Source organism: Stegodyphus dumicola, chromosome 9, assembly GCF_044657685.1.
Source record: "Stegodyphus dumicola isolate Sdum_Otavi_A_Nest chromosome 9, ASM4465768v1".
In the NCBI taxonomy this organism is placed as follows: domain Eukaryota; kingdom Metazoa; phylum Arthropoda; class Arachnida; order Araneae; family Eresidae; genus Stegodyphus; species Stegodyphus dumicola.
In genome coordinates, this window is record NC_140776.1 from 108,914,211 (window position 1) to 109,047,359 (window position 133,149).

At 34.3% G+C, this 133,149-nt stretch overlaps 2 protein-coding genes across 4 annotated transcripts; both read left to right on the forward strand.

The window, feature by feature from the left end:
• Positions 1-13,025: 13,025 nt before the first annotated feature.
• Positions 13,026-44,265, forward strand: LOC118202563 (uncharacterized). The gene is made up of 3 exons (XM_035374730.2): positions 13,026-13,085; positions 35,049-35,311; positions 39,560-44,265. Exons 1-3 carry the CDS (start codon positions 13,041-13,043, stop codon positions 39,888-39,890), a joined length of 639 nt encoding a protein of 212 aa, XP_035230621.1. The 5' UTR covers positions 13,026-13,040; the 3' UTR covers positions 39,891-44,265.
• A 19,365-nt stretch (positions 44,266-63,630) lies between these two features.
• Positions 63,631-121,550, forward strand: LOC118202564 (phosphatidylinositol-3,5-bisphosphate 3-phosphatase MTMR14-like). 3 transcript variants are annotated; one of them, XM_035374731.2, is made up of 15 exons: positions 63,631-63,810; positions 66,965-67,024; positions 67,115-67,218; positions 69,942-70,047; positions 74,453-74,523; positions 90,730-90,792; positions 96,313-96,426; positions 96,502-96,569; positions 100,425-100,492; positions 103,206-103,286; positions 113,420-113,483; positions 115,881-116,052; positions 116,173-116,209; positions 118,185-118,243; positions 121,188-121,550. In XM_035374731.2, the coding sequence occupies exons 1-15, from the start codon at positions 63,706-63,708 to the stop codon at positions 121,354-121,356; spliced, it is 1,341 nt and encodes a 446-aa protein (XP_035230622.1). In that variant the 5' UTR covers positions 63,631-63,705; the 3' UTR covers positions 121,357-121,550. The 3 variants fall into 3 exon arrangements, with proteins under 3 accessions (XP_035230622.1, XP_035230623.1, XP_035230624.1); XM_035374732.2 differs by lacking the exons at positions 69,942-70,047; positions 74,453-74,523; XM_035374733.2 differs by lacking the exons at positions 66,965-67,024; positions 67,115-67,218.
• Positions 121,551-133,149: the final 11,599 nt, after the last annotated feature.

The window sequence follows — 133,149 nt, forward strand, 5'->3', positions numbered from 1 at the left end:
ATTTAAAAGATTTTTAGTAACTTTGTAGTAAGAAGAGAGTAGCAGGCAGCAGTTCAGCTAAGCCGAAGTGAAGAAAGCAAATGCGTTGTATTCAGCATGAGATTTTAATTCAGACTGAGTTAGACTTGGTTCATTCATGCATTTGGATTGGATAATTAATACTTCTGTAAAATTGTTTTTTGCTATCTGAGGTTTAGCTACATTTACATCACCAGTTTTATCCAAGAGTCATTATGACATGGATAGTTTCAAAATGACGCAGTGCAGGAAAAGATCGCTATTTTAGAATACAGAGACGACACAGCAATTAAAATTAAGCATCAAGGGGTTATTGTTAATATAAGTTATAATTTATCGTTACAATTTACATAGTTTTGCATGTTTATATATATATATATATATATATATATATACGTATTATCATTTAAAAAATATTATGAACCCATTCCCGAAAAGTGTTCGTACTAAGAGTTTTGTAAACGGAAAATTTTTTAGTTAGAAATACCATCAATTTAATGATAAAATCCGGCATTTTAATTCTAATAAAATGAGGCTTTTTCGTTTAAAGTGGCTCATATTTGTTTTTGGACACACAGTTTTCAGTTTTATTTGCAAATATAAGTTACTTAAATAAGCTAAAAAACTTTCATTTTCTTTCATATATGCTATTGATTATCTTCTTTGAAAACATACTTGCTTTGAAAAAAGTTTATACAAAATGCGTTTCAATAAAAAGATTAATTTTTTTCAAAAAGAGTTCTGAAAATAAACTCACATAAGTACTTTGAATTAACAATTTAAATAAATAAGCATGAATAAAAACATGAAAATAATGGGACATTCACTATTTCATTGGATATCCTTTAAATAGAGTTAATTTTTCAAGCATTATGATACAGATTCAACTAAAAGAATTGGTTTTAGTAGAGCTCTCGAAGGAATATCTTGTTTCCTAACTTTGTTTTTCCAACTCACTCCATACATGTCAGAAAAGACTTAAGAAAAAGGAATATAGAGGAGTTTTGATAACTTAAGGACAATTTTGTAACAATGACAAGCTAACATTTCGGGCTGTATGTTTACGATCGTTATTTCGACAGAACTTGAATTTATGTTTTTCATTCGAAGCTTTCCTGCGGAGCATTCAGGATTTCATTAAGAATATGTCTATTTTTATACTGATTCACATTATATTCTAAGAAAAATCAATTTTTTTAGTTCAGAGACAGCAAAACAGTCACCTACCATTATGTTTCCTCTCCCGTCCTTAGCAATACATTATAAATTTTTCGGATTCAATTCTTCATTCGCCAGACAGTAATTTATCTACCGGACCCAAATACATTAAACTTTAAATACTGAAGACAGTATTGTTCCAATATTATAAATCTTTGCTTACCATGGATTTCGCGAAAGTTAGGAGCATTTCCCTTGTTTTCTTGTTATTAAAAAACTTCCTTCTTGAGGATTTCAGTACTAATTTTTTTTTTTTTTTTTTTTTTTTTTTTTTTTTTTGTACCTTATGTGAGTTTTTGTAGAATAAATCTTCGATTCCTTGGTATTGGCTTAAAAAGTGATCTAGACTTCAGTAATTTTCATCGTTTCATAAAATTAAAGACACTTGAATGCTTTGCATCAAGGATTTTTTTATATATTAACCCAAAGGAGCGTTAGCCCAGAAGGGCTATTAGTCTCGAAACGCAATTTTGAGTTGTTTCACCACAAACAACCTGCATTAATGTATAAATAACTTGTACAAATAACATGCATTAGTTTATGCATGTTTCTCGCACTGTGGAAAAATGACGGTACCTAGAACCTTTAAATTTCGAACACGGGAAACTAGAAGCCCGAATTTTGAATTTTGAGCTTCGGATTTGTTTTATTACCTATTTAATATTTTGTAAAACTTTAACGAATTTTTGATTAACAAACTCAACGATTTCAAAGAGAGAAATGGCAATGCAGAATGAAAAAAAAAAAGTTTTTATCTCCAGCGCGAGAGACTGTCTATCGGAAATTCTAAAGATATGCTATTTTGTGATGGTGTCCTTGAATTGAATTTTATGTCGTTTACGTGCGAAGAAAATGATATTTATTAAATAAAAGTAATACACAAAACATTGAAAATCGCTCCTTTGGGCGTAATATAAAATCTGAAAGCTTTAAGACTTTTTATTTGCTTTTTCCATTTTTAGCTCAAAGGGCCAATTTGGCCAGAAAGGCTATTAATTTCGTTTTGGCATTTTCGTACCTTTGGACGTAATCTTAAGTTTTTTTTTTTTTTTTTTTTTTTTTTTTTTTTTTTAACCAATGGCGGACGCTCAGTTGAATTCGACTTACTAAGGCGAGAAGTGGTGGCCCCTTTATTATGGAGGCACCTACTAGGTAGGCCACCTTTGCTCTCTTTGAAGGGACAGACTATTACAACCATGCCTTCTCTGGGACTCGAGCTCGGGCCTTTGGTATCACAGGCGGCTGCCCTAATCACTATACCATCTGGGCGGGCTATATAACATAAAGAATAAAGCATTGTTCCCAAGTTTTATTCCTCGTATTCTTTAATCATGTTTAGTAATTTACGTTTAATTTTATGATAAATTCATTTCGGATTCCTGCAATTTTTGCAGACAGCATTCTAAACTTTTGGAAGATCGAATTAATGTATCAGAAGCATTCCAACAATCAAATTTACGGCCTTACACCTTTCGAAATAACATGATACTGACTAAAATATTCTCGCTTCTTGAAGAAAAAATCTATCTGAGGTTCTGTATAAATTTACAGACAGCAAATGCATATTTTTCTTATATCAATATCAACACAAATTTTAACTAAGCCTAATTTTGAAACTGAATAATTCGTTCAACTTTTATAATGCAATAGAACGCAGTAAACGAAAAGTTAAATTATAGTTCAACAAGACACTAAAGTACACAAACTTGACTAGAAGATCCTCTGGAACTGATATTTACCAATAAGAAAAAAATTATTAATATATATGAAACACCTGAGAAGAAAATAAAACATCGAATCTAGCGATATACTATATTTCATAATATCCGAATCAATAAAAATATCCAATATAAAATAATAATAAACCAAGAACGCAAAAATACATTATACACCGAATGGATTTCTAGAAATTAGCATGATTACACGGGAAGCTGAAATATTTAGGAGAATGATGTAACCGTTTTGCGTATTCATGAATGTATAGCAGAAGTTTCATTCAATCATTCATCCGAAAAAGTACTTTTTTCCTCCTATTCTTTTCATTGTCCAAATGATGCATGCTTTAATTCACCATTTAACTTCACAATAAAACCGCGAATTTTATAAAAGCCATGAGGAATCATATTTCTTTCAACAAAAAGCTTTCAGGAAAAAACTTTAGGCAAATTAAATCATCTCTCATTCATATTGAAGTTTCAGGCTATATTAAAAGAAGACGCATTTATTCAGTCTTTCCTCGAATTACAAATACAATGTTTATTATTATAGCGCAGAAGAAAGAAAATGTTGCCATGTTGTTTATCTTCGAAACAATAAGTACCCACAGAATTCAGTGAACGATTTCATACACTAATCATCAATCTGTTCAACATTATGTTTTCCCCAAGTGGAGGGCACTAACCATTCTAGGCAGTGGCCACTACTATGGCTGGAAGCGGTAGTAATTTTATTATGGATGCACCTAATAAGTCGGCCACCGTTTCCTTCTATGAAGGTACAGACAATTTACATGGCTGGCATTTTCCGGAATTTGAACCGGGACTATTCCTCACGATACCTTAAACATTGCTATTTATGATTTAACATCCATGTGACCGAGAAGCCTATTAATCTTAAACTCTTTCCTATTCGTTTTTATCTTTTGTGTTGCGTTTATGTTTAAAAAATTGAAAATCTCTTAGAAAACTTTAAAAATAAAATACCAAAAATATCTGGTCTTTCCCTAGCTTAAGGATTAGCTCGCTAAGCTTCATTCACACGGTAGTTTTAAAGTCATAAGAGGTTTAACCTTAGCTTCGTTGCTCAACAACCAGACCTTGCTACGCCACAAACACTGGTTTAAGGATTTTGCTTAAAATTTCTAACTTCTCTGTACCAAGCTGGTATAAGAACCACTAATCCAGCGAACAAACATCGATCAAAGGTTTCGCTGAGTCAACTACACATTTACACATACGCAGCTTTTCTTTCACTATTTGGTTACGGCTTAAACCGTCGTCTGAAAGGTTCGAAGACTCCTGACCGAAAGGTCCCAACATCGAATTTCGCTAGTCACTTAATTTTTCCAAACTGTTAATATTCTTAAAATTTTACTTTTCTCTTTTCAAACTTTCTGAAGTCATATTCACTTCCTCTTAATTTTATTTTCTTTAACGTCTATCATGTATCTTTTCTCTATTCTGCTCACTTTTATTTTATTATTATGTAGTATTAAAGGATATTAAACCCTAGGCACTCTGAAATAATAGACTAGGTTTTCATTCAGTATCTTTCTATGTTCAAAAACGAAATCATTATATTGCACTGTTGGTAATTAAAAATCCCTACACCGTGAAAAAAAGTGCACAACAAACCTCAGTCCTTTTCAACAAATCCATTAAAATTGCTACACTATTAAGAAATCCACAACAAATCTGTAATTGGCATAAAATTTGGAGTATGTTGGAATATGCAAATGATTAGTTTTTACTGCATGCTCACATTATAGGCAAGAGTAACGATACCTATAAGAGGCAAATTAAAATGCGGATCCTTTACTCACACATTGCGTTTAAGTATTATTTTTTCTTTTAGGCGTCTCGCTATACCTTTTGGAAGAAGCAGGATAGGTTACTTGAATATAAAAAAAGAAGAGGAAACGTCCTAAGAGGAAGCATACCTTCATGGAGGTCTTTTTGAGCGAAAGTGACTCGTATTCACGTTACACATGGAAAAAATCACGAAAACCAGCATTGTAGGTAATCTGTTCGCCTACGATCGAACCCAAGCCAGGTCGAACTACCGGTATTCCATGGTCAGAAGAAGAAACTCATATCAGCACGTTTCGATGATAAAAGAATCTTAGTCTATCGGTACAGCGGAATACCGTGTCAAGAAACTGTTGCTCGCGTTAGTCGAGATAACTACTACGTAAGAATTAGGAAAAATCATCTTGATGGGTGCAGGAGGGATACACAGAGCGGATTTCAACGCCGAAGACGACAGCCATCTTGTCGGGATTGCCGTTATAAATAATAGTCGCATCGTGTAACAGGAAATAAGGTAAGTTGGCACCGTCACGTACGTCTTCAATGCGGCTATTGCTTCGAATTCCTTTGACGCCACAGCATAAGAATCAATGCCTACAACAGTGCAATTAACGATGCATATGGGTGCATCTCTGACGGGACGCGGTCTTTTCTGACAAATTCTGCTTTCGATTTCAGCATCATGATGGTTATATATCCATGTGCGGTGACAACTGGAATGAACATTGGAAACTTGCAATCTAGAGAGTTATACAGGCCAATTCCTGGGTTGAAGGCATGGGAATGCCATTGGATGCACATCTCATTCGTTTTTACTCCGTATATCCGGTATTTTGACAAGCTACCGTTACATTACTAAGGTTTTAGTGTCAGTAAGTGTCATATCTCTACGGCATCAAAAGTTTCTTCCACACCATGGTTTTTAAAATTATAAGAGCTGTAAGACGAGCTTCACTGGTAGACAAGCAGACATCGCTACGTCACAAAAATTGGTTTAAGGATTTTGCCTAAAAGTTCTAACTTTTCGACTTTATGTCAATTTGGAATAAGAGCCGACTCTTCACTGCGATGCAAACATCGGTCGACGGTTTCGCTAATTCAGCTACATATTTACACATGCGCAATTTCTTTTCAGTTATTGGCTAAGGCTTGAACCCTGATAAACAGGTGTGAGTGAACTTAATGACTTTTAGTATGTCTTGAATCACAAAACCTTCATCTGAATGTAGCCTAAGGCTACACATCCATTTGCCTCTGACGAACAACTGTTTCAAACAGTTTTTCTAAGTGCTTTACCACTAAAAAAAAGACGTCTGAATTTTTCCTTGCTCTCGCAGAAAAATTGTAGGTTGACAGTTTTCAAAACCAAACAGCTGTCAACATCGATTCCCCCAACATTTGTAATGAAAAGCTAGTTTACCGTTTACGGGGGAAACCTCAGAGTTATCCACGGTGATTAGCTGTTTTATATCATGTAGAAAAGGAAAAAATTCTACTAAGAGAGGAAACAAATTGTATTTGTTATTGTACTAAGCCCAAAGATTAAAAATTGTACAATTACAGTACAATTACTTGTAATTTTACTACTATTGTTGACAAAAATGCTTTGAATGTGTGATACGACCTTAAGGCTTCATTTAGACGAGGGTTTTTCGCTATAAGGCTTTGTGCCTTAAAGCGTCAAAGTCCTGTTACACCTGTGCAACAAGATTTAAGCCGCAGCCAGTTAAAGAAGGTAGAGCCTGCGCGTGTGTAAATATGCAGCTGACTCAGCGAAACCGTGAACTAAATGTTAGTTCGCGTTTGCTTCTGTGGTGGGTTGGCATAAAGTCGAAAAGTTAGAACATTTAAGCAAAATCCCCCAGCCAATATTCTGTATGCCTAGCAGAGAAGCTCGGCTTATGATCGATCTTGTTCGGCTTGTGTCTTGGCCTGTGTGTTTTCCAGATTTGCAATTGAAAACTTCTGAACAATGCTTACAGAGAACTTGATATTACAACACCCGTCAGCCATTACTACAGATTAACTTAAAATATGATGGTCGTAATACACATGCTTTTTTTTATGTCTTTGCTTTATTGTTTCATATGTGGTCTAGTAATGCCACACCAACCTCTTGGATCAATTTCACGCATATCCCTTGAACAGTTATAAAAGCCGCATAGACAGTAAACTAGCAGCTGCCACCCAAGATCTGTTCGACTACATGCCCAGCCGTACAACACCTACTATAGTAACTAGAAACTGATGCTCGGGATATTAATTTCCGGCAGTTTCGTAACTCAAAATTACTTGAAATTTTTATTTCATTATCCCATTATAACACATTTATAAAATAAATATAATTTTGCCAATTACATTACTTAAAAATGGTACAGCAATTTTAATGGCAGTAGCGTGTTTAATGTCATTTCAGAAAAGACGTTAGAAAAAAATTTCTGAAATCTTTTCCATATCAACTGAGATACTAAATAACCGATTCATAAGTCAAATCTCTGTCTCTCTCTTCATGCCAAACTTAGAGTCACTACTTCACATTATGAGTTTAACTTCCGCCTCCAAACTAGTCGCTTACATGGTAAAATAATTATTACATAAAAGAAAAAATATGCAATGATTTTATGAGTTCAGCTAGTATTATTTCACGGGCCAAATTATTAATTAATAAGAGTAGAGATGAAGAACCACTTTTATTGATTATGAATGACTAATAATTAATAATAAATGAGATGAAGAACCGCGTTATTGATTATAAATCGCTCAGTTCTTAAATCAAAAACGGACAGATTAAATCTGAAAGGAAAATTAAATACCCTACTCTTTGCGCAGTGGCAACATATTACTTTTATATCGTTGGATTTTCTAATAAAATATGAAACATAAGTACGTTAAGTTTTACCGAAATATAACACATTACTGTTAAATGACTGAATACGTTAAGCATTTTGTTAGGCTCATATGAAACATTTCTGTTATTAAATAAAGAAGAAATCTGCTTGTATTTATGCATGCATGTATGTATTAATTTCCTCGCACTATGGGAAAAAAAAAAAAAAAAAAAAAAAGCGCACCTAAAGCCACCCAGTTGGGAACACACGTAGCACTGCACCCGAACACAAACATCTCGAAGCCCGAATTTGAATTTCGAATTTGTTTTTATTTATATATTTATTTATTTGGACCAATTTAAGGAATTTTTAATTGAAAAGTCAGTGATATAAAAGCTTCATGTTGCGACTCGACAAAGTTAATATTTCAAATATTGTATTTATATTTTTCCAATATTTTATTTATATTTTTTATGTTTTTCAAATATTTTATTTATATTTCAAATTTAATCAGAAAACTGGTAGTTATAAAAAACGCAATATATTTGTCTTTAGAATTTAATCAACAAACTCACCGATTTAAAAGAAATGTGTTGCTATTGCCTAGATTAAAATACTTTTGTCTTCACGCTGCAGTGTGTTGTCATTCTGGAGATTTAAAAGCAATAAACACACATTCGTTTCGTTATTATTAATTACTCAGTTTGGCCAACGAAACTACATTATAGCTGAATTTCTTAAAATCAGTATATATATACAGTCAATCTTTCTTAACATTAAATCGCTGAACACTCGGTAAACATGAAAAAAATTTCGGTCCTGCCAGCAGTGTACTATATGATCTTATAGGAAGTTTTACTGGTTAATTCGGATTTCGTTTAGTACGAATTACCAACTACTTTTTGGTCCGTTACGCAATTCGATTTTATCATTTAACATGAACTTTCAAAGTTATTGTTGTTTCTCTACTGAGTTCAGAAATTTAGCGTCTCGTTTAATTAAAAACCTTACACTGTATCCTTTAAAACATAATAAGCATAAGTAAAATTGCTCGATCATTTCGTTAAAGATGGGTTTTGAGGAATTCGTCAGTACAGATGATGATGTTGCCTTGTGTGCTCCAGTGGAGTCCGACGTTGTGTGCGGATGTGTCAGGAGTGCAGGAAATGTCATCAGGGCAATATCATTCCACCCACCGGCCAAGAAAACTTACACTCTTTGAACACTGTAGAATGTTTTTCTGCAATATCCGAATGGACCACTAGTTTTGCGGAAGCTATGAATACCATTGCCGAAGTTGGTGATCTGTGAACGCATTGCTTCAAGTCACAGTACAGTAATTAATGTAGTACTATAGTGTTTTCTATGGCAACATACATAATGTATTGAAATAGTTGTGTAACTATGCTGTAAATGGTTAAATGGTGTAGAAAAAGTATTCCAAAAATATCATTCGAGTCCCCAGTTAACCCGAAATTTTTAACACGAACTCGATTTTTCTGTACTTCGAGGTTTACTGCATATGTATACATATTTCAAAATAACTGTTTTAATGTAATTAAACAAATTCTGAAAGGTTTCAGATTTTAACAGTCGTCCAAAAGGGCTTATTAAGGTTCTCTACGTTATTGCTGAGCTCGCAGTCTGCCCTTGCCTCCCTTTTTTTTCTTTCTATCTTTATTATTAAACACCATTTGCTTCGCGTTTAGGATACATACTATTCAATAGCAATATCATGAACTATTTAAAAACAGCATTCTTTAGAATTCCCGACAGAGTGTTAGATGTTGCCATACATATTTTTATACTCGCTTTATTATTTCTTTAAAAACTAGCCACTTGAGCGGCCGGCCGCCTAAAATAGTTATCATATAAAAGAAAAAAGTGTAATAATGATTTCAGTGAGTTCGGCTAAAGTCGCCCACCAGCGGCCGAGTGGTAAAAACACTGAACACTGGTAATTCGGTCCGAGATTCGAATCCCGCGAACGGGCTGGCTGTATGTGCGTTTTCGTGGTTTTCCCCATGTGTAATGTGTATACGAGACAGTTTCCCTTAGAAAGTCCTCCACGAAAGCATCCCTCCCTTTAGGCAGGTAGCCCTCGTGTGCTTTCTTATAATTAGATAATCCAATCCAATCCAATCGGCTAAAGTCATTAAAATACTAAATATTTGTAATTAGACATCTCACGATTTTAACACCTTTTTATTTAAATCAATTACATTAAAAACAAATATTCTTCAGAGCTGTGTTTATTGCTAACTCGTTTACTTTATTACTCAATAATTTCCGTATTAAATCTGAAAATATCTTAAGGCTTTACTGAATGGCAACACGCTGAACCACGAAGATAAAAATATTCTTTTTCTGGCTGCGGCATCACTGCTTTGATAGAGCCAAGTTTGTTGTTTAAAACTGAAGATAAATAACTTACGTTTTACAAATGGAAACAGTCTCGTGCGATGGAGATAAAAATGTTTCGTTCCAACAGTGTTGCCATTGCTCACTTTCAAATCATTGAGTTTTTAATAGAAACTTTATTAAAGTTTTACAAAATTTGAAATGAAAAACAAATTCGAAATTCAAAATTCGGCCTTTCAGATGTGCATATTTGGGTGGGGTACTATGTTATTCCAAATTGGATGACTCTAGCTACCTTCGTTTTTCCATAATGCGAGGAACGCACATACATACATACATGTAGATTATTCGTTATTTAATTTCTTTAAAAATAACACATATTTAGTGGACACAATTTGAAAAGTAGAACGTCGTTTATGGCGAACCAGTGCAAAATCTCATTTCGAGATAATACCCCCTTTGGGCTAATAATACACGAATACGATAATCAAAATTCGAGGTTTGCGGTGTACATATTCTGGTCGACTACTATTAGCGTCCAAAATTTAGTGGCTCTAGGTTTTGTCACTTTTCCTCAATGCACGGAACAAACAAACAAGCAAACAAAAAAACAGATGCATACGTACAGATTCTTCATTATTTAGGAGCAAGGAATACCGAAACTGAATTCATCAGTTTGTTCAGCTCTTTGTATTTTATGCTTTCATCAGTTATTTGCAATGTTCCTCAAAGATATAATTTAAATAGTTTTCAAAAAAATAGTGGCAGTGGATACTATCAAGAAAAGCCATTGCCTAAACAGCGCCGGTATCCGTCTCTGGTAATTCTCAGTTTCTGAGATAAATCTTTAATATTAGCTGAGTGCCACAGACATACATAAGAGAGTTCCGGCACTTCCTTTATGTAACTAGACCACAATTTCAGCAAGATATTCTTTTTATAGTGGAAAACTTTCGAAATAAACCAGGCACAAAGACTTTTAAGGGGGGGGGAAAGCCCTCATTCACATGTCAAGGGCTTAACTTATTTTCTAGAACAGCGTTATCGAAACCATTTTTGATTGCGTACCTGTAACGAAATAACACGAAACTAAGTACTCCTCTGTTCCATAATAACAGTAACAAGTGAATATTTAAACGGGAATTATTGGCGACGGCAACTGTAAGTTATGTTGTAGAGCAAAACTGCAACTCAGCCAAAATCAATGTTTCATGACATCCGTCATTCGTTCATACGCATCTTTCAATTTTTGGGTTAACTTAATAAGAATTATAACTATTTTTCTAATTTTATTCGCTGACTAAACTCAGTCGTTTTATTTCAGTTGAATATCTACCCACTGTGAGCCCACCAGCGGCCGAGCGGTAAAGTCGCTAAACACTGGTAGTTCTGTCTGAAGTTCGAATCCTGTGAACGGGCTGGCTGCATGGGTGTTTTCGTGGTTTTCCCCATGTGTAACGTGTATACGAGCCAGTTTCCCTCAGAAAATCCTCCACGAAGGCATCCCTTCCCCTTAGGCAGATAGCCCTAGTGTGCTTTGCCATAATTAAATACACCACACCACTACCCACTGCGAAATGAAATTGTAAGAAGGGGAAAAAAGAAGAGGAGAGAGAGTATTTAAGTAAAGATTGCGTTGCTATTGTCCAGTTCTTAACGCAGAAAATAACAAAGGAAAGTTTTAGAAAGGTGCAATTATGTTAGCTGCAAAACAGTTTAAGTGCAACAGAATTATTAAAATCGAGAACTGGATACGTGTTTCCGAAAATAATAGTTAAGGTGAATTTTATACTTATGTTGCTTCTTTGAGAACACAAAACTGTGGACATTAAATGCAAAGATTATAGAGGAAAACTTAAACACATTCCTGTTAGCAGAAGAGTCGCCACAGAAGCAGTAAGCATGGGCTTTGATAATGTTTCTCCCAAAATACTGGATAATGCGATTTGTCACTTCAAAAATTTATGCAGGAAGCAATGAAGAACAACGGCTCCAATAATTGTAAGCTCACGTATGTAGAGAAAGCAAGGCAATAATATTTGGTAGCAACAATTTGAAAATTGTTTTCAACTCAAAATGCCAAAACGAAATTAATAGTTCTTCTGAGCTAACGCTCCTTTGGGCTAAAAAGATTATTCTACAATATACATATTTATAGCTTTTATTTAAAATGGATATAGCCATCAGGGACCTAAAAAACAGAAAAATAATTTATGACACAGTTTGGGAATAATAATTAAATTATTTTAATGACAGAATCCATCTACAATTTTATATAGCGAATAATAAACGTGTGGAGCGCCCATGATAAATTTAAAAAAATAACAATGGCTTTCGAATATTAAATTAAATTACTAGAACATTTAAAAAGATAATGGTTTATAACATTTGACAATGAAATTAAATGAATAGATTTCGTTGGATATTTTTGTTACATTGATATATTAGTTTAGTCGCGACATAAAATTGTAGATGAATTCTGTCAGTAGAAATATTTAATCTATTATTCCCATTAAACGAGATAAATTATAATTATTTTTCTCCTTTTAGTGCATTCACAATTATAGCCATTCTAAATAAAAGCTCATTGTATACATATATATTTTTTCATTTGTATTTTATTTTAGAAATTAAGTCGCGGCTAAGCCACTAGCTAATTTAGCGCTCGATTTAAAAAATATACACTCAATTCTTAGAGAAATCAAGCAGAGATGGCCTTAATAAAAGTCATGTTTACTAGCTTTCTGTATATAACCTTGCTGTCATTCTGAAACGCATACCAACCCAAGTTCCATTTTCAAACACATCTCAAACCTTGATTAAACTGAACAGTTCTTTGTTTACAGGAGGTGTTTTTCTGTAGACAAAGGACAAGGTACAGAGATATACAAAGTTACCCTGTTTATAATAAAATATATTATTTCTGATGATTTTCGACCTTTTATAACAGTTGTACGAAGGGGGGGAATCAGAAAAAAAAAAAAAAGGAGAAAGAAGCTGCGACCATGCGCATTTCGGGTCACGCTCTAACGATAAAAAGTTGGACGACCCCTATATAAACATATCTCGCGTGTCAGTGTCAGGGCAGATGCGAATATCTAGCGGGAGTATGGTGGATAAAATTCTTCTTTTGGTAAGCACTTTAATTTGTTTTTCATTTCTGCTCTTCGGATGAAATTTAATTAACGGGACTTAATTTTAAGTGTATTCTTTTTGAAAATGAGGAGAAAGCAATTATGAAAGCAGTTCTAGTTGGCCTTTTTTAGTATTATTTTATTATTTTACTATTTATCTTTATTACTTTATTATTTTACTATTTATCTCACTAGCCACTTGTGAGCGCAGCTGGCAAAAATAATTATTACAAAACACTAAAAAGTATGTAATGATTTTAATGAATCTAGCTGATATAATTGTACGGATCAGGGCTAATTAATTAAAAAAGAGTGTGAAAGGATTCAGATTTTAAAGTGATCTCCCAAAAGGGCTCTTTTTAAGTTTAATATGGTTTTTCAGTAAGGATTATCGATAGAGATGGCCCAGGTAAAAGAGCGAAATGTTTTATAGCATATTAGCTGAACAGATATTTAAATTAATATGGAAACGTTATATATCTTCTGCGTATTTAAAAAGTGACAAAATATGTAATATAATTCTATAAAAATATTTAATGTTTTTAATTAAATAAATCATTAAGTAAATGCATTTTAATTAAAATCAAGCCGGTTGAAAATTTTTTTAAAAAATTGAAAAAAAAAAAAAAAAAAACTGAATGTTTTCAGATTTTATATTTAAGCCCAATGGGGCTTTTTTTAACGTTTTATGCGTTACCTATAGCTATTAAATAGCATATTCTTCGCATTTAAACCATTAAATTCAATTCAACAGCAATATCACAAAATAATTTTAAAAGAGCATGTTTTTAGAATTACCGATACACAATCTCGCACTGGAGATGAAATTTTTTTTCAGTGCAGTGTTGCCATGGCTAGCTTTGAAATCGTTGAGTTTCTTAATCAAAAACTCATAAATGCTTTACAAAATATGAAATAGGTAATAAAACAAATTCCAAATTCCGACTTCCAGATGCCCATATTCGGGTGGAGATTCACGTTATTCAAAATTTGATGGCTCTACGTATCGTTGTTTTATCACAATGCGAGAAACATGCATACAATATTTAGATTCTTCATTATTTAATTCCTTTAACTATAATATAGGGCTCTAATATTTGGTGGCAACAATTTAAAAAGTGATTCGCCGTTTATAGTGAATCAACGCAAAATGCCAAAACGAAATTAATAGAATGTAAGCATTCGGAAATTAGAACGTTCGGACGTTAAGGGCTAACATTCTTTGGGCTAATAATCTTGAAAAGTGCATCCATTGATCCATCGAACATTTTAAATAGTTTAGTTTGTTAATTAATAACACATAGGTTAAATATGAAAGAATGTTTTACGTTTTTACGAATGGAAGCAGACTTGAATGAAAAGTGAAGCAACACATTAACGTGAAAAAATACATTTGAAAAAAGAAAAAAAATATGTAATGGTATAAAAATATTTAATGTATTTAATTATATATTCCATGGATTAAATGCACTTTTATTTAACTGAAACAGATTAAAAAGTAAAAAAAAAAGTATATAATATTGGCTTTTAAATCGCTTGGTTTATTACTCAGTAAGAGATAAATTCGCTTCAAAAATTAAATATGTTACGGTTTACTGAATGTTTTTACTTGATGGCATTACTTTGGCGTTTGGAAGAGGAATGCATTTTGTTTCAGGCAAAGGCAACACGCTGCTAGACAGCGGCGTTAGAAGATTAATACTGAAAGACAAATAACTATATGATATCTAAAGGTATATATATCATTTTTATCATTGGATTTAGTCCAACTTAGTTACAAAATTTAAAGATTTTAGACATTTTTCTAAATTGTTTGATGTTTCGAATGCTTTTAGGATGTTTTCAATTCTTTCATCCAATTTTGCATATGCTTTTTTTCTTTTTATTCCAGGGTCGCCTAATTTTCTGGCTTTCAAATTAAAAGACACTTTTGTGTTTCTTCTTTTAGTATTTTAACTCATAAGTGCACATTAGGCTGGTTTCTGCCAGTGATTGCATTTAATTTGGAATTCTACCCTGCAACTGTATTATTTGTCCTATCACGCTCTCCATATACATTCCATATCTTAATGGGCATATTTGGATTGTCCATCGACTGCTCGACAAAATAATCGATGAATGTGGTAAGGTTGTCAATGTTAAAAGCTTTTTCCCATACAATGCTCCAAGCATCATCTTTGTGTTCTGTTGGCAAGTAAACTAAAGCAGAAATCATTCTACAGACATTTCTTATATCTTCGTTCTCTTTATATTCCTTTACTAGACACATTTCTTGTATCTTACGCCACACACATTGATTAAAATGAAAGTTACAACTGGAAATAGTCGAAACGGAAAATTCTAACATACAGCTCTTGATGGCTGCGGCTTCAAAATCCAATTTTATAATGTCCGGCTTCCACTTAGGGCACCAACGTTTCACTTCCTGAAACATTGCAATGTAAGTTGCTTGTCTCTTATCAGGCAGAAATGCAAAAAGCGCTGGCTAAACGTTCGTCTCAGTTGCTGTACTCCTTAAGTCGACGTGTATTGTATATATTTTGAGCAAATTGTTTCGGACAACTTTTAAATGTTCCATATAAGAAAAAGGTCTTTCCATTTTCAAAAAGGTTCCGAGATTCTTCTCCTCTAAATACTAAAATCCTGTTATCTTGGTCATTTTGAAAGTCTTAACGAAGAAAGTTTTCTCCATTAAAAAGCATAAGTGTATCGTTTGCAAACTGAATGTCGTTGGCATTTGGAGTAGTTCCCAAAGCCTTTCTCCTCTCCTTACATAAAACAGTCTTGGCACTGGAGTATGTCAGTATTTTAATAACGAAATCATAACCTTTCTGATATAATTCTGAAAGTTCTTGAAATATCTGGGGAATGGAACCGATGTTTCTTCTCGGACTCTTTTCCTGCAAGTCTCTAACATCCTTTTAACTTCGATCTCAGCAATGTTGGGCACGCAGGAATGTTCAGTTTTCTTTAGTACTTCGTATTGAAAATTTGTCTTTACATTTCTTTTACAACGATGTGTCTTTTCTTTTACACATACCCAACTCATTCCTAATTTATTTTTTCGGTGTAAACGGCATGGGTAATGATCTACAACTAAACATTCTTTTTCTTTATTTTTTTGTAAAGAGTAATTTTATTCAAATGGCTATGGCTTCCATCACAGATTTTTTCGACGCTATAAAACGACATACATATTTCATAAGGTATTAAACATTTTTGTATTTGTTTCCTGCGACGCTAACACATCGTTTGCGAGACTATCTGCGCCAACGACTTCATATAACAGGACATATATACCAGTATATATCTCGTTGATCTGCGCAGTCGCAAAGTTTTACCATGGTTATCAGTTTTTTTCTTTACCGTTGTAATTGTTAAAATAAGAAAAAATTTTTTAAATGGTTGTCTTAAAAGATTGAAGTTGTGTTTAGTTGCTTATTCGGAATACCTTTTTTTATATATAAGAATCAAACATCTACTAAGAAAATGAGTAAAACCTTTTCTCCTAAAAGTATCGGCTTATCTCTACAGCAGGTGCAAAGCTCGAAACTACACAATAGATGACATGTGACTGATTAGGGACACAACACAATAGGTGCAAGAACGTCCGCTCTGCCCACGCAGCTACCCTCACGTGTCCGCTGTAGCCACTGTCCGCTCTGACCACGTAACCGATACAAATGTTTTATTTCGAATAGTGTTGCCACTGTTCGCTTTCAAATCTTTCAGTTTGTTAATTAAAAATTTTACATCTTATGAAATAAATAATAAAATAAATTCGAAATCGGTAGAGGACTACATTATTCAAAATTTGACTGCTCTGGCTTCCGTCGTTTTTCACATTGCGAGGATCATACATACATACATACATCCAGATTCTTCATTATTTAATTTTTCTAAAAAAGTATAATGAAATAATATTTGGTGGCAACAATTTGAAAAGTAGTACGCCGTTTATAGTCCTATTTTATAAATCCTATTTCGAGACTAGTAGCTCTTTGGGCTAAACATTCGGGATTCGAGGTGCCCATGTTCGGGCGGAGGAGACGTGCGTTCCAAATTGGGTGGCTCTAGGTGCTCTATTTTTCTATAATGCGAAGAACATAGATATTTATTATTTTATTATTCATCTTTCTTTATTCTCTTATTTCTATGTTTTAGTTTAATTAATAAATAGCTGTTTTCATAACGCTTTACCTGCCACTCTTCCCCACTGAAATTATTTATATAAAATCTGATATAGATACCACGCGACTTCCTTGATTCGTATTAAATATACAAGACCAACAAAGAACACAAATATTTATATTTATGATTATTTTAAGTTTAATACTTAAAAGTAATCTCAGAAAAACAATCAAAGTAATTAAGACACAATAATACGCCGAACAAATACTAATTTAGAAGTCAAGCAACAAAAATCAGCGTTATATTTTCAAAATTTTGACAGGACTAGTTTCGATGGTTTTACCGAACCACCATCCTCAGCTGCAAAACCGCGTTGTTGCTTGATTTCTGAATTAGAATCAAAGTAATCTTTATCAGTCTAGTGTACTACACATTACTGCCTGTAGGGATTGAACGGATAAAGACACAGATAATTTTGATTGATTTTCTGATATTATTTTAAGTATTAAACGTTAATTTGCGTTTTTCTTGGTTCAGAAACACACTGAATGTTTTACTTCTTTCGTTGCACCAACCCTCTAACCATGATGCAGCGAAAAATGAAAATTCATTTTTCATTGGATTTTGGCATTTTTGCCCTTTAATGCAGTTTGCCAATGTGCTTCTATTTTTTCTCAAAGCCCAAGGCATTTTGTGATGTTTCACTGTAAACGGCGAATCACTTTTGAAATTTTTCCCTCAAATATTATCGCCCTGTCTTATATTTAAAGAAATTAAATAATGAAGAATCTGCATGAATGTATGAATGTTTCTCGCACTGTAAGAAAACGACGGTACTTAGAGCCATCAAATTTTGAATAACGTAATACTCCACCCGAACATGGGTACCTGGACACCTGAATTTTGAATTTGTTTTATACCAATTCATATTTTGTAAAACTTTAACGAAGTTTTGACTAACAAAACGATTTCAAAGCTGTAATGACAATACTGTACGAGGAAAAAAAACATATTTATCTCCAGCGCACGAGACTGTCTATCGGAAATTCTAAAGATATGTTGTTTCTAAATATTTTGTTGCGGTTGAATTGAATTTTATGCGGTTTAAGTGAGAAGAACATGATATTTAATAAATAAAGGTAAGACTGGTAATTTATCCTGCGAACCTTAACGGTATATGCAGGGCTTATTGAAACTCCTAATTGAATTTAAATTCAACCACCATACTGTACTCTTTACTGCCCGAAAGATCCATTAACCTCGCCAACAAAATAAAACAATTTATTACAACAAAAAATAAAATAATACATAATTTTAATTAGTTAAAATAACATAGTCCTAACTTAGGAATAAAGAACACTTTTCTTCATATTGAATAATACTTATTATTAACTATTGACATCTTTGTCGTAAATAAGATTATTTGTACAACAGTATACAATCTCAAATAAATTTTATAATACACAGAGACCATATAACAAAAGTGAATGACTTTTTCAATTTGTTTTTAACATATTTTTACATATAAATATATAAACAATAGTCAATAAGAGTTCACAGTCCAAGATTATCCACCACTAAATTATTTCTTTATTTTTCTTCTTTTATAGGTGCACTACCCATAATCAGTTCTTCTTATTATAAGATCCATTTGTTTTCTAAAACAAGAACAATTTTGATCTAAGCTTGAATGCTTAGTTTCTAAAGCTAATTTATATTTGTTATTCGCTTGTACACAATTAATGCATTCAGGTTCATTTTTGCATTCCCAATGATTATGTCCTTTCTTCGAACATTTTCCGCATATCAAGTCCTTGACACATTTATTTTGAAAACGACCAAACTCTTGACATTTAAAACATCAATAACATTTAGGTATTCTTTTACTGTGATTCTATGCCATTTCAAATTAATTTTAGTTTGTTTTATAATTGGACCAAACTTATCAGGTTGAATATTTGCTACCCAATGTACTTTTTGGTTTGTAGCTTTATTTTGAATAAAAGTTCAATTCCTCCATTTTCAAATATTTGATTTTGTCTCTTAATTGCTTCTAGAATTTCATCTTTATCCAAGTCTTCATCCAAATTTTACAGTATAATTTTAGGCTGTTTCTTTTTAGGAGCTTTTACTTGAATTTCTTCTTTCAAGAGAGAATTCATTTTTATTTCTCGTTCAAGTGAAACAATATCTCCTTTCTTCGAACATTATACAACCAATCCTTCATTATTCATTTTTCTGACATTTTTAATACCAATCTTCAACTCAACTGGGTCAATCACTTTAACCACTTTGATTTGACTTCTTCAGAAGAAATTCCCTTTTTACTTGGATATAATAGAACCACATATTCTTCTACACTGACTACCAATAAGTATTTGGACAACTGTGATAGAAAAGACAAACTATATTAAAAATCAATAGTTGGTAGAGCCTCCACGAGAGATAATTACAGCTGGACCCTCCGGGGCATACTTTCCACAAGTCTTTGTATGACAGCTAGTGGTATTTTCTTCCACTCGGCTTGAAGAAGACATAGACGTTCCTTCGCCGATTTTGCACTGGTAGTGCACCCCTGAATTCGGCGATGCAACTCGTCCCAGAGGTTCTCGATAGGTGGGCAGGCCAGTCCATTCGATGAACTCCATTGGCACCATACCAAGCCTTGGTTAACGTGGAAACATGACAACTGGCATTGTCGTCCTGAAAGTAACAGGGGTACAACTCGTAAAACTGCCACAACGTATGAAGCACATTGTCATCCAAAATAGTGCAGTAGGCATCGGAGTTGAGCTTACCATGAATGGGGACCAAGGGTCCCAGCCCATACCAGGAGAAACATCCCCAGACTATAATTCCACCTCCGCCGAACTTCGCACAATGCATTCTGGCAGGAGACGTTCTCCAGGTAGACGCCAGACCCAGACCCTGCCATCCGAACGGTAAAGGGTGAACCTTGATTCGTCACTCCAAAGAACCCGTTTCCACTGATCTACGGTCCAATTTCGATGTGCTTTGCACCACATTAACCGAGCAGCGCGGTTGGAATTTGTGATCAAAGGCTTATGGGCAGCAGCATGACCATGAAAACCAAGCAGATGTGCTTTCTTACGGATAGTATTCTTTGAAACAATACTCCCGGATGCCTGTTGAAACTCCTCGCGGATGAGTGCCATCGGTTGGGTGCGGTTCTTCCGAATTTCTCTGGACAGCACTCGTTGGTCTCTATCTCCCAGTTTCGTTGGTCTGCCGACTCGAAGCACATTCCAATAATCACCGCTCACCTTCCACTTCTTAATCACATAGGCCACTGTGGATTTTGGGTACTTCAGATCGCTAGATATGTCCCTTAAGGATCGGCCACATCTGTGATACCCGATAATTATACCTTCCTCGAAATCACAGAGCTCTGAACTGAGAGGCATCTTGCATGCGACTAAAGCCGATGCTGTTTCCTATACGATATATACCGGCGGAGTCCGTGACGTACCTTAGGACAGCAGATATCGTCATTTGCATAGGTGTCCAAATACTTATTGGTAGTCAGTGTATTTTCTTAGTTCTTTCTTTTTTTAAATACATTTACTTATTACTTGTTTTCTGCTCTTTTAAAACTTCGGCAAAAGTTCTTTCATGTTGTGGTTTCTTATCCAAAATTTCTAATTTTCCTTTTAAATTTTCGATCTCCAATGCTTAAGATACCAAGTAACTAAACAACACTTCTTGTGTATTTTAAACTTTCTTTCTTATTGCTATTGTAACTCTGCTTGAATCTTCCAAACATGCCTCTAGCTCACTTATTATAGTTCGAGCTTCTTCAATCAAATCATTTTGCACAACAGTCTCTGTCTGAATATTCTGGTTCATTGTCAATCTCTTTGGAGTTTGAGTTTAGACCACCTTTCTTAGGAGGTGGAGCCTCAGACCACGAAAAGGTACCAAACTCCGGGAAGTTTTTCAATTGACTATATCAAAAATTTAAGTATATAAAATACTTTCCAATAATTAAGTATAACGTTAAAAGAAGCCCCTTTGAGCGTAATATAAAATTTGAAGGCCTTCAGATTTTTTTTTCATATGATTTACTTCGCATTGAATATGAGATGTATTTTGAACGTATTATTTATTTTAATTTATTTTGCATGCTTTTGTTAAATATAAAGTACTTGTCCGAAGTATTATTTCCATTGCCTTTATTTTAGGTTTTGAATATTTAATATTGAATACTTGTTCCTTCAAAATGTCGAATGAGCATTCCATATCATCATTATTATTTTTTTAATTCTGACAATTTCTTTATTTTATAAAAACATGCAAGCTTTTTACATAACTTCATAACGACGATAAAACTTTCTCAAATTCCTACTTTTTCATAACGAGGATAAAACTTACCCTAATATAAGTATAGGAACCGGGAGATCGCATTTAAGTTAGATCTTGTTATTTGCGAAAAGTGAATTTCTTTTAATAATTTTACATTGCCAAAACATGAATATTTCGTCCTTTAAATTTCATTTGGTCTCTCTGCTCACAGGTCTCTCTGCTCGAGCAACGATTGCGAAAATAAAGGCCGAGTAAAGATGTATGTGTGCGTATATATATATAATTGCTAATTGCTAATTTCTAAATCACAGAGCTGTCCAAAAAGAAATACCACTTTATTGGTATTTCTTTTTTGGACATTCTTCACTCTTTACTTTTGGTTTTGACTTTTACCCTTGCCTGCATGAATGACGAAACACGAATTGAACGATTGGAGAGTTAGGTTTGGAGGCAACTTCCCCTTGATAAGTCTGTCTCCTGCCTGCTCAACAGTCATTCACTTATCATTTTTAAAAAAAAAATTATATTAATTTTATTTTGCTAAATTGGTGAATTTATTTTCATGGTTTGGTTGCACTTGGTTTACTTAAGCTATCTGAATTTAAATGATATTGTGGATTAGTTCGAAAATTAAATCTTTTATATGTTTGCACATTTTTTTAATTATGTTAACTTTAAATTTGCTTTTTTACGTATATACATGTTTGTTAAAATTTAAATTTGTTTAAATTTAAATATATATAAAGATATATATATACTATTTTGGTACTACCGATTGAAATAAAAAAGGGAAGAGCACAAGTAGATGTTATAACAGTCCCCCACACAAAATTTCAACATTCTACAACTAATCGTTTTTGATGAGTTATGCGAGTACTATACGTACTATGTCCTCCCAAAAAAATCCATTTTACAATCCAGTTTGGAATAAAATGTTCTTTATTCTGTCAGTAGGTACACGCATCACGCAAATAGATATAGAAAATGGGTCCGGGAATGGTCCAAATGAAATTTCCTTTGAAACCTGAAATTTTTCGAGATTACAATACTTCCTTTATTTCGTACAAGGAAGTAATAATGTGAACAAATAATATTCATGTTTGTATAAATTATCTTTCGATACTAAGTCGTAATTCTGGATATTGGATTACTTTGAAGACGAGTTTCCTATAATGAAGCTTTTTTCCAGGTCATTGTGCTTCGAAGAGTGACTGCCCGTCATTTTCACAAACTCGAAAAATGCATGCACATTTCTTTAAATTTAGATCATTTTTTAACGACACAGCAGGAAGTAGGTTGATTCAAGCCAATTGCATTCCCATCTTGAAACTATGAATTTCTCCCCTGGCTGAAAACCCCTGGTAAAGTGAGATGGAATTAATCTTAGCTGTTAGAATTAACAGATACTATAATCGACGAGTTATATATGATAGAACAGTCGAAGATTTTGTTACATACAACTCTGGGATTCTGTAAGAAAAAAGAAATTAATTATTCCATTAACAGAGAAAAATAATTTGGCGAATAACTTGATACAAATACAGATTATACTGAAGGTATTTTGCACTTTATAAAATCAATCTTGATAATTAAATGTTATGCATAAAAGGCGTATTTCTTGCTGCGATTTGCTTCTATTTGATATCCTTGATTCTTGGTTATTCTGTCTTTGATAAAGTTCTAACTCCTATGATTATACCTCTAACTCGAATTTTTCATGAAAGTAAAATTTTCATGAGCACCATCGTGTCAATTTTATCACGCTTCTCTTGGGTCGTTTTCCAAAATCCGTTCAGTTTTCTTGGATGCTGGTTTTCCAAGGCTCATTTGAACAAACCGGGAGCGCAAAAGTCCATGGAAGAAAGGTCATGTACTTTCACAGGTATTTCATTAAATGGGATGCATTTTATTCCTGTTTTTGATTCTTTCTTTGATAAATAAGCGTCAGTTGACTTAAAACGTGTGTGTGAGACTAGAGACTTTGTCCACAGGAAGCTAACGTTAGGGATATCTTTCTCATAAGATCCCACAACACTTAAGAGTTTCTACTTCAAAAATCGATTCAAAATATTCTACTAACACTACAGTGAATTAATTTTAGCCTTACTTCAGACATTTTTTTTAAGTTTTAATCCACTGTTGTAAAAAGAATCCTGCAACTATCATGAATCCCGTTGGGAAAGCTGTGCATTGAAGAAAACTTTTCATACGGTCATTTTCGTGAATTAAGCAATAGAAATTTGACCTTTTTTCTTCTTTGTTCGAAGTAAGGGAAATATTGTAATCGCGAAAAATTTCCGATGTCATTTATTAACGGAAATATTCATTCTGACCGTTCCCGAATCCATTTCGACGATTTTTTTGCTTGACGTTTGTACATAAAGATAGACTAAAGGACTCTTTTTTCCGAAACGGATTGTGAATTGGATTTAAAATAGTTTCTAAAGAGATTTTTTTTGTGACGTCTTTACGTAGTATGTGCGTATGTATGTATCTCGCATAAGTCAAGAATGATTTAGAACGTTGAAATTTTGTATATGGGATTGCTATAACATCTAGCTGTGCACCTCCTTGTTTTATAAATCGGCAGTACCAAAAGTGTATATATATATATATATATACTGTTTACATATATATCTACTTCCTTATACGATTTTATGTTCACAATCATTGGCATTAGACACATACTTCCCATTACAGAAGTGTTTTAAATGACGAAAATATTCATGTTTTTGAAATTTCAAATTTTTTTTAAAAAATTGGGCAAATAACAAAGTCTACCTGCGATCTTCCTGTTCCTATAGTTATATTCAGAAAGTTTTATACTCTTTATCCAAAAATAAAATAATATTAGAATTATGACTTCTGTACGACAAAAATTGATCGAGATATTTAATTTCAAAATCTGTCGTTTTTTATATCGTTTTCAGCTTGCCTTGAGAGATCAGCTAATTATTCTAGAATAATTCGAGAAAACAAGTTTTAAAGACGTACAGCAAAAAATGCGTATAATTTAATAGGTCGTAGAAGGAAGTCATGTAATGTCCTCATCAGATATATTTTTATTACATTCGTTTAAATATACCCCTGCCTCATTATAACACTTTCCGCAAACGGTAGCATCTATTATTCATTATTCTGCAGCTAGGTGTTTATCATATAATTTTCTACAATTTGGTTTTCTTTCCGCAATTTTCTTTGACAAAAGCAGATGAACTTTAGGTTTAAACATATTTTGTTACTTCAAATCTTTATCGGTCATTTTACTTATAGTGTCAGAGGACATCTCTGGTTCCGATGCAATGATTTTTTTTCGGGGGGGGGGGAGGTGTATTTTCTTCAGGATCAAAGACTTCACTTTATTAATACTTATACGCGTTCGAACAGTCTTAGAATACAATTTTTCCATTTTTACTTTCAGCTGGATGCTTTTGTCCCTATAAAATTTAATACGTTAAAAATACCTTTCTTTGAAATGCAATTAACTCGATTTTTACACCGCTTTATACTTTGTTGAGAGGAATATTTTTCATCGGAATGTACATTTAAGTAACCCTTGAGCCATCTCGCGATTTTAAGGCCATTTTTAAAATAAATTCCTTGTTTTGTATTCCAGTTAAACAAAGCAGACGATTATACTGAAAACGCCAAATCTTTATCAAAATTCTAACTGAAACATTTAAGCAGAAAATGGTTTCCATAAAAAGAGAATGACTGTATTGCCCAAGTATAGTTTCTGTTACCGAGAATGACAATACTGCAATAAGGAAAATGAGTTCAAAAACTTGCAAAAAAAAAAAAAAAAAAAAAAAATGTCTCAAATTAAATATCTTATATTCGACGACTGAAACATTTCGATATAGTTGACGTGTTATAACTCTCTTCTTATTTATCCCCGTGCCGGCCGAAACTTTTTGAAGAAACTTTAAGAATTCGCTTAAGTATTTAGCATGTCTTTTTCATTCTTCACATATTTCATGTCGTCTTCAGGAACATCTGCTTAGGAGAAAAGAAGAAACATTTCCATCGACTGGTGTGAAACCGACTTCGTGTTATTCTACAGTGACGAATTTTTAATTTGCTCACCTATACGTGTTTAATTGAGAAATAATTAAATATAAATGTTTGCTTTCATTTAATTCAGTGGTGGAGACGTCTGGAAATGAAAAACAGGTTGATGATAATAGTAGGTGGAAGACTAAGCTATCCTTGATCTGAATATATTTATACCTTTGATATTTTGGTTAAACCAGATTTTAAGAAGTTGTCTAAAGAATTCACTTAGTTCCTGTCTTCGAGATGATCATGATGCAGTGGCATAGGTAGGCCAAGGCCGCCGGGAGGCATGTTGCCTTCCAGTTAAATCTCTAAGAGGCTTAAATTCTTTTGCCTCAGTTCTTAAAATTTCTCCTTCCTTAAATTCTTCTACTTAGCTCCTGCCCTGAATCCTGAAAAAAATTACCATACCTAAATTTTTTGCTCGGTCCTTCTCTAAATTCTAAAAATTTTGCAGAGTCTAAGTTCTGCCATCCTGTGAGGTCACACCGATTACTCTGGTTACGGTTCTAGATAGGGAAATGCAAAACATACCATCGCATTGGAGCCCGAAGCTTTAGGAGAATCCTAGATATACTGGGTCTGAGATTCTCCCCAACTTCAACTGTCCATAGATAATACAGAAGATCATGTCTCTATTTACCTATTTAAAGAAAATTAAAATAAAGCAATTGAGAAATTAAAAACAATTTAAAAATATACAAGAGACGACCTGTGATTATTTATCTATATTAAATCATATGATGTAGGGAAGATCTGGAAATTAAGGAAGGAAGACACACTATGCCGGTTGGGCGGCGCATTATCAAATGTATAAGCCATTACCTGTTTATACTTATTATGGGCGTCCCATGCTTTTACTATTCGCGATATAAAATTGTAGATGAATTCTGTCAATAGAATAATTTAATCTGTTATTCTTATTCAATGGCACAATAAATTATTTTTCCTCCTTTTGATGCATTAATTATCATATGCCTTTTAAATAAAAGCTTATTGTATAAAAAAAGATTTTTAAATGTATTTTATTTGATAATTTGAAATCTTTTGCTTTTAGGCGCGTGTGCTATTATTTACCTATAGTTTAATGGTTTTAAGCAGGATCCGCGAAATGCTCGAAGCGTGATATATATCCAGCATAGCGAAGGGATTACTATACATAGTGAAACTGTACTAAAATTTCTCCGTGGTTTCAAAAGCTTTTAAAACTTTTCAATGAGTAACAGTGTTTAAACGACTATTACATGAACGTAATTGTATTTTATTTCCCTTTCGCATCCTTAATACTGTCGTTCCGGAAACAAAGAGAATGCAACAGAATATTTTAATTTCTGCAAACCTTGAATGGTTTTGACCATTGCTCTGGTTTGGTGGTCGTGGCTTTTTACGGTCGATTACCGACAGATTTTGTCACGTTCTACTGAATTCCAAATAACCGGAAGATAACTTTATCTTTTATTCGTAGAGGACTCCACATGTTTAAAAGAATCAAAAGAAGTTCACGCATACTGAGTTTCTATAGAAGATGACCCGGAAAAAAAAAAAGCGGCGCGAAATTTCACTTCTGCAGATTGGCAGCAGCCATTGATTTGAGAGAATAAAAGATCACTCTTTAGGATGGAAAGGCATTTTGCCATTTTTTAAAAACGCAATAAGAATTTGAAAATTACAAAATATTAATAAAAAATTAATGCAGACATAATTTTAAGCATCTCGAACATACTAGCTCTCGCTTAAATTATTTTCTTAAATTACTTTTCCTTATTAAATCGGGTATATTACAAAATTTAATGTAGGAAAAGAAAAGATGTATACAGTAAACCCTTGCCGAACGCGGGTCTGTGGAATGCAATTTTGTACATATGCGTCATCTTCATTGTTTGCATTTAATTTGTCCAAAGCTAGCATTTCATTCACATGCAGTACGCTACAGAGTGTTGGTCAAGTTGCCATAGAACGCATTGTTTACAACAGACCACACACGCGTGCATCTGACATTTTTGAAGCAATTCAGCATAAGCCACTGCATACAAATAATTAAACTCGCATGAGAGCACGTGAATTCATGAACACTGAATGCTTACTGGCATCTGCTCTGGCCAGAAGCTGTCAACAGTTTTGGGAAAAAAAATCATCCACTGAAACTGAAGTCAAAGAAATCATACAAATTCCAAAACAGGGATAGGCGATGAGGGATTTTCAAATATGGATGAAAGAGAAGTCACAGAATTAATTGAGAAAAGCCGAATGAAGAACTGGGCGATCTTATAACACCAGTTGATAGTGAAAACGATAAAACATCTTCAGCTTACAAGAAATTAAACAAATTGTTAAAAAAAGCACAAGAATTGTCTGATTTTGCAATGTAGATTAGCCCAAATCAAGAAAGAAGAGGATATTTAGAAAAGGTTTCTGACGTTAAGAGATATATGACAAGCATTTATATGTACATTACTGTGAAAAATATTGATCAAGATATACATTTCAAAAAGTAGAAAAGGAGATTTGATTTACACAATCTTAGAGAATACTTGTTTTAGAAAACACTAGCAGTCTTCTGTATTAGGACGTGGCCAAATCGTAATATTATTTGCATCTATTAAAAATGAAAAATATTTGTACTCCAATGAATTTTTTACGATTATAATTCTAAAGTAAAAAAACTTCATGAGAATATCAATAACGCATTTTTAGATTTTGCAAACTTATATATTACTTGCAGGAAAATTCTTTCGATACACCAAGTAATAAATTTATAAATTAAAGGCAGTAATAAGTCACAAAAGTATATCATTGAATGCCGTTTTAAGGGTAAAAAAATCGAATTACTCCAAGTATTTATTAACTGATCTTTCGATGCAACTAAAAATAAAATCAAAATTCGAAAATGTGAAATTAAACATCTCGGCCAATTTTTGCCGTGCGAGGAGTCAAACGTTTCGTGGTTTGCTTTTCATAATGAGTATAACATTTTATTAAATATCAGTATAGACACCATAATAAAGTATAGAAAGTTAGGTTTAGTACTTTTTCTAAAGTGATCTTTTTTAATTTAAAAGTACTACTTTTTGCGCCATTCAAAATATTTTTATAATTGGATTTATATGTCTACAACACCCACGGCTGCGAAAATAATGGTCCGACGAGGACTTTTGTAGATACAGTGTACAACACTAGTCTAGAAGTAATATTCTATACAGAAATACACTGAGGTGCCACTGAATTAGGGATAGATAGTCAATAACGAGTTGGGCCTCCTCTGGCCTTTATAATGACTGCCAAACGACGATGCATAGATTCAATAAGTTTCTGGTAGCATTCTACAGGAATGGCTTGCCAAACATCGGATGGAGCTGTCTATAATTTAGGAAGAGTCGCTAGTGTTGTGTAATGAGGTTTTAAACCTTTCTTCAAAACACCCGAAAGATGCTCAGTGGAACTTAAGTCAAGGCTTTTAAGTAGCCAATTTATGATAGAGAAGTCAGAAGAATGCTCATACAACCAGGCAGTACAAAACCGGGGCCTGTAAAATGTGCAGTTATCTTGCTGATATACTCCATTTCCGTGGGAATGACAGGAAAACATATATGGATGGAGATGATCTCCTAGCAACTCTACGTACCGAGTCATATTGAAGGAGTACAAGTACCAAAGATCCCAAACACTGCCAAGAGAGAGCATCCCAAAACATGATCAAGCCACCATGGCCTTGTACATCTCCAATGTGCTGTACAGGATTCATGACTTCATGAGTCTGACGTCATATTCTCAGGCTCTCATCGGTAATAATTAGTCGGAATCGAGACTCATCACTCCTTGCTATTCAAGTCCACTAGAGTCTATTTTCTGTATTCTCTTGCCCAGGTAAGACGTGCAGCTCGATGGAACTTTGGGCTAACAAATCTGAAAACTTTCAGATTTTACATTACGCCCAAAGGGGCTTTTTCTTTTAATGTTTTGGGTGTTACCTTTATTTATTGAAAATCGTGTTTTTCGAACTTAAATCATAAAATTCAATTCAATAGCAATATCGCAAAATAATTTTAAAATGAGCATATCTTTAGAATTTTAGATACACGGTCTCACGCGTTGGAGATAAAAATGTTTTTTTCTTACCGTGTCACCATTGCTCGCGCTTTGAAATTGTTGTTTGTTAATCAAAAATTTGTTACAAAATATGAAATCGATAATAAAACAAATTAAAAATTCCAAATTAGGGCTTCCAGATGCCCATATTTGGTGGAGGATTACGCTATTCAAAATTTGATCGCTCTAGGTACCGTAGTTTTATCACAATGCGGGAAACGTACATACATTTATGCGGATTCTTCATTGTTTAATTTCTTTAGATATAACACAGGGGGATAATATTTGTTGGCAACAATTTGAAAAGTGAAACGGACATTTAAAGTTTCCGAAGCAAAATGCCAAAACGAAATTACTAACTCTTCTGGGCTAATAAAATGGTTAAAGCGTCACTAACAAGAATAAAGGGAACGCTAGAAGTAGTATGAGTGTATGGGAGGAAATTTTAATGGAGACGTGTGGGTTTAAAAACAAAGAGAGAGTGTCCCAATGCTATTTGACCACGATCCTTTGCCGATATCGTTCTAGCTGTCAAGCAGAATATGACAGGGAGAGAAAATTTTCCTCGAATCTGAAGGAGTCGATCTGTAAGCTGAGAACAAATGCAAAGTTCTGTCAGAGTGATAATTTTCGTAGTCGTATTTGTTTACATCTTTCCAAAACGTCTGCAGGTGATCTTTTCTTTAGGAAGTCACTAGTGTTGGATATGCACGTCCACTTCTAGTACTTTCGGGAAGCAAAAATTTATCCTCACTCAAATGTAGTCATTGTACATCCTGGAAAATAGGCCTTTGACATATGGAAGTAGAGTTTTCCTCAGCCTTTCAAAAGCCTCAAACTCCGCAAAAGGTTTGTTTCCTAGGTATACATTCATTAGTTAGAATAAATTTCTAAGGCCTACTTAATATTATTAAAATCAAATTTTCGAGATGAAAATAATTTTCTGCTGAAATTTTGATTCATTTACAAAAAAGGGGTGCGAAAGACTTCTTGTTTAGGGCTCAGGCGCGCTCCGGCTAAAAGTACGATTTAAAACTGAGAGATACCGGAGCCGGGCTCTAGTGGGCTCCAGCGCAATTTAAGATCTGGTCTAAATTTGCATTACCAGATCAAGATTAGCCCTTCGACTACGATATTGTATGTCTCGGTTTTGTACTACGCATATATGTCGTGCTATATACCAACAAAAAATGCATTAACGGAACTAATATCTGAACAATTTTAGTTTTTTTTTTTTTTTTTTTATTTTATTTTATTTTGTTGAAGGTGGCGTTTCATTACAGCAGAATTGTAAGTCCCCAAACTAAAACATCCGTTTTCAAAATATCTTTTAAGTGATATTCGGTATCATTAGTATTCATTATCTACGGTTTACTGCGTCCTCCCCCGACACTTAATTTTCTTCTTTAAATTTTAAAAAATTAAATGGTTCGTAAGTTAAAAAATGCCCATTTAAGTTGGTATTTTCTGGTCCATAAAATACTGAATTACAGTTCTACATTTTCGATGCAATTTTTCAGTTAGCGTCCTATTCGATTTCGTTCAGCTCACTTTTGTGGTAATCATATCTTTGATGACTGGAATACTGGCACAACACGAAAAATGAAGTTTTAAGATGAACGTGCTTAAAGGTTGACTCTCATATGACAAAAATTCACCAGATATTTAATTTCAAAATTTACCATTTTTGGTGTCATTTTCAACTTGCCTTGAGGCTTGGACGAAGTAAGTTTAAACAGAGTGCAGTAAAAAATATGCATAATTTAATAGGCATACAAGGAAGCCATGTGGTGTCCATATCAGAGTTTTTTAACTAAATTATATTCTGATAAGTATGCATAGTAGTATTAATATTACAATATCAAATAAGATATTTCCATTTCTACTTTCTTGTAACGGGAATCCCGTCCGTTCTAATTTTTGGTTCTGATACTCCTCAGGCTTCAACCACCTATAAATAATTATAAAAGGTGAACGGGCAACAGCCTCTGTAAAAGCGTAGATGGAATGGCAATTCGTGTTTGCTCTGCTGTAATGGGTCGGTTCTTGTATTAAGCTGGCATAAAGTTCGACAATTACAAATGCATAATCTTCGCGGGTAATTTGCATGAGTCTGTCTTTGTTAGAAACATTAAAACAATCACTGCAAAGACGAATCCATTTAGGAAAGCTCGTTTTCTGAACGCATTTGAGACTGGCAAAATAACGCGAATATTTTTTAAATTTTCAGGACCTAGCACTAAAAAGCTGGGGGGGGGGGAATGGGAGAAAAAATACTGTAAATATTTTAGAAATTCTCTGTTTCAGAAACAAAAAAAAAAAGTGCAATTCACTAAGCCTTCCATGCAGATACCGAAATCTGAATTAATTATGCAGCAAAGGGTTCAATTCAAGAAGACATTAAGCTGTAAAATTAAACACGCCGCTTTTCGAAAGTGGTCTCGAAACAAAAACAGCGCATCCTGCTGCACATGTTGCACTTTGAAATATAAATCAGAAGTCGAACATTTCAAAACAGGGTTTTTTTTTTTTTTTTTTTTTTTAAAGCATGTAAATATTTAAAAGCAAAGAATGTAACGAGTGTTTCCGCACGGAAGGTCAAATCCTTATCTTTTAAACACGATCTGGACCAGAAATCAACAAAACATTGCCTACAATCAAAAACATTAAATAGAAAGAGTTTACAAACTCTCTTTCTGTTTAGAATTCAGCGTGCGCGTACTGCGCTTTATGCTATCTGATAAGGATACAGCGCATTGCTAGCTCGCCAATTTTGCCAGCCGGAACGTTAACTTCTGTTATTTGTTCGGAATTTATTCAAATTTAATCCGAGATCAACCGTTAGTCCTAAAAAACTTTTCAGAATCTAATTTCGAGAATAACTACAAATGAATTTTTCAAATTCACTATTTTATTGGTTTATGTTCCCAGATAAAGCATATCCATGATGCAGACGGCGTTAAACACCTGGGACCTAAGCATATTGCCCTACTCTAAATCGAATACGATTAAAAACTTCGGAATCTTTGCTCAAAACAACTTAAACGAAAATCTAAGGAATGCAGAGATTAAAAACGAAGTACCACCGCGTGTGTTAAAAATTTAAGTGGGAGAGCTATCGAGCTGGTGAGTTGTCCTCTAGGAATAAAGTATATTGGGTTTCTTTAAAAAAAAAAAAAAAAAATTGAATAATTGCACCCCCTGTCAGTGTTGCTAGATCATGCGATATTTCGAAAATCTGCTAGTTTTGATAAATCTATGCTATTAAAATTTATATCTATGAGATTCTGCGAATTTTTTGCTACTCCATCGTTCCTTGTTCTATTTTTGGCTAAATTTTCCTAATATCTTAAAATGCATGTATATCAATAAAATGTATTTAGTAAAATTGATTTAGAGTAAAAATGTAATAATTTATTTAGACTTAAATAAAAGGTGGCAACTGGAAATCCTACGATCGTAGCCTACAAGCACATGGTACTCAGTTTTCCACGCTAGTAACTTTTAATGTGTTTTATTGATTGTTTTGTTTAATATTCTGGTGAAACTGTGAGTAGGCTTCCAGAGTTCAAGTAACATTATAGCTACTGTGCTAACTAAAATGTGAATTATGAGTAACGTGAAAGAATTCATCAGTGCATTTCAAAATGCTTCGTTTAAAATATCCATGGTTGAGACCCGCACAGACATACCCGCGCATAAATTGATTTAAAGTGGGGCACAGAATATCTTTAAAGCATATTAAAAAATAAAACTTTTATGTTTGTAAACGGTTGGTTCTCATAGACAATGTTCAGTGTTCTATAACACACTTTATTATTTCTTTGTACGAAGTAAAGAAAGTATTATAATCACGAAAAATTCCAGGTACCATATTTCAACGAAAGTATCCATTTTGACCACTATCGAATGAAATTTAACGATGTCTTTGCTTAACATCTGTACGTCAGGACAGAATAAAGCAGTCTTTTTCCCAAAACAAATTATAAAACTGATTTAAAATGGGTTCAGAAGAGATTTTGTCGTGGCCGTCTGTACGTACGTATGTATCTCGCACAACTCAAAAACGAGTAGCCTCAGAACACTGAACAATTTTGTATACAGGACTGCTATATCATGTAGTTGTGCAAATCCTTTTTTAGTTGCAATCGGCTACACCAAACGTATATAAAGATATATAGGTACTGTATAGGTAATGGTTTCTAGATTAATTTGGATTTGTATTCTTAATTACATTGACAATGTGCTTTAAATTAATAATTTTGTTTCCTAAGAAGATTTGCTTACTAAATTTCTCGAAATTCTTTTACGGTTAAATTTCTCCTTTAAACAATTCACTACTTTTGGCTTTGTAATTCTTTACGCGGCCTATATGAATGACGAATTAAATTATTGAAGAATTAGCTTTGGGCCAACTTCCCCTTGAAAAGATCTGTCTCCTGCCCACTCAACAATTATTCACTTAATGCAAATTAAGTTAGTCATAAAAAATTTAAAAGTTTTAGGATTAACTTTTGAATTATTATATATATTTTTTCATGTTACATATGCTTACTTAATTTACATATGCTTTCTGAATTTGAATGATATTGCAAATTAGTTCGCAGCAATAATTAATCTTTTATTTGTTTACAATTGAATTTTCATAGAGTAAAATTTAAAATAGCTTTATATGAATGATATCGTGATATTGTATTTGTTAAATTTAAATATATATATATCTACTCTGTTACTCGGCTCAGTCATTTTATTCTTATATGTTGGTAAATTGTGCATTTTTTTGCTTTAAAAATGATTTAATTATGTTGTCCTTATCTTCCGGATAAGGTTTTTATGCCTCTAGTTAATCTGCATGCAATATTTGTAGAATTATCAACAATTTAAAAGTTGTTTAAATGCAGCTAAGCCTAATTTTGTTTTACCATAACAGCTATGTTTTTTTTACATTTGAAACATAGCAGAATAGTGAATTAATTCTTTCTGCAGTGTCTTTTTGCCGAGTGGGAGCAAAAGCAAACTTTTAGTTTTATGCACCGAAAAATCCGCCTTCTTGACTGCTGGCCGAATTGCTTGTTTTCGCGTAGAAACTGTAATCTTAATTGCAAAAATTGTTTTAACTGTATTTGGTGTGTTATGTTTTTCTATATTTTTCAATTTTTAATAAAAATATTTTGAGTTCTTATGTATTTTTGCCCTGCCGGAGTGAGAACTGAATTCATTGTATGAGAAATATATCTCAAATGAAATTCGAGGAAAAACGTTTAAACCTTAAAATTCTTTCAGCAGCCTTTGTACTTCAAGAAGAATTAAGGATAAGTGATTTATAACTGCTTACCAATGTTAAAGAAGGGATGTTTTTCTTTCAGATCTGGCTTTTAGTTCTCCAAGTAGTCTTGGAGAGCAAAGCGACAAACGTTGCCAGCGAACAAAATGAGCGCACAGCCCGGGCCCGGAATCACACATCCACCAACCAGCCTTCTCTGCAGCAAGATGGATCCGGCCGTAATTTCGAAGATCCAGAAAAATCAGTAATGACAGCTGCCTCGGAACAAGACTTCCTCTCAAGGCATTATAATATTCATAGATTTGATCCAAACTTTGGATATTATGATAGACCAATGTATCCCAGGTAATGACCAAACAGCTGCTTCTAATATGTCTTGCCATATAAAAGTATATATATTTTAAATAAGATTAATGCAATGAATATCTGCGTTTAATAGCAAAAAATCTATGTTATGTTGACAGTCCTAAGGTCTTGTTTTAACTATCAAGTTTTAAAAATGCAGAGAACAAAAGAATTAATTTTAGTTTGTAAGGATTTTAAGTTTTACTAAGTTTATTTTATTTTAAAACTTTACTATCCTTTCTTATTTTTCACTTCCGGCCAGAATAAACGCGGTGAGTTTTGGTTATGCAAATTGAGCTTGCAAACTGTTAAGTATTTAAGTTGTGGCTTTTAGCCAAGAGAAAGAAAGACTTCTCGCTACCTTACATTGCGCGTGCTTTTCAGTCAGTTCTTGTCTGCCTTTGAGGCCAGAGCTTAGTTCTCTTTAATACTTGAAGACGTATTGTAGTTCCCGCATTCTGCTCACTCACTATCCGTGAAGTTTAAAAGGCCAATCTTCACGTTACTAGTCTTTGTAAAGTATTTGGGTTTAGTTCTTATTTAATTTAATTAGTTTGTAATTCTTATTTTTACGTTTCAGACCATAAGTACTGGTCTTTGTAACCCGAGGTGCGGGAACAGCTATAAACTGTGAAGAATAAAGGGTAGTTAAACACTTCCCATTTGTGTCGTATCTTCTATACTTGCACGAACTTAGTTTTAAGTAAACTCCCTGTTCTTACTCAGAGCTCTAGTTATGTTCTCATAGGCAATAAGAAGAAATACTAGTCCTGATAAGTTTAGGCCCAAAGACTGTCTCAACGCACTTCATATACAGCGCGTCTACAAAAGTCCTTACCTGGCTCTTTTTGCACCCGTTAGCACTGGCGTAGCTTTAAGGAGCAGAGGAAGCAGTTCGCCCCAGGCGAATTTTTGTGTGCGGCATTGTTTGCATGAAATATATTTTATATGGTTATTTACGTGGATCTTCGAAGCATGTGGAGACTATATTGAGATTCTGAATTGCTGTATGGAATTAAAGTGAGAAGAAAAATAGTTTTTATTGTAGATAAAATATTTAAAGAAAACAGAGTTGGATTTCAACAGCTGAATACCCTTGTTATATCTATTTTATTCCTACGAAATTTTTTAATGAAAACTACAAATAACGGCTAAATTGTGATCACGGTAACATTAATAAGAAAGAATACTTATTTAAGTGAGAAATATAGAAAAATCGAAATGGGAACATGGAATTGCGGTCCTTTTGATTTTTTGCACTCTAAAATATAATTTTCAAAACAGTGTCAAATATTGTAATACTACTTCGAAATTTCTTCCTAGTTGCTGTAACTGCTATTAATTGGGAGAAAAATTTTAAAATAAAAATCATTTCAGAAGTAAATAAGAGCTTCAAACGTTTATTCCGCATTAAAAAAATCTTTCTATGCAGTCAATATAACAGTAACTGGAGCAATCTGCACACTTCTACAATACCATCGATGGTTTTGATAACAAAGAAACAAATAAAACAATAATTTAATTTTAAAATATTGGAATTAAAGTTTTCTTCAAAGTAAAAAAAAGTACAGTTGTAATTTATTCTCTGTATGTCATTTTGACATTAAACTCAAGAACCGGCTCGGGCGACAAAAGCATTAGCTACGCTCCTGCATATTAGTCGTAAACATATACGCCCAGTTACAGAAGTCTTTTAAATGTCCCAAATATTCATGTTTTGGCATATTAAAATTGAAAAGGAAAAAAAAAAAAAAAAAAATCTGAAAGTATTCAGATTTTATATTACGCGTTTTTTTCCTTCATACATACGTACACGTTTCGAGAGCAGTTGGGCTAACGCCCTTTTGAGTTAAAAATATTTAAAAACAGCATATCGTTAGAATTTCCGATAGATAGTCTTGTGCGCTCTAGGTGATATTTTATTCCGTATAGTGTGTGTTGTCACTACTTGCTTTAATCGTTCAGTTTCTTAACTGAAAATTCGTTAAAAATTTAAAAAATGCGAAATAGATAATAAAACAAATTCGAAATTCAAGATTCGGGCGTCCAGGCGCCCATATTCGGGTGGAGGACTACATTATTCAAAATCGGATCCAGGTATCGTTGTTTTTTCACAATGCAAGAAACATACATACATTCATGCAGATTCTTCATTATTTAATTTTTTTAAATGTTATACAGGGCGCAAAAATTCGAAAAGTGATACATCCGATTTTGGGTAGCAAAAATTTGAAAAGTGATACAGCCGTTCATTGTAATTCAACGCAAAATGCCGTAGATTATGCAGTAATATATCCCTGGAGAAAACTCTTCACAGCAGGTTAAGCATATGTCGCCTTGAGTCGTTTGAAATTATTAGATGGAATATTAATTGAAGAACTAGACTGCTCGAAACTCACTGGAAAGGTTTCTTGCAATAATGAAGCATTACAAGAGGTGGATAGAATGAGAAATTATAGAACATCATCAGCTTCATAAATTAGAAACGAAAAAAGGTTAATAATGTTAATAAAAAGTAACTAAAATAAAATTTTCCTTTATTGATCTAAGTAGGAATTGACTACTTATTATATTACTTGTTTTTCTTTTATTTGTTGCATTTTATTTCTTTTAATAGTTTTTCTCTATGCAAAATAACAGCATGCATATTATTTTAAATAGTATATTTAAGCCTGAATAATTAAATGAATCTGGATTAATTGCTATTTCTTCACGCACATATAAAATATAGCTATAATAATAATAATAATAATATGCAACTGCATAATTTTATTGGGACTTTTTAAATTACGCTCAATACATTTATACAATTTTATTTAAAAATTGAAAGACAGTTTTATTCCAAATGTATAGAAGTATCTGTTTTTTCATCTGAACTGAATGTAGTAACTGAAACAAAACTTAAATAATAATTAGAGTTAACATTTTGCAGTCAATTACCCTTAAATACAAAATGTTACATAACTGTTATAGAACTTATAAATTTAAGTATATACCTTTACTTTACGACATGAAGCATGCTAACAAATGTAGTTCCTTGAAAACAGAAACCGAGATTGATTAGTTCAAGTTTGCGGAGTATCCAACAAGTGTTTTTATTTCTTTAAAATTCTCTCAACCAGGTAGTGAAATCTCCACAATTGTTTATATTTGACCTAACTTCGCAATGAAAATTTTCAGAAAAAATTGACGATGCTTTATCTATTTTGTACAGGAAATTGCGTGGCAAAATGTTTTCGATCATCTTACTTAAAGGGCGCCAAAGGTTATTTGACATGATAGAAATATTGCTGGAAGCCCATTGGTCCATCCTAGAAGCCACTCCCTAGGTGGCTACATAGATGTGCACTTGTAAAATATGCTGACGGGACGGGCATGTAAAAAAATGCAGCTAGGCCATGGCCATCTGACCAATCAGTTAATTTTTACAGACCATAATAAGTAATAGATAAGACTGTAACACTCTCGAAACAGCAGTTAAATATTTTTTTTTTCCTTTTCAGTGTTTCTTTTATGTGATGTGTAAATCAAAATGTTTCGTTGATAACAAGATCTTTTTTTTAGGCGAGATATCACAAAAGTTTAACCAATATTCCCTGCCAAAGAAGAGAACGTATTTCTTTTGTTTAACTTTCTAACAAAAATAATAAAACTGCATACGTCAGTAGATGCTGACAACAGCAGTTGATTGATTGATCAACAGCAGCTGATTAATTAAACTCAGTTTGACGTAGATTTTGAATAACTCTATCGGTTTTGAGGTCAATCAGACACAAGTCTTAGTGCTTCAGGAGAAAACATTCTCCAGAATATTGCTAAAAATATTCTTTGACAATATCTATGACACATTAAGATCGCTTTTTTACTCAGTGTAAAATTTTACATTGGCATGTTCTCTTCCATTGAGAGATGCCTTCTGAAGCTTAGAGTCACAGCATCGGTCTAATAGTTTCCAGAAATGTTATAAACAGTTCATGAATAAACTTTTACATTAAAGACATTATGAACAATTTATCAACAAGCTTTCGCATTTCCTAATTAAAATGCTAATGGAAATACCTATTTATACCTATTACACTGGTTAAATACCATTGCACCATTGCAGTTTTGAAGGGTATGTGTTTCCTTGTTCAATGTTATCATTCGGTTAATTCTATCAAAATAGCCGTGGACAAGCGTGATTACATTAAGCGGCGCCTACTGTAATTATCTCTGTGGATTATATAATAATTTTCCCGTTATTCGCAGGTATCCATCTCCGCACACGTCCAAGTTTGGGCCTGGCTACAGGAAAGACAAATATGGACACGGTTACGGGTACAGTTGCAAGCAAGGAGACGATTGTGAAGAAGTGCGAGCTGCAAATCAAGCGCCTGTTCTTCCGCCTCATCTACCACATCATAATCTGCCCAACCCATTCGGAGATCTGTACCCCGACTTCCCAGCTTTCTCAGCTGTCCCACATCCAGGGAACTACCCACCTGCACCAGGTCGCTTTAACGATCCACCGCTGCCTCTCATGTTTTCTAGATTTTACCCACCTCGATATCTTCACGAAGAAGGAACTCACAAAGACTAGATGCTTCAATCCCAGAATCATTTTTGTTGCAACACTGAAAGTATTTCAAATAAATCTACGAACAGTCAAAAGAAGCAATCTGGTGAAATATAACTGTCAAACGAATCAGGAGACGGAATGTTTTAAAATTTTGGGGAAAAGCACTGACGTAATATATTTAAAGATAGAAACCAAATTTTATATAATTGGAAGGAGAGCAAAAATTCTATTCTCCTGGGATATTAAAAAGCACGAGGGAACGTTATTAAGGTAAATTACAAATTGCCATGGTTACTTACGTAGTAACGCTACCACCTTGGCGCATTTTGACGATTTTTTAAAGATAAAAAGGTAAAAGTTAATTGTTGGGTGTAACGATTTTCGTGGCTTTTTTTAAATGTATTCCAAATTATCGATATCTATCGTTTATAATCACAAGATGACGCATGATCAAAATTAAACACACTTAAAAAATTTTAAATAAATATTTTATTATTAAATAAGTATTATATAAAGCATTAAAAATAAAACACTGGCATTTTTTTTTTTTTTTTTTTTTTTTTCCGAAATTCTTCTCTAATTTTTAGCGTTGTTCTTCTTTCCCGTGTACACACTTCCCGTGATCTGTTTCCACTTTAAGAAAATCGAAAATTTCACACATTCAGTATTGCACACTGGCTGTCTACTAAATGTTCCCTTTAACCGTTTTGCTGAAAAATACTGTATTCCTGCAGAAAGTGTTCCGTAGTTTCTTCCATTGCTGGCTTATTCCATAACGGATATTTTAAAATTGAGTTTAAAGCAAAAAGTATCCCGATGTGTCTACAAAAAGCTTTGGAACTCGGAATATAGCAAAATGAACGCAAGCAAACATGACGACACTGCTTGACCAAAGGATTGTTATGAGTATGGTTCCCAGAGTTTGATACTTTTTGAAGCAACTTTTATTAAGGTGGTTGCGATAATACGTAAGTACCTTGCCATGGCATATTTCAGATTACCAATGAGTGATTTCCATGTATGTTAACAAATGGAAGAACCATTTTAGTTCATGATATAAATCTTGTTAGTTACTAAATACCAGACTATGCACATGCGTGGTCCAGTTTGCTAATGTCGATGGAACTCGATGACTGTAAAAGACAAAAGCAGCGTGTTGTTATCCCCCTTTCTTGGGGAAAGGGCAAAAGAGCTTCAGAGCAAAAGACAAAAGCAGCGTGTTGTTATCCCCCTTTCTTGGGGAAAGGGCAAAAGGGCTTCAATGCAAAAGACAATCATAAAGGAATGTTTCCTATTTACGGAAAGAAGTATGTCGTGTAAAGCTGTGCACAAGGTTTATTGAGAAGTTTTCTCAAACATGTTCCAAAGCTTCCGATGAAAATATAAGCAGACTACACGTTCACACAGCGGATATCTCTGTCGCCGTAAGCTCTTTGCAAATTCATAACTGATGGATCTAATTCTTTAGCCGTAGCATAAAAACATGAAATTTTCATACCCCATCACCCTAATGATTTCATAATGAGACGGCAGGTTTATGTAAATCGGTGATTGTCAACACCTTAAACAAAGCCCTTCATTCAGAAAACTGGAAGTCTCGATAAGCTCATCCAGATGACATTAGTAAGTTAAGGGAATTTCATCCTTAGTCTTAATTTTTTCCTCTACGGTAAAAGTCATAGTTTAAAAAATCTTTAAAATTATGAATCTATTGACGCTTTTACGATTCTTTGGAAAACTGTATTTTTGGTATAGAATTAACGCTAGCCAAATCCTTAAAAGTTTTTAATATCCCAATTTTCAAGATGTCAAATTCTCAAAATATTTTAGCCGCGATTACTATTTAGAAATCGATATGACCCTATTTCAGGATAATAATGATACTGAATTGTAACGAAATTTCGAAAACATCCTGTTTCCTGTATTAAGTATAATAACCAGTGCCGTTGAAGTTGTATCTAAGCAGTGCCTAATCTAATTTTAAAGATGAAGGGGCATTGTGACATCATTTTATACATATTTCACGTGACCTTTTATCGCAGTTTCAGATTTTATGTTGACTCTGAATGAAAAGGCTGAAATGGGAATCGTTCTTACCTATCCCATCAAGAGAGAATGAAATGACACTATTTAAAAAGAAAAACTTCAAACGGGAAAGCCTGAAATGGGGCATAACCAATAAAACGGTGGGATAAGTGTCTAAATAAATATGAAGATTATCCTGTTAAATAAAAATAGTTTTCAAGTAATTATCTCATTAGATTATTTTGTAATTGCCATTTGTCACCGTTATTGACTTCCCTTTGGAGCTCATTGAAGACTCAGATGTTAAGCACACGTTTTTAACAGGCACCTGGGCAAAGCCGCATCGTGTGTGTAATACGTGGAAAAGCGCATAATTTTCTTTGGCATAGCAACATAAAACATAGTTCTTAAATGAGAAGAAACTCAACTTATCGATATGTAAACGTATCAATATGCAGCATAGATCATTCAAAGCCTAAATGACACCGACAACATTAATCAACCTTTTCGCTTCTTAGCTATTTTTGCCTTTCAGTCTTAAGCCACGTTAACGTCATGATTGTATTATTACATAACTTATTAAAGAATAAAACTAAAAATCAGTCTTGACAAAGCTCATTCTCAAGGAGAATATAAGGTGAAATTTCACAAAGTTAAAAATATATTGATCTTACCTCGAAAATCGTATTATGTTTCACACATTTAAATCTTATTTGTTTTTAAATTTTTAATGTATTACTTTCCATTAATTATCTCGGATGCAAGATTAGCAATTGAATTCCGTTCTGATTCCTTTGACAATCATAATTTATTTGGGTTTTGTTAATCATTTCAGTTCGAAAAGGCCACTCATTACAGAGGTATTTGTCGCAACCCCTCTTTGTAAATACAGAAATAAATGATTAATCGGAATGTGAAGTTTAAATTTCTGGATTAGAAGCACAATAACGTTATCGCACAAACTCCAATCAATTCCGTAACTGAACCACCCAGCCATATGGTATGGTTACTGCCTGTAAAGTACGCACATTACAAATACCTGTATACACTGTACCAAATAATCACTAAAGATTCTTCATTTATTGTGGTCGCTCTTGGGTTAATCTCATTTGACACATTATATGCAAACATATATAGCAGTGGTCTCAAATTGGCTGTCGGCGGTCTTTAAAGTAATTTTATGCGGCCCGGGAATACATTTCAATTATATAATTGTTGCAAATAAGGTTTTCCAAAGATTTCAAGTCCAAGTTTATATAATTTTCATTTCCATAAAAAACGCACATGAATAATTCATCATAAAGTCTATAAATGGAGATATTAATTTACAATGTGATATAAATCTTATTCGAAGATTTGCAGATACAGACTACTACAGATTCATTAACTTTTATCAGAACATGTCAATAAAATAAATAAGCTCGAACTACGAATATGTGTGCTAAGAATAATCGCTGTGATTAGGAATACATTTGTATGTGAACAGCGTTTTCACAATTGAAAATTAATAAGAAAAGAACCCGATTGACCGATAAACATTTACAACCCTTGATGAAGATAATTTCTAGTAATTTCTTTCTAAAGTTACGACTTTTATCACGAGTCACGTTCCATCTAGCGTAAATTCTCTAGTTTCCATCTAGTGTCACACTGTATTAAGAAATAAACAAGTTTATAATTATTTACATACAAACATATGCATTTTTATTTATTTATGTGTCAAAAAAATTTAATAAATGAGTACTAGAGACTGTAATATAACTATCCATTCTCAAGCATTATGCCACTTGGTAAATTTTCTCTGAAAGAGTAAAATATCTTTATATTTTTTTACATTTTTAATTTAAATTAAAATAAAAACGTGTTAGAATTATTTGAAAGAAATGCCAATTTAAGAATTAAATATTTAGCAGTCAAAGTATACCAACAAAAATATCTTTCACCTACCAAACTTTGGATTTCAAATAGAAAACAAATATAAATTATATATTTTTTCTTTTAGATACTGTTATTTCTGTTTATGTATGTTTTGATAAATATTTAGTAAACGGAATTTAAAATTTATTTTAAATATTTTTTTATTTTCTTAAAGAAAATAAATAAAAGTAAGCTCTTTTTAGGTCGGGCATTTGGCACCCATGCAATTTGAGTTTGAGACCACTTATACATAGGGACATGTTCATTTCTACTATTGATTCATAAATTTATATCATCAGGTATTTCAGTTCAAAAAAGATTTTCTCATTATAAAGATATTTATATACTGCATATAACAATTACATGTATTATTTCATGTAATTGTTCTATTCGGATTTTTATTTGCATTTTTATTATGTAGTTAGTAAATAAATAAAATGTACTTGGAAAAACATTGTGTTGTGGCTAATATATATCTCATCAGACAACATTATAATTATTGCACAAAATAATTCATTGGGTAAATTAAAACTCTACTTTAAAAATATACTATAAAGTTAGCCTATTCTTTCTATTCAAAAGCGCATAAAATTTTTTGGGTGCAAAAATGAATGCTACAATGAAAGATTTAATAATAATGTCCAAAATTTCAGCAGTATAACAAATTATCTGCATTTTGAGAAACGAAATATGAAGTTTCGATGGATTAACAAAGGCGAAACATGAATCGTAATTGTAGAATTCGTATAGCCAGAAACATAAACTCACAGGAAGAAAAAAAAGATTTAACGATCCTCTAAAAAGATAGAAAGGTAAACTAATGGTAACTCTATAAAACTCAATGACTTACCACGTCGCCGTTAACTCGTTGCAAATTCATAAATATTGCATCAAATTCTTTGCTCTTTTGCATAAAAGCGAGCAATTTTCATGTCATGTACCCGGATGATTTCGTAAAATGTTATAAAGACACTGGCATGTTTATGCAAGTAAGCGACTATTCGCCAAGATTAACACGTTCACATGGGTGTGAACGCATATCGGCAGCTTTGATGAGTATTGCTTTCTTCACGATACCGAATATCATAAGAGCCCCCGTACGTTTGGTACCTTTATGTCGGGGCACCCTTGCGTCTTAGCTAGAGATTGTCAACCTAAAAAGGTGTCCGTACCTTTGTGCAAGTTGGTCACAGGTATCAAGACCTTCACATGAGCGTCCGGGCAGACTTGATGAGAGTTGCTTCCTTTATATATCGAACTTAAGGGGTCGGAGAAATTCTGTCTTTTTTTCAGGACACCCTTGTGTCTTCGCGAATGATTATCAATTTAAAAAAAAAAGGCCCATACCTTTGTGCAAGCTGGCACCTTTTCGCCAATATTAAAACCTTGTCATGGGTGTCTTGGCAGCCTTGATGAGGGAAGCGTTTTACATGACACCGAACTTTATAAGGGTGTCGGTACATTTTTGACTTCATATTAGGGCATCATTGTGTCTTGCTGAATGATTGTCAACTCGGAAAAAAGAGGCTATATCTTCATTTAATTGGCGAATTTTCACCAAGATTAAGACTTTACACATGGGCGTCCTGGCAGCCTTGATTACTTTCTCCATGATGTCCAACTTAAGGTTACCGTCACACTTCTGCCTTTATTTCAGGGCACCCTTGCGTCTTGGCAAGCGATTATCAACTTAAAAAAAGAACTTTCAAATTAGTGCAACTCGGCGACTGCTAGCCAATATTTAAACCTTCATATGGGCATCCTGACCGCCTTGATAAGGAGGGTTTTGATAATGAAACTAAACTTCATGATGTTGACCAAGATCATTCGTCCCAAATTACGGATAAGCTTACTACCGGATTGCGGATTACTGGATTAATTTACTAACGAATTACGAAATTACGGATAACTACTTGTTACATTGCTATTCATAACATTTATAATACAGACATTTACATAAGCATTAGTGGCAATAACACGATGATTAATTAAAAAAACATAATGATACTAATGATAAAGAGTAAACATATCATTAGGCTCATTTATTCTAAAATTTTTTTTAGATAATGCAAAGCGATTTGAGTGTTTGTATGATTTTTAGCATTATATAAAGCGCACTTACTCCAACTTACTCCACTTCTCTTCGGAGTATGCTCTGGTAACCATTGTTCCATGTAACATGGGCAAGACAACAACAACTCTAAAGACTCCAAAGCCTTTCAGCAGCCTTGAGACGTTTTCAATGTATATCCATGATACTGTAATCCAGGATCAGTTTGGGTACTGAAGTTCTTAGCTAACTATCGTATCATCACATTGTCCATATAACAGTTCCGTTGCTGAGATATATGCGCTGGTTTCCAAAAATTAAGAAAAAGTCACAAAAATAGCGTAACTCTTCAAAAATAAGCCAATCCGTATAAAAATTGAATATGTTGTCAAATAAGAATTGCTGAGTAAAACTACAGTATGCAAATTAGTTATGCTGCAATCGAAATACGTCATGTGCGACGAACATAAAATTGCATGTTTTGGAGTAAGCCTGCAAATTTCCCTGTAAAATTGAGATAAGAAAGCCAATTTGTAACAATGACCTCTAGGCATCATTTGCCCGAACTGCGGCAGAGAGCTATTCGGAGAATAGAGGCAGGACAAAGGCAGGCAGAAGTAGCCAGATGGCTAAATGTGAGTCCTTCTGTCATTCATAGACTTTGGCAAGAATTTCTAGCCACAGATTCATCCTCCAGGTGGTTTAGCCAAGGATGGCCAACCGCTACGATGAGCACTGATGACCGATATTTGCTGTTATGCACACGGAGGAATAGAACCCTAGCTTCGACTCAATTCTGATTTTCCTTGCTGCAGCCACTGGAAGTTTGCTGTCAACGTCAACCGTGCGTAGAAGGCTTCACGAAGGAGTTCTGTACTCGAGGCGACCAGCCATTTGCATGCAGCTCATGTCACTTCATAGAATGAGCATTTGAGGTGGGCATGTCAACATGTCCATTGGACAGCTGATCATCGGATCATTGGAGGGATGTTCGCTGTACGGATGAGTCCAAGTTTAGCCTCCAAAGCTATAGCAGAAGTTATTTGATTTGGAGAGACGCTGAACCCATTATCACTGATCAAACATCCATGAAAGAGATGCATACGAAGGAGGCAGTGTCTGTGTTTGGGATGGTATCTCTTTGGGGGGAAGCACAGACCTCTATGTCTTTCGATGTGGAACCAATAATTCTCAGGCCTATAGAGATGATATTCTTGAAGCTTATGTGCTCCATTATGCTGGGCAATAGGTGATAATTTATTGCTACAGGACGTCAACGCTAGACAACACAGGGTTCGTATCGTGGATGAATAGCCTTCAGCAGCAAAACAATTCAGTGCATGGAGTGGCCAACTCGATCACCGAACCTGAATCTTATCCAGCATGTTTGGGATGCTTTAGAAAAACGTATAACTGCTCTTATTCTTCCTCTTCAAATCTTTCTCATGCTTCCAACTGCTCTGCAAGAGCAATGGCTCTCACTTCCTACTGAACTGATAGACTGACAGCAGAGTACATCGTTGTATGTGTTATATTGCTTATAGGGAAGATCATACTCCATACTGAAGGTAATTTTCTTATACCAAACTGACGCACCTGATTTCGTCATTTTATACATGTGCTAATTTCTTTTTATGTTATTTTATACCTTTATATGTGTTGTAAGCTGTAGGTCAGTTTTATTAAATTCTACATGTAACTTTTTGAACAATCGTCATTTTTGTGATCTTTTCCTTATATTAATGATAACCAGTGTCTAATTAAAGTAATTAGAATATTTTCATTGACCTGAAATTCTTTATGATATTTCAACTGTTTTGTAAAAGAATTTTCAACAAATGCGAGTAGTTTTTCATTCTTAACGAAGATTGATCTGATTAATGTTTTCAAAAAACAGTAACTGGAGAAACTCGTTTCTCAGAAAACTTTCTCTTAGGCTCACGTTTATTATATGTGATAAAGAACAATGCCTTAGAGAAGTAACTATGTCGTGTGAATATACAGAAACAGGAGAGAGCTGCGCGTGGGGCAAAGGTAAAAATAGATAACTTAATTTTTACGTGTGCCGCCCAGACGGTATAATGGTAAGAGAAGCCTACTGAGGTACCGAAGGGCCCGGGTTCGAATGCAGGAGAAGGCATGGATGTTTGTATATGTATAGTGCCTCTGCGGCATGGAGGCAATCTAAATATGCGGCAACCCGAAAATATTCTAAATATGCGGTGAGTCCGAAAGTCGAGACGTAGGGAAAGAGGGGAGGAAATTCTTCGGATTTGTTCCTAACGATGCTCTCTGTCAAAACCATGGAGGTAAGAAAGGAAGGAGTGGCCAACTGGCTCTAGAAGTGAAGCACTGCATCGAAGCTTCGGAAACCAGATGGGGTGTTCTTTGTTTACATTCAGAAGCTCGCTTGACAGTGTTCTGATAGTATTTCGACACACGACAGTTCTATACAAATCGAAAAAGGGATACTTTCGCATGAAAGAAACATTCATTAGTGTGATGGATAATAGCAATTTGTATAGTTTAGTGACATTACGCCAAAATCACATCTTCGTTATTTTTCGATAACTAACAACAGCGTTTTTTATTATGAATTTGTTTTATAAAATTCTAAGCTGTTGAATACAAAATATAGATTTTAACAAAAATGTTATGCTTAAAGAATGAAAAATACCTTACGGTACCTTTAAAATTGTATACGCCTTTCGATATCCTTGATAGAGTATTCGCTACTTTAATTTTGTGTTCCAAACGCCAAAATGTTTTAAATAAAATAATTTTTTTTACATCCATATATTATTGTAACATGTACACTGCTTAAAAAAAAAAAAAAAAAAAAAAAAAAAGGGGGGGGACATGCCTATACCTCCCGATCTACTGGGCCGATTGACAAAATTCAAATTGTGTTTTTCATGTCTCGAAAGCGCGACTCAGGATATATATTAGATTTATATATAGCACTATTCTAGGTATTTTGACACAAAATCGGACTTTTTCTGAAATAACATACCAATTTTTTTTTACATATTTCGATTCTACGACTCAAATTACGCCTAAATATGAACTTTTGTAAAATTTGGAGCGAAATTTACGGAGGAAATTCACAAATTTATGTTGGCACATTTTTGTCAGTTTGCGCCAAGAATAGTTCACATGGCGAACTTCTTAATATATGGCAACCTAGTTTCTTTTCCCGTGAGAGGAAAAAAAGTCACCATCGATCCTTTTTTCCAAATAATATTCTTTATATTATATTTTTAATTATAACTTATTATTTTCAGTAATTTTTTGTTTTTCGAATTTCATTTTAATTGTTTAAGTTGCATGGTTTTCTTCGAATAACTGTTTTAAAAATTTCTACTTACCTATTCGAACTGCGTAAATAAAGGTGCAGCGTTTATTTTTATTTAGTTATTTATTTATTTTTTCCAAATAGTTTTCTTTATATATATATATTTTTTGTCATAGTTATTATTTTAGGTAATTTTTAAATTCTTAACTTTTATTTTAATTGTTTGTGTTGCATGGTCTCTTCAGATAATTGTTTTAAAATTTTCTATTTATTCCTTCGAATTAAGCATTTTAAATATATTTATTAATATAAATTTTCCAGAATTTGATTTTATTTATTTGAATTGCGTTTCTTTCGGAGGAATACTTTGTTACCCAGACTACGATGATTTGAAAACTGCATATATTAAAAGAGAAAATACAGTAAAGCACAATTAACACGCCTTTCAATGTTCCGTTCAGAAAAGATATATATAAATAAGAGAGACATTTAACTTAGGATTGCGACATTTTAACTTAGGATGACTTGCATACACTGCTTTAAACAGTTTTATCATTGTGCCCATTGCTTTACACAATTTTATCCTACATTTGGCTTCTTAAATGTTATTCATATTTTAGTCAAATATTTTATTTTTGAAATCGTAAGAATCAAATATGATAAGATTAAAAAGTTTTAAATTAAAAAAAAAAAAAAAAATACAAATACTAAATTTCACGCAAAAATTTATTTTTTCTTCTCTTTTTCTTCAGGCATTCTACTTTATTCTTGCTCTTTTTCTTTAGGCATTCCGCAAGTATATTAAAAAGCATCCAAATTTTCGAAATAATCTTGATATTTCTGACAATCATTTTAAATAAAGTTATCCCCTTCCATTTCATAAAAGCCCACAAACGGCCGAGCGGTAAAGTCGCTGAACACTGATAGTTCACTCCGGGGTTCGAATCCCGGTAAAAGGGCTGGTTGCATGGGCGTTTTCGTGGATTTTCTCATGTGTACCGTGTATGCCAGCTGATTTCCCTTAGAAAGTTCTTCACAAAGGCATCCTTCCTTTTAGGCAGATAGCCCTGCTTTGTCGTAACTTAATAATTCAATTTATTTCATCAATATTTGGTCAGAGCCTTTATCAGTCTTTAGAGGCTAAACATTTTGAAGATATGAGATGAAAGGAAAGACTGGTTTTTATCAAGAGGTTTTGGTTTATTTAATTATGACAATGCACACTAGGGCTATCTGCGTAAGGGGAGGGATGCCTTCGTGGAGGACTTTCTAAGGGAAACTGGCTCGCATACACGTTACACATGGGGAAAACCACGAAAATGCCCATGCAGCCAGCCCGTTTGTGGGATTCGAACCTCGGACCGAACTACCAGCGTTCAGCGACTTTATCGCTCGGCCGCTGTTTCATCAGGAGGAAAAAAAAACATCTTTAGGTGACATCCACATACATCATTGGATAAACTCCTGAATCTTCAAATAATTCGAATGAGAAAATCATGGAATTTTCCATTTATGATACGATATGATGTTCTATAACGTAATTTAAATTTATACAACCATAGTTTAAAACCAGTCGCTCTTCACTTTAATCTGAAATGATATCGTTTTTATCTTTTCTGTTAACCACAAACTCAATTGATGGTATTCGCTGGTGTACACGTCCAAGTGTTTTTTCTTTGAACACCTAAATTCTTTGAAGTATCCTGAAAGTATATTCAAAAGCGTTCAACTTTTTGAAACATCTTGGTATGTCTGACAGCCAAATTTCCCTGCAAATTTTTGCTTACTTTTCTCTCTAATTTTCTTCTTTCCTTCTATACAGTTATTTTCAGTGCACACACAAGAAAATTAAGATTTTTTGATTGCTAGACTTCCATAAATTTTGCATTCTTGTCAATTTTTTAAAATATCAATTACATGAATTGCGTTTCAGCTGAAGACAGGTTTTCATTTTCTAGTCCTTTTAACTATAAATAAAAATTAAAGCGAAGTCCAATAAATAAATATTTTAATTAAAAGATTTTTGCTAAATGACAAAGAAATAAAACAGTCCAGCAGGGTTTATTCTCTACCACCGAGTAACCCGATTCTTATATCGGCTGAAACAATCTAAATCATATTAAAGATCATGTTTATTTTATACAATGTATAACGCGAGAGAAAAATTAGCTTCTTAAAACATTCTTTCTAAGAGGATTAATATATAAGATTATATTTATATATATATTTTTAAAGCTCGGACTTGAACCAAACTGTAAAATTTTTAAAGTTTAATTTACATGGTGGTTATAATTAAAGTTCCAATTTGAAATGGTCATAAAAGGAAAACTACCGTACCAAATGTTATCAAACTTGGGAATCGTGTAAAGGAGGTTATGGGAATTTATTTTCCGCGGGAAAAAAAAAAAAAAAAAAAAGTTCAAAACCTCAGGGGAAAAATGGCGCTGTATACAAGATTGTTAAATGAAATAAAACACGAAAACATCTGTTTAAAATGTGTTTAATATTTTCCGAAACGTGTTACAAAGCATGTTCAATGTAGCGTCCAGCATTTTCCGAAAGCAAGTTAAATCCTGTTACTGTATTCTCAAAAGCAGCTCTTAGCATATCAGCATATCAGGATGAATGTTACTGACATGTCAGTGTATCACATTTTTCATTTCTGCCAAATTTTTAGATTATCACCATTAACAGTGCTTTTGAGAAAACCCCATAGCTAAAAGTCACAGAGGTAGAGGTCTGGTGGGAAGAGGGGAAATGTTGGCCTATAAGACGTTCATTCGTGAAATGTTGCCTGAGTAACTGTGAGACACACGTGAGGTGGAGCCCAGCCCTGCATAAAAATCGTGGTATCTAAAATGCCACGTTACTGCAGTTCATGTATCACGAAACATTTTAACATTGACTCTAAGTGAGCTGCAATCACAGTGGTCCAGCTGTCGACTGCTCTTCAGAGAAAAATGCTTCAGTTATAAAACTAGCTGTCATTCAACACTAAAAGGTGTGGAATGACTGATATGCAATCGAATGCAGTAGGAGAATGCAACGGAACTAGATAGATAACATGAGGGATTTCTTTCGCCCAAATCGATTAAAAGCGTTTTGAATCAGTATCTTCATGTTTTAGGGCCGATTTCAAGCTTCAAAAATTACAAATTAGCGATCTGTAAGAAAATGATTTCCAGATTGTACGCACTTGTGCGAATGATTTGCGATCTCACATTTTGTAATCGCTAATTCGTGGTTTTCACGGACGAATTTCTCCCTTACACGGATGGCGCACTCAACGTTTATCGAATTTAACGCCTTTAAATGGTAATTTGCTTACCTCAAAATTTCTTAAGTGTATACAACATATTAAACCCGTGTAACAAAAGGTTAAGTTAGATTCCGACCCATATTTCGTTTAAAAATATTGCATACTGCGCCATTTCCCCCCCCCTGGTGGTGAGGTGTGGAACTTCCTTTTTTTCGCGGAAAATAAATTCCTATGACCTCCTTTACACGATTACCAGGTTTGATAACATTTGATCCAGTAGTTTTCGTTTTATGACCATTTCAATGTGGAACTTTAATTATAACCACTTCGTATATTATTAAATTTTTATTTGAAGCTATGCGTTATATGTATACCATACGTAAATTTTTCGCTTTTATGGAAAAATAAAGAATCGAAGCAAATATACTTAGGATAATGGACCAAAACTGAAAAAATTTCCCCTCCCTTCGAAAATAAAATATTGAAATTCGACCTTGAATTTATTGGGTTATCGAAATATTTAATTTGATTTATCTTCTAAGTCCTAGTTCCGACAACAATTCCGTCAAAAATTCCGAATTACTTAAGCTGAAGTAAAAGACTTGGTATATATTCACTGTATGTTAATAAAGTAATCAGAGTGTAATAAAAATAGATTATAGAATTTACGCTGATGCAACTTTTTGTCTGACTGCACAACATGTAATCGAAGAGAAGGCTTGTAGAGATCTGTTTTTGACATGCCTCTAAAAGTAGATGTCATACTCCTTTTGTTTCTTCAATATCAAAAAACTTTCCTTTGAGAGGCAACTTTAGTTTTTGGGAAAGAAAAAAAAATCACAAGAAGACAAATTTGAAGAAGATGCAGGACGATTGTGTACACATACTTATTTTCGGAACACAAGCGGTTCTCCGACTGGTTATTGAATAATGAAAAGATGCATTATCATGCAATACAAAACATTTGGAATACGTTGTCTGACTGAAAACGTAAGATTAAAAGTCATCTGCTTAGTTCACAGCCACTTACAAGTCAACTACTGGGGCAATTGCAGAATCGTTTTGATCCTGAGCTTGTAAGACAAACCTTATATCACTGGATTTAAATACTTGTTTAATCTTCCGAGAACATTCCTTCTTTCGCTCATATTCCAAGAATATTAAGTGAATACAATTATTGCAAAAGAAATTGAATATTCATTTGCACTACGGCCTGGTAGTTTACTAACGAGTTAACAAAACTTAAATTCTGCTTTTTGTGTCTAAGTATACAACAATATTTTAAATATTTACAAATAAAATATTAAATTAGAGATTTAATTGGAGCCTCACCAGTTGCCTAGCATTTGAAGATTGTTAAATACTAATTGTTTGTTGCGAAGTCTAACCCAGGCTTGCATGGTTGGTTTTCGTAGTTTTTTAGGTTCTCTTTACAAAGGTTCTTTATGAAAGCATCTTAATCAAATAGCTCCCATGTTCTTTCTATGTTCAAATAACCAACTAACCTAGTTTAAGCGCGATTTCAAAATGAAGTTACTAGCAAAAGCCGAATACGCATTAAAAATCATGTAGCTTGCCAATCGGGAGTAACATGAAAGATACGGCGCCAATAATTAAATTGCTGTTACGGTACGCTGTTTCTAAATTTAGATGGTCATTACTTAATTAAATAGCTCACGAGCGGCCCAGCGGTAAAGACGCTGAGCACTGGTAGTTCGGTCTGAGGTTCGAATCCCGCGAACGGGCTGGCTGCACGGGCGTTTTCGTGGTTTTCCCCATGTGTAACGTGTATACGAGCCAGTTTATCTTAGAAAGTCCTCCATGAAGGCATCCCTCCCTTTAGGCAGATAGCCCTCGTGTGCTTTGCCATAATTAAATAATCCAATCCAATCCTTAATTAAATACGAGGGTTGGAACTTTAATAGTAGCAACTATTTATTTACAAGGAATACAAAAGTGATTCATGTCACCATGTTTTACAGTCCTTCAATATAATCGCAAGCATTGCGTACAACCCGTTTCTATCAATGTGGAAGTCGCAGAATACCTGTAGCAGCACCTGTTTTGTTGATAGTTTGAATGGACCGGTCTACTGACGTAAGAAGCTCAGGAACAGTTTGGAAGCCAGTGCCACGAAGTGGTTCCTTCATCTTAGGAATTAAGTCATAGTCACAAGGGCTTAGATCTGGAGAGTATGGTGGATGGTAAAGCACTTCCCAGCCCTATCGCTTAAACAAATCAGTCACAGCTTGCGCTGCATGCGGCCAAGCATTGTCATGCAAAATGAGAGGCGTGTTCTGCAGAAAGTGTCGCCGTTTTTTTTCTCAAAGCTGGTCGGAGATAGTTCTCCAAAAATGAGCAGTAATACTGCGCAGTGACGGTCTACTGTGGGGGAACGGTATGCGTTAGGATGACACCATCACAGTCGAACACGAGAATCACTATAACTTTCACATTGCTGGGGTTCTGACGAAATTTTGAACGTCGTGGTGACCCGTGATGACGCCATTCGTTTGATTGGCGTTTCAGTTCTGGCTGGTACGATCGGACCCAAGTCTCATCCAGCGTAATGATACAGCGTAAAAAAGCATCTCCTTCGCGCTCATAGCGCTCCAGGTGGTTCGGGCAGCATCGTATCGTAGCCATTTCTGCATTTCTGTCAATTGATGTGGAACTCATCGTGAAGCAATTTTTCTCATGGACAGGCGTTCCTTCAGAATGTGCAGCACAGTCGTATGCGCTAATCTTGTTTGTCCGGCCAGCTGACGAATCGTTTGGCTGCAATCACTGTCCATTAGTGCGGCAACAGCTTGCACGTCTGCATCGCTGACACTCAGACGACCTGGCTGCAGCATGTCTGCCACGTTTTGGCGTCCTTCATTGAATGCTTTCACCCATCTTGCTATGCTTCTGTAAGGCAATGCAGATTCCCCGCAAGCTTCTTGAAGACCTTGATGACAGTGTCGTGCTGTACGACCTCTGGCAGATTCAATTTTTATCCAACATCGTTGTTCCTGTTTTGAAAACATCCTGACAACACTTACTTTAGACCGCGAGCTAATACAAGGATTTGTTCTTCGCGTCACTCCGCATGCGCGTGATGTAGGCAGGACGAGTCTTTTTGCTGAGAGGTAAGGTAGGTATGTAGTTTACGTGTGGTATACGCGATATTCTTTGGTTTTCCTGCGTAGCGTTTTTTCAGCTGTGTTGCCACTATTAAAGTTCCAACCCTCGTATAATTGATTTGTAACTTCTACTAGAGCTGACGGTAAAAATTGAAGTGCAAATAAATAATATCGTGTGTAGTCTTGATTAACATAAAATTAAAAATTTTGCACAGAAAAATATTTGCATTCAGACAGAAAGTTTTTTGAAATATTTGCAATTACTTTATAAGAAGGATTTATTAATAACCGTAATAATTACTTATTATATTACTGATGATTTGGATTCAGTTCTTGAGAATTACATTCTAAATTAGAGTTTTAAGGATATAATGAAAATACGCTACGCACAAAAATACATTTTAGGATAAAAAATGAGTTGATTTTTTTATGTTTTAAAACTTCTTAAATTCATTTAATAAACATCGTATCCTCGTTGTTAATTGAATCCAGGATGTTGTGTGTCGTTTATATAATTATTCTTACTTGTCCACAGAAGCTGCTGACTTATCCAGATATTAAGTAGCTGCAGATCATTTCTACATAACCATTGAACTTCCACTAATTCAGTCTCTAGAGGGTTGTATGTTTATATCGTAATTTGACTTATATAAATGATTATTCTAAATCTTATGTTTCTATAAAAATATACTGTGCTTTAAAAATATGGATGATAGTATCTGCCGCTCTTTCAGCCACTTCAAAAGCAACAGTTTGTTTAGAAATAAATTATGCAGTTAATGTCATAAAATATTTTCATAAAATTCAAATAAACATTAAACGAAAATTCTCAGTTTTAGACAATTCGATTTAAACGAAGTAAAGTAGCAGACGATAAAACGCCGAAGGTAAAAATTTACTCTTAGAAAAATGTACTCTTATTTTTTTAAAAAAAGGAAGAAAGAGAGAAATTAAAAAACATTGTTAAAATTTGAATAATATCATCTATAATTAAAAAAAAAATCTGAAATGTTTCAGATTTTAAATTACGTCCAAAGGGGCGTTTTTTAACATTTTGTGTGTTACCTTTCTTTATTAAATATCATGTTCCTCGCACTTAAACCATAAGATCCAGTGCAACAGCAATATCGCAAAATAATTTTAAAACGAGCATATCTTTAGAATTTCCGATACAGAGACTCACGCGCTGGAGATAAAAATGTTTTTTCTGCACAACGTTGCCATTGCTCGATTTGAAATCCTTGAGTTTGTTAATCAAAAATTCGTCAAAGTTTTAAAAAATAGGAAATCAATCATAAAACAAATTTCAAATTTCAAATTTGGTCTTCTACATGCTCATATTCGTTGGAGGATTACGTTATTCAAAATTCGATGACTCTATGTACCGTTGTTTTATCACAATACGAGAAATATACATACATTTATGCAGATTTTTCATTATTTAATTTCTTCAAATATAATGCAGGACTCTAACATTTTGTGGCAACAGTTTGAAAAGTGAACCGACATTTATGAGTCCGACGCAAAATGCCAAAACGAAACTAATAGTCCTTCGGGATTCAAATCCCTTTGGACTAGAAAGCTTTTCATATAGTATTAATAAATATTTATTACGCCTTATTGAGGGAAAACATTTTATATAATTATTTCTCCGTAAAATTTTACTTGAAATTTAAGGTTAAAAATAGCTGTGGCAATTCAGTGTAACAAAAATCCATAGACCACATTTGGCATTATTATCGCTCAAAAAAAAAAAAGATGCCAAATTTCAAAACGCGAAAATATGTAAATTCGTGTATATCTTAGAAAATTTTGAATAAAAATGTCTAATTTTTTGCAGATATGCTTAAAAATACACCTACTTTATGATGATGGTAAAATTTTTATAGGTTATAATTCAAAATTTGTTTCGAAAAATTTATAAAAATTATTTAAAAATAGAAATTTAAAAAATAAAACACAAAAAATGGGTAAATTTTATTTGGAATTAACCTAAATTTCGAAATGTGAGAGAAAAAATCAAAAAAGTTTAATAAAAAAAGAGATATTAATAAATATTTGCCAAATTCAATTAACATTGAGGAGCTAAAATTTTGAGAGCTAGTATTTTAAAAACTAGAAGTACGATTTTTACAAAACTTGGTATTCTGGCATAATTTGAGTCGTAGAATCGAAATATGGAAAAAAAATTGGTACGTTATTTCAGAAAAAGTCCGATTTTGTGTCAAAATACCTACGTTAGAATAGTGCTATATATAAATCTAATATATATCCTAAGTCGCGCTTTCGAGACATGAAAAACGTAGTTTGAATTTTGTCAATCGGCCCAGTAGAACGGGAGATATAGCATTGTCCTTTTTTTTTTTTTTTTTCTAGCAGTGTACCTTTTAAAATTTTTTAAAGGAGAGTCTTTACTGCTGCTCATTTTAAACTCATCGTTTTAATTTTATATACCTGAAAAATAATCACTTTGGGCTTACACGTTTTACTTATTTGGGTTAATTAAAAATAAAATTACCATCAAATGCTGCAATCCTCGTCAAAATTAATAAATATACACACAGATATGCCAATAAGTTAGCTTTCCCTTGATTTTGAACCACACATTTGTAATAAAGTAATAAAAAGTAAGAAAGTACTAAAGAGTTTTGGAATATGTATTGTTGAAATTAAGGATAAAAAAAATCTGATAAGTATAATTAAAATAATTATTTCCCTTACATTTTATAATAACCCAGTTACAAGTTTTAAATAATACTTATAAAAAAACTTATTTTATTCCCTTTCAGAAATGTTCAGAGAAAGTCAAGTACTATTTAAAGTATTTCGCTAATTTCTAATAATTCTCTAATTTAAAATGAACCGAATAGAGCATTAATTATAAATTGACTTATATTTTTCGATTTAAAAGATGCCTCAGAAGACTAAAAATCATGTCATATTTAAGAAAGTATTTTAGGAAGAAGCTCTATAAATAGAAAAGAAATAATGCATAATTTTAATATTAATAATACAATAAAACTTTGATCTTAATTTTTGTACCTTAACAGAATAAAATCGAATTACCTTATTTTTTTTCCTAATGTAATTAACAAAAACTTGTGAAAATATTTCATTCAAATTAAACCATTCTGAGAAAACTGTTCTGTGAAAAGTCTAGCACTTATTTCTGTTCAGAATGAGTGTGTGTGTGTGTGTGTGTTTAATTATGGCAAAGCACACGAGGGCTATCTGCCTCAGGGGAGGGATGCCTTTCGTGGAGGACTTTCTAAGGGAAACTGGCTCGTATACACGTTACACATGGGGAAAACCACGAAAACGCCCATGCAGCCAGCCCGTTCGCGGGATTCGAACCTCGGACCGAACTACCAGTGTTCAGCGACTTTACCGCTCGGCCGCTGGTGGGCCTGTTCAGAATGAAATGTTGTATAAAAATATGTTGTTTTCATATACTTAGGACTCGGAAGTGTTGTAGAAAAAGAAAATATATACATTTATATGCATATTTCCGACGTAATTACAAAATATTTACATCCGATCGCGTCAAAACCCATTGAACTTAATGGTAAATGACCCAATGTTTTGGTCACCACGTAGGGATCGCCGGTGCTTCAGAGCAGGACGGTTATTCTACGCTAGTCGACAGCAAGTTGTGGGCCGCCAGATGTCGCTGTTAGTGAAAAACAGGTCTGCCCGACATCCTATATTCTCTGAGTACGGAAGTCGTAGAAAGCGCGAAAAAACGTGTTGCCGCGTCGTCAATCAGGGTTGTGCAGTTGACGTACTAAGTAGACAATGGCTTTGTATATGTTTTCGCCGCTGATTTTTTTCATAATGTAATATTAAAAGAAAAGTATTAGTAATTGTGTGACAAAAATTACAATACGAATTAATCACACATACAGGATAGATTAGTATAATTTTGGTATATATTTTATATTGAAAAAATATTTTCCTTCATGTTAATTATAGAATAAATTATTTAAAATAAAACATTTTGATGCGTGTGTGATAGCTGAATGCAGCAGCAATCGGCCGTACTGTAATAGTGAATGAATTTTAGTCCTTTTCCTGAAAGAAATAATTTTCATAGAAAAAGAAAATTAAAAAAAGGAAGAAATATTTTCTTTCTAATTTCTTACTTAAAGAAATATTTTCCTAATATTAACTGTAAAATAAAATGCGTGAAAACAGCTTAATGTAAGCATATTAAAAAAGAAAAAAAAAAGAACTTAGTTTGCATTTAGATTGTAATGCAAGTTAATCATATTATAAATTTAAATGAATAAAATTGTTTATTTCTAAAAAGATATGAAGTAAGCTTAATTCATTTACTCTTATCTATTTACCGTTGCTTTCATGGTAACCCATATCACTCTATATTTCTTAGTCCTAAATTCCTGCATTAACTTTCCTCTTTAAAAACGGGATCCTTAAAAAACGAATAACATAGCAACATATTCTGCTGCGTGTTGGTCATAATACTGTTTTGTGCCATTTTTTTCAAACTAAAAATGCAGCGTGTGAGTTAGTGAAATAATGGGAGAATATTCCTAGAACTTCAGCCAACGCGCGCTATAAATTTCGTCACTCGTCTGTACTGCGATTGGTGTAAAGCTCCTTGAAGCCTTGTCCCCTTTCAGTAAAGTCAAATGAACCCACCCGCCCACCACCTGAGGACCACAGAATGGCTTTCTCGGATCAAGTGTACGTTGCAGTCAGGTACCCGCGCGTGATGCCCTACCCTAGAATATCACACTATACGATTTTCGATCGCATACAGTTCCTAAGTTGGGGCAGGTAAGAACATGCATGAGGATGGCGATAATCAGTGAGATCCCAAGAGACTGGCCACCGCGGTGGCTAACACGCCCCATCGGGCGAGGGCAAGTGCGGAGTAAGAAAAAAGAAACGCCTTATGCAACTAAGTCCAGAGAGTCCAGTGTGACACACATAGTTATTTAAATGACAACACACAAAAATATAAGCAATAGTGAGAAATTGGGTACATACAGGCAGAAATGAAAACAATAGTATAATATATTAAACATGGATGATAATTTGTGAATTTAAATTTTAACAATTGCAAATCAGAGGTATTGTATATAAAGAAAGCATTAGTTAGAAGCAACAAATTATTTTAGATGTCTCAGTACGGCCCGAGGCCTTTTTTTGAAGGCCTGGCTGTTGTAATTATAATCCGATACAGGGATGGTGGGATTACAGACATTAGGTATATTTTGGTAAAATCTGAGGGCCAGAGTGGCCATATATTCCTTTAAATATGGTATATTAAGTTCGCGGTGGATTGCCGCGTTTCTAATGAACCACGGACAACCCGCCGCTTGCCTAAGCACAATATTTTGTAGAACTTGCAGTTTTTGCACATGAGTATCATAAGTATACCCCCAGACAGGGCAGGCATAGGTGATGATGGAACGTAACATGGCTTTATAAATGAGTAATTTGTTATCAATAGAGAGAACGCTGTTCCGGGCAATTAAGGGGGCAAGTGTAGTTTTACGAACCCGGAACTTTTCAATAAGTTTTGTAATGTGAGGGGTCCATGTGAGAGTTTGGTCTAATGTGACACCTAGGTATTGGGCCTGCTTGGTCCAGGGGATGGGCGTGCCATACATTTTAATGTGGATATCATAGTCAATGTTCTTTTTCCTCGTGAAGATGATGGCATCTGACTTTTCCACATTAATGCTAATTTTCCATGCCGTTAGCCAGGACTTCAGTGTGTGAATGTGGTTTTGTAGCTGTTGTATGACTGAGCCGTGAGATGCGTTTTAAGATAAAATTGCCGTATCATCAGCATACATTGCTAGGGTGGTGTGTGGTGTGTGTGGGATATCGTTCGTGTAAATATTGAAGTAGAGCTGGCCCAAAATGGACCCCTGTGGGACCCCAGCCCTAATAGGCCTGGGGATAGAGATGGTGTTGTTAACACGAACGACAAAGTGTCGACCCATAAGGTAAGAGTGTGTGATGTAATCTGGGAAGCCCAGGTTTATGATTTTGTATATGAGGCCCTCCAGCCAGACTCTGTCAAAGGACTTCGAAACATCAAGAAAAATAGCTCCTGTGATGGACTTGTCCTGTAGGCCCTGAGACATCAGTTCAGTAACTCTGTAAAGTTGGTGGTTCGTAGAGTGCAGCTTCCTGAAGCCATGTTGTTCATTAATGAGTAGACTATTTTCATTCAGGTGCTGTAGTAGACGTTGCTGAATGAAAAATTCAGCTACTTTGCTTATTGAAGATAATAAACTGATGGGCCTGTATGACACGGGTCTGTGATGGGTTTTCCAGTCTTATGAATTAGTGAGATGACAGCTGTCTTCCATGGCGAAGGGAAGTGCCCCAGGTGTAGCATACTATTGATGATTTTTGTCAGTTTGATGATCATTAGGATTCCCATATTTTTTAACATCTTGTTGCTCACAGAGTCGAGTCCAGGACTTTTCTTGGTCTTGAGTTTTGTGATGTATTCAAAGACCTCTGAAGGACTGACAGGAGGAGTGTTGGTTGTGTGTGGTTTTGAGAGGAACTTTGTTAGTGTTTGTGAAACAAGGTGTTCTGTTTGAGAGTGGGATATGTTGTTAGTTCTCCGATCATGTTCTCCGATAAGTTGTGATAGGTTGTCCATACCGGTTTTTTTTGAGTCAATATTGTTCACTCAAGTTGTAGACAGATCCAGTGATCATAGAATAGGCGTCCTGGGTACGGGAGAAACCTGTTTCGGGCCACTCCATCTTACTTCCTACCTCCATGGTCAAAACTGGGGGAGGGGAGGAACTGAGCGAAGTCGAGCTGTGACCTGTATGGTCCTCAAGGCTCTTGCCAACGACAGACACAGTCTAACTCTCTTTGCCCCGATGAAGTTCCCGAACTCGTTCTCTTGCTACTGTCAGAAAAATGAGATAAGTAACAAGAACAAAACAGCATTTTCATGTGTATATCTGTGTGTGTCATATGTATCACACACACACACACACACACATATATATATATATCTGTATATATCTGTGTGAGTGTGTTTCGATCTTCAACAGACAAAAAGCTTGACAATCCCTGCTCTATTCTGATTAAAACAAACTGTGTGATTGGAACGAGTGATAGTTTTAAGTACAATTTTAACCATCATAACAAATAACAGTAACTTCAAATACAGATAACTCCCTTCCCTCCTTCCCGATTATTAGATTATTATGATTGTTAGGTTTATATATCACGATTGTTAGCTTGTTGATAATCACCACATCACGATTGTTAGATTTCTCAAAGTATTCTATGTGGTGTTATGCGATTTCGAATTACACAAGTCAAAAGAGAGATAGCTTTCAAATATTTATAATTATCATATTATTTCTGTTAACTAAGAGAAAGTTATTAGTAAAATAATAACAAATCACTAATACTAGATATCAGTATTACTTGCGATCAGCCTTCGGTGTAGTATGCATTTTAGGTTGAAAGTCTATGGAATGAGTCTAGCTAGAAATTTAAATATTTTTATAACATCGCGAGTATGTGTTTGTAAAACACAAACAATTCCCACATGAATGAAATCCATTTTAAAATTTAGGGGAGCTCGTTCTGGGAGCGGATTCGAAAAAGAGAAATTTGCGTAACATTTTTTTAATTTTCAGAAAAGGCTAAGGAATTCGCGCGGAAATGCAGTAAATGAGTAACCATAATTTTTATTGTGGATACCCTTGCATGAATTTATATTTCAACTAGCTGATACCTTTTAAAGCATAATATGAGAATTTTGCCGAGAAAATTAGTTCCAGTCCAAGACATTCATTCGAAGTACTCAATTTAATAATTTGAATTTCCGACACAACTTAATGGGACTTTATTGAAGAAAATTTTAAAAAATCTGTCACTATACGAAAGAAAAAAAAAATTCTCCATTAGACGTTTAGTTAATCTGAAAAACAACTCTTAATATTATCTTTTCAGCACAACAGTTGCATAAAAAAAAAGAAGAAGGTGATGAAGAAGTTGTAAAATTTGCATATCGAATCTCATTGGTTAAACTGGATCTCGGAATACGAATTCTTAACTATCTCACTCAGACGATTCTTTCAGTATTCAGCTTGGAAACTTAACTTTTCAGCTGCTTTAATTTTTACTCAATTAAGGTATTGCTTGAAATGGCGGCAAGTCGGGATGCTGGAGATATCATTAATGAAAGGGTGGTCGCAGCCATATTTGATCGAGCTGCAAGGCATCGCTACAGTCCAGCCGTTTATGATAAGGTATCGAAAATAAGTTTTAATTTGTTACAAGATTTCTATGTTTAAATTGCGTAAAAGTTGCTTAAATTATCCCAAACCGGAAAAGTTTGCAGCTCCAAACTTTTCCGGTTTGTTTGCAATATTTAAGTATACGGCATTAGAACAATCTAGAATTTACTTAAATTACATACTCTTTTAATTAGAGTTCATTTTGTGAGTTAAATTCTATAATAAACTTTAAGTTTCTTGCCTATCAACACTCTGATGTTCTCGTTAAAACGCTTCTTACCTTTCTGGTAGTCAGTGTTTGCTAATGTCTTAAATATTCGTTAATACTTGTAATTTTAAATGGCATTAAAATTTTAATACGTTAACATTTTCGTTAATTTTACTGTAAATAATTTATGATAATTTTACCCTTAACTGTGTTTGAATTCACGTAAATTTATTTAGAATATCAAAGCATGGGAAAGAGACAAATTTAATTGTACGTAACATTTATATATTGGATAAGAGATGGCCTTCATGTATCGCAAAGCGTGGAAATTAGAAAATCTAAATTTCCATAGTGAAATGTTTGGAACTGAAATATATTGTTCAGAAAGCGTGAAACTAAAGAAACTGTAGTTAAATCTGTTATTAACGAAATGTTACAAAGCAGCTATTTGTTTTATTCTTAATACGCGAGTCTCATTTTCCGATTTTTGTAAATAAACCCCATCGTTGGGTCGCAAGAATCCTTTACATATTTAATGAGTTGAAACTTTTTGGGGCATTGATACTTTCATGGCTCATTTTGAATCTTCCTCTAAGCATCAATTATATAATTTTGTTTGGAAACAATTGTATAAAAATATATTCTAATTGAATTACTGAATAGACTAAATGTTCGTTAGATCTGCAATTCTCTTGATAAGCTTATTGGCGAAAAACCGTATATTTCGCTTTTTGTGAATCTGGAATATCCAGACTTTTTCTAAAAATAAAATTAACATTTTTTTTACTATTTTCCGTTATCCATTCTGGCTGAGTAAACATTCAAAAATCATTTGCATTTTTTATTCGCCCTTTTGAATTGAAATTTTCTACGTACTACTAGCACAAATTTAAGGTTCCGCAAAAGGAACATCTTCTTTGAATGGCTGTGTATAAATAAATACATAACTTTATTGCATCCAAATTTACTAGAAGCTGCGATTTCTTTTCTAGTAAGGCATAAACGGCTGAGTGGTAAAGTCGCCAAGAGCTAATGGTTCCATTTGGGTTCGAGTCCCGGCGAACGGGCTCTCTGCACGGGAATTTTTGTGGTTTTCCCCGTGTGTAAACGTGAACATGAGCCATTTTCGATTTGAAATCCCTCCCTGAAGCCATACCTTCCTTAGAAACACAGCTTTAATGTGCTTTGCCATAATCACACTTTAAATAAACCAACTAGTACGGCTGGTGTGGGCAGATGATCACAATTATCTGCCGAAATTTGAAGTCTAATGTTCCATAATCGATAGTAATCGAGGTTCCGCTAGCTATTTAATAAGCACTTTTCATAAAATATACTGCTAGCACTGCGCCCATCGCTGCATAGTCGTTTTCGTGTTTTTTCTCATATGTAGCACTTGTGAGCCAGTTTCTCTTGGAAAGCCCTCCAAGACGTCTTCTTGGAAAGGAGACGCAGTGTCCGTCATTGCATCTTTCGGATGCTAAAGTGATCAGTTACGTGCCTTCCAGTAGTGAATTTACTTAAATCAAAAATTAGGATGAAACATTAGAAGCCATTAAAATTTAGGTTAATACTTGGCGTTTATAGCAAATTTCCGTAATATATATTTTAATTACAGAGGCTGTTCACACATTTTTTAAACGATGTATATTGTATTCACAAAACTAAATTACATAAAATTCTTGTTTTAAATGTTCTATTTGACATCCCTTATTCTGAACTATCTTTCGGCACCGCAATTTCCAGGATAATGCCTTTTGAAGTGGCAGAAGAGGTATTCTATCCCATTCCTCCCGAACAGCTTTCCAGACTCCTGTTAGGGTTTTGGGACAACGTTTGGATAATGCAGTTTTTAGAAGTCCGAAAGCCCAAAAATCCATAGGTGACACATCGGGAGATTTAGTAGGGATATCAGTGAAGGGTATGGCCTTGATAGCAGTTTTTTGGATTTGGATGTGTGACTGCTAGCTTTGTCCTGATGGAGTCCGATTGATGGCACAGTGGGTAAAGCGATGGTATTTCATTCAGAAAAATTGGCGATAAAATATGTTCCTGATAATATTTGGAGTTAATCTTGACATTTTTTTTCCCACTCTCTTTATTTTTAACTTGCCATTGTAAGAAAAACCAGCAACAATCATGAATCCCTTACAAAAACTTTCTTTCGATTCTTTGATCCATGTACTTAAATTTTTGTTCTCCCCTTTTATGATAATAAATGGCTCTTTTTTACAATGATTTAAATACATCCATGCTTTATCTATTGTGACAATTGTTTATTTTTCTTTGGATAAGTGTTTTTCATAGAATTCTGCAGCGTGTTCTGCGTTGAGCGATATGCTTTGGAAGACGACGATGCACATTGCGTGTTTTCGCTTAAGATTTAAATCAACGTTTATCATTTTCTTTACAGTGAACATCGAGCATTTTAATGATTTTGCAACTGTCCTTTGACTAGGGAGATTTTCTTTTAACATTAAACAACGTACCTTTGCAATAGTCGAAGATGTCCGTTTTTTTCTTGGATACTTGTTTGGAATTTTTGTCCCCTTTGAGGCTCAAATTTGACGTTTTTTCCTTTCTTGTTGATATTATCTATCGACGCTTTAGATATCACAAAACCATGACTCTCACATCGTTTTTGGATAACGGAGTATGCATATTTCTCTTCGGAAAGAGCGTAAATGTAGCCTTCGAACCACTGCTTTGTTAAATTCGCCATTTTGAATAAAAACAACTTTCAAGCCATAGACGATAATTTTAACTTTTAAGAACATAGTACAATTGCAATTACTTCTTTTGCACAAAACGATTTTTTATTACCACTTACCAAAATCGTCTAAAAAATGTGCGAACAGCGTCTGTTAGAATGAGACGTTAACCTCGTACATTCATTTGTTAAAATTTGAGTTTATTAGAACAAGCAGTCTTAATTTTTCAGTGTTTTCACTTTTGCAGATGAATGCAAAGATACTCGATTACTGTCGGCAACTTTTTAGTAAAGATTATGAATGTCAGGTAAGTTCTTTCTTGACCCCCCCCTAAAACCTAAAAAGTAATACTGTACGTAAAATACAAGAATATATGAATTTGAAATCTTAACGCCAGGTGGTGAGTAATTCTGAAAACCCCGGTGCCCATTATCCAACCTCGCTTTTAATTCCCGTAGAAGAGAACACTGACGTTCCTGGGCAACTACGTTTCGGAGGAAAGTAAGTATCTGGCATTACTTTTACGTATTTTCTGAAATTGGCAGACTTTAAGAAAATGTTAATTATTAATCTTATTTGCTAGTTTTTAAAGATCTAATAAACATGTTTTCAAAATTCAAGAATTCGAGTCCATGAAATTGCGAGTTAAACGTCCTCTGATTGCATATAATTTAAATTCTTTAAACATGATTACATTGATATCCATAAACCCCATTTAACTTGTGTTTTTGAATGTGTTCAAATTATGAAACATGCATTTTATCAATTTTTATAGCGCTTTTCCCTAGTTTCAGCGGTTTTAATTCCTCACCAGAGATTTATTCCAAAACTCAAAAGTTCGGCCATTGACAATATCCATGTTTTCAGATATTAGTTTATAACGAAACCTAGATGTATGTTGACCAGAACTCTTACGCTATAAAACTGCCGAATTAAAGATGGCGACTTTGTTTAAGTGAGAAAGATAAGAATATTCGGACTTTTTCCAACGGACTTCAGCTTCTTCAAGAAAGTTATATGCGCCAACTTGCAGCAAGACATACTTCCTTTATTAGTTTGTTTCGACCGTGATTAGTCTTCTGAAAATAAGTTACTATTTAAATTCAGTAACAAAATTTAATAAAATGTCACGTTTCGTACTTTACTTATTAGTTTGAAAACAAGAACATTTACGAGAGCTAATAAAATCTCTCTACTAACCAACAGGCAGTGCTGGTACATAGCTTTTTAGTCAACTGTTTGCCGCGTCGTTGGTTGGAAACTGTTAATACAGAATGAAAAAGATCGTTATATTCTTGTTTATTCCAGTTTAAGATCTAATTTTCTGCAAAATGAACTTTCTCTAACAAACTTTTAAAAATTTTTTAATTTTAACCAGTTTACAAATAAAGGTCTTTGTAAAAGGTCTAATACTGTTGAGATTTTAGAAGTCATCTGATTTCTATTCTAAACCCGATTTTAAGCCTAATGGGGTATTTTGAAAGCTACTTCCAAGATCTAAAATTAACTTCTATTTATATCTAAAATATCAACATGTCTCACTGCCATTGAAGATGGTCATTTCGCATACTTAATGTCTACGATTTTGTGTAGCACTGGCAACTCGGTCCTTCAGACAGATAATTTTAACATTTATTTAAAACCTATGATTTAGCATAGACGAATGCATATTCTCATGATTTACATCAAGGAAATCAAATTTCGAGGGAGTAATTTTCTTTCTTGGGAAACGGAATATGACTCTGAGCCTGACACCAGATTTCTGCAATAATTGAAGTACCTAGTTTTAAGCATTCAAAATTCAGTAGTTCTAAGGTATTTTGGGAAAAAATTCAACAATCTTCAAAGTATTTTTATAGATGTAAATCTTTCTTTCCAGAAGTTGGTTTTTAGGAACCTAGTTAATCGAAATGTTAAGTTTTTACTCGAATCAATGACTCGAGATATCGTTCGAAATATTCTAGTTTTCCCTATTGTGTACATTTTGTCGAGTAAATTTACAATGCCAGCAAGCTGAATAAATTATGCGTTCATAAGCACGTTAGAAAGATAAAAAAATCTGACCATGATATAAATTCAGAATTCATCAGTAAATGGAATAAGATTCATAAAGAGCTTACTATCCCTTGTTTACTAACACTGAGGGTCCATGAAGTTTCGGAGACTCATTTAAATATTCGGCAAATTCAGATATTTCTAACTTTCATTTTAATTGTTTCATACTCGGATTTCTAGTATTTAAATGTCGTATCAAAGTAATTGCCCTAAAATAAGCCTTTATTTTAATATTTAAATACCGGAGATTTTAGGCTTCTATTCGTTTTGTTAAGCATGTTTCTGTTATGAAAATTAACACAACCCTTTTACAAGTAAATACCACTGAAATTGCCTCCTACATATTCTTTTGGTACCTACGTATTAGCTTAACCACCTTGGCATGATTTGGCGACTTTTTATGGCAAAAAGGAATCACGACTTACGCATATTAAAATTTACCATGAAAGGGAAAAACTTTAAATTGCAAAAAGTATTTTATACATTTACTATGCACGCTATTTTCCACAATCAAAACCAATCGGTAAACCTTTTTCCAATGCTTCTCTCCTCTCCTAGAAGAAATTTTGGGAATCGTTTTACGAGTAGACGCAAAGCAAGCAACACAAATTAAATTTCCATGTAAGTTAAGTTCTAAGCTCAGTACTTTATAACTGAGTTTAAGACTAATGCTGCGCAGCTTGAGTTAAGGGCGAGCTGCCCAGTATTTTAATTTGGTAAATTAGTTTATTTGGTTTCTTGATTGTTTCTTAGTTTGCCAGTGGTGGCAGTACGGTTTATGAGTTTAGGTTTAAGATTAAATATAACATTTTTCTGTGAATAGTGTTCGAATACAGTAAAACGACCATGTGAAAATCGCGACGTTGCTTGATGTTCTTGTTTACTTGAAAAATTGTTTCAGCTGGTTCTCGAAGTTTCGGACTTTCTGAAAAACTTAGCAACTTCTGTGGATGCGGTTGCGCTCATACGTATTTACCAATTTTTTTTAAATACTTCCTCGAATTGTTAAGAAATTTCAAAATTTCGTGTTATCGGTGATTCTAAGATTTTCAAGGGTAGCTAACAGATTTAAAATACAATTTCTAGTTTAAGCTTTCCACGATCATGAAATTTCTTCGCGTTGGGTTTGTTTCAATACTGTATTAACTTCTCCGCCTTAATAATAACAGGTCTTCGACTTTCCAACCAGGAAATTACAAGAAAATGTATGAATCAGCTCAACGTGTTCGAACCAACAGACGTTTTCCTGTCCCTACAATATTATGGAATGGGAAAGTAAGTTACATTTTTAATTCACTAAGCACATTTTCTTTAGAATCGCATGTTTAATTCATGTAAGTTGTAACTATTTCAGTACCTTCTTCATTATATTTAAAAATTTCAAATAAAACATGAAAGAAATATAAAATGAGAGCCACTTGATGAGGTGAACACAACGGCTTTAGCACTTTTTGGATTTCTTATATTAAACTACATTCTTTGATAATGCATGTATAATTCCATATTGCCCTTTTTAACAATTAAAAGAAAACAGATGTAAATTTTTATAGAAAATTGAGACCATGGATTAGAATTTAAGTATAAATTTGTTTAAATAAATGAAAGCGGATTCTTTACTATAACGTGCATGGAAGTAAGTTGCCTGGTGATGAGATTTTGGCGCCACTGCAGCGGCTGGGTATTCTTGATTGTGGTTAAAATAGGACTTCCAATATGACAACTTCATTCTAGAAGTATAGAAAGAATATATTTCTCATGGGTTGCAATCCTGCAGCAATCGAAAAAATAAGAATTTTGAGTTACGATTGTTCCTAACATTGTTAAAATCGCTCTTGAGGCAGCAGCGCTGGCACGTACTGTAGTTCACTAAAACACAGATGATGGAAGACTCTGTTGCGCATTTTTGCTTATATACAATTTCTAAGATATCTGAAAGCGTTGAAGCATTTTTTAAAAACTCAAAATAGTCCCTTTCCTCCCATTTTTTTCTTTATTTATAGTAAAGAAGCTGGCAGATCGGACCTGTTAAAATTTTATAGTAACAAAGAACGACACTGTATCCTTCGACCTTGTTTTACTTGATTATAATCCAAAGGTTTTCTATACAATATTTTGAAAAGGAATTTAAAACTGCGAGTGTGAAACCCTCCAGACGCAGAAAGAGTGGAGTCCTTTCTAGAAGCAACATTAAATAAAGCTTGCAACAAATTTCTTTTAACGTCTAGGAAGAAATTTCACGTCCCACAAAGCAAAAGCGCGAGTAATGCAAAACAGCGTTTCATAGCAATTAAAACTGTAGTAAAAGTAGGTTCTACTTTGAAACTTGTGTAAATATAGGTTATTCATGAAAATAGTTTTCTTTTGTTTCGTTTCATAGTGAAGGACTGAAACATTAAGAATACTTTAATTTTGTAGTACAGGTGACAATGTGGTAGCATTATGAATAAAACTCAAGTTTCCTTTTTCATTATAATCCATGAACTTAAAGTTCAATACAATACATCAGACAATAACGCAAATTAAAATTCATTAAATGTTAATTATATATTTTATAATTATTAATGAAACACTTATTTGTTTTGAAATGCAGGAACAAGAGTTTAATGCATAGCTTAAGATTCCTGCATTTCAAAATCTCGATAACTTCCGAACGCGTTTATCACAAAACTTCAATTTTCGAGCTATTCCAGTGTTCGAGTTGTTGAATTTATCCCATGAACATGATGTAAAACTCCCAATAGAATATTTTTGGAGCATTAAGATTGCATGGGTTAGTACCTACTAAAGGTTTTGTTTTAAATTTCTTCTGTGTATGGGCATGTTTTTGGAATTGAAAACTGATTACTTCCAAAATAAAGGCGCGTTCTGTCTTCAAATACCGCTTTCATTGATCATAAATGCCTTAACATTCTTTTCGCTTCAGAGACACAAACTCACCAGCGGCTGAGCTGTAAAGTCGCAGAACACTGGTAGTTCGGTCCGAGATTCGAATCCCACAGATGAGCTGGCAGCATGGACGTTTTCGTGTTTTCCCATGTGGTACGTATATACAAGCCAATTTCTCTTGGCGAGTGCCTCTACTAAGGCACATCCCTTCCTTTACGCAACTAGCCCTCGAATGCTCTGCCATAATCAAGTGAACCCAAACCCGCCTCCCGAGGCAAAGGAATTTGATTCTGCATTTAATGAATGGTATTTCGCTTAAACTGCCAGCATGTAGTTCTTCCTATGAATTTTTCGAATGTCCATTACATTGAGGTAGGCAATCATTGCCACAAAATCACTGTTCGAGAATGTCAGCATTTTCACGAACGGGATAAATGTGTTCAGATGTAAAAAATAAGCTGGTACATTAATGTGGATCTAAATAACCAAGGTTCGTAGTCTGATTTAGACTTGACAGAAGTTTAAGAATCAAGCGGTAAATGTGAAAAGTTTCTGAAATGAACACCACGGATGGAATTTCTTCCTTTAGTAATTATTCGAACCTTTGAGTCGGAGATGAAGTCTAATTTTGATCAGCCCCTCGAAGTTCTTTTCGTTATGTATCTAAACAGCACTCGATCTAAAACATGGGTATTTCTATCAGATAGCTGAATAAGAACTTACCTTTGAGACTTAAGATGAAACTCTTCAGAGATTCGGCAGGGTAGTTTGTTTTGGATTACATCTGTTTGAACAAATTGGAAGAGAACTTATCGGCAGGAAGTTACTTCATGTAATTAAAATCCACTGAGGACTTCGTATCTAGTAAACTACATCACTTTACACAGTAAATTTTAATACCGAAACGCGTGTCAAAGCTCTAACCTTAAATTGAACCTAGATAAATTGCGTTTATTGCATAGCAAGATTATCTGCGCAGCCGTTGTAATTGCGAGGCTACCAGTTAAATAACTAGACTATTGCCAAATGAGTACGCAGAAACCCTGTTTCCTAGGACATTTCTAATTTCTAAGGTATCTGAAATCGTTGAAGCACTTTTTAAAAACTCAATATTCTTTTCATCGCATTTTTTCTTTATTTATAGTAAGAACAGGTTATAAGTACTTAAGAATTATTGTCTTGTCTGAATCAAACTAAAGCAAAATGAACTTGGAAATAGACTTGACATCGGAATCCTACCTTAGATCTGACTGCCCAGACACTCAGTCGGAACAGGTACTGAAAGAACGCTGTTTTCAACTTTTTGCAATTAAAGACATGTCACTGAATAATTCATAATGGAAACAGCAGGAATTTTGGTCTTTAAGCACAAATGCAATCCGTGTCATTTATCCGAAAACCGCTAATAAATATAGCGGCTGATTTTAAATTTTTACCCAATTTACAATAAATATAGCTGCCGATTTTAAATTGTTACCCAATTTACACGTCGCTACATTTCTTTGTTGATCGGCTCAATCAGTGGTTAAGATTGCTGAATATTGCTAGTTAGACTTAGGTTCAAATCCAGAAATGGGTTGGCGGCGTATTTTCCCCCATGGGAAACGTGGATACGAGACAGTTCATCTCAGAAAATTCTGCATGGAAGCATCTTTTCTGAGCAAGACATCTCTCGTATTTTGCCATATTCTAATATAGCGTAACCCATTTTGACTCTAAATATCAAATTCTGCGCTATTCAAATAGTTTCTTAACTATTTCATGTAATGCGCATAATTCTCTTCTTTCTAAGAGGCCGAGTGGTGCAAGTCCTAGGACTGGATAAGTCCTACAGAATATACTTCCGTAGTTCATTTACGTCTGCCTTTGAAAGTACACTTTCAGAAACTACTCGATACAAGTAGAGCAATGCTTCTTTAAGATAACATACTTAAGGGAGAATAGTTTGAGCTCAATTCGGGTCGCCAGCGAAAGTAAACTTTAAATAATCGTATCTAGTGCTATTCACAATCTGTGAATGCGCATAATGTCTCTCTTCAAGATATCAAAGGGTTATATTAAATGCATGCCGAGCTGACAAGACTCGAACATTTCCAGAAGATGCTAATGATTTATGTTGTCTCAACAAGTGTCCAATAGTGCTCTGCCGAAAATATAAACTAGCTTTCTGAATTCTTTTTGAAGGGTTATTGACGAAATTCCTTCAATAAATTTGCTGCGATGATCCTAAAATTCGTGTCACTTAGCTAGCAAATAATCTTTAATTTCGGTAAGGGTTACTTTAATAAAAATATAGCCTTGCTCTAAATGTAAATTACTTAGTGTAAATTCCACTAAATAGAGCATTTATTGGAAGTATTTCTAGCTTCGAAAAGAATTGTGTCAAAGCTTCAGTTTAAAATTTTGATTTTTCGCTTTAAGTCTGCGTATGCATAGATTATTTTGAGTGTTCGTACCACCGTGGGGCGTTCAAAAGGTGTTTCCAAATAATCTTTCACGAAATTTCCATATTAAGTAGCGTCTAAAATAAGCTGGTAATTGCACAAGCATGCCTTTTCAATTAGAGCATATATGCATGTTCCCGTTTTCCACTAGAACATATGCAGTCACGTGTTCAAAATTTACATACTGATTAAATTAATCTGATCTAGCAGCAACTAGTCTTTTCTCCTTTAAAATATATTTGGTTAACTCAAAGCGTATTTGTGCACACTAAAATCCAGTTCTAGAACGTTAAATTATTCAGTTTTTAAATTTAGAAAAAGGTTATTTGATCTAACCTTTTTCTTCTTAGTTTCTTTGTCGTACTGCTGGAGTGGATGTGGTTTCGGTAGCAGCAGATATGAATACAATCCTGTTGAATGAGTAAGTAAATTTAATGTTTTAAATTTTCAGTTTTTAATCAAATTTAACCAAAAGGTTTAAAATGGTATTCTTTTACGATCTGTGTATTTTAATATAAAAAACAGACTTTAAAAGCATCTTCACCTGATTCTTTCCAAACGTTTGGGCACATCAGCAGCCAAATCATACTCGGATTAACTTATTATTGGAAGAATGTTGGCCTGAAATAAACCGCGAATTGAAAAACTTGTTTTTAACAGTTAAACGCATACACAACGTTTTTCTCTTCCTGTTATAGTTAGAAGGTGAAAACCATTCATTGTACGGCTAAAAATAAACATTATCTCCTATATTTCTTAAAACTTTGGTACGTTCATGAAGTTCATTTTTGATGTAAGGATTCGAAAATCTTCATACAGGCAACGGACAGAAAAAAAGTGTTTAATTTATACAAACGATCCTCTCTCTGAATGTTGGCCAAAATAAAGGCATTCTTTCGGAAACCAACGAAATGAATAGTCTTAATTACAGGCACAAAGATGCATTAGAAATGAAAAAAACTTATTCTAAGGTACAGTAGACGCGGCTTAATGTCATCGCAGTTAAGGTTAAAATTTGGATATTATCGAATAGCCGAAGTCCCGTTCGTTTGTACACAAAAAAAAAAAAAAAAAAGTAAAATGTACACTGCGCAAAAAAAGACGGTTCTCCATCTCCCATTCTATTGGGCCGATTGACAAAATTCAAATTGCGTTTTCCACGTCTCCAAAGCGCGACTTAATATGTGCATTAGGTTTATATATAGCGTTGTTCTAATAAGTATTTTGACACAAAATCTGACTTTTCTGAAATGACGGGCCAATTTTTTCCGGATTTCGATTCTGATTCAAATTATACCAAACTGTCAAATTTTGTAAAAGTAGCTCGAGTAGGTTTAAAAAATTAGCTTTTAAAATTTGTGCTCCTTAGTATGCATTGAATTTGATTTATAATTGTCTCTTTTTTACTGAACTAACTTGATTTCTTCTTTCAGAATTCGAAATTTAGGCTTAATTCAAATATAATTCATACATTTTCTATTTATTTTGAAAAAAAATTTGTAGCCATTCGATAAACTGCATTTTAAATCACGCAATGAAATAACATGAAAACGGAAATGCATATTATAGCATATACTCGCTACAAAAACTAAATATCGACTTGCCATATTTAGAAATTTGTCTTCCGTCTGAGGCACACAATTCCTTAACAGCAGCCAAAAATTATCTAAACTAAAATATGCATACTGCCGTCATCACAAATTCACAAAAATATCCTCCGTACTGTTGGTTTTTTTATTGCGACAAACCCATTCAAAGCCATCTGAACGAGCTTGTGCATTTCCTTCGTACAAACAGGACACTTGTAATGACTACTAAGAAAAGCTTCATTTACACACGAGTCAATTGATGTTTTTGAAGAATAAAGATGGCAAAATCAGCTTACCTTTTGTGCACTCAGTAGCAGCAGTTGAGTCTCCGAAACTATTGTTGATGATATGAGGGATTCATACATAAATAATACGATGCAGATTTAAACACTAATAACAGTATTTATTCTACTGCAACTAAAATATAAGCGATAGATACATCGATGTTAATAAAAGCACATACAGAAGCTTAAGAACTAAAGAACAAGAGGATGATGGGATATATTAATATCACGTGATTAACATAGTTGACGTGTTTGACGCCCGTGTCTTGGCATTTTTTAGGTTTGCCAGAAGTGAGTTAGAAAACATTTTATTTATTTATTTATTCTCAAATGCTTGATTAATTTAGAACAATCCCCCTTTAATCATGCATATGGGAAATGTTGGAAATCATATTTAGCTCACTTAATTTCAGAAATTTTGGTTTGGGCAATGGCTTAGTAAAAATATCTGCAATCATAAATTTGTATTGCAGTAAGTTATCTCGATTATTTTATTTTCTTCCATTTCCCTTAGAAAGAAATATTTAACATTAATATGCTTCAGCATAGTATTAATTTTTCACTGTTTTATAAGAGCTATTGTGGACTTATTGTCCTCAAATATCTTAATGGGTAGTTTTTGAGTTATTCCAAAATCTTTAAGGAAATCTAATATCCATTTGAGCTCTTGAGCAGCAGTGGCTGCAGAAATAAGCTCGGATTTGGTAGATAGGGAAACGCAGTTTTGTCTCTTTGTGGAACAAAATATTGGACTGTTTCCTACAAAAAAATTTCCACCTATTGATCGTCTGGTGGTTAAATCAGATGCATAGTCAGCATCTGCATAACAGGAAAGTGTTGGTGTGATATCGGAGTGAATTTTCAGGCAAATGTCCTTCGTAGAGTTGAAGTATTCACTCTTAGAACTGCTTTCCAGTACTCCTCATTTGGAGATTCATTTTTCCTGCTGCTGCCTCAACGTGGCGGGGGGTGTCACTGGGCGGAACGGGCGAAGTACGTCGGGAGCATAGCTCCTGGTAGGGCCACCCTAGGCGTGAAGGCCGTTCCAACATGCCCAGCTAAAGCATAGCAGGTGAAGAACCCTCAGGGGATTGCCATCTTGGTGATCGGGTATCACACCCGGAGCCCCAGTGACCTTTCCTCCTCTTTCCTCTCCTCTTGTCTAGCTCTCTCTCCTATTTTTCTCCCTTGTGGTTTCCTCTACTGGAGGTTGGGGCTCACTGTGAGATGCAGCTACTACTTTTGGTTTCTGTCTCACCATGGTGAGAATACCGCCTATGCGTTTGCCGTGCATGGTGACCCGTAGGGTGGGAAAGGAGGATCCTGGCAGTTGAGGGGCGAGGTACTGTCCCCAACACACTGCTTTGGTCTTTGCTTCTACTTAAAACGGGAGGCACTTAGCTGTCCCCGCTAGTGTAAATCGGCTGGCCACTAGTCCTATTGGTCAGTGGCTAGGGGATAAGCTCTCGGAAGTCTCCGCTTTTGGGAAAGCCGACTGTGGGGGCTTCAGTTTGCGTATAGGCCCGGCTAGCCCTAACACAGGGATCTGTGTTCCCTTGTTGGGCTCCATGGTGGGTGGGGCGGTCGGGCCCGAAACCTTCTCTCTTTTCAATATGAATACTTTAACTTCTCCTAACCATATGGATACGAAAAATTCTGGAGCTGCTAAAAGAATTTGTACTTCGACCTTAATTAGCACAAACAAATATCCAAAGTTCTTAGTTATCACTGGTGAGCTAGAAAATCTATCACCATTCTTCATCCATAAGCATATTGCGGCCTCAGTAGGCGAGCCAAAACACATAAAAAAGCTCCGTTCAGGATCTCTGCTCATCGAGACTACATCTGATGCACAATCTTCCTCTCTCCAAAAAATGACCAAAAGGGGGGAACATTCTATTACTGTATCCCCACATAAGTCTTTGAACACGTCAAGAGGTGTCATTTCGGAAATAGACTTGATATCAGTCTCTGAGGATGAACTTTCAAAAGAACTCGCCGAGCAAAATGTATGTGGCGTCCGCTGAATAAAAGTCCGTAGAGACGGGCAACTCGTCAACACAAAACATCTTATTCTGTCTTTCTCCTCTCCAGAGCTACCGAAAGCCATTAAGGCAGGTTACCTAAATTGCCCCATCAGACCTTACGTGCCGAACCCACTGCGCTGCTTCAAGTGTTAACGGTTTGGCCATGCGAAGGCCGCATGCCGGGGAAACCTGGCATGTGCTCGCTGTTCTGCAGAAGGTCACGAAAGTCAGGATTGTGTAGCTGATCCAAAATGTGCAAACTGTCATGGCAATCATCCAGCATACTCACGAAACTGCCCTAAGTGGAAAGAAGAGAAAGAAATACAGCATATTAAGACTACAAGAAAAATCTCCCATCCTGAAGCTAAGAAACTTTTTAGCACGGGTCAGTCAAAAGCAAATGTCTCCTATGCACAAGCCACTAAATCATATCGGTCAATAAGTACACAAACATCGCATAGCACACAGAAGAAGATACCTGAACCAAAAACAAATGACAAAGAAAGTCTTTCTTCTACCTCCTCCCAAACAGACAATAGAAAGTCAAGAAATAAAAACACAAGAAACAGAGTTCAAAAAAGAAAATCAAAAGCTCAGAAAAGAGAAGCTCAAGCCGAAGCTTTATTAAAGGGACCTTTTCAGACTTTATCGAATCTGAGATGGAAACAGATGGAGGCGGAGATCTCTCGAAAAATGTTCTACCTCACAAAACAAAGAAACAGCATCGAAGCAATAAATATTCCTAATGGCTACTCTCATTTCATGGAACTGCCGGGGCTTTTATCAGGGTATTGATGGCATTAAGCAACTTATTAATAAATATCGACCTATTTGTATAGCAATACAAGAGACATTCCTCAAACCTGGTAATTTTGCAAAGCTACGTAGGTACTCGATGACAAGAAAGGATAAGACATTCAGTGAACGCGCAAGTGGTGGTTCTGTCTACTCACCTCAATTAATTGCCCTTCGAGTGCTCTCCCTTTGGATACTCCTCTCCAAGCAGTTGCAGTACAGTTGAGCATTCGAACACTGACTACTGTCTGCAGTATTTACATCCCGCCTAATGAGAACATTAATTTAAGAGATTTAGAAGATCTAATTGCCCAATTACCAGCTCCGTTTATTCTAGTCGGTGATTTCAATGGACACAATACCTTGTGGGGTAGTAAAGACACCAACCCACGAGAAAAGCAAATTCAACAGCTACTCCACGACCACTGTCTCTGTATCCTTAACAACACAGAAAGCACTTATTTTCATCAGCCAACAAGGACCTTCCATTCCATTGACCTTGCTATTGTTTCTCCACAGCTTTTGCCTTTTTGTTTTTTAATGTCGAGAATTATCTATATAATAGCGATCATTTTCCTATTATCATAAGCATTACAGGAAATGGGAGTGTGTTTATACCTAGAACACCACGCTTTTTGTTGGACAAAGCCGACTCTTAGAAACAGGTATCCGTAGAGCGTTCGTTAGAAGAAATCATTGTTTCCATTTTCTTTGATATAGAGAAAGCCTATGATACCACCTGGAGATACGGTATCCTTCGTGACCTATATAACAATGGTTTACGAGGAAACATGCCGATATTCATCAAACATTTCCTACAGGATCGGAAGTTTCATGTGAAGATAGGCGATACACTTTCTGACATGTTCCATCAAGAAGAGGGCGTTCCGCAAGGAAGTGTATTAAGTGTTACATTATTTAGTATAAAAATTAATTCTGTTTTAAAACAACTGCCTCTAGCAGTCCAGGGTATGCTCTATGTCGATGACCTGCAAGTCAGTTGCCAGGGAGAAGACCTGAAAGACATCGAATGTAAATTGCAGACATCTCTTAATAGAATTGTTAAATGGTCACAGGAAAATGGGTTTAGATTCTCTACTCAAAAGACTGTGTGTGTACATTTCTGTCGAAAGAAAATTCTTCACCCTGACCCCGAACTTTATCTGCAAGATGTGCTGATTCCTGTAGAAAAGGAAATAAAATTCCTAGGAATGATATTTGACCATAAGCTTACGTTCCTCCCCCATATTACATATCTAAAAAAGAAATGTTTAAAAACTATGAATATTCTGAAAGTACTGTCAAATACTTCTTGGGGTGCTGATCGAAGCTCAATGCTTCTTATATAGAGAGCTCTCATTCGTTCGAAATTAGATTATGGATCAATCATTTATGGGTCGGCAAGGCCTTCAGTATTAGCCAAACTTGATCCGATACATCACCATGCACTTCGGATATGCACTAGTGCCTTTAGAACTTCTTCAGTGGAAAGCTTATATGTGGAAAGTAACGAGACCTCCCTGCGGTTAAGACGTGAAAATCTTTGTCTTAAGCATTATTTTAGTCTTATCACAAACCGAAAATTCTACACGGTCAATATTGCTTAATGACCAATACTCCCGTTTATATCAGGCACGACCATCATGTGTCCCATCTTTCGGCTTGCGGATGAGTGCTCTGGTGGAGGAGTATAATTTATCTAATACAGATATACAGATGGAGGATTTTTTTGGAATTCCTCCCTGGGAGGATAGGAGAATCCATTCTCTGGATACTTTTCGACACTGGAATAAATCACAAACTAATGAAATCATCTACAAGCAGATTTTTTTCAACATAGAAACAAATATAGGAAATATATCCCTCTATATACAGACGGATCAAAATCCCAGGATCATGTTGGCGCTGCTTTTGTCACAGAAAAAACAATAGTAGGGGTTCGATTACATGCAGTTTGCTCTGTGCTTACCTCTGAGCTTACTGCAATCCATCTGGCTTTGACTTACCTTTCAAAACAAAAGTACACAAAATTTATTATCTACAGATTCCATGAGTGCCTTAATGTCATTGAAAAATCACGCTCAATGTACTCATCCAGTTGCAATCAGAATCCTAAAGTTGAATCATTCTTTAAAAATTCGGGGATACCAGATTCTATATTCGTGGATCCCTGGACACGTTGCCATTAAGGGGAATGAATTGGCAGATATTGCAGCTAAAACTGCAACCACAATGTACAATCTTCAGATTCCACTAGCAGACATCAAAGGGTTTGTCAAAAGCAAAATCCTCAGCAAATGGCAGAAGCAATGGGATGACAGAGTATGTAACAAGCTGAGAAATGTAAAACCCACCATTGGATACTGGCCATGTATGGTTAATAGAAAGGAAGATGTCCTCTTGACTCAACTGAGAATTGGCCATTGTCGCCTGACCCATGAGTATCTTCTGAAGGGAGAAGAGAATCCCAGCTGCCCAAACTGCAACGCAGATCTGACAGTTCATCATATATTGGTGGAATGCCAGTTTTAATTATTTTCGCCAAAAACATTTTAATAGTTCAGAACTAGACTTAAAAAATTTAATTGGAAAAGCACATCATCGTAATTTGTTTCTGTTTTTAAAAGATATTGGCTTTTATAATAGATTTTAACCTGTTTTTTTTTAAAGATATGAGCTCTTATCATAGACTGTAATCTGTCTCTTACCTAAGCTGGAAGTTTTTACAAATGACTAATTGCATTGTTACCATTTGTCTGGCGCAGATAACCTTGACAGGTTTTGTGCCAAATTACAATAATCCAATCCATTTTTCCTGCTTAATAGATTCACTGCAAGAGTCACGTCTGTTCTGGTTACAGTGGCTATGTATAATAAGGCTCCAATGACTTGCCTGTACTTGGTATATTGTCCACTGGTGGAGAGATGTCCTCTTCCTTTGGATAAGTATCCATTGGTGTGTAAGATGGTTTGTGGATATCTGGACAAAATATCTTCAGCTTTTCTATTTTTGATTTTTGACTCAATAGGAACTTGTTTTAATCTCTTTTGATGTTGATTCCTAAGTAGTTTCTGATTTCTCCTAAATCTGTTGCTTCGAAGAATTCATTGAGAGATTTGGTTAGCCTTTTGATTTTTTTCTTCGCTTTTGCATGCTATAAGGATATCATCAACATGGACAATAATCATTATCGTGTCATTTCCATCTTTCTTTAGAAATAAGCGTGGGTCTGCCGTACTTTGCAAAACGTTACTATTCTTTAATACTTCAACTATTTTATTCCATGCTCTAGCAGCTTGCTTTAATCCATAAATAGCTTTTTTTGTTTACAAACCTTCTCTTCTTGTCAGGGTTGAACAGTGCCTTCTGGCTGTTCCATGTTTATTTCTTCTAAATTTTTGTGCAGAAATGCTGTAGTAACGTCTACATGCCTCACATGCATTTTACCATATGCTGCGATAGCTAGAAAAGTTCTGATAGTTGTACGTCGAACTACTGGTGCAAAGGTATGATTGTAATCAGTTCCAAATTTTTGACTATAACCTTTAGCAACTAGTCGCGCCTTGTAACGAATCATTTTTCCATCTTCGTTTTCTTTCAGATTGAAAATCCATCGACAGCCAATGGGTTTCTTTCCTACAGGAAGCTCAACCAGTTCCCAAGTTTTATTTCGGGATAAGGAATTGATTTCTTCGTCAACTGCGAGTAACCATTTTTTCTTTTCTTTAGAATTCAATTTATCTATATCTTCAAAATTCTCAGGTATGGTTTTGATTGTGTTTGTTAGAAATCCTAGACGTTCTGGTGGTATTCCCTTGGTTTTCTTTTCCGATCGTCTTGGCTTTTCTTTGGATACAATTTTAGGTTTTTCTTCAGTTTCTTAGTCATTTTCAACATCTTCAACCTTTGGATGAAGAGAAATTTCAATATTTTCATTCGCTGATAATTCTTTGACAAATTTTACGCTTCTACTGGTAATTATACGGTTTTCACCTGTGTAGATTCTGTACCCCTTTGATCGTTGATCGTAACCGACAGAAATTCCTTTAATCGCTTTCTGGTCTAATTTTTTACGGTTTTCCTTATGTTTATATGCATAGGCTGTGCAATCAAATTGTTTCATGTGAGCTAAATTACACTGGTGTGCAAAAATTAAGGACGAGACGGATTTTTCAATATAACTTTGTACAAAAGCTTTCGAAATCAACACATTTAATACCGTAAGATCCCCAACACGTAAGGACATGAGTAATGTAAGCAACACTAGCTAAAAGAGAAATCAGAGGGATAAAAAGAAGCTTTATTGAAAAAGTAGCATGGAACGCAATGCGACTGAAGGCCGAAACATCCCTGTGATGGGTGTCCAGCAAGAAACATTCGGTCTTTAATAGGGGATATGATCTCCCCTGACTGCTAGGCAGGTTTCACAGCGTCTGTCCATGCTGGGAATGAGGGTGTCAATGAGTTGTTGAGGCATTGCTGCCCATTCGTCTTGCAGCTCCAATCGAAGCTCCGGAATCGTTACTGGTGGTAAGGTACAAGCTGCCAAGCGTCTGCCTAGAAACTCCCATACATGCTCGATGGGATTGAGATCCGGAGATCGTGCCGACCAATCCATACGTTCAATATCCTCACTGTCTAAGAGCTGTTCGGCAGCTACTGTGCGATGACATGGTGCATTGTCGTCCATGAAAAGGAACTGCGGATCCATAGCGCCTCTAAAAAGACGCACATATGGAAGAAGAATCTCGTTACAATAACGGGTCCCGTTGACTGAACTTGCGTCGAAGATGTGAAGGTCTGTACGACTACCAAGCATGATGCCTCCCAAAACGAGAACACCGCCACCTCCATACCTATCTCTTTCAATGATGTTCGAGGGATGATTGCGGCTTCCCCGCTCTCTCCAGAAGAGTATGCGATGAGAATCGCTACTCAGACTGAATCTGCTCTCATCTGTAAAGAGTATTCGTCCCCATTCATTGTCTCTCCAATTCCGGTGTTCCCGGCACCACAGAGAACGCCTTTTCCGATGGGCAGCCGTTAGAGGTACACACCGCACAGGCGTCGTGCAAACAGACCACCACCGTGCAGTCTTCTGGCCACGGTAAAGTGCGATATCGGTCGTCCAGTCGCCTGTGTCGTGTGTGTAGCGATTTCTCCCGCTGTCTGCCGCCTGTTTCTTCTGGCCTGTAAGGCAATATACCGGTCATCTGCGGGTGTGGTTCCTCGTGGACGACCACTACTAAACCCCCGGATAGCTGTTCCTGTCGTGGAGGTAGGAAAGGGAGGAGGGGCCAACCCGGGCTGAAAGCGAAGCACTGCTTTGAAGCTTGGGTCACCAGAGGGGGTGTTCTTTGTTTACATTCAGAAGCTCGCTTGACAAGATTCTGATAGTATTTCGACACACGACAGTTCCATAGAAATCGAAAAAGGGACACTTTCGCATGAAACATTCATAGTGTGATGGATAATAGCAATTTGTATAGTTTAGTGACATTTACGCAAAAATCACATCTTAGTTATTTTTCGATAACTAACAACAGCGATTTGAATTATGAATTTGTTTTATAAAATCATAAGCTGTTGCACTACAAAAATATAGATTTTAAGAAAAATGTTATGCTTAAAGAATGAAAAATACCTTACGGTATATTTAAAATTGTATATGTCTTTCGATACCCTTGATAGAGTATTTGCCACTTTTATTTTCCAAATGTCAGAATGTTTTAAATAAAACAAATTTTTTCACATCCATATATTGTAACATGCACCTTTTAAAATTTTTTAGAGGAGAGGCTTTACTGCTGCTCATTTTAAACCCATCGTTTTAATTTTATATATCTGAAAAATAATCACTTTGGGCTTACACGTTTTATAAATATAAAATTATGTATGTTAAAATATTTGTAATTAGGCACATAGGTCAGATTAAATAGAGTAACGCATGCAAGGGCTATCTGCCTAAAGAGAGAGATGCCATCGTGGAAGAATTTTGAAGAAAAACTGACCTTTGAGTGGGTATTAAAAATAATACTTATAATTTTCATTCAAATTATATTCATATATATTTTTTATGTAAAACTTTCGGGTGTATGCTAAATTAGTGTAAATTACTTTACACGAAAAATATAGTGAATGCACAGAAATGAGATTTGCACATGCCGGAAATGATAAATAGGAAATATGTATGGGTATTTATGCATGTGCTTGCAAAAAGCATGTATCTGCCTTTGACAAAATACTTAAATATTCATTAATTTATAAATGCATTTGAAATGAAGAATTTATTCACTTATAAACAACTGTGAAAGTACTGTGAAGAAATCTAATTATTAAATGTATCTAATTTATGATTATAAATGTTATCTAAATATATAATAACCTTAATATTCAATTGTAAACATAAATTGAAATCCTGTTGACAAATACGTTATAAAACTATTTAAGCAAGAATTGTTCGCATTGGAAAGCAATCTGATAAAAGGTATTGTAAAGCAAATGCTATGAGATGCGTACTTAAGAACGTAATAAAGAGTTTTGGAATATGTATTGTTGAAAAAAAATCTGATAAGTATAATTAAAAGAATTATTCCCCTTACGTTTTATAATAACTCAGTTACTAGTTTTATATAATACTTATAAAAAAACTTATTTTATTCCCTTTCAGAAATGTTCAGAGAAAGTCAAGTACTATTTAATACCTATTTAATTAGGAATTAGCGAAATACTTATTTAAAGTATTTCGCTAATTCCTAATAATTCTCTAATTTAAAATGAACCGAATAGAGCATTAATTATAAATTGACTTGCATTTTTCGATTTAAAAGAGGCTTCAGAAGCCAAAAAATCATGTCATATTTAAGAAAGTATTTTAGAAAGAAGCTCTATAAATAGAAAAGAAATAATGCATAATTTTAATATTAATAATACAATAAACTTCGATCTTAATTTTTGTACCTTAACCGAATAAAATCGAATTACCTTAATTTTTTTTTTCTAATGTAATTAACGAAAACTTGTGAAAATATTTCATTCAAATTAAACCATTCTGAGAAAACTGTCCTGTGAAAAGTATAGCATTTAATTCCCTTCAGAATGAAATGTTGTTTAAAAATATAAAAATATGTTGTTTTCACATACTTAAAACTCTGAAGTGTTGTAGAAAAAGAAAATATACATTTATATGTATATTTACGACGTAATTACAAAACATTTACATCCGAACGCGTCAAATCCCATAGAACTCAATGGTAAATGACCCAATGTTTTGGTCACCACGTAGGGATCGCCACGGGAGAAACCTGTTTAGGGCGACTCCATCCATGGAGGTAGGAAAGGTACTTCCTACCTCCATGGTTCCTGTAGTCTGAAATTGTCTCAAGTCGTGAAACGATGCTGTGATCAATTCCGAACTCTGCAGCCACACTTGTCACACTGCGGCCTTCTTCCAACTTCCCAATGATTCGACCTCGGGTAAAAGCATCCAGATGTCGTCTAACAGATTGATTACTCGCCATTTCTCGCTGAGGCAGCAACTCGGTGTGATTTTAACTGCTATACGGCGTGCAATCTCTTTGCCAGAAATACTGATCTTACACCCACAACATGCTTTATACTACTCAGACACTCCCCCATTACGTCTACCTGCATATCTGCGCATGTGCTACCGTACATCACCTTACTTAATCTCCTGATTGGTCTTTCTGTCCGCTCTGCCTCTTCGTTCAGCTGATATGCTAATTTTTCGGCTTCGTCCTTAATTTTTACACACCAGTGTAGGTTTATTTCCGCTCCATAATTCGTAGGGAGTCTTATCACTAGCTCTGTTTGGAAGGCTATTCTGGATGTAATTTGCTGTGTTGACAGCTTCACCCCAGAATTTGTCTGAAAATAGGCTTTGGGACAGCAGGCACCTGGTCATCTCAGCAAGACTTCCGTTTTTTTCTTTCGCTCACACCGTTCTGAGGAGGCGAAAAGAGAACAGTTAGTTGATACTTGATGCCGTTATCTGATAGAAATTCCTCCATTTCCTTGCTGGTATAGTCACCACCGTTATCGGTTCGAAGAGTCTGTATCGTTATTCCAAATTTATTTCTTGTTATACCAACAAAGTCATTTGATTAAGAACTTCGTTCTTTTTCGCGAGTAAATAGATGAGTGTATCTAGTAAAGTCATCAATAAAGGTTACGAAATAGTTTTCCACCAATACTTCGAGTAGGCATAGGCCAGCAAATGTCACTATGTATAAGTTCTAGTGGTTTTCTTGTTCGAACGCTAGCAGCTTTCGGATAAGGACTTTGCTACATTTTATTCTTTATGCATTCTGAACAGCTTTCATTATGACTGCAATTATGTAACCTTATTTCTTCTGCAAGATTTTCTCTTACTAATTGTCTGATTGCATCATAACTTCGATGACCTAACCTAGAATGCCATATTTGTATACAGCTTTTATTTTTACATTCAACTGCAAAATTGGCGCTTTCTGAATTTTTATTAAAACAATTTTATATAAACTATTATCAGAACACGCGCGCATCATTATTTGGCTATCCTTCTTTAAGTAACACTTTTCTTTTTCAAAAATAACGGAATATCCCTTACTAGCAATTTGCTTAACAGAAATTAAGTTGCTCTTCAAATCAGGAACGTAATAAACATCAGTCAACCGAATTTTCTGTAATTGTAAATCAAAGTCAACAAATCATCTGCCCTGCGAATATAAAATTTTTTTCATCCGCTAAAATGATTTTTGCTTGAGTATCCTCATATATCAGTTCTGTAAACAAACTTATCTACTATTAGATGACTGCTCGTACCGGAATCGTAAAAAATCTATATTTTGTTCTGAGCAATATCGTGGAGTAATTATTAAACCCTTTTCATAGTGTTTTTGACAGACGACTATTGACACCTGGTTTACAGCTTTCTTTAACGGAAGTGTCTGCGCTCATACAATGCCGATTCGGTTTTCCGACATGTTTGGTCACGCGATTTTCGGATTTTGAGTTGTCAGGACAAGAAATGTTATTTTTGTTTTTCAATTTATAACAACACTTACGAGTATGACCACTGCGTTTACGAAAAAGTTCAAAATTTCTTTTGTTATCATAATTTCTTGCATTTATTGCAGATTTAAACGCGGTTGAAGAATTCGAACTTCTATCTGCTTGTTGTTCTAATCTTCTGTTGTACTCATCAGTGAGTTTCGTTTTTACAAGATCTGTAGTTATAAGAATTTCTTCTCTAGCTTCAATGGCGCTTATAAGATTATTGTACGATTCGGGAATTGAAACTAACAAAAGTGCGGGTACATGTTGACCGGGAATGTTCTCACCGATAGCTTTCAGTCTTTCGACTAAGTAAATCAAATGAGTGATGTGTTCGATCATATCACCATGTTCTGCCATTTTTATTGAATATAATTTTCTCAGAAGATGTAGTTTGCTACTCAAATTTGAGCGCTCATGAACTGACTTTAATTTCTGCCATGTACGGCGGTAGTCGTTTCATCTCTAACATGAATAATCTGAGTCATTAATGCATAGATCTATTATAGCTCGTGCTTGTTTATCCCTCTTTAAAAATTCATCAGGTTTAGATGGTGGAGGAGAATAAAGAATCACGCATTAAAAGCATCTGAATCTTGAATTTCCAATTAGCGTAATTTTCGGAATTCAGTTTAGTTATTTGCATACAATCTTTAAGACTATCCTGTGCCATTATTAATTCTTACTTAACAGTTTCAGAAAGTTTATATGCACAATTTAAAGTTTATTTTTAGGATTTACAACGATATCAGTCTCAATAATCAATGAAGAATAAAGATGGCAAAATCAGCTTACCTTTTGTGCACTCAGTAGCAGCAGTTGAGTCTCCGAAACTATTGTTGATGATATGATGGATTTATCCATAAATAATACGATGCAGATTTAAACACTAATAACATTTATTCTACTTCAACTAAACTAATATAAGCGATAGATACATCGATGTTAATACAAGTACATACAGAAGCTTAATAAGAACTAAAGAAGAGGATGGGATATATTAATATCACGTGATTAACATAGTTGACGTGTTTGACGCCCGTGTCTTGGCATTTTTAGGGTTGCCAGAAGTGAGTTAGAAAACATTTTATTTATTCTCAAATTAATTTACAACAGTTTTTACCCTTTCTTCCAAATCGTACAGAGACTTCAGTTTAATCTCATCACATATGGCCATTTTACGGTGTACAGCACAAAATAAGCAAGGTACTTCCTAACTGACATCCGACAGAGAAATAAGCCCTTACAAATATTTTCCCATCGCTCAAATTCACCGCAATCAATCGCGTCATAATGGTTTCCATAGCATTCAACTACTCAGGTTACCATAAATGAAACAACTTAGTGATAATTCAAGGGGCACCCTAAAATATAGACTAAGCAGACTTTAGTTTGATTTGGATTTTTAATACTATTATCGATTTTGAGAGATCAGATGCTGCACCTGTTTAGGAGCAAAAACATTTCCGTAGAATTCCCCACCATTGAAAACAAATCTCCGAAGTCATCTACGCCAAGTTATTTATTTTTTACACCAATTTTACATTGGCAGATTCTCTTACAGTGATGAAAGTCCTCCGAGCATTAATAGTATTCTAGAAATGTTATGAACAGTTCATAAATGAACGTCTGGATTTTCTAAATTAAAAGCGTTGAAACTACCTATCATTTAAAACTGGCTACTGTATCAAGTCTACTGTACCTTAAAATTTAAGTTTAAGGATCTTTGTCCCCATTAAGTAAGACTTGATTTATTACATTGGTTTCCGAAAAAATGCCTTTATTTTGGCTAATATGCAGAGACTGGGTTGTTTTTATAGATTAAATACCTTTTCTCTCCGTTGCCTATGTGAAGTTGTTTCATACCTTTACATTAACAAGGAACTTTATGAACTCGCCTAAGTTTTAGGAGATAATGTTTCTATTTTCGGACAAGTTATATTAATAGTAAATTGAATGTCATTGCTATTTTGAAGGGTAATTTTTCTTAATGTTTTCAAAATACCCCTGCACCAACATAATTACATTAAGCAGTGTCTCCTGTATATAAAATTCGTAACAAATCTTTTCAGTTTACCATAGAGTTCCTGCTTAAGCTACAAACAGCATTAACTATGTGTGATTATATTTTAAATTAATATATAATTAGGCAAATCTCATGGCATTCCACGTTATCTAATAATTTACATTGAACAGTTCGCTCTCTTGAACTTACTAATTTGCCCATTTCTGAATGCTTCACAAGAATCCTGAAATTAAAACTGAGCATCCATATTGTTATCAATTGTAATTTTTAGCACAATGTAATATGAAAATCGAGAGATGATGCTTTGCCGGAAAAGTAACTTGAATAAAGGGTTACCTTGTTAAGTTGGTGACGGTTTTGTAGAATTTTAGTCTCCAAACTTGGCGACCATTTGACTAAATTTTGGTCCAGTCCCTCCATCACCGTAATAAGTACTGTTTAGCTGTAATAGATTTCATATGTAGCTGTAACAGTATCCAGCATTCGTATGCCTTTCAATAATTTAGAGAAGTACTAGAGACCTTTCTTCAGCTGGGGGAAAATTATACAAGACCGGAGACATTATCAGAGCTCGGTTTTCAGTTCACAGTATTGAGACCTCCGAAAGAGCATAGCTCTTTGGATAATCTCTGCATTGCTTTGTGTTTAACGTTGCTTATAACTTGAAGTGTAACTACCGACTGTACTGTGATAGTGTGAAAAGCTGTACGACATTTTTTGTGGCAGTTTCCAGAACTGTGAAGCGTTTCTTGTGCTAAAATTTTATCAAGCTGCCACTGGCTCAGTGTGCTTTTAGTCTATTAAGAACACGTACGCATGCAACACTATTAATGACCTGTTTTCTTTTGTAGAGGTTCTTCCGCAAGCGATTTTGAATTCCAGATAAACATTGCCACTGCGGCTTTCTTCATGAAGTAAGTAAATTTATAAACTGTTCTAAAAATACATTTTTCTTAGCGAGTATAAATAAGCTTAATGGTAACTAACCGCCGAAACTGAGTGCCCACCTAGTTAAATGGGTCAGATAATTAACCAGTGGTAGTTCGCCTTGGCTTCAAACGCCAGGTAACTGGCTGTATGAAAAGGTAGTTTAGGGTTTTACTTCCTTTTGCTTTAAATACTATTCTGTCCCTTGGGTACTTTATGAAGGTTCTCTTGACGAAGACGGCTATCGCATGTTTAGTGCAATTGATAAAAACGGTGATAGTTTCACAAATCCATGCAAGCTTTTACTGTCTCAATTCATTTTTGCAAGCCAGTTATTTAAGTTGAAATTGGTCTCTCAATTGGGTATAAATTAAATTTACTGCTGGGTCATTAGCCATTCAAATAAGTTGGAAATTGAAAGCGTTTTTTGATCACTTACTTGCACAGAACTAATAGACTTTGAGATGGCTCTAATCCCAGTGCTTAAATTGCACCGGAGCCCAGATATCCGGCACTTCTCAATTTTTATGATAAATTACAATTCTAGTCGGAGCGCAAAGGAGCCCTAAATAAGATGAGCTCCGGTATTTCTTTTTATAAAACTGAGCCACAGTTTAAAGGAAAAAAAATTTAGAATTCCTAACGTTTTAGTTTAACAATAAGCAGACTTTGCAATACTGTATTGCTCTAGAAGTACGAACTCATGAGAACATGAGACGGTTAAGTAAAGTACCTTCACTCACATGCGGAAATCTTTCCCTTTAAGAAGAGCAATAAGTTTTGGGGAGTTTGTTTTAGGAACGCGTAAATTTCTCGCCGTGCCATCGTATCTAGTGTATTGTTATAGATGTTAGTTATACTCGCAGGAAGGAAAATTTGTGTTCTTAAATGTGCGTTAAGTGACAGCGAGTACAATAAGAGTGAAATACTCAGATAAACAGCTCAAGCACAGCCTATACATCGTCTTCCCACAGTATCCACTAATGTGGGGGAAAGCGTGAACAGCAACTTTACATTCATCCTTTGGAATCGCATTCAAGACTCATTTTACCCCTGACACGCATCTGCTTGATGGCTATAATTATATCAGCAGAGAGCAGAGGTCAAAGACAACGTTCTCTCTCACCAAGGTTCCCTTCATTTTTGTTTCCAACCACTCATACCCTCATTCTGTTTCGCCCTGGAATTTTCATCAGCTATACTTTAAGGATATTTAATTTTTGTGATGATAAAAGAACTTTTTCACCCCCATTTCAATTTATCTCTTTACATTTTATTTAATTTTAATTACTTAATTACTTCAATAATAGTTAATTATCTAATAATTATCAATTAAGTTACAATTAATTATTTATATAATAATTGTTGATTAAATAACAATTTATAAACATTAAATAATTATCAAATTAATAGCTAACTGTTTAATTTTAAAATTATTAATGAGTTTAAGTCATTTTATTTACTTATTCTTGTTCCTCTTTGCTGACGGTCTTCCATAGGGCTCCAGTGCTTCTAATTTTAGAAATTAAGCCCTGACTAATCCTAGTTAACAAAGTAGTCCAGTAACGAACCTTTAACTATTTATTTCAACAATTTATGTCTATGCAAGAATTCCGAATCTTAAGTGTACTATTATGTGCTAAAATTCAATAAATACATATGTTCTAGATAGCTTAGTTTGCATTCTACTTTGAGAACACAATGCAGAAATTTTAATCTACGTGTCAAGGACAACAAGGGAAAATTTCAAAATCTGCGACTGAAATGCCAATGAATATTTTGTATTTTTCCTCTTTGCACATTTTTAAATCCTGTAAGACTTTTCAGAATGAAATAAGTGCTGCTCGTAAATTGTGGCAAATTCAGTTTAATTTCAAAACTTTTCGTGGTTTGTTCACCAATTGTCTAGCTCTTAAAACGAATTTTCAGTTTATTTTAAAGTAAGCAGTTATACCCATGAAATATTATCCGGTCAATTCCCTGTTTCAAACTAAGCATCACTTCATGCTGTCGTTTTATTTTCTAAATTTTTCGATTATACAACGCAAGCCGCATCAGGGGCTCTGAATGCTGCATGCAGGCTGTGGTATTCATAGGCTTCTTTTTTTGACAATCAAATATTTAAGATTTTTTGTGTAAATATTGAATGGCTTATGTGGAGCCATGGTGCAGTGTCTCGCATTGTCATTAACTGATATTCTGTATTTAAGAGTTTTCGTTCTTATGAACTAGATGCGTCGATTTTTTTCTTTTAACTGAACACTATTACATGAATCACTGCTGTAGCTGTATTTTAAAGTACATGGAGTACCAGTAATGCTCTAAAATGACTAGAAAATCAAACGTAATGAGTTCCATACATTTTTTAGCAAAGTTCAAGATTTATTAGCAGATTTATAGATTTTTAGCCGAGTTCTAGAAACGAGACTGTCTTAACGTTCTATACGAGAAATTCAGAGTGAATCTATTAGAAATTCACAGTGAATGATCTTCCGCGAACGGGCTGGTTGCATGGGCGTTTTCGTGGTTTTCCCATGTGCAACGTGTATACGAGCTAGTTTCCCTTAGAAAGTCCTCCACGAAGGCATCCCTCCCCTTAGGCAAATAGCCCTCGAGGCTTTGCCACAATCACGCACACATACGCAGTGAGTGGTCTAAAGAAATAAAACTTGTCCGATTCTTATTATGAATTTCACAAATATAACATGAAAGTTTAACTTCAAATTTCTTTAACCTTTCTCAGATATTGGCTTCTCTCGGGCGACGGCGGGCGTCTAATTGTTAACTCTTCTGTCAACCCAGTCTATCGCAGCTCCTATCTGCTGCCTTAACTATCGATAGTTTTGTGGGGTTAGAAAGATGCTCGCATAGCATCCAAGGGAAAATATAGTTAACACATTATTTGAATTAGCTCTGGCAATCCGAAATTTTGAAAGGCTCATTGAGGTGATCGTGTACGTGTCTGCTAACGTGGCATGGCAATTGTGTTGCTATTAAATGCTGGGTGTCTTCTCTTGCATTTAGGTAACAGCCACTTACACAGCGTGTTTGAGGTAAGTGAATGTTGTAACCTACTTGAATTTGCTAGCTGAGGTGTGAATGAGAAATGAACGGCGATATAGAAGCATAAAGATTGATTATGGAGTAAACATTCATTTTAAGAAAAACTGTTTGTTTTCATTTAGGTATTCCGTACTACAAAAGATTTTCCAGCTCTCAAGTCCGCTAAACACTGGTATTTAGACAGAGATCCGAAGTGCAAGTTTTAGAAATGGGAATGTAAAGCGAGGTATAAAATCCGAATACAACTACCGTATATTGCGACGTATAACGCTCCCTTTTAATGCAAAAATAAGATCAAAATTTACGGGTGTACGCTATACCCCCGATATAAAAGGGAAAGACTATACAGAAATTAGACTTCTGCTTGTACCTAAATGCTGTTTATTTGAAATAAAGGGTGTACCCTACCAAACTTTGCTTTCATAAATTCAAAAACATCTGACTTAATTCCCCGAATCAATTCGGGTGCATTCTTACCCTCAAATTGTGCCACCCTTTCTCGAAACCATAGAATAAATCTTGTGCACCCCTGCATTGAATACAACACACACTTTGTAGAAGTATTTACTCGAGCCTTTACCCGCATATTGTGCTGCACCTTATCGCTTGTCATTTCAGGATACCATTGGTCGAAAGTCTAAAATCATTTTAATGAATAGTTTCAGAAGTATAGAGCATCGCACATGTATCGTTCAGGTTTCTCCTTAAATAAAAGGGTGCGCGTTATACGGCGAATACAAATGAAAATTAAAGAAAGTAGTTTGAAATTGTACGTTCGCGTTATACTCCTGAATATACGTCACTTGGATGTGGCTTCAAATATCGGGAATGGTTGGTTCCATGGGATTTTCTTGGTTTTCCTTGTATAACGTGAATACGAGCCAGTTACCCTTAGTCTTTCGAAAAGGAGTTCCTTTTCTGTAATCTAACAATTCCAAGCCCTTTTTCTAAAATCTCACTACCTGTTTGCTTTGCCACAAAGTGAAACCTGGCTTAGTCGGTGAATATATAAATCTGTCCACTTAAATTTTCCACCTTCAGCTGAGTTAACACGTTGAGCACCACGTCAGCCACCGGTGGCTGACACTATACTTTCCTTTTAGGCCACGTCGACCGCCGCTGGCTGACAGCGTATAACATGATATGCAACTATAAAATTTACTCTATTTTATGGAATTACGGAAAATTTATTTAAAGTTTACTTAATTTTGATTCATTACAGGACTAATGGATTTCATTGAAACACTATAAACATAAAAACGGTTCTCCATTACAGCTCTTAGTCTTTCTTTCTGCCCATTACTCTACCAGGTTCTGTTGCATTATCATAACATAATTTACAATATTTCCGTACTTCAGAGGCTTTTCCCGGTTTTTTTTTTTTTTTTTTAGTTTGTTGTCGTTTTTTACATATTCTTGCATTTTCTGTTCGATGGAATGTCTTTTTCACATCTTGTAAGGGCTAGCGCTAATTCTTTCCGGAATTCAGTAATGCTAATTTTCTGCTTCGTAATATCTTTGTATAGAATGTAACTATTTACTAAACGGACTTGACGCGTAACATGCTGAATGAATAAATGCCTATAGGAATTCCGTCCCGAACGTAAACTATTTTCTGCTGCGATAAGAATCACTGGCCCTACAATACCAGCGCTCTTAAGCGGCGCACTTGGCCTGAACGAGATTGCCTAAGAAATACTTGTAGCGCTCAACGTGTTAACGATGTTTTAAATCTCTTCGGTTTGTTTGCTGGTAGATTTTGGTGCCTGTACTAAATGAAATCTGCAAGGCTTGCATTGCAGATTGTGTAAAATAAACCCCTAAGAAGTTGGTTTGGTAGAACTGTGTTTGTCCGTGCTGTTGTGTTTTGACAGTCAACCGCCCTGTGCCTTTTCCTTTGGATAAGCAGTTCTACTCCGAATTAATCTTGATATGGTAAGACGTTACTGTAGCATATTTTAAGCAGAAATGTTTCTTAATAAATTTAGATATTCTGACAGTATTTAAAAGCGTGAATTCATTCTGCATTTCTCAGGCTTCTCAGCGGCTATACGGACAAGAGCGCTAATCACTGGTAGACCATCTGAATTTGATTTTTTGCAAGCCTTTTCACATTCACAAATGTCATCTTAGTTAATAATGCCAGTGTGACATTTCCTTCAAAATTATTTCATCTTCGCTTTTTGAATTTAATTGCTAGTCCTTCATAGATGTAGAGAAGTTCATTTTGGATCAGGTTCGCTTATGGATTCTATAAAAAATTCTCATTTGCAGAATTCTTTCGCTGTTGAAGAGGTTTTTCGTTTCTTTTCTGATTGTCTTCGAAATGGTCGAAAATCATTAGGCTGCCTTTTTACCTGATTTTTAATTTTCAATTAAACCGTAATACAGTTTAAACGAATGAATCTCTGCCAGCAACTTAAATGAGAGTACTTCTTTCTTAGAGTCAAGAAATTCTCTATTGACATGAGTGTAGACGTACATCTCTTAAATCATCTGGAAGTGACTCACATTTGTGACTTGAGAGGAAGAGACCCAAGCAGAGATTATCCTAAATTGTAAGTTATTCCGAGATTTCTTTCTGAACGAGTAAAGAATCTTAAATAGTGTTCTAACTCCAATTTGTTTTACAGCGCAGAAACTTGTGAATTATACAAGACGTATTACACCGCGTTCAAAACTGCTCACTTGCCATACCCAAGTAAGTTGTAGATATAGCTATATAACTATTAACTTTGAAGATTAAACGTTACTTGTGTTTTTCCGTCGATCTCGAAAACTGCCTGAGATCCTGCCAAACTTGTGCCAACTTGTGCCGGCGTATGTTGAATGAAACAGATTTTATTTAAGTAATTAAACTACGTTTCGGATATAGTATATAAAAACTTGAACGGGAAGAAGATATCACAAATTTTTTAAACTAGCTCGTATAATTCCGAAGGCCAAATCCTTAATTCCCATTAAAATAGCAAAACCATTGTCACTTTCCTTGTCAGCTCGGCGCCACGTAAATTCCGTTAATCGCGAATCTAGTATGTTATTACTGTGCAGTTTTGCCGAAATCTTTTTGATGTTTTGAGGGTAATTAAGTATTAACTCAACTACTTTCCTTTCTCAAAAGTTTCAGAAACCGCCAAAATCTGGTTAACCGTATTCGTAAAAGTTAAGTATGTCGCCATTTTCATGTGTGTTCTGTTTTACAGTATTTAAAATTCCAGCGGTTTTAGTAATAAATCGTGATATTTTTCAAGTCTTAAACTCGTAGGATTTATCAATACTGCAAGAAACTTGCAATGAAACGTCTGCAAGAATAGTCTGGTGGAGCAAAATCGCTAAATGGCATAACTGCTTTGAATCAATCCTCAAAGCGATTTTCCACCAGAGCAAAAACAAATTTTTAGTAATTTCATTATTTGCCGAGCGTTTATTTGTAAATACTAGGCAGAAAAATACTGAAGTACCGATTAGACCTTCTCAACAAAGCTGAATATTTATCCCTAAGGTGGGAATATGTTCAAGAATATCTCTTTAATAAATGGCCACTTTATAATTTGTCTTAACGGAAATGATTCAGAAATGTAATAGAGAATATGTAATTTATAAACTTCTTAACCTTTAAAATGTACTTCAAAAATTCCGTCCTTTAGTTTGCTTCAATTATTAAAATATTTTAAATAAAGTGCCTTTACCATCGATGTAAAACTATAATATGCATTGCTCGCAGCATTTCGAATAAACAAATCTCTAATTTGCATTCAAATAACAAAAATACTATTAAAATGACCTGCCTTTAAAACGATAGAATTATCTTTTCTTAATTTTAATTCTGACACCCCAAAATCGGCTGATTAACATAAAACTAAAAGTAATTACTATTTTTACAGGGAAAGCGTAGTTGGTCATTTCAGTCGCTTAACAGGTTCACGCCGGCGCGTACCACTGGTAGCCCGCACTATATTGTCTTATCGGGCGGCGCGTGCCACTGATGGCACGCATTTGATTGTGTTATTAGACGCTGAAAATTAAAATGAAAAAATTAACGTTTATTATAAAAACAACTTTTTAATAACAATAACTATTGGCAAACTTGCAACTCGTATATACAGGTCTGAGCAGGTAATAATCGCGCGCTGCCAGATGAAACGCGGCAAAATTCGAGCGCCGTCTCACGGCGAAGAACATCAAAATTGGCCCCGGCGTGAAACGTGTCAAGTTTTTATACTATTGGTCAATTTCTTGCACTTTTGACGGAAAATCGCTTACAAGCAACAAAATCAAGTTTTGAGAAATCTTGAAGATAAAAATTTCCAAAATGCATTCATTCTTAATAACGATAGCTTACAAAATAAAGTAATTATGCATTCAAAATTATTGCAAATGTAATGCCAATATTTACCGAAGCAATCAAAAGTGCGGTTTGGAAATCTGGCGGTAAAGTCGCTGAAAGCTTCTAGTTTGGTTTAGGTTCAGATATACCAGCGAACGGGCTGGCTGCAAGGGCGTTTACGTGGTTATTTGCATGTGATACGCCAGTATGAATTAGTTTCCCTTTCCTTCACAAAGGTATCCCTCCCTTTAGGTAGGTAGCCATGGAATACTATGCTCTAATCAAATAAAGTCTAAAAGCTTTCAGATTTTACATTATGCCCGAAGGGAAGCTTTTAGCGATTTGTGCGTTACCTTTATTTAATAAATATCATGTTCTTCGTCCTTAAACCATAAAATTCAGTTAAACAGCAATATCGCAAAATAATTTTAAAATGAGCATATCTTTAGAATTTCAGATAGTCTAGCGCGCTGGAGATAAAAATGTTTTTTCCGTACGGTGTTGCTATTGCTCGCTTTGAAATCGTTGAGTTTGTTAATCGAAAATTAGTTTGTTTTATTATCTATTTCATATTTTGTAAAACTAGTTCCAAATTTAGTCTTCTAGATGCCCGAATTCGGATGGAAACTTAAATTTGATGGCTCTAGGTAGCGTTTTATCATAATGCAAGAAACATGCATACATTTATGCAGATTCTTCATTATCTAATTTAACTATAATGCAAGGCTATAACATTTGTTGGCAACAATTTGAAAAGTGATACGTCGGTTATAGAGATTCAACCCAAAATGCCAAAACTAAATTAATAGTCCTTTTGGGGAAATTCCCCTTTGGAGTAAAAATCAAAAATCATCCCTCATGGGTCTTGTCGTTACAGCAAAGAACTTTCACTTTTTACTGATAATGTATTAAAATATGCTCTGAAGTTAATAAAGCTAAGACACTAGTCCTAACTATAAAAAAAACCTTCCTTTAATTTAGCTGTTTAGTGAATGCTTGAGTATTGTATTGTCTCAGTTAGGAGTTTGTCAAGACTATGCAAAGTTGCAAGAAATTAATATAAAAATTGGTGCGGAAGCTTTGATATTAGCAAAGCCCAACGATACCTGTGCGACATGGGTCACTTCAAATAATGCTGAGCCGATAGCCTTCTCGTAGTTTGTCGGTAGAGGAAGGGGAATAGGAGACCCTCGGACCATTCCCTTTAGTTTACTTCAGAATTGGGACAGAGATGCACAGTTCGAGCGGTGGTAATATACCTGTACGACCAATGGTGAAATTCTGAAGTTTCAACGTGAATTCCGGTCAATGCGCATGGAGAATTCAGTTTAAGTGGCATACAAATGCAGGATGATTTTGACACTGCATTTCAAACAGTATTATTCATAGAATAGCGAATGATGCATTAAAATAAACGTTAAATATTGAAGTCCGTATTTCAGTTTTAAAATTGGCGTGACTGTCTCAGCGGTAAACTCTCTCGTCGATCGATTGAGTGATGCGCTGAATATGGTTGAGTGCTGTTCATCTGGCGTCTACAATCTCTAGGTTTCATGGCGTGTGATTTTTAATTTGGGGTTTAGATATCTACTGGCGAATACTTTCGTTGAGCTTAGTCGCAAAGTAGTGATATGAATAAAACTTGAGGTACTTGACGTTTATTTTCATGTAGCATTCATTGTTCCAGGCATAATGTTTTAAAACTCCATAAATCATTTCAAGTCTCTCTGTACTAAGTATACAATACTTGAAATGGTTTCCCCCAATAAAACCACTAAGAACTCTGTTGGATGCTTTTTAAAAGTTAATATAAATTGAGATACAAATAAATCCATGGTTATCTCCCTTTTGTCGCCCGTAAATCTATCCATTCATTCTTGGTCTTAATCTCCGAATCATTCCAAATCGCGAATGTTAAATGAAATGATTTGAAATAGACGTTGTCTCATCACAATCCTACAATACGACATGGTAAATATGACACTTGAATAATTGTAACGACTTAATCCTTCGCGAAGCTCGTTATGTAGCCAATTTCACGGCAGTGTAATTTTGCATAACCCAAGTAGGTAATTTGAAATTCCAGTTTCAGTCTATTTGTAATGTATCTAACGGTCTTAAATCCAATAATCGTGTTGAAGTTCTGAATAATTTCAGTGTTTTAACATGCTTTTACTAACGTGTATGTTGCGTACTTTCGTTCATGATCATCCCTTTCTATTCCTGCAGGCGTCGACTTTTTTGAAACATACTACAGGATACGAGAACCTGAAGAATTACGCCTTAATTGGAAGAAAGTAGGTTTGTTTTTTCTCAAGTTGTAAAATAACTAATCAGAAACAAAACGAAGTGAGATGCTTTTTTAAATTTAGGTAAAAATTGGTGCTGAACATTAGAGCTGCATTTGTGCTTTATTGTGAAGACTACTTTTATGAAGAGTTTTTAATTACCTTCGCTGTTTCGATGTATCTGAACATTGAATTGAAATAGCTTAGAACGACACAATTTTAGAATAAAAATCACCGATATTTTAACTTGTAAAGGCACTTTTATCAATTTTTCGCACTGTTAAATATTCAGCAACTCTTGAGCTCGTTCATAAATAATCTGTGAAGCGTTAATCCAGCCTTTTGGTTAGACTAATGAACAGACTTTCTGAAGAGCTTCAGATGAAGTTCATGGCAAAACTGGTCAGATGCACCTCCCGATTATTCGAGATCGAGGAAAATATTGCGTGATCGTCCTACGGAAATATTTGTGTTGTATTAAAAAGTACTGTTTCAAAAATAAACTTTAATACTAGTATTCATTATCGAGTAAAATACTTTGAACCATAGGAAATGTTCGTAATCTTGTAGATAAATGCCTATTGTACCTGAAGAAAACTTGGGGTGTATGCGTTTTTAACCACCTTGTATGCTAAGTCACACACAGGCATCGAATTTAAATCTAATCCCTCAAATTTACTCATTAAAGCATACTTAAGTGAGCAAATATTCCTTGCAGTTCATGATTGCGAAATGTTTTCAATTCCCCAAGGATGTTTTAAATCTAAAATAAATGCATGATGCAATGTTTGAAATCTTTAATACAAAGCATTAAAACGGAACTTGCTGAACTGAATATACATCTTTTTCAGGTGGCTTATGAAATTAATCTCAATTTAGGGAAGGATAAATTACTAGGAATGACTTAAAAAAATTTTCAGTCTTGGCCTTTTCATTCTCTCTGACACCAGAACGTTAACACTATGTGAAATCATCATTGAGAAGAATTGCACTAAATTATTTGCCATGTAAAGTATTTGCAGATGTTAAACTACGAGCACATGCAAAGAGAAATCAGTTATTTTCAGTTTACTTTTAATTCGTCTTGACTTCCCTAACAAGGAATTATACGAAATAATAGGAAAATTTAATCCTTGCTTCATGGAATAAGGAATATCTTATTCTCATCATAATCTGTCTTCACACGCACTTGTATACGAGCTGGGTACCAAACTGATTTAAAAAATCATCTAGCTATTCTTTTCGATCCATAATAGCAGTTTACAGAAAGAATAAGCCTTTGAGAAAAATTTTTGTACGAAAGTATGAAATGAAGGCTGGCCAAATAAAATACTTGCAGGGAAAGGTATCGTCGTTTTCAGTCCTGTCCACAAAGGTAAGATTTAACCTAGTGGTTATGTCTCGTAAAAACTCCTGAAAATAGTCTTTCAAATCGTGCATCTATTTCTAATGATTTAAGAATAAAAACAAGTTGATTAATAATTCACAATTACTTTCGTTTCACTCACTGTAATTAAAATATTGTCCTCCATCTGGTTCATGGACAGCATCACGATTAAAGATGGTTACTGAATTCGCTTCAAATGCGCTTGAAAAAAGTATCTGCTTCCGTAGAATTGCATCTGCAAATCTGTTTGAGCTCATCAAAGGGACTGGTCAACGACAGAACAACTTCTTTCACACATATGAAGGAGCAAATCTTGTATGGTACAATACCTGGATATATTCGGTGGCCAAGAAAGTAACGTCAAGCTTGTAGTCTGCGTGCATCTTATCTAAGGTGAGACGGTCTCAAGTCGCGACTGTTCAAATCGCATGAATTTTTATCTATCGACGGTGCTTTGCGGCACATAAACAAGATTTCAAAATCCGATGGTTATTTTGGAAACGTCCTGTAGTCTAACAACAGCCAACCTGTTGCATCAGCTTTACAATAAAGAGTTGTCAGCCTTAATATCTTCATTTTAAATAAAAATGCCTAGCAGTTTTCCAAAATTAAACTTTAAATATTTATAAACAATAGTCTATGTTTACAAAACATGCTGTATTAATCCATCACTCGCTGTGCTGCCATAGTTACCTTTAAGTTTTCTTCCAATCTGATCACTTGCGCGTAGATTTTTAAGCGACTCTAAACCTATTTCAAAACAGGAACAAAGGCTCTCATGCAGAAATAAAAATGAATTTAGTTAAAGTGCAATTAATCGCACTGCATATTTTGCCTTCGCCCATCAATTCCATTTCAAAATTAGGATCTAATTTTTGTTAATAAAATTACCGTTTTCGTATTGTATTGATTACATAGTTGAGGGATTCTCAATAGGGCGAAGAATGCTGTCAGCTTTTAACTATTCTATATTTAGTTCATGGTAATGAACTTGCATTAAAGTTCTGATATTGATCAGCATTATCTATACTTTTGTTTAATCTATTGAAAGGAGTTAAATCTCTAAATTTAAGTAAATGTATACATATTTTTCTTAAATTTTGCAGAGGAGAGTAGCAGTAATGAAAGTTATGCATGAGTCGAGAAAGGTTTAGAACCACTGGCTTAGGCTATTAATTTCGTAAATTCCTTAAGCTGATCATGCATATGAGCCTTCTTACTTGTTATAATTTTGAGGTTTCATTGGCATGCATTAAATTGTAGCAAAGAATTGCATATTTTTGTAACGATTGTTTCTTATGGTTCAGTAATTTATTGCAGTACTGAATATTTCAGAAAAGTCCACCACTCTTTGATTTGACATTGCCTGACATAGATTCTATGACACTTCTTCAAACAGATGTCTCCAAATACCGGGTAAGTAATATTTTAAAAAGTGTGTATAAATTTTTATTGGGATTTTCATCTAATTATTGAACTTAATTTTTGTTTTTCAGAAATCCATATTTCGTGATGTATAGGCTTGAACATATCAATCGTACACTGTGTTTTTAGCTAAATTATACGCAAATCGAACTTGTGCTCAGCTACGCGACTCTCCATGCCTGTTCTTAGTCATCCTATATGGAGAATTTTAACAGAAGAGAATCTATAAATTCATAGTTAACATCATTTGACACTGAGATTGCTGAAACATAATCTTGCCTACATTTTAATCCATATGTTGCATTAAGTTTCCTTGTAATGTAAAAATGATAATCATAGAATTTTTCCCAATTCCACGGGAATCAAAACTTGCTTCGCTTAAAATTGGGTTCCCCTTTTAACTTTTACAGTATATAGTGTAAAATCTTAATCTGGTTTTCACCAATCTCGGCCTTTCTCTTAACATTTCAGCAGAAATTTCTTTAAAGGAGTTCATGCTTCGGATACGTTAAAATTGCATCTTTTTACGTCCTACTACGTAGTAAAGGAATTATAATTGTTAAAAATTTCGGTTACCTATTTCAATGGAAATCTTGGTCGTTCATGAATCCACTTAGCCTGACGTCTGTACGTAAGAACAGAATAAAGTCTATTTTCCCAAAGTGGGTTTTTTGTGACATCTATGCGTATGTACCTCGCATAACTCAAAATTAACTGTAGAATGTTGGAATTTGTATATGGGACTCCTAGAACATCCAGTTGTGCACCTCCCTCTTTTAATTGCATTCGGCAGTACCAAGCGTATACCCACACCCTTAGTCGACTGAAGTCCTTACTTTGGCTTTACTTTCCTTATTTTCTCCTTCTTTGCTCGCAGTCATATGCTTTTAATTACAGGTCGGTCATAGTCGCATATTTTAATTACAAAAGTGTTTTAAATGTTTTGGCAACGTCAAACTCTAAAAATATTTAGACAAATAACTAAATATAACGTCTAATGCGGTCTCTTGGTTTCTGTATTTATATTTCGGAATTATTTATGGAAGGTTTTATAGCTATGAATAATATTAGAAGTTTGACCGGGATATTGGATTTCAAAATTCGAAATTTTTTGTCATTTTTAACTTTTTTGAGTGATTGGTAGTATTATGTTAGAATAATGTTATGTTAGACTAACTCTTGGAAATACGTTTTGCACATTTTCTTGCTGCATATCATTTAATCTAATGGACCATACAAGGAGGTCATGTGGTGTGAGCATCTATATTTTTTCTATAAATTATAGAAACATGGCAGTATTCCTACAATACTGCTTAATAGATCATTCGTAATGTTCACAACCGCTTGCCATCGAAATACATTTATCATATCTAACCAAAAGGGTACTTTAATTAAACAACTTATTAAAAGCTAACTTTCCAGTTTAAAGTCGCACAGGGTGTCCATTCGAAACTAACGATCGTTTTAATCTTAAGCTTACACTTTGCGCAAAAAAGTTCTAAACTTCCCGTTCTACTGGATCGATTGACGAAATTTAACTTTCATCTTTCATATCTCGAAAACGTGACTTAGAATGCATATCTACATTTATATATAGTATCATTCTAAAACGGGTATTTTGACGCAAAACCTGACTTTTGTAAAATGACAGCGATTATTTTCGATTTTCTGATTCTAAAGCTCAAATTATGCCTAAATATCAAATTTCCTAAAAATTTGAGAAATTTGCCGAAAATTTTTAATTTATCTTGGCGCACTTTTTCAGCTTGCGCCATGAATAACTTGCTTGGCAAAGTTACTTATGGTAACGTATTTTCTTTTCCCTTTCATTTTGCAGAGGGGGGGGGAATCCATCGTTTATTCTTTGAAATAATTAGAGCAAAGAGCTCAAATTACATTTGGTGTTATTATTGCTTATAACAAATGCCAAATTTCGAAACTCGACAATTCATATAGATCTTGGGAAATTTTGAACTATAATTTTTTGGAAATTAGCTTAGTTCGTTAAAGTGATGTTAAATTTCGAGAACTAATTATAACCTATAAAATTTTTATGAAAAATTACCAAAAATAGTTTAAATAAATCTAAAGATATCTGCGAATTTTATTTGAACATAAATTTTGAAATGTAAAAGGAATCAAATTCATTACGAGATAATATATACGAAATTCAGCTAACGTTGAAAAGCTAAAATTTCTACATGAAGTGAAATGCGTAGGAAATATCTTCGATTTCTTTCAAGATAAGTATATACTGGTGTGCAAAACTTGAGCAACAGGTGTTCTTTTTGCCATAACTCTACGAGAAATCATTTCAGAGACATGAACTTCAGAAATGAGACCATTTTGTGTTTAAATGATGATGAAATCATAGTTGCGCAAGAATAAATACAGTGCATGCAGTATGGAATTGAACAAAAAAAGGCTTTACTCGATACTCGTAGTATCGTTACACATAATAATCTGTATAAGAGGAAGAACAACAAGCAGATGTTTCTTAATATGGAATTTGCCCTTCCCTTACTGGAATGGTTGCTTCGCACCGTCTCTCCATACTCAACGCCAGATTATCCAACAGATCTTGAAGTAAGTGTCCATTCCTCAATCAGCATCCGTTTCAGTTGTTGGGTGTTCCCCCGGCGGAATCGTGTTGCAAATGCGTCTCCCTAAAGCATTCCACACATGTTCTATGGGATTTAAATCGGGGAAGTACGCTGGCCAATCCATTCGAGTGATATTTTCACTTCCCAGTAACTTCTGAACAGCAGGAGTTCGGTGTGGCCGTGCATTGTCATCCATGAAAACTAAGTCTGCTCCTATGGCACCTCTGAAAAGATGCACATGGGGAAGGATCACCTCTTGAAAATAGCGTTCTCCGGTTACAGAACTTCTATCGAAAACGTGGAGCTCTGTCCAACCGTTCAGCATAATGCCTCCCCAGACGAGAACGCCAGGACCACCGTAATGCTCTCTTTGTGTGGTGTTACTGGGATGAAATCGTGTCCCCACCTCTCTCCAAATCAACTGGCGTTGAGAAACTCTTGTGGCACTAAAACGACTCATCCGTAAAGACACGACCCCACTGATATGTCCACATTTTGTGCTCCTTGCACTACTCTAAACGATGGCCCCGATGATGAACTTTCAAAGGGATGGCAGCGTTCAGGACGTCTGGCGAATAGTCCACCTTTTGTGAAAACGTCTGAACACGGTAAACAGTGTTGCTGTACACAGTTGCTGAGCTTCCGACTGGTTTCGGGCTCTTTTCGCCTTCAGGAGTATATATCGGTCATCCACTGTAGTTTTCCTGGGGTGGCCCCCATCAACCTTTCTAATAGCTGTACCTATGGTTGCAAGGCTTCCCAAGCGCGCGAATCGACACTTTCGTTGATTCCGAACTCTTCAGCTACACTGGTCGTACTACGCCCCTCCTCCGGCTTTCCTATGGTTCTTCTACGTGTGAAGTCGTTCAAGTGATGTCTTATAGCCAAATTTCACGAAAGAACTCGCTTGAACTTCCAGCGAATATCTTTAATTGCGTCTTCGTCCTTCCTTTTATTGTAGTCTTCAGATGAGCGCGGCGACGACACGCGTTTTCTGTACGATCACGTCGGCTGTGGCATTTTGTTCATGACATTTGCATGACCTTTGTACTGAATTGCGTGTTCATTGTACTGATCACAAGCGCTCCTTTTCGGCAATTTCATGGCTATCTGATTAAAATTTACTTTGTTGCTTATGTTTTGCTCACCAGTGCATTAAAATGTGCGTTTATGAACGCTTAAATGTTTATGAATTCGAGTTTATGAACGCTTAAATGTTTATGAATATATTTGTAATTTAAATAATTAAAATAGATCCTTTAAATTTATCAACAGAAGTGTATATTCGGGCATTATTTTATCTAATGCATATAAATCTTGCATATATAAAGTGAGTGGTCATTCTTTAAAATTTTGTCAATAATAGAAACATGCCGTATTATTTCGAGCATATATTACATTTTTAATTTCCACTCCGCTTATGAGTACCATGGTTCCTGTCTGATAAAATACATTCTTTTGCCAAGACGTCCTCCCATAGAAACTAACATTAGGTTTACAAATGAAATATTATTTATGCATGAAGAAAGAGACACTTTGGAAATTTCATCATTAAAGAATTTTCAAATACCTCTAATGTTTTCAAAATAAATTTTGGAAATTTGTTATTTCCGACCAACAGTTCAAATATTTTCTAAGATTTCAAAGGTTCAATAAAAGATTTAGTTTAGTAGAATTCAAGAGTTTAGTAGAATTCAAGAGTTTAGTAGAATTCAAGAGTTTAGTAGAATTCAAGAGTTTAGTAGAATTCAAGAGTTTAGTAGAATTCAAGAGTTTAGTAGAATTCAAGAGTTTAGTAGAATTCAAGAGTTTAGTAGAATTCAAGAGTTTAGTAGAATTCAAGAGTTTAGTAGAATTCAAGAGTTTAGTAGAATTCAAGAGTTTAGTAGAATTCAAGAGTTTAGTAGAATTCAAGAGTTTAGTAGAATTCAAGAGTTTAGTAGAATTCAAGAGTTTAGTAGAATTCAAGAGTTTAGTAGAATTCAAGAGTTTAGTAGAATTCAAGAGTTTAGTAGAATTCAAGAGTTTAGTAGAATTCAAGAGTTTAGTAGAATTCAAGAGTTTAGTAGAATTCAAGAGTTTAGTAGAATTCAAGAGTTTAGTAGAATTCAAGAGTTTAGTAGAATTCAAGAGTTTAGTAGAATTCAAGAGTTTAGTAGAATTCAAGAGGAGTTTAGTAGAATTCAAGAGTTTAGTAGAATTCAAGAGTTTAGTAGAATTCAAGAGTTTAGTAGAATTCAAGAGTTTAGTAGAATTCAAGAGTTTAGTAGAATTCAAGAGTTTAGTAGAATTCAAGAGTTTAGTAGAATTCAAGAGTTTAGTAGAATTCAAGAGTTTAGTAGAATTCAAGAGTTTAGTAGAATTCAAGAGTTTAGTAGAATTCAAGAGTTTAGTAGAATTCAAGAGTTTAGTAGAATTCAAGAGTTTAGTAGAATTCAAGAGTTTAGTAGAATTCAAGAGTTTAGTAGAATTCAAGAGTTTAGTAGAATTCAAGAGTTTAGTAGAATTCAAGAGTTTAGTAGAATTCAAGAGTTTAGTAGAATTCAAGAGTTTAGTAGAATTCAAGAGTTTAGTAGAATTCAAGAGTTTAGTAGAATTCAAGAGTTTAGTAGAATTCAAGAGTTTAGTAGAATTCAAGAGTTTAGTAGAATTCAAGAGTTTAGTAGAATTCAAGAGTTTAGTAGAATTCAAGAGTTTAGTAGAATTCAAGAGTTTAGTAGAATTCAAGAGTTTAGTAGAATTCAAGAGTTTAGTAGAATTCAAGAGTTTAGTAGAATTCAAGAGTTTAGTAGAATTCAAGAGTTTAGTAGAATTCAAGAGTTTAGTAGAATTCAAGAGTTTAGTAGAATTCAAGAGTTTAGTAGAATTCAAGAGTTTAGTAGAATTCAAGAGTTTAGTAGAATTCAAGAGTTTAGTAGAATTCAAGAGTTTAGTAGAATTCAAGAGTTTAGTAGAATTCAAGAGTTTAGTAGAATTCAAGAGTTTAGTAGAATTCAAGAGTTTAGTAGAATTCAAGAGTTTAGTAGAATTCAAGAGTTTAGTAGAATTCAAGAGTTTAGTAGAATTCAAGAGTTTAGTAGAATTCAAGAGTTTAGTAGAATTCAAGAGTTTAGTAGAATTCAAGAGTTTAGTAGAATTCAAGAGTTTAGTAGAATTCAAGAGTTTAGTAGAATTCAAGAGTTTAGTAGAATTCAAGAGTTTAGTAGAATTCAAGAGTTTAGTAGAATTCAAGAGTTTAGTAGAATTCAAGAGTTTAGTAGAATTCAAGAGTTTAGTAGAATTCAAGAGTTTAGTAGAATTCAAGAGTTTAGTAGAATTCAAGAGTTTAGTAGAATTCAAGAGTTTAGTAGAATTCAAGAGTTTAGTAGAATTCAAGAGTTTAGTAGAATTCAAGAGTTTAGTAGAATTCAAGAGTTTAGTAGAATTCAAGAGTTTAGTAGAATTCAAGAGTTTAGTAGAATTCAAGAGTTTAGTAGAATTCAAGAGTTTAGTAGAATTCAAGAGTTTAGTAGAATTCAAGAGTTTAGTAGAATTCAAGAGTTTAGTAGAATTCAAGAGTTTAGTAGAATTCAAGAGTTTAGTAGAATTCAAGAGTTTAGTAGAATTCAAGAGTTTAGTAGAATTCAAGAGTTTAGTAGAATTCAAGAGTTTAGTAGAATTCAAGAGTTTAGTAGAATTCAAGAGTTTAGTAGAATTCAAGAGTTTAGTAGAATTCAAGAGTTTAGTAGAATTCAAGAGTTTAGTAGAATTCAAGAGTTTAGTAGAATTCAAGAGTTTAGTAGAATTCAAGAGTTTAGTAGAATTCAAGAGTTTAGTAGAATTCAAGAGTTTAGTAGAATTCAAGAGTTTAGTAGAATTCAAGAGTTTAGTAGAATTCAAGAGTTTAGTAGAATTCAAGAGTTTAGTAGAATTCAAGAGTTTAGTAGAATTCAAGAGTTTAGTAGAATTCAAGAGTTTAGTAGAATTCAAGAGTTTAGTAGAATTCAAGAGTTTAGTAGAATTCAAGAGTTTAGTAGAATTCAAGAGTTTAGTAGAATTCAAGAGTTTAGTAGAATTCAAGAGTTTAGTAGAATTCAAGAGTTTAGTAGAATTCAAGAGTTTAGTAGAATTCAAGAGTTTAGTAGAATTCAAGAGTTTAGTAGAATTCAAGAGTTTAGTAGAATTCAAGAGTTTAGTAGAATTCAAGAGTTTAGTAGAATTCAAGAGTTTAGTAGAATTCAAGAGTTTAGTAGAATTCAAGAGTTTAGTAGAATTCAAGAGTTTAGTAGAATTCAAGAGTTTAGTAGAATTCAAGAGTTTAGTAGAATTCAAGAGTTTAGTAGAATTCAAGAGTTTAGTAGAATTCAAGAGTTTAGTAGAATTCAAGAGTTTAGTAGAATTCAAGAGTTTAGTAGAATTCAAGAGTTTAGTAGAATTCAAGAGTTTAGTAGAATTCAAGAGTTTAGTAGAATTCAAGAGTTTAGTAGAATTCAAGAGTTTAGTAGAATTCAAGAGTTTAGTAGAATTCAAGAGTTTAGTAGAATTCAAGAGTTTAGTAGAATTCAAGAGTTTAGTAGAATTCAAGAGTTTAGTAGAATTCAAGAGTTTAGTAGAATTCAAGAGTTTAGTAGAATTCAAGAGTTTAGTAGAATTCAAGAGTTTAGTAGAATTCAAGAGTTTAGTAGAATTCAAGAGTTTAGTAGAATTCAAGAGTTTAGTAGAATTCAAGAGTTTAGTAGAATTCAAGAGTTTAGTAGAATTCAAGAGTTTAGTAGAATTCAAGAGTTTAGTAGAATTCAAGAGTTTAGTAGAATTCAAGAGTTTAGTAGAATTCAAGAGTTTAGTAGAATTCAAGAGTTTAGTAGAATTCAAGAGTTTAGTAGAATTCAAGAGTTTAGTAGAATTCAAGAGTTTAGTAGAATTCAAGAGTTTAGTAGAATTCAAGAGTTTAGTAGAATTCAAGAGTTTAGTAGAATTCAAGAGTTTAGTAGAATTCAAGAGTTTAGTAGAATTCAAGAGTTTAGTAGAATTCAAGAGTTTAGTAGAATTCAAGAGTTTAGTAGAATTCAAGAGTTTAGTAGAATTCAAGAGTTTAGTAGAATTCAAGAGTTTAGTAGAATTCAAGAGTTTAGTAGAATTCAAGAGTTTAGTAGAATTCAAGAGTTTAGTAGAATTCAAGAGTTTAGTAGAATTCAAGAGTTTAGTAGAATTCAAGAGTTTAGTAGAATTCAAGAGTTTAGTAGAATTCAAGAGTTTAGTAGAATTCAAGAGTTTAGTAGAATTCAAGAGTTTAGTAGAATTCAAGAGTTTAGTAGAATTCAAGAGTTTAGTAGAATTCAAGAGTTTAGTAGAATTCAAGAGTTTAGTAGAATTCAAGAGTTTAGTAGAATTCAAGAGTTTAGTAGAATTCAAGAGTTTAGTAGAATTCAAGAGTTTAGTAGAATTCAAGAGTTTAGTAGAATTCAAGAGTTTAGTAGAATTCAAGAGTTTAGTAGAATTCAAGAGTTTAGTAGAATTCAAGAGTTTAGTAGAATTCAAGAGTTTAGTAGAATTCAAGAGTTTAGTAGAATTCAAGAGTTTAGTAGAATTCAAGAGTTTAGTAGAATTCAAGAGTTTAGTAGAATTCAAGAGTTTAGTAGAATTCAAGAGTTTAGTAGAATTCAAGAGTTTAGTAGAATTCAAGAGTTTAGTAGAATTCAAGAGTTTAGTAGAATTCAAGAGTTTAGTAGAATTCAAGAGTTTAGTAGAATTCAAGAGTTTAGTAGAATTCAAGAGTTTAGTAGAATTCAAGAGTTTAGTAGAATTCAAGAGTTTAGTAGAATTCAAGAGTTTAGTAGAATTCAAGAGTTTAGTAGAATTCAAGAGTTTAGTAGAATTCAAGAGTTTAGTAGAATTCAAGAGTTTAGTAGAATTCAAGAGTTTAGTAGAATTCAAGAGTTTAGTAGAATTCAAGAGTTTAGTAGAATTCAAGAGTTTAGTAGAATTCAAGAGTTTAGTAGAATTCAAGAGTTTAGTAGAATTCAAGAGTTTAGTAGAATTCAAGAGTTTAGTAGAATTCAAGAGTTTAGTAGAATTCAAGAGTTTAGTAGAATTCAAGAGTTTAGTAGAATTCAAGAGTTTAGTAGAATTCAAGAGTTTAGTAGAATTCAAGAGTTTAGTAGAATTCAAGAGTTTAGTAGAATTCAAGAGTTTAGTAGAATTCAAGAGTTTAGTAGAATTCAAGAGTTTAGTAGAATTCAAGAGTTTAGTAGAATTCAAGAGTTTAGTAGAATTCAAGAGTTTAGTAGAATTCAAGAGTTTAGTAGAATTCAAGAGTTTAGTAGAATTCAAGAGTTTAGTAGAATTCAAGAGTTTAGTAGAATTCAAGAGTTTAGTAGAATTCAAGAGTTTAGTAGAATTCAAGAGTTTAGTAGAATTCAAGAGTTTAGTAGAATTCAAGAGTTTAGTAGAATTCAAGAGTTTAGTAGAATTCAAGAGTTTAGTAGAATTCAAGAGTTTAGTAGAATTCAAGAGTTTAGTAGAATTCAAGAGTTTAGTAGAATTCAAGAGTTTAGTAGAATTCAAGAGTTTAGTAGAATTCAAGAGTTTAGTAGAATTCAAGAGTTTAGTAGAATTCAAGAGTTTAGTAGAATTCAAGAGTTTAGTAGAATTCAAGAGTTTAGTAGAATTCAAGAGTTTAGTAGAATTCAAGAGTTTAGTAGAATTCAAGAGTTTAGTAGAATTCAAGAGTTTAGTAGAATTCAAGAGTTTAGTAGAATTCAAGAGTTTAGTAGAATTCAAGAGTTTAGTAGAATTCAAGAGTTTAGTAGAATTCAAGAGTTTAGTAGAATTCAAGAGTTTAGTAGAATTCAAGAGTTTAGTAGAATTCAAGAGTTTAGTAGAATTCAAGAGTTTAGTAGAATTCAAGAGTTTAGTAGAATTCAAGAGTTTAGTAGAATTCAAGAGTTTAGTAGAATTCAAGAGTTTAGTAGAATTCAAGAGTTTAGTAGAATTCAAGAGTTTAGTAGAATTCAAGAGTTTAGTAGAATTCAAGAGTTTAGTAGAATTCAAGAGTTTAGTAGAATTCAAGAGTTTAGTAGAATTCAAGAGTTTAGTAGAATTCAAGAGTTTAGTAGAATTCAAGAGTTTAGTAGAATTCAAGAGTTTGTTAAAAATAAATGCTAGTTTATTCTGCTCTTTGGAGTTGAAACTATATCACTCTACCGCTCTGATTTCATTTAGAAATCTGTAGCAGATTTCTGCAGTTATTCCGAAATTAGAACAGTACCAATTGCCTTTGCATAATGTCCGATTCGCGATGATTATAAGACACTGCTAAGATCAGATTTGATAAGCTTGAGCGTGAGTGGTATAGCATGTTCAACATGTCTGAGTAAAAACGATGCTAAATAGGAAATAAAAGGGTGTAATAAGTGTTGAGAAATTGAATATGACTTTTACCTTATTCATAATCATCTCTAGTATCAATCCGATTTTGACTGTATGCATCTTCAGAGTCGGATAAATGCACAAATGGGGATAAATTTATTTTTCATTTTCTAGGAATGGTATACACTTGATCAAACTCTAAATTATCTGCTGGTTTTACAGACCTATCTTACTTCGGGTGAGTATGATTTAAGTAGTTCTCTTGACTTATTTGAGGTAATCTATTCTTAATGGTATGATTAAATACTCAAAGTGAAATCTTAAGTGCAGATGTTCGTAACCAGAGCAAACTGAAATTTAATTTCTGCTTCCAAAAACTCAACGTTGCTCCTTGTTGCTATCTGGAGTTTGGTAATCTTGTTAACTATCATGAACTGGAATCAAATTTTAGATAACGTCACCAAAATATCTCCAAGTCTAACGGCGGAGCCTTAAGAAGGGTGCAAAAGAACCTTTATTAAAACTAAAACACGGAAGGCACATCTGGTGCTTGCAACTCAACCAGCTCTTATGGCGAGATAACAGTAGGTTCAAATTTAAAATTTAAATAAGCAAAAGGCTACACGGATAAATTTAATGCGAAATTGGCTCACAGACTAACTGCCTTAGACATTCATTTATCAGCATTTAAAATGCTAGGCCAAAGACTACAAATCTCAGCTAGCATGGACTTAACGTGGCAGAGAGACGGAACATTCAGCCTTGCAGTCTAAAAAGTCTTAAACATACACGAACTAATTTTCATTCTATTATGTAAAATAAGGAAATGACGGTAAAGGTTAAATTTTTAACTGGTTAATTATAATGATAAAAACCATACTAGTTAAACTGCAGTTAAAAACCTAAGTTTATTTCCACTTTTATGGCAAAGCAAATTTTTAGTACTGATTGGTTATGATTAAATAAACGTACTCGGACGTATCTGGGATCCATTCTACTTGACGTACGTCATTGAAACTTGGTATATACGTTGGATGGGACCACGGAAAAAAAACTGAATTAGAAAAGAATTATAGTTCAAATAAAAAATAGCTTAAGAATAACGGACAATCTGCAAACAACTTTTTACTCGCAGCGTTCCGTTCGCGCTAATCGTGTGTACAGAACATATTATAGCACATTAAAAAAGGGTATTCTTGTAAACTATAGCAAAATGACAGGTTATGCTTGCTTTCAATTAGGTCGTAATCTATGGTTCCTCCACATTACTTCTCGGGAATCCCCATAAACAGATATGATAGGATTAAGTAGAGAATGAGGAGGCCTGGTATGTGGAAAAATATTTAGAGTTGTCCTATAATCTATAAAACAGTTAGTACACTTGTCGCCCAATAGGGTTGTTCGCCTCTTTTATGAAGACTAGTCCCTAATCATTCTCGTCATCAGGTTGGAATAATTTGTTGCTTCAGCAGCTCTTAGTAATTAGCAATTTTGACTAACTTTTGAGAACCTTGAGGAGTACTCTTTTCAAAAAAAGAGCCAAGAATGAAATTAGCGTATAATCACATGCAGTAAAATAATCTGATTGCAGACACTGTTCCCTCACAACACTGGGATTTTCAGTATCCCATGTGTCAGTTCTGAGTATTCACTGCTCCACCTAATGCAAAATGCACTTTTAACCAGAAAGTACTCAAAGGTCGTACATTGGCAATAGCTATTGTCAAAAACTGCCAAGCAAACTCGATGCATTAGTCTTGAAAGTGCAGCATTTGCACCATGTCTGTCTTAAACAGATACCACTTTAAAATGAAAATCAGAAGTTTACCTACTTATAGACCAAGAAATGGACAAATCGCTGGACAACACTCGAGCAATCGTCGAAAATCGAACAGCACGGTCGACCGCAACAGCAATGATTTCTTCCACAACTTCATTTGAAACGTTTTCCTTCTTCCTCGCAGAACAGCTAACAGTCCACCGACGTCAAATTTAATATTTTTCAGTTCTTCGACATGAGCGTTTTTTGCAAGCCTTTTAAGCTTTCGTGATCTCACAGTTTAACCAAACTATTCCAGCAGTTCTGATAAAAACTTGATCACAAAAGTTTTAACAATTCCTGTAGTTTTGAATTTAAAAACAAACTTTACCAGAAAAACTCTCTCGTTAATAATTTCATATAACGTACAACTAAGTTTTAACGTAATATCGCTAACTAGAGCGGGCTCTACATGGGTCTGTGTAGGGATCACTCTAATTTCATTCCAAGTACAACTACCGCAAATGTAGCTTGGAAAACCTCCGCAGATTGCCTTTGTCATTTAGCAAATTTCTTCTTTAATCGCTAGTCTATGAAAGTAATCAATAACAGTTGAAGTTTTACACAGAGCAAAATATGAAGTATTCTGTTCGTAATGAAAAACTTGAACAAGATTTCCTCGATCGCTTTATAAATTTAAGTTTCTTACCAATATTAACTTCAATTTTTAAAGCTTCTAGAATTGTTCATTTCGAATTTTGTTAAGTAATACAAAAATTGAAAGTTCGGGTGTTTTTATTTAGGCAACATGCATTTCAATAAAGCTAATCTGACATAGCATCAATAAATTACTTACTTCATATTTAACTTTTTCAGACCTCCTTTCAGTAAAAGGGATTCTTTTGCACTGTATTGCTGGTCAGGATCGTACCCCACTTTTCGTAACACTTTTACGTTTGTCGCTTTGGGCCGATGGTTTATTGCATGCGACTTTAAACCCTTTGGAGATGCTCTACTTGACAGTAGCTTACGATTGGTATCTGTTCGGGTGAGTACCGTAATTTGTTTCTTAAAGCATAGTTTCCTTCATAAGTACTACAGCATTCCATGTAGTTTGTATTACGTCCTGCTTTTTAATTTTCTTGTTCGATATAAATTATATTTTCAGGCACAATTTGAAGGATTGTCTAAACCGAGGCTATTGGGTAACTATGAATTTTATTTGCAAGAATTTCTTTATTATGAAACTAATTTATTTATTATGAAACTAATTTATTTGTCAGAACACCATGATTTTCCCAATAGAGTTCAATTTTTAATTTTGTAGGGAAAATCTACACTGCAAAAATTCATCTTAATCTTATACTTTTCATTGCATGGATTTATACCAATGTATGATCTTTCTAACTGCATTCAGTCCTTAACATTTCCTTTCTACTGAACCGTTCAATAAATCTCCATAGCACTTAGCCTGAATAGATTTTTTGTAATGGTGATTCCAATTCAGCATCATTCTTGATGCAGTAATTCAAATATTAAACTGATGTCTGTTAATCTTTTCTTAATGCAGAGCTGGCATCATAGTTAGCTAGTAGGGAGTTAATACACGAGTGTGCACTTTGCCGTAGATCGAGTATAATTGGAATATATACTCGATCTACGGCAAAGCTGTTTTGTGGCTACTCTGCCGCTGCTATTCAGTAATACATTTAATTTCTTTAAATAAAATGACTGCTAAACATTTAAATTCTTCATAATTGCAATGCTTTGTCTCTAGTAAAATATCAGATAATTAATAAATCATAATTTTCACATCTGCTGTATGATTAGAAATTTTATAGTATATTACAAGTGAATTATTCGATCACCAAATTAAAATATAATTACGAATATCTTTACTATGTTCAGTTAAATATTAATTTACTTCCCTTCACTATTACTAAAATTACTAAAGAGAGTCGCTCTGGATAGTAATGAAGGTATTAATTGAGCACAACGTGTTATAATAGAATTTAATGCTACCAAAGTTAATGATAGAATCTTAAATAATATCGTGGAATTGCTTTAGACACTTATTGCAGCTGCATATTTCTAATTCCATAAAATGACGTAGGAATTCCGTATATGATCAGATCACTCATAAATGGGTATTATGCCATCGAAGCTATCTTTTTAGTATTTGAAAAAGTATTTTTTATGCCCTGTCCAGAATAGTAATAAACTGGAAATAGCTTGTCAAACTACTTTAAAACTGAGCACTGTGCTGAAGCATGTGTCAAACCTTTCTGCTAAACCTAGCGGAAACTTTTCGAAATGTAATAATTTCTTTAGACTGCAATCACAGGTGCCTTAATACATTGTATTCTCGATTATTCGGTTTGCGGATTATTTTGAATAACTGTACCAACGCATTCGCACGCAGCGCTCTGTGCGAGTGTGTATAAAAAGAACAAACGCGCAAATCCGAGCAGGCTTTCAAAACCGCAGAACTGTCCTTAATTTCAACGATTAACTCGTAAAATTATCTCTGCATCGTCAAAGGCGTTCTTTCTAATATAGCTTTCTATCTAATTGGGCAGAAGTCGAGGCAAAATCTGAACTTGTATGCCAAAAAAATCTTAAATATAAAATTCTTTCGGAAACGTTGATCCGGAGAACAACTATGAATGTTTCGATGGTGATTCGACTGAGCCGGGCTTTCAGTGTTTGAGTGGAGAGGATATCTTATCCAATGTCACGAGAACAGAAAAAGCAGAGTGCCAAAATACGAAAGAAATAACATTACAATAACATTAGTCCCAAATCGGCAATGGAAGTCTTCGATCAAAGGGGATTTGAATAAAATAGCATTTCGAAAAATATGCAGTGATGTTCGACAGTTATTTACAAGTTCTCAAAAACCAAGTAAAACTACTTGTTTTTTAGGAAATAAACTCTTGATTGTTTGGATTATTAGTTTTTTAGTCACCTGTGACATACTTTTCTGATATTAGCGCAGATAATCATGAGTGCATTGTACTCATCTTTATATTGGAATACTTCAGTTACTGATTTGTTATGAATTACATTTTAAGGCTAGAAAACTTTCTTTTTCCTATGTAAAAGACTTAAAAGAAAGAATACTGAATGTTTTATTGATATATAAAATCTTCCTTTACTCATAACTTAAATATTTTTCAGATAATGCATTTCTGCTATAACATCCTCGATCATATTACATCCGACAGATTTTCAGTGAGGTAAGTACTTTAGAAACTAGTAAATCAAGATATTCCGAATGTTTCGCTATACTATTAACAACTGTAATATATCTACTGCTCCCTCTAATGTTAAATTAAAAACGCGAGGAGTTAATTTGAAGTCCGTAACATTATAACATATTCACTGTTCTGTTACTTGGGTTATGAAAATTTGTGATGGGGATGTTTTAGATAGGGTCATAGAAGAGTCCTGTATAGTGTAACAAGTATTTATTAACAGGTTTTAAATTGCACACGGACATTACATTTAACTTTAAGAATATTACAGAGCAAGTGTCTGATACGTCCTATCTAGTGGTACGCTTGGCTTTTACTGAAGTACTTCTCTGGCTACTCACCAGACGGCAGCCTTGTCACAGTTAGTCCAACAGTTTATGTTAAGGGATTGGTTACAAATTTAAATTTTTCATGCGCTATTGGGCAACAGCAAATTTTTCAAAGGTAAGAAATTTGATATTCTCGAATGTAATATTTAATTGCATTCTGACATTCGTTTTACATATTCTAAATATTCTTTGTGAACAAGTAGTTGTCTTATTTGTCGTGAGTTAAGGATGCTTGCGGAAAGCCGTTTTTTAAGGATCTGAACAAAACTATCTTTACGATTTTATCGTAGTCTGTTAACGGAGTTTTTCTTTCTCTAAATTAACCTAATTTGACATAGTAAATACTTTTAAGCGAGCTCTTGATACTTAAGTCTATTTTAGAGTTTAACACATTGACCATGAATATATGCCTTGTTTGCCGCTGTTAGAAGCCAATTTCTCGTGTTTTTAAAGACTGCATCTGTTCCAAAACAAGCCTCTTTCAGGTTCCATCGTAGTCGATTAACGAAGTTATTCAATTGTTTGCTACAAGAGATGGTAATTTGCGTCGTTTGACAATTCATGCAATCATTTGCGAAAGTTTAATGTTTGAGGTTCTGAAATAAAATAACAATTCTTATGACATTTATGCTTTCTACTCTTTTTGACAAGCTCTTTACGGCTAACCACCTGAATGATTTTCCGGTAATATACGAAAACGTATTTCGGGGAAAACTGTTGTCAGTTTAAAACAAACGCAAAGATGAAATAACGCATATTCACTGCAGACACTGTGTATTTGTTTTGTCTTTTCATCAAGGAAACGATTAAGCATACCAAAAAAATTACAAAAATGGGTCTTTTTAATCAGTTTTCATAAAATACTGTAATTTTGATTTTATAACTACTTAAAAATATAGGAATTAAGACAAACCCTTTTTACAGTATACCGTCCATCAATGTGTTAACATCAAAAAAGAGTAAGCATCCAAATTAATCTAAGATTGTATTAATAGGATTTTAAAAATCAAATAATTTGCAGGTTATAAATCAATTCGTATTAAGAAAGTCGGTGGATTAATCTCGTAAATCGATTTAAGACTTAGATCGATATGTTATACCGTTATCGAACCCCTTTTTGAAAATTGCTGGATACATTTTGACCATCACGGATATCAAAATTAATTCATATATTAGAATTTTAAAGTGTTCTAAATTTAAGTTTGTTATTCGAAAGATTAATAGGCAGAGATCACTAGTGAAGTTTAGTTTAAATACTCAGTTTCGGGTGTAAATTTTAACTAACTTAAAAGACAGGAAATCTGTTGCACTAATTGAACTGTAAAGTTTGAATTTGATATTGGTTTCAAATAACACTCTCCGCCCTTACCAATAGGCGAAATGATAAGATTACTAAACACTATTCAACCAGTTTTGATTCTTACCAAATCGCATTGTTAGTGCATGCGTTTTATATGATTATTTATTGTGTAACCTGAATTGTAACCAAATATCATGGAACTGTTCTCCACGAAGGCGTTCCTTCAAAATTAATGTGCTTTTCCAAAATCGTAAGGTTTTTACAAAGATAACTTACGAACTTAAGTTTAAAAATCTTTTCTTGTATACCAGCAGGCGACAACTTTTTGCTTTCAAAGGGTACCATCAGTGGCAGAAGTTGGGTATCTTTTTTTCGAAACCAGGCGAACTGAGTGGCTACGATTAATTTTCGTGAGCTACCCTGCGTATAACGTAAATACAAATTAGTTTCACTTTAGAAAATTTTTCACGAAATTATCCCTCTTAAGCAGAGAGCCTTCGTCTGCTTTGCCGTATCTTAATGAACAAGCAGGATAAAGCCGAGTGTGGTAAAATTTCCTAACATAATGTATGTATTTCAAATTTTCATAAAGGAAGTAGAATAACACACTAAACTGTTGTTAACAATACTAGTTTGAATATACGAACGTAGCTGTCGTAGAGAACACGATATTGAAGTGGCATTTAGGCAACATTGCACATCTTGCTATAGGAAACGGTTTCGAGCGTGGTGGTGGTCAAGATTCATCTGCCTTAGATTATAAAAATTATCTGACATTTGTGGACTTTTTTAGTTTTTATTTTTTGTGTAAGGAAAGGAAAAGGGCAAAACAAAGTAATTCTAAAATTTGATGCGTCGATCATTGCACATGAAACGCCCAGACTTAAAAGTAAACATTTCGCGTTAATATTGAAAACGTAACACTAGATTTACAAAACAAACTTTTTGTTAATATTGAACTTGCGCAAAATCTTCGATTTAAGTCAATTTCTGAATAAAGAGTTGATATGTACTAGCATGGAAACAATGGGGCACTAATAGATAAGTCCCAAGTGTAAAATCAAGCTTCGAAATTAAAAGGTAAACACTTATTTACGACTGTTATGTTTAACAAAAGAAAATAGTTCAAAAATGGTTAGAGATCAAAACGTCAAACCTTAAAACGGAATTGCAGATCAGTTGTCATCGTTTCTACTACCAGATTCCTTCACTCATCTAAGGCTCAGAAATAAATTTCTGACAACTAGTATAACTGTACTTTTCAACTGCTCGTTATTGAGACTAGTTTATATTTTAGGGGTTCCGAAGTGGAAACTGCAAGTTCAAGATGCATTCTTCCGTGTTTTCGACCCAAAACTGACCGCAAAAAAAGGCTTCTTGAAGTAAAGAGGCTCTTCCTGAAGTTTTATGCTCAGATCGAAAGGAGACCTGTTCAGCAACCATCCACAAGTACAGGCCGAAGGTGATATGGAGATTTAGTGACTAACCACTGCTGATATTGAAATCGGACTTCTCGAATTAAACGGAGGTTTTGAATACTTTCACATTAATGACGTATTTTAATAACCATTGTATCTTACATTTTATTGTAGCCGACTTTGTAAATTTTGTTTACTTAAATTCCTATGTAATTTTTAACTAAATAAAATGCTGAGATCCACTTTATGTGTATTCATTAGCTTGGGCAAAGGGTCTTATTTCATTGCTAGATCACATGTGAGGAAGCTATTCTTTTTCGCAAACATATCTTCCCAAAGCCTGTTTTTAAGTAAAATATAAAAAATTTAAAGTTTTTAATCTGGTTTTATTTATCTTTCTTTGCACTAAATGCAATGTCCGTCAAAACTCGTTATTTTAAAGTATAGAAAGAGCGATTTTGAATGCTTTTTCTTAAAATGTGCGTTAATACGTTCGATCTGATGTAAAAATCTAAAACATCAGATACCAGATTTATATTGGACACAAGCAGCCTAAAATTATCCTAAAAATTTATTTTTAAGGAGTAGGTATTTTTATGAAAATGCACTATTTCCAACTGGGAATCTCCTTATTTAAATGCATTTTTATTTAACTGTCCGATTAGAAAGTAGAAAAATTTTTAAGAAATGCGTTTATTGCTTTTGATCACTTGGTCTGCTACTAAGTAACAGAAAGATTTAAATTTAAAGTTAAATATTTTTTCTTTACTGAAGGGCAACGCGCTGGCACTTGGAAAATAAGTTTCATTTCTGGCAGCGTCAACAAGCTATTTTTAAATAGCTAATAAAAGTCTAGACTAACATTTTACATAACACTCGTTTCACTGGAACACAACGTTCTTGACACAAGAGAAGTGAACTTTTGGGGCAGTACGATAAAAAAAAAGCAATCTGCAATGAAATTACACAGAAAAATAACTAGATGTGAAAGGTTTTTACGGCCAGAAGATATTCAGTCACACCTGTGTCTCAGATACCGTATTACCACAGAAAATCACCGATGTTTGTTCTAAAATTTAGTATGATTTTTGAACTCTATGTTTTAATAAACTAGAAACTATTTGGAAACTCGAATAAACTAGAAACTATTTGAAACTGTTACATTACTAGGGATTAATTTATCGGTCATGAATTGCATTAAGCTTTGGCAAAAGCATTGTTGCGTGCGTACGGGTTCATAATAGATAGAATGCACAATTCGATAAAAAGTTTAAAAAATATATTCTTATCCCAAGAAATAAAACAAAATGCTGAAATTTCCTCAGATATTAGTAAAATATCTCACTGTAGTTATATTTTTAAACTCCTAAAACATTAAATAGAACACACAAGGGCAGAGAAAGCTAATCCGATCGCACCGCGAATACTGTATGGTCAATAAGAACCAAGTAAACAACTGAACTACGATTTATTTCTGGCTTTATAAGCTTTTTAATCATGCACGTGAACATTCTAGTATTCTCGAGATTTCTGGAAAGCAAGAGTACAATTAAGAGGTAACTATTTATTACATGTTAAATGCTCGTGCTTCTGTATTTTTACTTTTTCGGCGCAGCTTTCTCTTGAAACTAGTCACGAGCTGCATTGCACGGGGGAATAAAACAAGTTTAATTACCAAAAATGGCTAACTATCCATAACACTAACCTTGGGCTAACTTCCCAAGGACTGCATGTCCCGGGCAGTACAATCCCTGGACAGGAAGCCAAACTTAAACTAAGGCATAAATGCAATAACAAACATTACAATAACAACGTAAATAATGACTACAATAAATAACTTGAAACAAATCAAATACAGAGTTAGAAAAAAAGGATCGTGGTCTCATACTATTTACATAATATACACTACGCGCTATGGGCATATTAACAAGCTAACCTGTCGTAATGAACCACTTTGGGCTTAGAGTTCGAGGACTTCGTCGTTTAGCCTGTTTAGGACTGTACGGGCCATCCCAAGATCGCTGTAGTTTCGGACATAGCCCTTTCCTTCAAGTCTGATTCCACAACCACACCTCGTCTCCTTCGTTAAAACGATGTCCACCAGTTCTGGTGTCGTACCTTCTCCGTCGCTAAGTTGACTCGCTCTCGTGCAAAGTTGTGCATCAAACCGGGAATTAAGATCTTGAATTTATTCCTCAGGCGATTAAGGCGCATCTGGAGGGCGACCAAATAAAAGATCACAAGGCAGACTATGGTCACGACCGAAGAGCATTTGGGATGGAGAATAGCCGGTATTCTCGTGTTTCTCTTCGACCCTGGTATGATTTCGTTAGGTTTCTGAGCAGGGGTTTTCTATATAGGGCGTCGGCGTTTCCAGGTGAGGATCCCTTCTGATAGATTGTCATGTTCTCAGATGCTGAAAGCAGTTCGTTGTTTTTGAAGTCCAAGGAAAAATGGTATTTCCTTAGTCCAATCCGCGTATGTAAGGATCTGTAATATCTGCCATATATGCTGTGGCTGTGTGATGGTAGGCGGCACTTCCAAGCTTGATGCTCACGTTTAACTGTTCATCTATGTCGATTTCATCACCAGACGCAGTCTGGAGGACAACACAGGATGGCGTCCAAAGGAGTTTATTTTTAAATTTTGAGCTAAATCTTTCCGAATGATAGTAACATTAGCTTCTGTGTCTATGATCATATTGCAAGGAACTCCCTCGATATGATCATTGCCACTCGCTGCAGAAATCTTGAGCGCTTTAAAACGGGGTTTTCCACTGTCCTTCAAACTCCGCTCCGCGATATGATCAGTTTTTCCCTATGGTTGTTACTGGGAAATGGTCTTATTTTCCGTGCGCTGGGGTGTTCTGCAGTTGCTTCTTACGTGGCCTTCAGCTCCAGCACTTCAGTTTCATATCACTCCTTTTCCGTCTCATGGCATTTGTCTGTTTAAATCGTTTGTCTTATTTTCTGTGCTCTGGGATGTTCTGCAGTTCCAGCACTTTAGCATGGAATTCTTTTCATTCCTATTCAATCTCGAGGCACTGCCTGGTCTTTTCAAATAGTCTGTTTTATTTTCTGTGCCCTGGGGTGCTCTGCAATGCCGTCGTATGTGGCCTTCAGTACCACATTTCCAACACTTTAGAGCCAGTTTGTTCTCATTCGTACTCCGTATCAAAGCAGTGACTTGTCTGGATAAATCATCTGAACGAGCCATCAACTGATCCTCTGGCTCGTGCACTCGGGACAGATCTGACTGGGTAGCTTTCTCTAAGAGATGCTTGCTGGACTTCCTCGAATTTCATGGCGTACACCAGAGCACTTTTGTAGCCCTTCACATCCGCCGTTCTTGAAGCTTTCTGTACTTCGGGATCCTGGATGCCATCGATAAAGTACTGCAGGGACAGGATTTCCCTTATTTTTCTCGGGCACTCCCTAAAAGCGAGCGGAGACAGCCTTTCAGCATCCTTGGCGAGCTTCTGGAGTGTTTCGATGGCCTTCTGTTCATGGGATTTTAATTGTACCCTACTGTAGTCTTTCAAACATTTCTCCCCAAAGCGCAGCTCCAATGCGCCGGATAGAGCTTCGAAATCTAGCCTTTGGTTTTCTGGAAGAAGTTGAAGGATGCCTACTCTCGGAGAAGAGATGAGATGACGGGTTTAGCTTGAGAATCCCATTCATTCGCATCCGCCATTACAGAAATTCGTCTTGTACACTTGCCAGGAGGTCTTCCCGTCATATGTGGATAGCTTCAGAGAGGGACGAGCAGGTATGGGTAGAAATTTTAAACCTTCATAATTGCTCCCTGCCGTAGCTACGAATTTCTTTAAATAATGAACTTCTTTGGCAACTGCAGAAACCCGTGTCATCAATTTGTTGTTCAGTATGTCCTTGGACGGCAGAAACTTTTTTGTCAATTTGTTGTTAGATTCGCTGTTGGACGGCCGGAACTCTTCTTTCGATTCGTTGCTCCACAGCAGAAACTCTTTCCTATTTGTTCTTATACCGAAAAAACTCTTTCTTGAACTTCTTCAACTTTACTTTCAACAGCGTCAATTCTGCCTTCCATAGCCTTAAATTTGTTTCCTATTATACAGGTAATCTTTTATTTCTTCTTAATCTACTTTCATTTCTACTTTAACAGCTTTCGTCTCTGTTTTAGCAGATTTCTGAACTTTCTTATCCTCTTTAAAAGTTATTTGACCAGCTTCCATCTCTACTTTAGCGGATTCTTGCCCCGCTTCACCTTTGCTTGAACAGCTGCATTCCCTCTTTAATAGATTCTTTGCAAGCTTTCATCGTTTATTTGAATGCAGCAAAGGCTACCAGTAATTGCATTAATTGCTCTTCCATCCCTCTTGTTACTGGCATTCAAACCTCGCTCTTGACACAAAAAAGTGTTGCGTGCGAACGGGTTCGTAATAAATTGCATTCACAAGTGTGTGGAAAAGTGAACAAAATCTATTCTTATTCCAAGAAATAAAACAAAATGCTTAAATTTCTCACATCAGTTGTATTTTAAACCACTAAAACCTTAAATAGAACACAATTCAAAGTGCAGAGAAAGCTAATCCGATCGCATCGCGAATTCGTTACAATCACAAGAACTAAGTAAACGACTGAACCGAGTTGTTTTTCTCAGACTTTTATAAGCTTTTTAATCATGCACGAGAACATTCTGGTATTTTCTCGAGGTTTCTGAAAAGCAAGAGTACAATTACGAGATATCTATTTATTAAATATTAAATGCTCCTGTATTTTTACTTTTTTTGGCGTAGCTTTCTCTTAAAACTCATCACGCGCTGCATTACACGGGGCATAAAACAATTTTGACTACAATTCTACCAAAAATAGCTAATTAAATACAAAATCCGTAATAATTTACCAAAATAACGTTCTTTCGCAAAATCTCTATTTTTTAGTTCATTATATCTTACGTTAATTTTGTTTTACGTTTCGAAAATCGGCAAATAATCCTCATATGAAAATCCGAAATTTTCTTGCAATTCAACAGTTAAATATTTTATCATGTTGTATAAAAATGAAATTTTTTTTCTTAAGCTAGTTGATCTGTGCATATCCCTTAATGTTTGTTCCGGGTTGCTGGTCTGCCTCTTTTCTGATAAATGGTTTCCAAACGTAGCTTTATCCTACAGTTTGCTATTAATGAAAACACCTTTAGTGATCAAATCGAGTTGCTCGAGTTGCTTTTTTATTACTGCTTCTTTTCTGCCTTAGGCTGTAAATTTAGTATCAAAAGAAACTTCTGTCTTATTGTATGTATCATATTTCAAAATTTCATATATGATCATAACACACCTTATCATTTTTGTCATATTTTGATGTACTCGGTAATCATTCTTTTTTTCGATGTGTTTACATATTCATTTTAATCAGCTTTCAGTATTAATTTGGTTTACCAGTTGCCATATTGAACAGATTTTTTATACTCTATCTTAAAACATTCCAAATCGATTATTAATACCCTGTTTGCTTGAAAATATTTCTCATCGAATATGATTTTCTTTATATTTTAACATAATTTTTTAGAAATAAAAAACGTAAGTGAAATATTTAATGAGAACAGAATACAGAAATTACTTGTCTAACAGTGACACCAGACCAATAATATGAATTTTATCGCGGTAAGGAGTGCAAGATTACGTCTATCGTTGATACTTTGTATAAATGACTTGGAAACTGTAGAAATAACATTACGACTTTGGCCAGATCCGTCGCAGTTTTCAAGGGTAATTCTTTCACGAACGGGTCTAAAGGCCTCCCCTCCCTCTTTATACAGGCCCATCAGCGGCCGAGCAGTAAAGAACACTGGTAGTCCGGTCCGAGCTTCGAATCCCGCGAACGGGCTGGTTGCATGGGCGTATTCATAGTTTCGCCCATGTGTAACGTTTATACGAGCCAATTTCCCTTAGAAAGTTCCCCAAGAAGACATCCCTCACTTTAGGCAGATAGCCCTCATGCGCTTTGCCACAGTTGAATAATCCAATCCAATCCAATACAGATGACTCCTTCAGAGAGTACAGCAAAGTCTCCACTTCAGCTTGAACTTAAAGTAATAAAAAGTAAAACTTAACTAAAGCTTAACTAAAAAGATATAGCCGAAGCTTTCTAAGTAGTTGGCCCCTAAATATCAACTAAGTTGGCGAAGCTATCAAAAAGGGCCTGAAATACGGCCGAGCGTAGTAATAGCTTAGAGAGGGTGCAGCCAAAAGGCGAACAGGTTAATCTTTGGATTATAGTAACTTGGCAGTTTTTTGGCGAAAATTTGGCGACCAACCCTGCTACAGCAACCTGCTAGTTTTGTTATGGACGCCATTTTGTTTCACGAAGTAAAGGTATGTTTTTTTTTTACTCAACATTTTTTCCAACAATCTGTTAGTCGAATTAGGCTTATACTAGAACTTTTATGGAACAAAAATGCTTAATCATGACGAAGATTAGGTGCGAAATTGGGAGAAAGCGCAGAATCGCCCACTGCTTGCTGCGTTTTTAAGAATTGCACATACACGGTATCATCCATGTACACGTTGACCTATTTTCACTTAAAAAAACATCCCAGAACTGCACAAAAATGGCATTGCGCACACTCTTGACTTTATCCATGTACACTGCTAAAGTCCTAGCTAGTAACCTTTATCGCCTTACCAAAATGTCGCCAAACTACCTGTTACCATATTCCAAAGATTAGCCGGCGAACACGGGTTAGTCAGAATCTCTGACTCTCTAATGAAGTCGTTAGAACTTCGACTTAAATACCGCTGTTACTCATTTGCATTAATCGTTATTCTAAAAACACATTCTGGTACGAAATTGTAATCTGAAATTAGGAAGGGCAGGAAAGTAGCTTTAATTAAAAATAACTGTTAAAAACTTAGGATAAACCTTACAAAGTGAGCCGAACGAGAACAAAATGGCAAAGCCAATTTTTTGGAATTAAGGGTTACCAATCGGTGTTGCCAGTTTTACAGATTTCTCCTTAAAATTATATAAGAATTTGTAAACGTGCATGTTCTTTTACTTCAGTTTTGTAATCAAACAAAAATGTTACCCGTATGTATTCTCTGCTTATATTTTTATGTATTCAAGTGCTCGTTCCATATTTATAATTCTATACTTTATTTTTAGGCATTGTACTTTATCTTCGGAACTCGAGTTGGTCTCTCAAAATTATGAAGTGGTCGAGTCATAGGTTACCGAGGCCTACTCTTTCATATTACTACTACTCTACTACTACTTTCATACATCCAGGCTATATCCAAGATTTGAACTCGGGCCCAAAGATAAGGCAGTTAGCGTTGCTAAACACTATACGGATCAAAGTGGATGTTAATGTGCAAAGTACAAACCCATCAAATATTTTATAGACTTTGAAAATAATTAGGCCAACAATTCATGATTTTAGGTAGTAGCAATCGAGTTTTCAATGAAATGTATTAAAACCCTGGATGAAATTCATTAAGTGGCGGATTGATGGCTAATTCCGTCGTCAGGAAACTGTTGATAGCTTGTGAAAAAGGATGCTAACTTCTGCCGTTATACGTCTAAGTATCTTCGAAAATGGGAAATGAATGAGAATGAAGTTTCACTAAAAATAGCGAATGATAATTAGAATAGATGAGATTATATAGCTTCACTGAAAATAAACAATATGCTCTATGAGAATTTTCTTTTCACTCTGCAATCAAGAATAAAATCCGTAGAAAAATTATGTTTTAGATCATCAGCGTTATGAACTCAGATATTCATAAACAACAATTTTATTACTTCCTCTGTCTCATAATAATAGTAGCAGTTGATAAATTTGTTCCACAACAATAGTAACAAAAGAACAAATCTAGAACATACAATTTATTATATAAAAACTAGATTAAATCAAAAATAAATTAAAAGTATTACTTCTAATTTTTATTTTCAATGTTCGGATAGTTTCTGAATTTTTCAATAATATCCTTACTGCATTTTAATTAGGATCCGTTGTCTGGGAAGCTTTGTTTTCCATATATTATGCATGAGATTAAAATTATTGGAGCCATCGTTCTTCATTGCGTCCAGCATAACTTGTTGAAATGACAGATATGCATTAACTAGGAGAAAATATTGGCAAAGACTGTGTTTACTGCTTCTATGGTGCCTCTTCTGCAAGGAGGGAATATGCCTAAGGTTTTTCAGGTTTTTGTGCATAATCTTTGCATTTACGTTTAGTTTTACTTTTCAAACAATCAGCATTAACATAAGATTCACTTTGAAAATCATTTTCGGAAGCACTTTTCCAAATTCTTGATATGGTCATTCTGTCGCATTTAAATTATTTTGTAAGGAGCTAACGCTACAGTTTTTAGTTTTCTTTTGTGCATCAAGAATTGGACAATCGCAACTCTGTATTTGTTTTCATCTTACTTTTCCAGTGGGGCGATATTCAACTGAAATAACATAAATAATTTCGATCAGCGGATGAAATTAAAAGAACAGATATAATTCGTAATAAGGGTAACCTAGAAGCTTAAAGATGTGTCAAAGCAAATGACAGATGTCATGAAACATTGAATTTGTTTGAAGGCTTCGCAATTTTACCCTGCAACATAACTTACAGCTGCATTCGCCGATAATTCCCGTTTAAATATTAACTTGTTGCTATTATTATGCGGCATAAGGAGTACTTTTTTTATTATTTTAATTTGGATCTCTTAAGGGTGAAAGTGATAGATTTTAAGTGTAGTAAACTTACAGTATTTATTTTAAAAAAAAAAAAAAAAAAAAAAAAAAACTTTTCAATTTCTATATTATTAGTTAGCTTGTTTTTTATAAAGGAGGCATGGGAGCTAACTTGTTTCGCAGACAAGAACTTCTTCTTAGTATGAATTCTTAGTAGAAGAATTCCAGTGAAGTTGTAGAGTTTGGTATTCTTTGGCAGCATAAATTCTCATCCAAACAGATTTGGAGCGAACTATCGCTCATCCGCAGATAACGGAAAAGACCTGAGAAAGTTATAAAATAACATTTTTATTAAATCTAGACCTTATACATAAAATGCACATATCGTGCTTAACAAAGCCATCCAAATAATAATAATAATAATAATTCAATTTAACAGCCGAAAACTGCGCACTTTATTTAAAGCAAAGTTGGCTAAAACTTCTCACCAGCGTAGTAATTTAAATGTTGGCAATTACAATGCAAAGCCTAAAAATATCTTATCTGAACTAGCGAAAAATTCTAACGTGACCTGACAGAGTACAGTGGGTGATCGGTTAACGAACATAATTCCGTTCCAAGATTATATGCGCTATCCGAATTGTTCGTTAACCGATCACTGATTTACCATATATGTTAATCGGAATTTCATTAATTCGTTCTGGAGATCCTAAAAATTAAATTTTTAAAAAAATTCATGTACATTACTCAAAAAAAAAGGGGGGGACAGTTCTACATCTCCCGTTCTACTGGGTCGATTCACGAAATTCAAATTGCATTCTTTATGTATCGAAAGCGCGATTTAGGATATATATTAGATTTATATATAACGCTATTCTAACAGAGGGATTGGTATTTTTAGATTATTTAATTATGGCAAAGCACACGAGGGCTATCTGCCTAAAGGGAGGGATGCCTTCGTGGAGGACTTTCTAAGGAAACTGGCTAGTATACACGTTACAGATGGAGAAAATCATGAAAACGCCCATGCAGCCAGCCCGTTCGCGGGATTCGAACCTCGGACCGAACTACCAGTGTTCAGCGTCTTTACCGCTCGGCCGCTGGTAGACTGTTCTAACATAGTAGGTATTTTGACACAAAATCGGACATTTTCTGAAATAACTTTTTTTTTTTTTTTTTTTACATATTTCGATTTTACGACTCAAATTACGCCTAGCTACTAAATTTTGTAAAATTTGGTGCGAAATTTACGAAGAAATTTAATAGTTTATATTGGCCCTTTTTTTTTTTTTTTTTTTTTTTTTTTTTTTTTTTTTTTTTTTTCAGTTTGCGCCAAGACACTTGGAAAACTTCTTAATATATGACAGCCTATTTTCCTTTCCCTTTCTACCTCGTGCGTGAGAGGAAAAAAGTCAAATTGTTCCTTTTTTCAAATAATAGTCTTTATTACATTTTTAATTATAATTTTTATTATTTTAAGTATTTTTTTCTTTTTTGAATTTCATTTTAATTGTTTAAGTTGCATGGTTTCTTTCGAATAACTGTTTTAAAAATTTCTATTTACTCATTCGAACTGCGTAGTTTAAATCAAAGGTGCATCGTTTATTTTTTTTATTATTTTTTTTTTTCAAATAGTTTTCTTTATACTATATTTTTAGTCTAGTTACTATTTTAGGTAATTTTTAGACTTTTATTTTAATTGTTAGTGTTGCATTGTCTCTTCAGATAATTATTTTAAAATTTTCTGTTTATTCATTCGAACTGAGCATTTTAAATATGTTTATTAATGTAAATTTTCCAGAATTCGATTTATTTATTTGAATTCAGTTTCTTTTGGAAGAATACTTTGTAACCCAGACTACGATGCATTTGAAAACTGCATATATTAAAAGAGAAAATAAAGCACAGTTAGCACGCCTTTCAATGCTCCGTTCAGAAAAGATTTATAAATAAGTGATGTATAACCGACATTTTAACTTAGGATAATTTGCATACACTGCTTTAAACAGTTTTATCATTGCGCTCATTGCTTTACACAATTTTATCATCCTACATTTGGTTTCTTAAAATGTTATTCATATTTTAGTCAAATATTTTATTTTTGAAATCGCAAGAATCAAATATCATAAGATTAAAAAAGTTTTAAATTTAAAAAAAAATGCAAACACTAAATTTTACGCAACCATTTATTTTGTCCTGTCTTTTTCTTCAGGCATTCTGCTTCATTCTTGCTCTTTTTCTTTAGGCATTCTGCAAGTATATTAAAAAGCATCCAACTTTTCGAAACATCTTGGTATTTCTGACAATCATTTTAAATAAAGTTATCGCCTTCCATTTCATAAAGGCCCACAAACGGCCGAGGGGTAAAGTCGCTGAACACAGGTAGTTCCCTCTGGGGTTCGAATTCCAGTAAACGGGCTGGTTGCATGGACGTTTTCGTGAATTTTCTCATGTGTAACGTGTATGCTAGCAGGTTTCCCTTAGAAAGTTCTTCACGAAGGCATCCTTCCTTTTACGCAGAAAGCCCTGCTTTGCCGTAACTTAACAATCCAATTCAATCCATTTCATCAGTATTTGGTCAGAGCCTTTATCAGTCTTTAGAGGCTAAGCATTTTCAAGGTATGAGATGAAAGGAAAGAGTGATTTCATCAAGAGGTTTAGGTTTATTTAATTACGACAAAGCATACTAGGGCTATCTACCTAAAGGGAGGGATGCCTTCGTGGAGGATTTTCTAAGGGAAACTGGTTTCTATACACGTTACACATGGTGAAAACCACGAAAACGCCCATGCAGCCAGCCCGTTCGCGGGATTCGATCCTCGAACCTAACTACCAATGTTCAGCGACTCTACCGCTGTTTCATCAAGAGGGTGGGAAAAAAAACGTTTTAAGGTGACATCCACATACATCACTGGATAAACTCCTGAATCTTCAAATAATTCGACTGAGAAATCATGCGATTCTCCGTTTATGATACGATATGATGTTCTATATAACGTAATTTAAATTTATACAACCATATAGTCTAAAACCAGTCGCTCTTCACTTTAATCTGCAATGATATCGTTTTTGTCTTTTCTGTATTTGCTGGCGTACACGTCCAAGTGTTTTCTCTTTGAACACCTAAATTCTTTGAAGTATCCTGAAAGTATATTCAAAAGCGTCCAAC

Excerpts from the sequence above, each read along its gene's own strand:
- LOC118202564 (XM_035374731.2), top strand. The coding sequence starts at position 63,706 with ATGGCGGCAAGTCGGGATGCTGGAGATATCATTAATGAAAGGGTGGTC. Across the intron at positions 90,793-96,312 it reads ACTGCGGCTTTCTTCATGAA|AGTCAAGAAATTCTCTATTG; the intron begins GTAAGTAAATTT and ends CTTCTTTCTTAG. Across the intron at positions 116,053-116,172 it reads TACGATTGGTATCTGTTCGG|GCACAATTTGAAGGATTGTC; the intron begins GTGAGTACCGTA and ends TTATATTTTCAG.
- LOC118202563 (XM_035374730.2), top strand. The coding sequence starts at position 13,041 with ATGCGAATATCTAGCGGGAGTATGGTGGATAAAATTCTTCTTTTG. Across the intron at positions 13,086-35,048 it reads TGGATAAAATTCTTCTTTTG|ATCTGGCTTTTAGTTCTCCA; the intron begins GTAAGCACTTTA and ends TTTTTCTTTCAG. Across the intron at positions 35,312-39,559 it reads GATAGACCAATGTATCCCAG|GTATCCATCTCCGCACACGT; the intron begins GTAATGACCAAA and ends CGTTATTCGCAG.